Source organism: Pinus tabuliformis, chromosome 9, assembly GCF_031772625.1.
Source record: "Pinus tabuliformis cultivar Carrire ecotype Pingquan chromosome 9, CPIR1, whole genome shotgun sequence".
Taxonomy (NCBI): domain Eukaryota; kingdom Viridiplantae; phylum Streptophyta; class Pinopsida; order Pinales; family Pinaceae; genus Pinus; species Pinus tabuliformis.
The window spans coordinates 144026354-144170532 of NC_142307.1; the positions used below are offsets into that span (position 1 = coordinate 144026354).

Below are 144179 nucleotides of genomic sequence, written 5' to 3' on the forward strand. Positions count from 1 at the left end.
TTTCTGAGCAATTTTATTTTTGGAAAGTTGGATACTAGGAATGAGGAAGGTTGTTTGAAACCTCCTCATAGATATTTTGTATAAGTTATTTTTAGTTAATTAAGAATAGTATTTAAACCCTTCTCATGCATTTAGAGAAGGGTCCATAATTTTATTAAGAACATTTACAAAGAATGCGTTATCGTAAATTTGTAAATGCCTTGATTGAATCATGGAACATGGTCTTTTCAATCAAATATATTTTTGTTGATCATTGTTGATGCACTATTGTATTCTTTGAGATACTCATTGGTAGAAGATTGATTGTGGCCTATTGTCACTGGTCAAATGAGCAGAATGGTACACATCTAGTACGATTATTATGTTTGCTAAATCTTTGTTCTAATATTAGTGATAAGTTTATCTTTCATGAATTATGTATGAAATCTATCATCTCTGTTTGAAGTATTAGTTGCACTATTGTACGGTATCATAATAGAGAATGGTCTGTTTTATATGTGATCATTAGAATATGCGATATGTTTTTCACAATTCTCTTGATTAGCTATTTTTTCAAAGGAATTATCTTACAATATATTAACTCTATATAGTCTACGATTGATCTATATCATCATAGATTACATAGACATATTTTTATATCGCATAAAACCAACAATACCACGGGTTAGATTAAAATAGATTTAATTCAAAGTTTTGCATCTTAGGATAAAGTTGTGTTAAATTCTAGTTATTCTTTTGTGAATCATAATAAAAAATCCCACAAATCATATAAACCCAAAACACTGGGAAACTGGTCCCATCATACCTAGTTGGAGCCACTACCCCAAATGGAAAAGGAGTTGCTTTAAGGTCCAGACCAGATGGTTATCCCCCTTCTTGTTGCCACAGATTTCTAAGGCCTCAACAGTCCAATTAGGCACCAACCAGCACATCCCGAAAAACACATAGAGATTTGGCAAGTCAGAAAATGCATGCATTCTTTACCTCAACCAGCCAGTAGCCCTTGGGCACTAGCTCCAAGACATTGGTCTCTAACTAGATAGAAAAACTTTCCTTGGTATCGATGCCTTGCTTATTGATTTGGATGGGGATGACTAGTAGGACAAAATGATAGTAAGAGATCTTCCTAACCCAGCCCGCCGCTACTAAATTCAATGTCATATGCCATTTACTTATGTATGGACCTGTAGAACAGGTTAACAAACTCTTACCCCCGCTACTTAGCTACTGTATTTGTCTTTGACCCATCTTATCCTGTAGGTAGCTCACAGGAAGGATGGTTATCATAGCTCAGGACCTGAATTTCCTTCAGCTCACGAGAAAATCATAAGTAAAATTATAAGTGCGGACACGAATGAATTCCTCTAGCCCAATAATGGGTCTAGCCATAACAGATACATTCTATGGAAGATTTCCTTAGGTTAGAATCAATCAAGAGGGCCGACCTCTTGGTTGCTTATCCTGCTTGATGATGTCCTTGCTTTCTCACTCCAAAAATCTCTCGCTTCCTTCTTCAAGCTCCTGAAACAAGTAAACAACAACATCATACAAACATAATAATAGACAAATTCCAATTCAACCTACTTAACAAGTCAAGAAACATTAAGCCATGAATATGTGATATTACAAAACATGTAGGAAATCAATCAATAGTTGAATATATTAACATCAAATAGAGATTACAACCATTCATCTTGACGTTGCAGTCTTCCTCTGAAAAGTCTAGGTTCCCACACACTTCTGCTAGCATTCCATGATGGATTCAAACAATAATAGTTTTGAATCCCTTTAGGCTTCACTCCAAACCAAAACACACTTCTCCCTCACACAACTAGATAGCTACAACTAGTAATAGCTTGCTTGTCTACTCCAAAATAACATCAAAACTTTGCAACTATAACACTCACACTAGTTTGTGCTTGGGAAGAAGGAAGGTTTATATAGGAAATATGGATGGGAAATGGATCCTCTTCTCATGGGAGAAGGAATTATCCCTTGAGGTAGTTCCATCATTATATGGGAAAGGAGACCAAACCGTCATCCTCGACCCCATCCAACCAAACCATTTACCAGACTTTCGTTACGGAGCTTCTAGAGCTGGAAGCTTCAGCTCTAATTTAAAAAAATTTTCATAACAAGACCGACACAACTGAAACACAAATAATTTGCTATGTTTGGTGCGAGGAGTAGTGCTAATCTCTCCACATTGGTGCGAAGGAGACAAAGGCCATTAGCACCGGTCTTGTAAACTAGGCAAAACAGAAGTTTCAAGGGAAATGGTGCAAAAGGGAAATGATCTACTCATGAAGAGGGACATAATGGGAGTTTCTTCATGAAGGAAAAGCATGCGAGATTCACTGTAGAGGTCCTCCAGGATCAAGGAACGGGGAGTATAGGGACAGTGACAAAATGCTGTGTAACACCCCACCCACAAAATTGAGAGAACCTCAAATATTTTTTCGAACATCATTCCTGCCTACCCTTTCTCCACTTACTCACTCGGGTCCCATTAGGCACCAATCAACACATCCCAAAAACACATAGAGATCTAGCAAGTCGGAAAATTCATGCATTCTTTACCTTAACCAGCGAGTAGCCCTTGGGCACTAGCTCCAAGACATCAGTCTATAACTAGATAGAAACACTTTCCTTGGTATCGAGGCCTTGCTTATTGATTTGGGTGGGGCTGACTACTGGGATAAAATGATAGTAAGAGATCTTCCTAACCCAGCCCATTACTACTAAATACAATGTCATGCCACTTACTTATGTATGGGCCTGTAGAACAGGTAAACAAGCTCTTACCCCCGCTACTATTTTCCTTCCTTGGCCCGCTACTTAGCTACTGTATCTGTCTTTGGCTCGTCCTATCCTATAGGTAGCTCACAGGAAGGATGGTTATCATAGCTCAAGACCTGAATTTCCTTCAGCTCATATGAAAATTATAAGTAAAACTATAAGTGTAGACATGAACAAATTCCTCTAACTCGATAATGGGTCTAGCCACAACAAATACATTCTATGGAAGATTTCCTTAAGTTAGGATCAATCAAGAGGGCCTACCTCTTGGTCGCTTATCCTGCTTGATGTGTCCTTGCTTGCTCGCTCCAGCAATATCTCACTTCCTTCTTCAACCTCCTAAAACAAGTAAACAACAAAAGCACACAAACATAATTATAGACAAATTGCAATTCAACCTACTTAACAAGTCAAGAAACATTAAACCACGAATATGTAATATTACAAAACATGTAGAAAATCAACTGATAGTTGCATATATTAATATCAAAGAGAGATTATAACCATTCTTCTTGATGTTGCAGTCTTCCTTGGACAAGACCAGGTTCCACACACTTCTACTAGAATTCCACAATGGCTTCAAACAACAATAGTTTTAAAGGTCTTCCCTTTAGGCTTCACTCCAAACTAAAACACACGTCTCCCTCACACAACTAGATAGCTACAACTAGTAATAGCTTGCTTGTCTATGTAGAAATTCCCACTGTAGATCAACCGATTATGCAATATACTAAAGCAAAATACAAGATCTACTTCTACAGCAAACTTTGCGGAAGATTAATCGAATATGAGAAAGATCAAATAGAACACATATAACTGAGAATGAGAAATCAATCACACATGAACATAGAAGAATAACCCTGGGAAAGCCTCAGCCTAAAACCCCAATCTCTGTATTATCATACAAGTGGAAATATGTTCAGATTACAAAAAAAATCAACTCGCAAGCTATCTTGCTCTCTCTGTAATAAAATTGCTACTCATAGATAGTCAAAGGCTTCTCACAAACCTTCTCCTCTGCCCTCCAAGCCTCCTATTTCTTAGCACAATTTTTCTTGGGGTGCAGTTCTGCCACCTGTGTGAATTGGCCTCTTCACACACTCATTAACCTCTGATCTAACTACACAATCCTGAAGGAGATAATTCCTTCTGCATGGATGAGTTTCTTATATAGAAAAATTCCTCCAACTGATAGTACACTGTCCCATCCTCTGATATCAACTGGGTCTCTGACTGAATTGACATGCATGAGTTATTTATGAGAGAATATTCAGTTATCTGAAGTGCAGTAGTTACATGCATGCATGCATTAACTAATTAAACTCACAATTAGTTCAAAAAACTATTTGAACTAATCTAACTGGACTTGACTCAGTTAACTGAGCCAACTAATTACAAATCAATATTACAACTCATCCTTATCTCTTTAACTGATGGATAAATTCCTCAATTAATGGAGAAACTGTTGCATGTCCCCACATAGACTTCATGTTTGATTTTCTACAACTAATTAACTCAAGATGAATTAATTAATTATTTTACAAATAGTTGCTAAGATCAAATTCGAATTTTACTTCTCTATTTTAGTTCAGGGACTAACTAAAATAGGAAGGTATCCAAAATTGCTATTTATATAAATGCTACTTTTAGCACTTCCATTTTTCATTCCTTCTTGCTATGTCCAACACTGGTACCTAAACTGTTATTTATAGCAATGCTATTTTTAGCATTTCTATTTTTTAGCATTTGTTGTTGCTATTTTCAACAGTCTACTCCAAAATAGCATCAAAACTTTGCAATTGTAACACTCACACTAGTTTGTGCTTGGGCAGAAGGGAGGTTTATATAGGAAATATGGATGGGAGATGGATCCTCTTCTCATGGGAGAAGGACTTATCCCTTGAGGTAGTTCCATCATTATAGGGGAAAGGAGCCCAAAATGTCATCCTTGACCCCATCCGGCCAAACCATTTACCAGACTTCCATTACAGAGCTTCTAAAGCTGGAAGCTTCGACTCTAATTTAAAAAAGTTTCCATAACAGGACCGGCGCGACTGAAACACAGCTCAGTCGCTCCGGTCGGCACGAGGAGTACTGCAAATCTCTGCACATCAGAGCGGAGGAGACAAAGGCCATTAGTGTCGGTCTTGTAAACTGGGCAAAACAGAAGTTTCAGGGGAAACAGTGCAAATGGGAAATGATTTGCTCATGAAGAGGGACACAATGGGAGTTTTATCATGAAGGCAAAGCATGCGGGATTCATTGTAAAGGTCCTCCACGATCAAGGAACAGGGAGGACAGGGAAAGTGACAAAATGCTGTGTAATAGATGCCTCCTAAATTGTGAAGGCCAAACTGGAGTGAGGGATGAAATGCTTTATAAATCAGTGCATGGAACCAGATTGCTGTCAGAAAACTTTCAAGCAAGTAAATATCTCTGTCGAATGATACACGAATCATGGCATGGATGCAACCATCCAGAGAATGATCATGTAAATGGATCCAGGTATGGGCACAACCATCCGTCAAAGAGGATCATAGTGAAACCGAGGTGTGGTCACAACCATCCAATAATGAGAAGGATCACATATGATAACTCATGGTCTGGCTGTAGCCAGCCATCTAAAAGAGACATGCATATCATCATAACCATGTCACACCACTTCGCAACTTGGACTTTTGTGATTAGAGTCCAGGGTCTTGCGCTCCAACACGACCCGATCAAAGTACAAATCCTAGCATGTGAATAGATGTGTCGACGTCGAACATGCTAGAAAGACGCTTGATTACCAGTTAATGATATAAACTGTTAACAAGTGCGAGAGAAACCACCAATAATGACAATGGTCCTCACGGTACTATTAGCACAATTCGTAGAATGTGAATACAAGAACTGAAGTCGAACACCTGTGAAATCACTCAATCGAAAGCCAATGATGTGAAGTTGTTGTCGAGTGTGAAGAACTTGCCATTAGGGCATGCAAGCTCTAAGGTATTGGAAGGGAGTCTCTCGGTCAACTTCCCGGATAATGAGTCGAAGTCGACAGAAAGTGACAGTGTCCAATGAGGGCCATAATGAATCCCACATCATCAACGTGAGATGAGAGGATGAAAAATGATTTTGGATGATACAGAGAATAAAAGGTGAGTGTAATTGCAGAAGGGAAACTCTTGAACATATCAGCGACACAACTAGAAGTTTGGCAGCTTTTGGATCCATGGTATCGGTGGTCATGATGACATAGCATAGATCAAATGGAAGGAAAAATGAATGGCCCAAACCCAGGAAGGTCAATGATACAAAGGAGCATATCCCAACCCGACATGAAGCAAAGAGTGTCATGTTCAAGAGTGAGCTGCCGACACGACTGATAGATTTCCAAATTTTCCCCCACCATTTCTGGAAAGTACCCCAATTATTTTTTAATCGCAAGCTTAAAGGGGATAACGTATGCTTGCACTGTAAGTTCATCCTTCGAACGAATCCGACCTAGTAACTTTAACGAGCCCTAGGAAGGAGAAGCTCATGTTCGTGATGACAACAAATCCGATGTCATTCAATAGTTTAATGAGTTCGACAAAGCTTTAACTCGGTATCTTTTTCATGTTTATAGAGTTTGAAAAATACACGTAAAAGAAAAATCCACATGGTCCCTTTTCGTATATTTGTGTCTCTCAAGCTCGAAAAGGTAGAAAAAAATACTCAAAAGAACCGCTTGACCATTTCAGTCAAGGAGTACCTGTTTCGTAAATAGTGCATCCCAACTCGAAAAAGGGGTAAACATATACTAGGCACACGACATTTTGCAGCCTTTAACAAGTTGGAAACCATAAGGGCTCGACTATCTTTTCGTGTTTAAAGGGTTGGAAAAGAGCTTGAAAGCAGACCCCCATTTTTATTATCTTTAATGAGTGAAAAAGGAAAAAATACTCGGCAATCTTTTCATCTTTTATGAGTAAGAAAAGAGCTTAAAGGTGACTCATCCTAGATGAACAAGTGGTATAAAGGGTAGCAACTAGTTCCGACAATGGAGGAACTACTCAAAACATGTAATGGTCAAGAGGTTGGCTAATAAAACCACTCATCGTTACGATTCCTCACAAAAGGAAAAGAAACCAAGTGAAAGCATATGATCAACCAAAGAGATGGTGGCGATGGAATGAAACAACCAAGGCTCATCTAGTAGAAATTAGGTGATAAAAACGGCAATCACGAAATGTAAATCGGGCATGGGTTCATTTTTACACAAGCTTGAACCATGGAGAACCCTTCTTGGATTCGGTTTCATGTTTACACAAGCATGAAATGAAAAATTATGCTTGATATAAGTTTGCATGCCCCCAGCATGATGACTCAATTCGAGGTACATGCCCCCCAAGCTTCATTTCAGGTCAACTAGGTGGATGGAATGAAGGTTCATTTTCGAGATCTTCGAAATACTCGACTTGTAATAGGGAGTTGTTTCATTTTTTAACGAGGTTTACACATTAAAAGAACTATAATATGACATCTGTTTCATTTTTTAACAAGGTAGATACAGGAAAAAACTATCCTCGGACACCTTGTTTCATTTTTTAATGAGCTTGACACAAGACTAGGAACCATCCTCATACCCTTTGTTTCATTTTTTAACAAGGTTGACACGAGACCACGAACTATCCTCATACGCTGTTTCATTTGTTAATGAGGTTGACACAGAAAAATAATTATCCTCATAACATCTATTTATGAACCATACGAGAACATGGCTCCCAAGAGGTCTTCACTAGATCGAAGAACCATGCTCTGGGAGGAATACATGTCAATTGGTACCAGAGACAAATCGGGTTCCAATGCCCCCAGTACATAATGTAAAATACCATCTGTGTGATCATCACCAGATGTGGAGACGGAACGGGTAGCCACATAATTTACCTGTGGTGGGGAAGGTAAAGCTTGTAAACAAGAGCTGATAGGTGACGATGGTTGCAAAGGAGGTTCTTGGTGACCAATGAACGACAATTGATCAATAGTCACAATTCTCCCTTTGTGAGGAAAAAAAACCACACGGAAAAGTGAAGAAACAAGAGCTCCCATGACATAAACATAGTCATGTCCAAGGAGAAGATTGAAATCTAACGAACCTTGGACCACCATCATGTCTATCCAGACGGTCTTTCCTCCCAAAGTAATAGGGAATTTCGGAGGGATCCCTAAGGGTTGACTAGTTCCTCCATTGAAATCCAACAGATTCTGAGTGACGGGCACAAGTTATAAGGAGCCCAAAGCTTGCCAAGTAGTAGAAGACATGATGCTGAAAGATGTGCCTTCATCTAATATAGTGCCATGTACTACCATATTATAGGATTGTACTATGATCTGGAAAGGCACATAAGATGGGAGGTGGAAAGCAGTTAATGGACCCCAATCGAAAGAGACGACATAACTACCTGGTGGGGGTATCATGTGATTTTCCCCATGCTATACAGGAATAGGAGAAGGACTCTATTGAACAACTGGGATAGGAGGGTCACTCTTCGATTCATGAGAATCTGAGGAGACAAGAAGAACATGAGCAGTATGATCACTACTCTCTTTGGGAACAGAGTGAACAACTGAAGGCCGAGCCAAGTCAACAATCTTTTCAACCAATGGTTGGTCGGGAATAGACACAAGATATTCATGCTCAAGAAGAGCAGGATGGGCAAGAGATGAATCCAAGTCAATCTCTTTACCAACTAGGCGAGGGTTAGAAGAAAGCCTCTGATAACCAACATGAAGTTGGGGTTGAGGAGCTACAAGTTTTTCCAGAACTTTGGAAGCTTTATCCATAAGAGGACAAAGGTGAAGAAGATGCTCTCCTTCACATAACCTACTGGGGAATCTAATCTTTCCCTTCTTCTTACCATCATTAGCTGAAGGCGTAACATCGACATGATCTCTAGAGGTCGACGGGGATGGTCGGTCCAGATTTTGAGACCATACCTCTGAGACTCTGGGAATGCCAAGACAGTCTCATAGGAGATGGTCACCCTTACACAACCTGCAAGGGAATTTTACCTTGCGCGAAGGATTAGAAGGTTTGTCGATGGGAAGTTCATTTTTAGTAACAGCTACATGGTTGGCCTCTCGCTTATCAGTCTTCTTCTTCTTCTTCTTAGCCTCTTGGTTACTGGATTTCAAACTTTCACCAGGAAAAGTAGAAGAGGAAGGTGAAGAAATTGGGGAAGAAGGCGAGGGATCAACCTCAGAATCATCGTGACGTGGTTCAAATGAAGGAGATGTTTGGGCAGGAGTTGGGACACCTGGGACCACTGAGGTCGAAAATAACGAGACAAGTTAAACAATGGTGTCATGCGGAAAGAGTCAATTTTGCGGACAAAACCGACCTCCCTAGAAACTAAGGCTTTTCTAGTGACAAACAAAACAATCAAGCACTATCTTTCCCTAAATATGCATTTAAAATAAAAGCAACCAGGTGTTTAAGGCTTACCTTTAGTCCAACGCTGTTTGTAGCGGCCAAGCCTCTTCGATCCAGATGAGCTCCTCTCCTTGAAGCCTGCATACACAAACAAGCAAACGATTACATAGCACCTGAATAACTCATATAATAAAAAATATTCATCATAAAGACCAAGGAGTTTATGAAACAAATTATATATAACAACTTGTTGAGAAAAATGAACTTAATTGTATTAATTGGAAACAAAAGAAACCTTACAACCAACGCCTTGGTGTTGTGCAGGTCCCTTCCAGGGTCCAGCAAGAGTTCTCCTCTACTTTGATCAGCTCACCCACTTCCAAATGAAGCTAAGAAAGGAATGTGATCTCTCCTCTCAAGCTCTATAAGGGAGTCCTAATTTCAGCAGCATCTACCCTTAGGAATGTTCAGCTTTCAACCTCCCTTGCCTCTAGCCCAATGCCTGTATTTATAATGCTTTGGAGGAAGTTAAACAGGTCCACCATCAATGGGATAAGCCCCTCTTTCAAAGGGATAGCTCCCCTCTTCATGGGATAAGTTCCTCTTTCATTGGGATGCATGAACCATCTGGAGGTGCTCAATCCACGTCAAACCATCTTCTAGAATGCTCTAGAATCGACCGCAAGTAAGTTTTTCTAAGTAAAACTTGCGCCTTTTGACTTTTACAGGGGTACGCACCCACCCCTTTACAGACAGAGCGTACAAGTACGCAGGTATTATGTACTTGAGGTGTGGGCCCGCAGGTAAGAGTAAGAGAAAGTGCGGAACCAGAGTTATATTGATTTTTTAAAGGCTTTCTCTCTTTTTTGGAGTTTGACATGAGGAGCAGAGGTATAAGACTTGCCAAGGAGGACAGTATGGTTATTGATGGAGTCATACTGACTGTAAATAGTCATGGTGAAAAATTTTAGTGTAACAAATGGTTAACCCAGCAAGGGAAAACATTTCCATATAAGGAGCACGAGCATTTCCAAAAGAAGGAAAAAGACCAAGATTCCCATCTGAGGGAAACACTTGATTGGTAGACACCGGAAATGTTGCCATTGGAATCAACCCTAAAGAATCACTAAGGAAGATAAATTTAACTAGGAATATTTCGTGGGAAGTTAATTTTAATTGATTTGTTATGCTCCTATACCAATAGGTGTCATATATCATGATTGACTTGATGAGCTATGTAATATGTTCATACCTTTACTTGTGGCAAAGGATTTCCATATTTTTAAAAAATCAAAAAATTTAAAAAATGTAAAGAGGGTATACTCTAAAAGAAAAATCAAAGGGTAAAAAGAATAAAGATGGTCAAAAAAATGAAAGAAAATGAACCCCAACAAAAAGAAAGACCAAGGAAAGTGTGCAAGTCTAAATGCCACTACTTTTTATTGTTGTAGAATAAACAATTGTGTGCAGTTTTTCACTTATGCCACAATTTATGAATAGTCAAACAACTTAAGCTTGGCTAGTTCATATTTCAATTTCATGTTGTAGAACTAGAGAATAAAAATCTGACCAAACAGTTTAATCTTGGCAGATAAGTAGATAGGTAGAGTGAATAAAAGGAGCTCAATAGTTTAATCTAAGCCCTTGGATGTAATAAGGCTAGATTTAGATAGATATCTACATGAAAAATAAAAGAAAGTGTGATAAGGGTTTGCCAGTTTAAGAGAACCCTAATAAAGAAGTAAAAATGCTAGGATAAAGTAGGTAGGGTAAGTAGATGATGGTTACAGAATAAATGTGTGGTGAAAGATAAGTTTAAACATTTAAATTTTTTACTTTCACCACTGAGCAAAGGAATACATCATATGGAAGACACATCAAGCAAGCAAAGTCAAAATAATTAACTTCCCTTCTCATTTCCCCTAAATTTTCATTAATTTCCCCTAAATGCTAAGGTATTTATCAAATTATAGGGGCTCAGAGCATTTCTCTGACTTTTGGAGGGACCGGACCTTCGGCCCAATAGTTTATAATGCCTAAGTACTTAAGCCCATTTCATCAAAAACCACAACCCTTCATGAAACATTCATTCCCTTGATAAAGTTTTTCCTAAGTAAAATCCTATTTTACTTAGGAAAATTACAACATTTTCCCTAAAAACCCTCTTTTACACTTTAGCCTAAGTTTTAAATACACACATCAAAATGTTTAGACTTAGCGCTTTTCATTTCATTATGTCATATTAATTACTAACTTATATTATATAGTAACTCCCTTATAAAAATTTACCCATTCCCGTATTACTTTAACTATGTTAAAAACCCCGAAATATTATATATCCCACCCCCGGTTGAAATATAACCATAATCCATTGTAAAAAGGGATTAATTAGTTAATCAGTAACTAATTAAGAGCCCCGACCCCCGCCACAATAAATAAGGATTAATTAACCCCCACGGTTAATTAATAACTTTCCCAAACAATCCCATTGCTCCCGATATGATTAAAAAGCTTTAATTACATTGGGTTTTCCCTCATTAAATTATCGTCACCTCGCATCCCCGTCAGCCGTTCGATCAAGCCTCCCAGATCCAACGACTGTTGTGCATATCGCACGGCCCTTCGCGACCGAGTGTTAGCGTGCGATTGCGGAGCGGTTTTGTGAACAATACCCGCGCCACGCATCGCCCATCCTATGGAATCGCTCGCTCAAGCCTGAATACTGGCCCCCCTCCATAAGCGGTGCGATAGGAGCTACTTACCGCCTCCACTAAACGACAAAACATCTCGTCATTCAGTTGCCACCAATTGTCATTCACCCACCAATATCAACCATTTACCCGTTTAAATACAAAACCCCAGTTTTGCTCGTTTTTCACCTGATTGTGCAATAAAACTCTATGTAACCCATCTACACCACCTGAAGCCTCTGTTAACTGATTCGAGCATGGTTCATCTCCCAAAAAGAATTATGGACTCACTCCACAAACCTTTCAAGTTCAAATGAAACCTTTTCGACCTCCCCTGCGAAGCAATGTTTTCTTAACAATTTGTTTTGTTTTATAGGTGATCAGAAGACCACAACCTTGGATTAATAGTCTTAATACTAGTCATAAGACCTGTTTACTCCAATATTGTTATCAAATCTATTCAAAGAGAGATTGAAAATAAAACACAGTTAAAAGACAAGCAAAGGAAACATGAAATTAAATGATTTACTTTTGAAACAAATAGTAAAAACCTAAACTACACATTGAAGGTAAAAGGACAAAGTAAATAATAGTCAAAGTGTATCAGGGTTAAAGAGTATTAGATTGAAGACCAAGTCAAGTAAATTAGCTAGCATGAAGATAAACAACAAAGAAGACAGTTACAAAGCATAGCATACAAATTCATGCCAAAGTGAAGACAGATGAAAAACAAAGCGGTAAAGTAAAAAGTAAAAGTAAACATTAGGACATTAAGGGTTAAACAAAGATGAAAATACTTTCACCAGCTACAATGAAGTTTATCCAAAGTAAAAGTGAAAAATAGACAAAAGAAGTTTAAGGTTAAAAGATGAAATTAGAGCAAAAATGGTACATTCTTTAGAAATTTCCTATTTAAGTCATAGTTTTGCAAAAACTATTATGGCCAATCCAAGAAGTATTTTGAGAAACTGGAGGTGTTTTTTGTTCCAAAATAGCTCATCTACAAAAACCGCTCTCACTTTTTACACAGGTGTTACCAAGGGGGAGATAAGTGCATGTCTTCACAACCTATTTTTCATTTTGTGCAAAGTCCTGTTTTTGACATCTTTTTGTAGAGAATATTATGAACATCTGGAGATGAATTTTGGGAAATGAGAGACTTTTATCTCACAAACATTCCTATATACAAAAACCTCTTTCAATTTTTACATGTCTACTACAGATTGAGATATACAAGCATATCATTGGACCTTAAGTTTGCAGAATTTCTGGGGCAAAATGTGCAAAGGAAGGATGCAGTTAGTGACTGGGATGCCTCATCATCAACTAAGAGTTGCTACCAAATTCGACTTTCTCTTCTTTGTCACCATAAATCCATAAACATAGTGCCAAATAGATTCATTAGTTTGGAATGTCCTTTATTAAAGTTCTATTAATGTAAACAGTTGGAGATATTTGTGAAACTAATCTTGATATTTTTTCAAGATATTTCAGTTTACAATTAGTATAAATACTTCTCCATTTGAAGTATTTTATGTGGATTCTTAGACATTGCTGTAATATTGACTATTTTGGAATAAAGTGTTGTTGGACCAACTTTTTTATGGCTTGTTGGATAAAGAATTGAAGCAAAGGACTTTTCACAGATTTCTTGAAGCAAACACCAGATCAATAAGTCCTTTATACCTTATGTTTTAAAGTTTTCCTTGTTTATTATATCACTCATGTTTCACATCCGAATGATAAACGAAAAAGAATAATCCAGAATTTGCTTGATTGCACTTTGTTTTCAGTCATTATTATTCTCTATGTTTTCTTCTGAATTAGTATAAATAGTGAAATCTTAATTGCTCCTGTTTTCTAGTCCTTTCATTTTGATTATTTATTAAAGAATACTTAACTGCTCTTTAGTAGTAATCATTCAAGTTCCCTCTTTAAATATGCTGAAGGATTCTTAACTGCCCTTCATCCATTTTAAGCCCATTCCATCTATTTCAAGTTGCTATTTGTTCCCTGTTTGACCATCTTGCCCTGTGAAACCATCTTTTGTTAAGAAACTAAGTCTAGTTAAGCCATCTTCTTTGACTCCATTAGCCCAATGGACTAAGCTACTCAGTTTTACTCCTATGCTATTGAATCTCACCACCCAAACTCAAACAAAACTCCTAAACTTCACAACTAGCCTAATATCTTTCAAAACCAAGCTAAATCATAAAGAGAGAGCCCTCTCTATATACAGATTGGCTAGATTCTGTATCTAAAAGTTCGTTTGTGGTTACCTTGGACCCCTTTCCTCTTCCCAACAACTTCAAGGAAAATTTTAGTGATAACATAGTGGCGACTCCACTAGGGATCTGAATAATTTGTTTGTTACTATTGTTTACTTTATTAACTACAGACGAAGCCTGAAGTTAGCCAGGTAGCCTTTGAACTGCTCTTGCTTTGCAATTGCACAAGTAAATGAATGCTGCTTCAGTCTATCTCTGGTCTAGTTTATGGATTGAACATCTGGTTTCAAACACTTGATCAGTTCCTCTTGTCAAATAAGTCTTTAAGAAAGTTTAAATCTCATATCTAAAGCCTCTTAAAGAAATCATAGAAGTTGTTTTGAAAATTCATAAAAAAGCAAAATAGTCATAAAATACTCAAAATTTGGTTTCATGGGGAGCTAAGTTTTTCTTCAGAATTGTTTTACAGGTTTAGATCTGATCTATGATGGTGAACAGGGATCAGACACACAAAGGTTAAAATCATCCACCTGGCGACTCCAAAATCAATTCACAATAAAGACTCCACTGGAGAAGTGAACCTAAAAGAACTATGTGAAAAGATCAGGCTTTTAACTTGGATTGTTATCCAAGACATTATGTTCTTTCTCATTGATAATTTTTTTCAATGTATATTGTATTTTAGAGATGATTTTAGATTAAATTTTTATTATTTTCCTTTGAAACATGTAGATATAAAGTCTCCTTACACATTTGAACAGTAGTCTTCTAATTCTTATGAAGATCATTTTACAATTAAGGAGAATCAAAAAATTAAGACTAATCATACAATCCCTGTACATATTCCAGTACCTCATAAAGTTCCTGATAGATATAAACCACTCATTTTGCCTCCTAAACTCCATGCTTTCCCTAACGATTATCCCAGGTATCTCCCTAGATTTGATGGAGAGAACGGTATCACTGCCCAAAAATGTATTCAAGTTTTTGAAGATTATCTTAACTTATTTGAAGTAGATGAAGAGGATGTCAGCATTAGGTTTTTTTTCTCTTTCTTTGCAAGACAAAGTCAAGAGTTGGTTCAAAACCCTGCCTGAGGCAAGCATCTCAAATCTCGAATAGTTTCTCAAACTCTTCCTTGATAGATGGATAATCAAAGTCAATTTTCTCATAATCATAGAAGAATATAATTAGTTAAAAAGACATCCAGATGAAACAATAAAACAATTTTTAGACAGATTTAATCAAGCCTATTATTCAATACCATTAAATATAAGACCTCCCCCTGATTCAGCTATTTTGCATTACGCAAGAGCATTTGATTCAGAGATAGAATTTGATCTAAGAGAAAGAAACCCCTCAACAATGGAACAGATGCAGAATATGGTAGTAGATGTATAAGTTAATCTGAAAATTAGAAGAGAAAAGTTGAAAGTAGAAAAAGAGGAAAAACGCAACATTTTGATAAAGAAAACAGAGGAAATGATGCAGAAGATCACCATGACACATTTGTTTCACAAAAATAAGAGGTTGAAAACCATGAAAAAATTCCTGTTAATTCCAACTACCATAAATATGAAGATAGAGTTTTAGAACCATATGTGGAGGAGCAATCTGCTGATCTAATATGTACATTTGGTGACATTAATTCTTATGATGATGTGCCTAAGCTTGATCACTATAATGATTATGTTTCTCAAATCCAAACTAACCTTGCAGAGGAATCAGAAGCTAATTTGAGGAATAAGGAAGTCCAGGTTCAACATCTTGAAAATAGTGATCAGCTTGTTCATTTCAGCTATGAGAATGAGGAGGAAAGTACAGAAAATTTTTAAATCAGTGAAGTCTTCTCATATCTAGATTTGCAGCCTCAAAATGCCATTGAATGTCAGGTTGCAAAAGAAGACTTGGAAGCTGAAACATATGATCTAAGATGATTCCCTGCCTCTTTTTTTTGAATCATTTCAATTTTTAAAGGAAATGCAGTATAAAATTTTTAAAGAAAAGGAGGAGCAGCTTGTAGAAATCTATGAAGTTCCATTTGAACCTATATGTAATAAGTTGCAGCAATCCTTCCAAGTTATTTATGATCCAATCACTGATAGGTTGAATGATGAATGCAATCATAATTTTTCTCCATTAATAGACTATGAGAGTCAAAATCAAGATGATAATAGTTTCACCATATAGACATTACAATTAGTAGAAATATCATCACAAAGATCAGTTGAAAACATGCAGGGTGATAAAGATAAAAGTGATATTTCAGTTTCATGGCATGGAGGCTATCCAGAACAATTACACAGTTGTTTGAATCAGCTTAAGAATAGTGTATATGTTTTACAAGATCCTTTTGTACAGTTTCTAGATTTAACAATGGAGATCAGAAATTTCCTTATCTTCTCAAAGGTTAACAAAGCTACATTTGATTTTAAGATCTCAATTTTAACCACCAACAAGCACAAGCAACAAAAGTCACCAATGTATATGATTCTTGAGTGGTTGCATTGGTTGTTTCATTTTACCTAACCAGCGGTCAGAAATCTGATTAGAGTAAGTAGGTAGGATTTCAGTTTAATTTAATTCAGTTTTCAGTAGATTATGAAATAAATCCTTAAAGATTTGAATCCAATCAAAAGGCCCAAAGATCTTGATGATATACTAATTTGGTTTGAAGGTTTCAACACCTTTTAGTTTCAAGTCAGATCTCAAGTTATGCAGGAAAAGGTTAAAAAGTTTTTTTATAAAAAGACCAAGGTTGAAGATTTCTACCTAAGTTACAAGGTGCTCAAGTGGGATTCAAGAAGGAAGAATAAAGGTTTGGTGTTGATTGGATGGTAATATTGTGAAGTTGAAGCCTGAAGAGAAGGCCCTAAGCTCCAGAAACATTACTGTCATACATACAATAAAGCAGCAAGGAAAAGAAGATCGCAGAGCACAGTCAAAGTCATTCAGAAGGCCATCTGACCTGCTGTTCTTGACTTTCCACCAGGAAAAGCCATCCCCAAGTGGGGCCAGTACTATGCTCCTATACTGATAGGTGTAATATGTTCATACCTTTACTTGTGGCAAAGGTTTTCCATATTTTTAAAAAATCATAAAATTTAAAAAATGTAAAGAGGGTATACCCTAAAAGAAAAATCAAAGGGTAAAAAGAATAAATATGGTCAAAAAATGAAAGAAAATGAACCCCAACAAAAAGAAAGACCAGGGAAAGTGTGCAAGTCTAAATGCCACTACTTTTTACTATAGAATAAACAATTGTGTGCAGATTTTCACTTATGCCACAATTTATGAATAGTCAAACAACTTAAGCTTGGCTAGTTGATATTTCAATTTCATGTTGTAGAACTAGAGAATAAAAATTTGACCAAACAGTTTAATCTTGGCAGATAAGTAGATAGGTAGAGTGAATAAAAGGAGCTCAACAGTTTAATCTGAGCCCTTGGATGTAATAAAGTTAGACTTAGATAGATATCTACATGAAAAAGAAAATAAAGTGTGATAAGGGTTTGCCAGTTTAAGTGCACCCTAATGAAGAAGTAAAAATGCTAGGATAAAGTAGGTAGGGTAAGTAGATGATGGTTGAAGAATAAATGTGTGGTGAAAGATAAGTTTAAACGTTTAAATCTTTTACTTTCACCACTGAGCAAAGGCATACATCGTATGGAAGACACATCAAACAAGCAAAGTCAAAATAATTAACTTCCCTTCTCATTTCGCCTAAATTTTCACTAATTTCCCCTAAATGCTAAAGTATTTATCAAATTAGAGCGGCTTAGAGCATTTCTCTAACTTTTGGAGGGACCGGACCCTTGGCCCAATAGTTTATAATGCCTAAGTACTTAAGCCCATTTCATCAAAAACCACACCCCTTCATGAAACATTCATTCCCTTGATAAAGTTTTACAACATTTTCCATAAAAACCCTCTTTTACACTTTAGCCTAAGTTTTAAATACACACATCAAAATGTTTAGAATTAGCGCTTTTCATTTCATGATGTCATATTAATTACTAACTTATATTATATAGTAACTCCCTTATAAAAATTTTCCCATTCCCGTATTACTTTAACTATGTTAAAAACCCCGAAATATTATATATCCTGCCCCCGGTTAAAATATAACCATAATCCATTGTAAAAAGGGATAATTAGTTAATCAATAACTAATTAAGAGCCCCAACCCCTGCCATAATAAATAAGGATTAATTAACCCCCACGGTTAAATAATAACTTTCCCAACCAATCCAATTGCTCCCGATATGATTAAAAAGCTTTAATTACAATGGGCCCACCCTCATTAAATTCCCATCACCTCACATCCCCGTCAGCCGTTTGATCAAGCCTCCCAGATCCAATGACTTTCGTGCATATCGCACGACCCTTTGCAACCGAGTGTTAGCGTGCGATCGCGGAGCGGTTTTGTGAATAGTACCCGTGCCACGCGTCGCCCATCCTATGGAATCGATCGTTCAAGCCCGAATATTGGCCCGCCTCCTTAAGCGGTGAGATAGAAACTTCTTACCGCCTCCACTAAATGACAAAATGTCTCGTCATTCAGTTGCCGCCAATTTTCATTCGCCTGCCAATATCAACCACTTACCCGTTTAAATACAAAAACCCCAGTTTTGCTCGTTTTTCACTTGATTGTGCAATAAAACCCTATGTAACCCATCTGCACCACCTGAAGCCTCTGTTAACCAATTCGAGCATGGTTCACTTCCCGAAAAGCATTCTAGACTCACTCCACAAACCTTTCAAGTTCAAATGAAACCTTTTCGACCTCCCCTGCAAACCAATGTTTTCTTAACAATTTGTTTTGTTTTACAGGTGATCAGAAGACCACAGCCTTGGATAAATAGTCTTAATACTAGTCATAAGACCTGTTTACTCCAAGATTGTTATCAAATCTATTCAAAGAGAGATGGAAAATAAAACACAGTTAAAAGACAAGTAGAGGAAACATGAAATTAAATGATTTACTGTTGAAACAGATAGTAAAAACCTAAACTACACATTGAAGGTAAAAGGACACAGTAAATAATAGTCAAAGTGTATCAGGGTTAAAGAGTATCAAATTGAAGACCAAGTCAAGTAAATTAGCTAGCATGAAGATAAACAGCAAAGAAGACAATTACAAAACATAGCATACAAATTCAAGCCAAAGTAAAGACAGATGAAAAAACAGAGCGGTAAAAGTAAACATGAAGAAATTAAAGGTTAAACAAAGATTAAAATACTTTCACCAACTACGATGAAGTTTATCCAAAGTAAAAGTGAAAAACAGTCAAAAGAAGTTTAAGGTTAAAAGATGAAATTAGAGCAAAAATGGTACATTCTTAAGAAATTTCCTGTTTAAGTCATAGTTTTGCAGAAACTATTATGTCCAATCCAAGAATTATTTTGAGAAAATGGAGGAGGTTTTTTTCCCAAATGGCTCATCTACAAAAGCCTCTCTCACGTTTTACACAGGTGTTACCAAGAGGGAGATAAGTGCATGTCTTCACAGCCTATTTTTCAATTTGTGCAAAGTCCGGTTTTTGACATCGTTTTGCAGAGAATATTATGAACAGTTGGAGATGCATTTTTTTGAAAATGAGAGAGTTTTATCTAAAAAAAAATCCTATAGACAAAAACCTCTTTCACTTTTTAGATATATATTATGGATTGAGATATACAAGCGTATCATTGGACCCTACGTTTGCATAATTTCTAAGGCAGAATGCACAAAGGAAGGATGCAATTAGTGATTGGGATGCCTCATCATCAACTAAGAGTTGCCACCAAATTCAAATTTCACTTCTTTGTCACCATAAATCCATAAACATAGTGCCAAATAGATTCATTAGTTTGGAATGTCCTTTATTAAAGTTCTATTAATGTAAACAATTGGAGATATTTGTGAAACTAATCTTGATATTTTTTCAAGATATTTTAGTTTACAATTAGTATAAATACTTCTCCATTTGAAGTATTTTTTGTGGATTCTTAGACATTGCTATAATATTGACTATTTTGGAATAAAGTTCTATTGGAACAACTTTTATATGGCTTGCTGGATAAAGAATTGAAGCAAAGGAATTTTCATAGATTTCTTGAAGCAAACACCAGATCAATACGTCCTCTATACCTTATGTTTTAAAGTTTTCCTTGTTTAATGTTTCACATCCCAATGATAAATGAAAAAGAATAATCCAGAATTTTCTTGATTGCACTCTGTTTTCAGTCGTTATTATTCTCCATGTTTTCTTCTGAATTAGTATAAACAGTGAAATATTAATTGCTCCTATTTTCTATTCCTTTCATTTTGATTATTTATTAAAGAATACTTAACTGCTCTTTAGTAGTAATCATTCAAGTTCCCTCTTTAAATATGCTGAAGGATTATTAACTTCCCTTCATCCATTTTAAGCCCATTCCATCTATTCCAAGTTGCTATTTGTTCCCTGTTTGACCATCTTGCCCTATGAAACCATCTTTTGTTAAGAAACCGAGTCTAGTTAAGCCATCTTCTTTGACTCCATTAGCCCAATGGACTAAGCTACTCAGTTTTACCCCTATGCTATTGAATCTCACCACCAAAACTCAAACAAAACTTGTAAACTTCACAACTAGCCTAATATCTTTCAAAACCAAGCTAAATCATAAAGAGAGAGCCCTCTACGGATACAGATTGGCTAGATTTTGTATCTAAAAGTTGGTTTGTAGTTACCTCGGACCCCTTTCTTCTTCCCAACAACTTCAAGGAAAATCTGAGTGATAATAGATTGAAACAAAACTTTTCCTTTTCATATTTTAAGAGTCAAGAAAAGGACGAAAGGTGACTCTAGTCGCTTTCAAAATTAACGAGCTCGAAAGGACAAGTGCTCAAATGATATTTTAAGTTTAATGAGTCAAAAATATCAAATGACTGCTCTAGATGATCTAGGTAAAGAGGATTACCAGGAAACCGTGAATTGTAGAATATCTCCCGACAAACCAAGAAGTACGAGCAGACAATCTCCCCGAATTTTGTGTTCGGTGTATCATGTTTGCAAGGCATCTGACTCAGCTTCCTAAGGATAAAAGGATTACAACCTAGTGGGGTCTCCCATTATGTACTCGATGGTACGGGGAGCACAAATCCGTACTAGCGATCTCTAATGCCGAAGCGAACGACAACTACTAGGTTTAAAGATGTCGAAACACGTCTCTAGCCTTGACCACTAAATCTGAGCATTGAGTTTCAACGCTTCCTTAGGTTAATTCAATAAATTTTAACAGTTGATCTTGAATTAGGTTTCAATTAGAAGGCCCTACTACTGTCATTTGAAAAATCTCCTACATGCAGCTATATGAGAAAAGAGATCTTTGTCTTCGATGAAAGTTAACACTAATTGAGAGATAGAGAGCACACAATCAATGCAACAATCAAAGAATGAAAACTTTCACTTATACATTTCCTAAATGCACTTAATCTTCCTATAACAACAAAAGAAATTTCATTTCATTTCCAATGATTATGATGATGCAATTCTAGCTTCTCAATAACGCCACTAATGCAATGCTTTCACTTAAGTAAACTAGAATGATGTTCTTCTTTTCATAAAAATGCAAAATGAATCTTTCACATAAAGCACTTTAATGAAAATTTTCACAATTCCGAACAAACAAGCATCAATCAAATCCAAAGCATTATAAATGAAACTAAAATAAACTTCTTCCCTAATTGAACAAACCAAACACATAAATGCTTCAATCGACAAACCAAGCAATGTAATCTATGATTGGAAAGAGAAAAGAGAAAATCGAAATAAAAGAATAAATGAGACTCTTTCACTCATTCGATTGAAAACAAAGCATCCTGGTCACTTCTGGGCGGAAGACGGGAGTCTGAGGGTCAAGACACACTGGCACTAGAATGGGAGAAATTCTGATTTTTCTTAACTTAGAGACCAGAGCGACTTTTGGGCCAAAAGTAGTGCCGATTGATGGATTCAAAGAAAAAAGGAACTTCTCACAGGGCCAGACTTAACACATCAGAGGGTGGGCTAAACCAAGCAAGCACACAAAGCAAGCTAAATGAAGCTTTCTAGTCAAGGAAAAAATGGTCCAAAAGGCTTACGGGATCAAAATCACAAGAGAAAAACACACTGGCCAAGATTGGGGTCAAGCCCTAATATTCACTTATAGGCATCGACGCAACTACCTAACTGACAAAAAGTGCTAGAGGCTGGTCAACACAACTGTTTCTCAGCAACTCGCGCTAGTCAATGGAATGTCAGCAGATTAAGCACAAGGGAAATAAATAAATACAATTGAAAATAGATACCAGATCTACTACTATGAATTTTAGACTCAGACTAGTAGATAGGAGAAAAGAAATAGAACCAAAGGGAAAACGTGAAACTAGGAAAGTTCTCACTAAATCATGAAATCTAAGACAAACTAAAGGATTGGGATCCCCAGTGGAGTCACCAATTTGTGGTGAAGTAAAATTATAAGTGCAGACAAGAATGAATTCCTCTAGCCCAATAATGGATATAGCCACAACAGATACATTCTATGTAAGATTTCCTTAGGTTAGAATCAATCAAGAGGGCCTACCTCTTGGTTGCTTATCATGCTTGATGATGTCCTTGCTTGCTCGTTCCAGCAATCTCTCGCTTCCTTATTCAAGCTCCTGAAACAAGTAAACAACAACAACACACAAACATAATAATAGACAAATTGTAATTCAACCTACTTAACAAGTCAAGAAACATTAAGCCATGAATATGTAATATTACAAAACATGTAGGAAATCAATCGATAGTTGCATATATTAATATCAAAGAGAGATTATAACCATTCGTCTTGACGTTGCAGTTTTCCTTTGACAAGACTAGGTTCCCACACACTTCTGCTAGCATTCCATGATGGCTTCAAACAACAATAATTTTAAATTTCTTCCCTTTAGGCTTCACTCAAACCAAAACACACTTCTCCCTCACATAACTAGATAGCTACAACTAGTACTAGCTTGCTTGTCTACCCCAAAATAGCATCAAAACTTTGCAACTATAACACTCACACTAGTTTGTGCTTGGGAAGAAGGGAGGTTTATATAGAAAATATAGATGGGATATGGATCCCCTTCTCATGGGATAAGGACTTATCCTTTGAGGTAATTCCATCGTTATAAGGGAAAGGAGCCCAAACTGTCATCCTTGACCCCATTTGGCCAAACCATTTACCAGACTTCCGTTATGGAGCTTCTAGAGCTGGAAGCTTCGGCTCTAATTTAAAAACTTTCCATAATAGGACCGACATGACTGAAACATAGCTCAGTCGCTCCGGTCGGCGCGAGGAGTAGTGCTAATCTCTACACATTTGCGTGGGGGAGACAAAGGCCATTAGCACCAGTCTTGTAAACTGGAAAAAATAGAAGTTTCAAGGGAAATGGTGCAAAAGGGAAATGATTTTCTCATGAAGAGGGACACAATGGGAGTTTATTCATGAAGGTAAAGCATGCAGGATTCACTGTAGTGGTCCTCCAGGATCAAGGAACAGGGAGTATAGGGATAGTGAAAAAATGTTGTGTAACACCTCACCCACATAATTGAGAGAACCTCAAGTATTTTTGCGAACATTATTCCTTCCTGCCCTTTCTCCACTTATTCAGTCAGGTCCCATTAGGCACCAACTAGCACATCTTGAAAACACATAGAGATCTAGCAAGTCGGAAAATGCATGCATTATTTACCTCAACCAACGAGTAGCCCTTGGGCACTAGCTCCAAGAAATCGTTATCTAACTAGATAGAAATACTTTCCTTGGTATTGAGGCCTTGCTTATTGAATTGGGTGGGGATGTCTACCAGGATAGAATGATAGTAAGCGATCTTCCTAACCCAGCCCACTGCTACTAAATTCAATGCCGTGCCACTTACTTATGTATGGGCCTATAGAACAGGTAAACAAACTCTTACCCCCGCTACTATTTTCCTTCCTTGGCCCACTACTTAGCTACTGTATTCATCTTTGGCCCGTCCTATCCCATAGGTAGCTTGCAGGAAGGATGGTTATCATAGCTCAGGACCTGAATTTCCTTCGTCTCACATGTTCTATCCCACTGGGGATAAACCCCTCCTCTAAGGAATTACCTTTCAGTTTTATTCTATCTGTGAGTGGTTCAGGGAGCCCCTTATTTATAGAGGTTGTTAGAGCCTAGATTTGTCTCAGGCTGAAAAGACAAGGTTCTAGGTCCACATCAAACCACACTAAGCCTCGTAGCTAGCCCTACGAGGACAGGAGAGGGCTCTCTCCGGGTCAACTCAGTAAAAATACTCAATAGGGTCTGAGATGACTTAAAATGAGAATTGATTTTAGGCTAGTAAATAGATATGAAAGAGAGGTAATTGATTGAATGACTAAATTTTCTGGGCTGTATGTGACCAAAGGACAGCAGTAGCTGAGAAATTAACTCAAAAATACAGATTATTTCGTGAGGCAAGATAGGCATGAGGTTTAGCAATCAAACTGAAATGATATGGAGTGGATAGACTGTTGAGAAGCTGAAAAGGGCATATATAATGGATCCTTTTCAGACAGAAGAAGACACACTGAGGATGAATGTTTTTCCCAGGCAGAGCAATAAACTGAATTCTACCTTTCTTACTTAAAAACATTCAGCTGGAAACGATTATGAATGAACTGAAAACATAACAATTTACTCATGAAACAGTAAGAAGAACATATGCTAAACTCACACCACATGGATCTCAGGAATCAGAGCTGCATCATTTCATTAAAATCTCTGCCAAAACTGTACAATGAAAGCGCTGGGTTTGTCCTCCACACTGCTCCCAGAAATTCCAACCCTTACAAATGATTTTTTAATACATAGACTCAATCTATGGGAAAATAGATCGACACAAATGGGGAGCTTTTTAATCATTAACTAATAAAGGTTGGAAAGCCAACCACCTATTCTGAAAAAGAGAAGTGTTACATCTTGTTTTTCTCTGATGACCAATTAAAAGGCAAAAATGTACCATGGATCCCATGGAATCATTACTTAAAGACAAAAACTAGACCATACATTCCTATCTCTCTGTTGTGGTTGATATCTTCGTTCTATCTTTGGCTTTTGGTCTATGACTCTTCACCTTCCCTGGCATTCCGTCGAAATCCCTTTAATTGATGTTCGTTTTTTTTGTTTGTTTATTAAAACACTCCATTGCAGATTCTCAAGCTTGATACCTGGTGAATTGTTATAGTCAACGGCGTGGCTAACCGGCGAGAGTGAGCTTTTCCACCTCTATCTTTCCACACGTTATATCTACTTGCAAGCTAAGATCACTTGACAATTCCCTGCACAACTCCTTGAATTGTCCTGTGTCACCGGTGGTTTTCCTGAGTTCTACCACATGTAAACACGGGCTCACTTTGAACAACTCCGTTGCAACAGAAAGATGTCTGTTCCCCTTCGATTTCGGATCGACATGCAGTAAATTTATATTGCTATTTTTTCTCTCAACTTGAAACCTCATGGCTTTGGATATTTCTTCAATTTTCTGCATGATATCTTTGGCTGCATACATGGACGTGAATATTGTTTTCCTTTCCCGGGCGTCCTCTTCTTCAAAGAAGCCAGACAGATCAAGGCTTCCTGACATTGCTATTAACTGAAAAGCGTTCATCAGAACTGGCCCTGTTTCCTCCCTGTAAAAATGGTCCTATGAATTTGTAAAAGCCGCATCTACATCATCCAAACAAGTGTTCTCCTACACAAACTTATCTCGAGAATAACCTTGCTTAAACCACTCATCTGCCACTATTTCTGCTATACTTATACGCATCTTCAGATTGGGATCGAGTATTCTTTTGATCAATTTTTGAGCCCCAGCAAAGAGCCATTTTGGAAACTTGAAGTCGCTTTTGAAGATCTTATAATACAACACAACAAGATTTTTGTCGTCGAATGGCAACCAGCCTATCAAAAGAACAAAGAGAATGACACCGCTAGACCAAACATCGGTAGGAGCACCATCGTATCCTCTGCTAGAAATGACCTCGGGTACCACATAATTGGGGCTTCCACAAGTCGTATGGAGCAAACTATCTTCCCTAAATTGTTGAGGCAGCGCGCTGAGGCCGAAATCAGATATCTTCACATATCCATTTGCAAAGAGAAGAACATCCTCAGGCTTCAAATCTCTATGGTAGACACCCCTGCTGTGACAATATCCTATGGCTTTAATAAGCTGCTGAAAATACTTTCTTGCATCGCTTTATTTCAGCTTGCCATTGCGCGAGAATTTATTGAACAATTCACCCCCTGTCACAAATTCAAGAACAATGTATATCTTCTTCTTACTCGCCAATACCTCGTATAATCTCACGACATTTGGATGCTTGATGAGCTTCAAAGTGCAGATTTCGCGCTTGAAATGATCGACGATCTTGCGGTGGAAAATCTTTTCCTTGTCCAAAATTTTCACGGCATAGCTCTGCCCTGTTTCAACGTTAACTGCCCTCTTCACTTTAGCGAAATTTCCTGATAACCTGTCGAGGCTAAAGCCTAAGTCCTTTACAATCCCTATTCTTGCCTCAGATATCCAAGGTTTCGGCAACCAAAGCTCAGATGTGTCGTGTTGGAATCATGCAACAAGAGAATTGGATTCGTTTTTCAAAATTGGTGTGATATCTTGCTTGGAGGCTATGTGTGCTGCGCGCGCACCCAGTGTGCCGTGTCATGTGGGTGCACCGCGCCAGTGTAAAATTACACTGTGTTAAATCGCCCAATGCGTCGTGCTTTTTCAGTGCACCGCACCCAATTTCAATGCATCGCACCAGGATTTCACACACAATTTCAGCCTTCAGACCAACCCTTTGATTCTTTCACAATTTGGTTCGACTTTTTTGAGGACTTGTTTGCAAATGAACCATTTAAAAATAAAAAAATATTTCATATACATAAAGAATCTTGATTTCATTTGGCAAATTCTCTTTCCAATAATGTAGAACTTTAGCACTTTGAACTTTTCAAAGGTGAACTCTGTTTTTCATTTCCATCTGACTTTCGGAATTAAATGATGGCTCCTTCTTGGTTGATTTTCTGCAGAAATGATGGTGTTAGACTTCGGCGAAAGATAACTAGAGGCTGCATTCGAAGTACTCCACGATGGAAGACTTTAAAATACAAATTTATTACAAAAACAAATTTGACGATTTCTTCTCCAAAACAGAGTTTTGGAGAAGAATCATCTTCGAGCATTACTGATGATGAAACTCTTGAAATAAGAGACTTATTGAACCTTCCTCTGGCCTGCAAGTATTATTGAAGCACTTTGAGAACAACAATTTGCAAACCCTAGACCTAATGACCAAGTTGACTCTTTGCTTATCAAGTGATAAAAACAAGACTGTAAATGATTTCAAGACTGTCTTAATGAACTTTAATAAACAGAGTTGAGCCAGCAGGACATGACATAAGGGGTAAATGAGTGACCAGGTCCTTCCGTCAGAATATGGCATGCCCCGTAACGGAGTGCAACTAGACTGGAATGGATTAGACACCTAAGAATGAAATGCAACAAGAGAAATGATCTCTGATGGAGGACTGACAAGACCGACTCTAACATTGGCTCCAATGGGGATGGTAGCTCCTTGGAGGTGCCAAGAACAGCAAACTTCTGGAAGAGCTAGACAGTGCCTTTGTCCATTGGGCTATGGAGTCCATTATTTCAAGAAATCCACACAAGACCTTTGACTCAATTTATTTGACTGAAACTTCACTCAAACAGACTCAATTATGAAACTGAAATGACTGAAAAACCGACTCGACAAACTAACTCAAAATACTAAGACCTGAACTTAAAACTTAAAGCTTGGTGGCAGTACATGACCACCTGTGTTTCTTATAAGGCAATATACAATCAAACTATATCAAAATGCCAATGTACCCAATCAAGTAGATGCCTTCTTGATTGATTCTCCTAATCAGATCTTCTGGTCAACAATATACACTTGTAACTGGGCATCCAAAAATATAGTCAACCATAATCTCCTTCATCACTGAAGACTGCAATAATCACCTTCACTGCTGACTGCAACAGATCTGCCATTGGATCCTAAAAAACATGAAGTTTTAACTCCTGCTGAAGAAGCAAGGTGTCTTTCTCCTTTGATTATGATCTTCCTTCATAATGTACTTCAGTAAAAGCGTGTTCCCGGTCCTCAAAAAATTCTGAACAAGTAGATGAGCAAATCTCCTCCTCAAAAAACATTTCAAAACATGGGGCATATGAAGAAGAATATGAAAGGGAATCCTGAATGGTCTGGTCTGCTGAAGTCTGAATATATTGTAGATCATCTTCGTATGATATGACAGCCGGATTCTCATTACTTTCATCAATCACGAGAAAAGAAACTTCAGATGTTTCTTGAAACCTAACACTATCATTTCTATCATCTACCATAAATTCATCTAGAGAAACTTTTTCACTTACTTGAACGAAGATCTCGTCTTGTTTTTCATAGAGGGAATGAGCTACCTCCTCATGAAGATCTAGTTCTGGTGAGATGGGGGCAGTTAGGTCTGTAACTTTGTTTTGTCCATTTGAGGCAGCCTCAACCATGCCACTTTCTTTTTCCTCATCACAATCTATCTTTCGATCTGATTTATCATCCCCATTATCTGAGATTGGAACATCATCTTCCTGCATATCATCTTTTATGTCCACCAGATCTGAAATGACACTTTTTCTTTCATCACTTTCAACTATATGGACATCTTCAACCCGCTGATCTATAAAGCTGCTTATAGGACTATCATCCTTTTCAAAAATGGAAGAAGTTCCACCATCACCTTCTTGACCATATGCACACTGCAGATCTATTTCATGTAATTCCTGTTGACTATCAAGATGCAAAACTCCTTCATCTTCCACTGTACTAAGGTTTTGACCCTGCTGTAGATTTTCATGATCGTCTTTATGCTGCTGAAATGGGTTTTCATACAGGGCTTCCATGATCTCTTCATCCATGAAATTATCATCTTCATAATATCTCTCAAGGATTTCAATAAAACCATAAGCATGCTTACAACAATCCTAAACTAAATGTAATGATGGATAAGAGTCTTTATATCTTTCAATGAACATGGCATGAAAATCCTTTGAACACTAAATATAGGCAAGCGGAAAATTTTCATACCAAGATTGGGCTTCACCTTCCAGAGTGGCCAGGAATATCTTCATCAAGCAATCTTCAGGAAAATCAACCTTCAACTTGCGAATATGCATGTGAAATAGAACTAGATGTAAAGCAGCGTCCTTCCTACCATCATCTTTAAACGTAGGCAAATTCTTTGACCAATCTACCTTAGGAATTTTATTTGGAAAACCTGGAATGTGATCTTGGCTCATAGGAGCGTATCTCCTTGCAACCCGTTCCATCTTGAAAAACTCAAAGCTACTAATCTCTCTGCAGTGGAGTCACCATGAAGCATTGATCTCTGGATTTTTCAGTGAATGAAGTCGTCGGGTGAATGATTTCAACCTATCTTATGTCTGATCATTGTTCACCATCAACAATCAGATCTGCACTTGATAGATGTACTGGGGCAAGACAATCTACAAGCAAACCATTTTCGTCCCCAGTATGGTCGCCACCATGTTAGAGCCTAGATTTGTCTCAGGCTGAAAAGACAAGGTTCTAGGTCCACATCAAACCACGCTCAGTCTCGTAGCTAGCCCTACGAGGACAAGAGAGGGCTCTCTCCAGATCAACTCAGTAAAAATACTCAATAGGGTCTGAGATGACTTAAAATGAGAACTGATTTTAGGCTAGTAAATAGATATGAAAGAGGGGTAATTGATTGAATGACTGAATTTTATGGGCTGTATGTGACCAAAGGACAGTAGTAGCTGAGAAATTAACTCAAAAATACAGATTATTTCGTGAGGCAAGATAGGCATGAGGTTTCGCAATCAAACTGAAATGATATGGAGTGGACAGACTGTTGAGAAGCTGAAAAGGGCATATATAATGGATCCTTTTCAGACAGAAGAAGACACACTGAGGATGAATGTTTTTCCCAGGCAAAGAAATAAACTGAATTCTACCTTTCTTACTTAAAAACATTCAGCTGGAAACGATTATGAATGAACTGAAAACATAACAATTTACTCACGAAACAGTAAGAAGAACATATGCTAAACTCACACCACATGGATCTTAGGAATCAAAGCTGCATCATTTCATTAAAATCTCTTCCAAAATTGTACAATGAAAACGCTGGGTTTGTCCTCCATACTGCTCCCAGAAATTCCAACCCTTACAAATGATTTTTTAATACAATAAATAGACTCAATCTATGGGAAAACAGATCAACACAAATGGGGAGCTGTTTAATCATGAAATAATAAAAGTTGGAAAGCCAACAACCTATTCTGAAAAAGAGCAGCGTTACATCTTGTTTTTCTCTGGTGATCAATTAAAAGGAAAAAATGTACCGTGGATCCCATGAAATCATGACTTGAAGACAAAAAATAGACCATACGTTCCTATCTCTCTGCTATGGTTGATATCTTTGTTCTATCTTTGGCTTTTGGTCTATGACTCTTCACCTTCCCTGGCATTCCGTCGGAATCCGTTTAATTGACATTTTTTTTTTTAATTAAAACACTCCATTGCAGATTCTCAGCCTTGATACCTGGTGAATTGTTACAGTCAATGTCGTGGCTGACCGGTGAGAGTGAGCTTTTCCACCTCTATCTTTCCACACGTTATATCTACTTGCAAGCTAAGATCACTTGACAATTCCCTGCACAACTCCTTGAACTGTCCTTTGTCGATGGCGGTTTTCCTGAGTTCTACCACATGTAAACATGGGCTCACTTTGAACAACTCCGTTCCAACAGAAAGATGTCCGTTCCCCTTCGATTTCGGATTGACATGCAGTAAATTTAGCTTGCTATTTTTTATCTCAACTTGAAACCTCATGGCTTTGGTTGTTTCTTCAATTTTCTGCATGATATATTTGGCTGCATACATGGACGTGAATATTGTTTTCCTTTCCCGGGCGTCCTCTTCTTCAAAGAATCCAGACAGATCAAGGCTTCCTGACATTGCTATTAACTGAAAAGCATTCATCAGAACTGGCCCTGTTTCCTCCCTGTACATATGGTCCTCTGAATTTGTAAAAGTTGCATCCACATCATCCAAACAAGTGTTCTCCTCCACAAACTTAGCTCGAGAATAGCCTTGCTTAAACCACTCATCTGCCACTATTTCTGCTATACTTATATGCATCTTCAGATTGGGATCGAGTATTCTTCTGATCAATTTTCGAGCCCCAGTAGCGAGCCATTTCGGAAACTTGAAGTCGCTTTTGAAGATCTTATAATACAACACAACAAGATTGTTGTCGTCGAATGGCAACCAGCCTGTCAAAAGAACAAAGAGAATGACACCGCTAGACCAAACATCGGTAGGAGCACCATCGTATCCTCTGCTGGAAATGACCTCGGCTACCACATAATTAGGGCTTCCACAAGTCGTATGGAGCAAACCGTCTTCCCTAAATTGCTGAGGCAGCGCGCTGAGGCCGAAATCAGATATCTTCACATTTCCATTTGCATCGAGAAGAACGTTCTCAGGCTTCAAATCTCTGTGGTAGACACCCCTGCTGTGACAATATCCTACGGCTTTAATAAGCTGCTGAAAATACTTTCTCGCGTCGCTTTCTTTCAGCTTGCCATTGCGCGAGACTTTATCGAACAATTCACCCCCTGTCACAAATTCAAGAACAATGTATATCTTCTTCTTACTCGCCAATACCTTGTATAATCTCACGACATTTGGATGCTTGATGAGCTTCAAAGTGCATATTTCGCACTTGAAATGATCGATGATCTTGCGGTGGAAAATCTTTTCCTTGTCCAAAATTTTCACGACATAGCTCTGCCCTGTTTCGACGTTAACTGCCCTCTTCACTTTAGCGAAATTTCCTGATAACCTGTCAAGGATAAAGCCTAAGTCCTTTACAATCCCTATTCTTGCCTCAGATCTACAAGGCTTCGACAACCAAAGCTCAGATGTGTCGTGTTGGAATCCTGCAAAAAGAGAATTGCATTCGTTTTTCAAAATTGGTATGATATCCTGCTTGGAGGCTATGTGCGTCGCACGCGCGCTTAGTGCGCCGCGCCATGTGGGTGCGCCGCGCTAGTGTAAAATTACACTGTGTTAAGGCGCCCAATGCGTCGCGCCCAATTTCAATGCGTCGCGCTAGGATTTCACACACAATTTCAGCCTTCAGACCAACCCTTTGATTCTTTCACAATTTGGTTCGGCTTTTTTGAGGACTTGTTTGCAAATGAACCATTTAAACATAAAAATATTTCATATACATAAAGAATCTTGATTTCATTTGGAAAATTCTCTTTCCAATAATGTAGAACTTTGGCACTTTGAACTTTTCAAAGGTGAACTCTGTTTTTCATTTCCATCTGACTTTCGGACTTAAATAATGGCTCCTTCTTGGTTGATTTTCTGCAGAAATGATGGTGTTAGACTTCAGCGAAAGATAACCAGAGGCTGCATTCAAAGTACTCCATGATGGAAGACTTTAAAATACAAATTTATTACAAAAACAAATTTGACGATTTCTTCTCCAAAACAGAGTTTTGGAGAAGAATCATCTTCGAGCATTACTGATGATCAAACTCTTGAAATAAGAGACTTATTGAACCTTCCTCTGGCCTACAAGTATTATTGAAGCACTTTGAGAACAAAAATTTGCAAACCCTAGACCTAATGACCAAGTTGACTCTTTGCTTATCAAGCGATAAAAACAAGACTGTAAATGATTTCAAGACTGTCTTAATGAACTTTAATAAACAGAGCTAAGCCAGCAGGACATGACATAAGGGGTAAATGAGTGATTGGGTCCTTCCGTCAGAATATGGCATGCCCCGTAACGGAGTGCAATTAGACTGGAAGGGATTAGACACCTAAGAATGAAATGCAACAAGAGAAATGATCTCTAACAGAGGATTGACAAGACCAACTCTAACAGAGGCTCCAAACCGTACCCATTTGGAAAACCTCCTATCCCCAGAACAAGGAATGTTAGATCCATAGTAACACCTAAACCATCGAACTCAAAAGCACAGGAGGCCATCCATTGATCCTTGCTAGACCTTGGCTAGCTACAAATGATGCATTCATAAGTTATAGATCTAGTGAAATGTACATTTTTTACGGTAGCTCTATTAAGAGATTCACATTATATCCACCTACAAAAATAATAACTAAAGTATAAAGTGAAGTTTGGATTGATGATGATAAAGAAGAATTTGAGGATATTCAACCAATATTTTCTCTTTCAAAAATAGATGAGGAGGATCAATTGATAAATTTGATGAATAATAATGATTATTCTTCATATTGTGAACAATATCAAAGTTTTCAAGAATAATGTAATATTGAATATTCATCATCTCGTCAATCTAAAGTAGTTTTTCATTCTATGGTGAAGTTTGGTAATTCCTTGGTAGAAATATTTCGAGGTAAAACATTAAACATTAATAATAACCTAGAAGAATTTTAAAAGAAACAATTGTTAAATATGCTACAAAAACATTCCTTTGCATATGCATGGGTGATTTGAAAATGGGACACTAAAGGCTTCTTGTCAAGCGTACAAGAACCTCTCCCACTTCCAAAGCTTAAATATTCCCAAGATATTATGATTAACCAATTGCAAAATTAATAATGCTTGAAATAGGTGTATGCTTGTGTTTATTTTTAAATGTTCAATGCTTTAAATTCAGTTGTCTATGCTGATATGTAAATACATGTGACAGTAAATAATGCAACAATAAGACAAACACATAGAACAACAATATAATATGGAGTTCACCCAAAAATCTTAGGCTACGTCTCCTTGAGCTCTAGTCAACTCGACTAGGATCTCTGGGATTATGGCATAAGTCCTTTTACAAGCTCCATGCTCAACTCCACTGTTTTACACTAAACATAATGGTTTTAGAACACCATTTTATCCCTGGCTCTGAAGCTCTCCGGGTTTCTGGCTCTGGTTCTAGCTCTGGCTCTCGGCTCTAGCTCTGGCTCTGGCTCTTGGCTCTGGCTCGTGGCTCTGGCTCTTGGCTCTAGCTTTGGCTCTTGGATCTGGCTCTGGCTCTTGGCTCTTGGCTCTGGCTCTGTGAGCTATTAGCAGCTCGCTCGACCTCCAAGCAATTGTCTCAACAACTTTCATCTCTCTGGTTTTTCGCTCGACCTCCAAGCGAATCCAAAAACTCCCTTAGCTACCCGCTCTGCTCCTCAATCATGCTCTCTGGCTTCTTTGAGGCATTCTTCTGGCTCCTTGGCTTCCCCAGCTGTTTCTCTGCATGTAATCATTACTCTGCGGATTTGTGACTTCTTCTGCTCCTTGTCTCTTTGACTGGCCATCTAACTATGTGGCTCTCTCTGCATTACAAACACATCATTGTCTATAAAACACCCACTTGTAGCGTGGCATAATGATCAGGGGAAGTTACAAAGGAATCGGGGTTTTCCTTCAGGCAAAACCCGAAAATGGAACAAAATTCCAATACACAGAGTTTTACCGGAAATACACTATCAGGCGCAATATCCTGGACTTCAAATTCTATGAAATCACGCTCATATCCCTATCAGGTCCGCCCTTTCATGGTTGTCACAAGCCCACCGTTGATCTACGTGATATCTAATCCAATGGCTAACAACCATTTCGGGTGGCTTATGTGCACGGATATTACCAGCCCAAAAAGGCAATTTTCTCTCTCCTGCGCCATGCCACGTGTCGGCTAGTGTATGGGATCGGGCGGAGCCCATCCAATACCACTTACCACGAAACTCTAATAACCCAAATCCACATCTATAAACCTTTTGGGTCCGGCTTTATCGCTTCTGGTCATTTCCTTTGTATTTCGGTTTTATAGTGGAAATTCGCTAATACACAGAAAATCTGAAAAACCTAGATTTCAAATTTTATGCAATCAGGCTTATAATTCCCATCGGATCCGGCCCTTATAAGCTTATCACAAGTCATGTGCCCAATGACCCTTTGTATCAGGGATCACCGATCACCCAATCGTAGATTTTTCGATCCATCGATCCGCCGATCGGCGATATTGCACCTCGCGTATCGCATCGGCGGGGGTCTATGATCTGCGATCACTCCGATCGCCGATTATCGCAATTGAATAATCGCATTATCGCAAGTCTGGGGTCCCGATATCGCATACATGCCTGCCTCCAATGTGATTAGTCAGAGATTGTTGATTGGGGGTCCTTCCATCCTGGCCTTAAGTCCACCCCTTTGCACATTTGCAATGCGATTTCCTTAAGGAGCCTTTTAGGCCATTTTTAGAAGAAATGCCTCATTTTTCAAAGGACAAAGGCAATCTTCTTTCTGTGATAACTTCTTCATCCGAAGTCCATTTTAGCCCATTCAAGTTGCAGTAGATTTAGAATGAGAAGATCTATGCAATGGGACTATTTCCAAGAGCATCCTTGGAATTTCATTTTCCTCTGTGAGGAACACTTCAGACTTAGAAGTCTATCCAAGATCCATTTTGGATCACACCTTCCCACTAAAATAACTTTTGGTCTCCAAAAAACTGACATACTAATATGAATAGTAAATGAGAGTAACAACACCCTCTTCTTTCAGCCTCCATACACTTGCCTCTGAATAGTGCCTCTTAACCAAAGCCTTTGACCACTCTCCTTCCTGGATGTGCTGGTCCTCTTGGCAAGAACGGTTTTCCTCCTTGACTTCATGCAGAACTCCTGCTGAGATGGTCACAGAAGGTAGTTTGAACTTCTTTGCCTTGACCATTGATCCAAGGTGGCTCAAACAAATGTTAAGTTACATCTGCTTCACAAAATTTTCATTTGTACCTGTTTGACAAGCTATCAACAACAACTGTTAACAACAACAGAAATACAGACAACAGTTGGATGGCTTAAAAATCCTGCTTCACAAAAGAAACAGATTTTCACATCTTGTGAATACCTCCATGTCTTACATTTGCATACAAATGATGGACTAGATAGCAAGCCCACAAAACATGCCTTTAAAACAAATGACCCTTCAAGTCAAGAATGTGGAAAATATCTCAAGGATTCTTTTCAAAAGATGAAATACTTCATCATTATCTCCATCTTGGAGACCAAATCAACTTTTCTCAAGTCAATATTGCATTACATGCATGCCAAAGCAATCAACCCTTCAAGTTAATCACACATACATGTTTAAATACAAGGAAATCATCAATATCCCTATGTTCATGCACATCATTCTCATGCATGCATTTCATCCTTCAACTTTCGCTTAAGCACGATGTACTTTCGAAGCTGAAATGAACATAATGTTGCAGCAACAAAGTGAGTCTCCTACTCAACTTTTCCATTGAACTTCTTGGCAAAATCCTGCAACTTGCATTCCATTAACAAAGAAATGCAAATAGATGCATCGAATCAAAAGACATGCAATTTTAATTGGATAATAACTCTAACCATTTCTTACCAAATCCATTTCAAAGGTCTTTCCTTTGTCTGTACATCAGCATCAACAAGTGACTCATCGTGAAACACATCATTCATGGAAGCTTCATTTCCATTTCTGCCATCTTATCTTTCCACCTTCTTCAGATTTTGTGGAAGCATTGTTGGATTCAGAATCCAACACTTTTCAGCGAGATGCCCTTGCTTATGGTAGTAAGTGCAACACATGTGGATCCTATTGACAACATGATTTTCCTTGTCCAATGGACCTTTGGCTTCTTGATTCCTTTCCTTCAAAAGTTTCCTGTATGTGGCCATTCTCTTCCAGCATCTAGAAACATTATGGTTATCCAAACCACAAAAGGAACATGCAATTCTTTTCCCATACTTATGTGGAAATTTACCATGCTGAACATAATCAAAAGGAAAATGTTTAGAACAATATTTATACCTTTCTCTTTCACCTTTACTGCCTTCATGAGGAGGTGAATCAAATGAATAAATGGCTCCCTTTGGAACACCATCAATCTCTTCAAGGCTATTAGAGTTTCCACAACTCTTTGGTTCAAGTGTGTGCTTCTAAACACCTGCATCCTGCAAATGATGTTTCAAGCTATTGCATTCCTCCTGAATACAATCTTCACACTCTTGAGGTAGAAGACCTGCAATGAAACTCCTTATTGGTTCTGTTTCAATGTCCTTCATGGCCTCAACCATTATTGGCTCAACAATACCTTGTGCATGTTTTCCCAAGAACTTTCCTTCATAGCCCATATTGGACATTAGCTTGGAACCTATGCCTCTGGTATGTTTTTCAAAAGAACCAAAATAAGCATTCTTAGAAGAATTTGAAGACAAACTGGAATGGTTTACCTCTTCTTCAATCTGATACTTGACTAAGGCTTCTTTGGCAACAAAGAGTTGGGTCTCAAACTCATGCATCCTTTTCAAGTTCTGTTGTGTTATACAACAACCCACCATTTCTATAAAAACTTTATACAAAATTTTTATGAAATGGGTCCCTTTTTAAATAAACTTAGTTATATTTGTGAGTTAATGAATAAAACTAGTATTAACGATCCAAATTGGATCCATAAACAACTGTCATAGAACCATGACTATATCGGGATGAAACAAATCCTTGAAGAATTCAAAACAGCAATCAAAAACACCCTGAACCAGTGGCCATGGAAACTGGCGCGAAACGACGAGGACCTCGGTCAAAGCGCGTTGACCGAGGCCCATGGAGACTGCTCAGGAGGTCGATGTAGCCCCTGGGAGCCCCGGAATGGGAAAAGGAGCTGGTTTTCGATGTGCGATTAGCGCCTAGCGCTAATCGCGCATCGCTGGGCAAACAAGGCTGAAATGGTAGAGCCTTAAGCACTCAATCACGTTGGAGCCAAAGGACCGTGGGTGGAGAAACGAAAAGAACCATCATATGAAGGTGGGACCCACAACCTAGAAACCAGCGGTTTGATCGGGGCGCCCTTGAACGGTAAGAGGTTTTGGAGAAAACGGAGCGATCACACTCAGCGATCGATGCGTGGTAGTGGAGGTGAGAGAAAAACCGCTGTGATCGCGCGTTATCAGTCGAACAAGTCAACCGCACTCGGCATGCGTATGATGTTGGATCTGGAGGAGCCCAGATCGGACAGCTGAGATTACGTCTGATAGACAAATCAGAATTGACAGGGAATTAAGCTGCGATTTAAGGGGATTTGGGATCCGTTGACTGCCACGGTGGAGAAAGAAACGAATCGACGAACAGGCTGGCGTTGTTCCAGTGAGGACACGTGGCTACTTCTCGAGCATTCATGCTGATGCCGAACAGGGAACTCCAAGCACACAGGCGGTAGGTGAATCAACGTAGGCGGGAGAGGAACCGAACAGACATGGAGGTTGAATGGCTAAAGCCATGAACAGAGACAATTGAATGGAGACCAAGAGAGAGAATGAAGAGTCCAAGTGACCAAGAGAGATAGTGAACAGTGAACCCTGAGAGGAGGACTGAGCATAGAGAGCGATAAATCCAAGCAGAGGAGACAGAGGGCCGAGCTAACAACAGGTAGCATCGAGCACCAGAGAGCTTGAAGAATCAAGCCTTCCCATAGAGGAATTTGTCCAGATTGAGCATCACAGTTGGCTCTTTCTACTGTAGACCGAGGGTCATAGAGCTGGTAGGAAGAATAAGAGTCTGTGTACTCCAAGTGGCTTGGGGAATCCAAGAACCACCCTGCCAAGCAAAATCTACTTCAGGAGAACTCATATTGAGTCCCTGCATTGTAATTTCTCTGCTAAAAGACACAATAAAACAAGGCCACCACTGAAGCTGGACCAGAGACGTAGCCCTGGAGAATAGGGTGAATTCCTTATTAAAAATTGTTTGTGTCTTTGTGTTGTTTACTGTATTTCTCTGCTGTCTTTCCATTTATTTTCTGTGTATTGGCAATTTGATTGATCCATTGTTTCAATAACATAGAACGCACACACCAACACATGGGTCTGTAATACCTTTTGTTTAATAAATCTTCAACTGAGGTCACTCATAGGGTGATTATCAAATCAATTAACCTCATAATAAGAAAAATATTTATTAAAAGACCCAATGTAAATAAATCATTTTATAAAGCCTTTTGATAAAAAACAAAGTGTTCCTTTAAAATATTATAAAACCCTTCTATATTACGATAAAGTGATCAGAGATCGCATATCGCAATGACAAAGGAACATACACAAAACAAACCCTCACCCAATCCTCCGATCCGAAAAGGAATCACAATCGGCAATCGGACAAATCAAATGCCAAAGGTACACACACAAGGGCTCATCATGTCTTCCGATCCGATATCACAATCGGTAATCAAAAATATTCATTGATAAAGGGACATACGTAAAGGCCTCATCAAATCTTCCGATCTGATATCACAATCAGCAATTGGTGGAGTCATAGGAGAAAAGGATAAAAGATTAAGCCAAATCCCGACTGCGATCAATTAATTGGGCTTGCATCTCAAAAGGTAAATATACGTTGAAAAATAGTTTTCATGCATAATACCCCGCTCCATTATATTATAATATTACCTTTCGGCAATTGGAAATATTCATTGCAAGTGTTAAATCCCTTCCCTTTGACACTCCCGATTGCGATTTGTGATTTATCGTTGATCACCAATTGATGAAATCTAAATCACGCTTGAAATAATCACTTATACGATTGACGAGATGGGTATTTACGATATTAATTCACCACGATTGGCGGTTTGAACGGCTATTAAATTTTACAGTTAAGGGTAGATCCTTTAAAAGATTTTATCGTGGTAATCCTTAACTGTATTTCATTTGTTGTTGAAAATGCAACAAGATGATGGAGCTTAGTGAAAAGGAGTCGCCTTCACTAAGTGGGCGCGTAGGCTATTTTTGGCACAAAGTCTATTTTTAGACTATGTCTATTTTTACACATATGGATGTTGAGAATGCAACAAGATGATGGAGCTTAGTGGAAAGAAGTCACCTTCACTAAGTGGGCTCGCAGGCTATTTTTGGCGCAAAGTCTATTTTTAGACTATGCCTATTTTTAGACATATGGATCATGGTCTATGAGTTGCAGGATGCTATTTGTGGATGATTGGTCATGTTGGTAAAAATAGATGGAATTCTATTTTTAGACATATGGGCGGTTTCTATTTTTAGACTACGAGGCTAAGAATAGAACAGTGGAATATTATTGGCTCATAATAATATTTGGACTATAAACATTATCTTATCCTCTTGGAGCACTTCAGTTTGAGCTACAGATGTGGCACATGCAGCTGTCAAAAGGAAATACGCTTTTCTTGTGGGTCAGTTGAGCTATTTCATGCAGGACTTCAGTTAGAACTCATGTGTTTGAGTTTGGTGGAGTTGATTGAGGAGTTGATGGAGTTATGTTCAGTTTGACTTGGTTGAACTAGTTGTATTTTAGTCTAACTAAAGAATACACTAGTGATGAGTTGTGTGAATTAATTATTAATTAATTCACTAATTATTAACTCATAAAGCAACTAAAGAATACATCAGTTAACTCAGTGCATGGAAAGTTCAGTGGAGGCAGGTGTTAGAGGTTGAGATTGATATCAGTTGTGACTATAGTTGTGCATGAGATCTTGCACAATCAATGGGATTGAGTTATGCCAATGAGGATTGCATGGTTTAGCCAAGTAAAATATGAGTTTGCTTCAGCCATTCATCATTATTCTCTTGCAGGATTGCAGTGGAGGCAGGCAAACAGTGGAGGAGATTTGAGGCATCAGATCTGAGCTAGTTTGTGTGTAACAGGTGGAGGTAGTAATGAGTACTTGTGAGGAGTATTGTACTATGTATTGTTACATGTTCTCAATCAATATAATATACAGATAGTGTGGGGTTTTCAGCTGTATGCTTTCCCCAGGTTACATATTGTGTTAATGTGCGCATGCGATTGATGTTTCATTGTTTTTAATGCTGCTAAATTGATGATCAACGTAGAGTAGGTTATGTATTGTGCATGTATTCCGCAATAGTGTATAATCGAGATAATCTCTGTGAATAAGTGTCATATTATTCAAAATTTCAACATGGTATCAGAGCATGTGATCATCAGATCTATTATTCAAAAAGTGTTTACATTTTATTTCTTCAGGCAGAGTCTGTAATCAGGCCAGGTAGCCTCTAGATTCATCCTTCCTTTGGAAGGTGAGATATCCAGTAAAGGGCCATACAGTCAATCTTTGTATGAGAAATACCTTGTTCTCACGAATTTTAGATCAGAGGCGGTTGAGTTTTGAGCTGGTGGAATTCGAATTTGCTGTAGTGTTTTCTTGGTGTCAACGTTGTAATGTCTTTCAACGGATTGCGATTGGAGTATGCTGTTGAGGGCAGCTCGAACTATATTGCATGGAAGGACAGGATGGAGGCGGTGTTAGATGATAATGGGCTGAAGGAGTTCATAGAGGCTGAGGTCCCAAAGCCTACTGATGCTTCCGAAGCTGAGGTTTGGCAAAAAAAGACAACAAAGTGTCGAAGGATTCTGTTGGAGGGCGTGAAGGATCACATTGTGTCCAGCCTGCATGGAAAGGCTTCTCCATACTTGATGTGGAAAGCGTTGACAGATCTATTCCAAAGCAAGAGCGATCAGAGGAAGTTGGCGCTCAAAGATAAACTCAGAAACATTAAATACGAGAAGGGAGACAGTATGCCCAAGTATCTCACAAAGTTCACTCAGTGCAGGGATGAGCTGGGAAGTGTGGGGGTGACTATCAATGATGAGGACTTGGTGAGCTTGGCTCTCCTTGGTCTTCCGAAGAGTTGGCATTCCTATCAGGACTCTGTCAATGGTAGGGAAAAATTGCCAGGATGGGAGAGACTTTGGTCGGATCTTGTGCAAGAGGAGATCAGGCGGAATACTAGGGACGGATCTTCATCAAAGGTATCTGATGAAGAAAATTGTGCTTTGGCTGCCAAAGCAAAAAAGGGGAATGAGAAGGGTTGTCTTTCCAAATCCAGTTCTTCCAATGATGGGAAGAAGGTTGACAAATCGAAAGTGAGATGCTTTCGTTGTCATGAGGTGGGCCATTATGCTACTAATTGCCCAAAGAAGAAATCCAAGAAGGGATCCGGGGAAGGATCTGAAGGTGAGGCACTTGCTTCATAGTTTGAGTTTGATTTCACACTCTTCGCATGCATGGTTTCATCCATGGTGGGAAGTGGTTGGTTTCTTGACAGTGGAGCTTCTTTCCACATGACTAGTGACAAGAGTTTGTTCAGTACTTTGGAGGAGAAAGATCTCCAAATACTCATAGTGATGGGTAATGATGAGAAGTATAGTGTCTCAGGTGTAGGCACGGTTATTTTTCAGAGGGAGCATGGAGCTCGCCTTACCTTGATCAATGTCAAGTATGTACTAGGACTGAAGAGAAATTTGGTGTCGATCGCGATGCTAGAAGACAAAGGCTGTGATGTAGTCTTCAGTAAGGGAAAGGTTTTCCTTAGACACATCATCACTAGACAGGTGAAGCAGATTGGTTCACGGGTCAAGAACCTATATTCTCTTGAGGTTCAAGATGCATGCAAAGCCTTGAGCAGTGAGGCAACTAATGGAGACTTGGTGGTTGAGAGGGAGCGTATATTACCTCTCAACATGCAGAGCTAGAAGAACTCTCAGACGATTGTGGAGGAGCCACGATTGGTGCAGCAGCTTCAGGAGGTTGTGGAGCAACCACAACAAGGGAAGCTGAGAGGAGATCGAGTAGAGACATCTACTCATGCAGAGACCTCCAGTAGGGTGAAAATTCGAGCTAGGTGGGATGAGGGATCACATGCAGCCATACCTCCAGGTAGGAGGTGGGGTGATGTGGATTGATCGTCCCAAGGAGGAGGGGCAGGATCCTTGTTATAGACATTTTTGGGCACTGCAACCCCAATCATAAATGTCCATAAACCAAGGGCTCTTAAGTCCCTAAAAGTTTTGTTCCAACCTCTAAAAGAACAAGGTCAATTGATTACATCTTCTCCCAAAAGTTCTCCATGAAAAACTACTCAGAACTGGTCAAAACTGGACCATCTCACCTGCTCCATGGTCACAGTGTGCTGCATCCCACCTAAATACACACGGGAGGTGCGATGCATACTGAAATGCCCTTCTATGGGGTGTGATGGGTGAGAGTGGAGAAATGGCAGGGTCAATCTGCAAGGTGGAGGATCATGGAATCTTCTAGAAACTTCTCTTGTGACACTTGCCTCTCTGCATTTGCCCAGGGATGAGTAAGAGATCATCAATCTCTAAGTGGAATCAAGAACTATCAGAGAGAGGACACTAATCAAATCTCAAAAGCTGACTCACCCCCCTTGCAAACATCTATATATGGATCCCTCATCACAGAGATCCAGAGGCTGGAATTTTGTATCTTGTAAGGAAGTGTTGCTGGTTTCTTGGTGTAACATCATAGTGTTGGGTGATCTAAGCTTTTCATGAGGTGAAGAAGGGCTTTCTTTCTGAGAGGATGATGTTGGGTCAGAACAATTGGTTGTAATTCTCTTTGATGTTCTTGATTATTAATAAAGTTATTCAAGTTTTCCTCCAAATTCTTGTATGATTGATGATATATGCATTTGTGTGGTCAATATATATCTGGTCCTATATTGTTTATGATAGTAGATCTATGTTCTTGGATAGTGTTATGCTGCTTTGATTCTACAGGTGCTCTTTGAAGCTGGGTAGACGAAGAAGTAAGTGGCAAAGATCTATCAGAAGGGAGAGGAATCAAGTAAGGAACCAAGCGCAAGACAGAGGTTGGTCTCCTTCTTTCCCCTCTTATCTACTTCTCATAAAGGAAAACGAAAGTGTTTTTAGATTTTTTGTTTCTAAGGTAGCTACCAGCCTTAGTGGGACTAGCAGCTCTGCATAGACACTAGATTTCCCGGTAACAATCCTTGAGGTACCCAACCTCTTGGATGAGACCTTGCTACGGGAGCACCGATGTGGAGTAGCAAGAACTGACTGATTGGGTAGAGACAGATGTGTATGGAGCGGCAGAGAGAGTGACAGTGTAGGGAATACCAGGACAACGCATAGCTAGCAGGCTTCAGCAATGCGAGAGGCACAAGTGTTTTGCACAGTGCTAGGTGGCACAGAGAAGTGTGCAATGGTGCGAGATACATGGAGATGTTGTAGTAGCGCAGATGTTAGAGAGGGAGCACTTGTCAGCAGCAGGTAGAGCTTCAGCATCAGAGTATGTTCCTATCCCAACCGAGTGGTCAGTTGGGAGTGTTTTTGTTCCAAGTGTTGTTGGAGCAAGTGGACCGGGCAAATGTGTTGCATGCAAAACATTCCAGAGTTGTAAGATAGGAGTTGCAGATAATCCATATCTTATTGAGAGGGAGTGTTGAGAATGCAACAAGATGATGGAGCTTAGTGGAAAGAAGTCGCCTTCACTAAGTGGGCCCGCAGGCTATTTTTGGCTCAAAGTCTATTTTTAGACATATGGATCATGGTCTATGAGTTGCAGGTTGCTATTTGTGGATGATTGGTCATGTTGGTAAAAATAGATGGACTTATATTTTTAGACATATGGGTGGTTTCTATTTTTAGACAGCCAGGCTAAAAATAGAACAGTCGAATATTATTGGCTCATAATAATATTTGGACTATAAACATTATCTTATCCTCTTGGAGCACTTCAGTTTGAGCTACAAATGTGGCACATGTAGCTGTCAGAAGGAAATACGCTTTTATTGTGGGTCAGTTGAGTTATTGTATGCAGGACTTCAGTTAGAACTCATGTGGTTGAGTTTGGTGGAGTTGATGGAGTTGTGTTCAGTTTGACTTGGTTGAACTAGTTGTATTTTAGTCTAACTAAAGAATACACTAGTGATGAGTTGTGTGAATTAATTATTAATTAATTCACTAATTATTAACTCATAAAGAAACTAAAGAATACATCAGTTAACTCAGTGCATGGACAGTTCAGTGGAGACAGGTGTTAGAGGTTGAGATTGCTATCAGTTGTGACTATAGTTGTGCATGAGATCTTGCACAATCAATGGGATTGAGTTATGCCAATGAGGATTGCATGGTTCAGCCAAGTAAAATACAAGTTTGCTTCAGCCATTCATCATTATTCTCTTGTAGGATTACGCAGTGGAGGTAGGCAAACAATGGAGGAGATTTGAGGCATCAGATCTGAGGTAGTTTGTGTGTAACAGGTGGAGATAGTACTGAGTACTTGTGAGGAGTACTGTACTATGTATTGTTACATGTTCTCAATCAATATAATATACAGATAGTGTGGGGTTTTCAGTTGTATGCTTTCCCCGGGTTACATACTGTGTTAATGTGCGCATGCGATTGATGTTTCATTGTTTTTAATGCTGCTAAATTGATGATTAACGTAGAGGAGGTTATGTATTGTGCATGTATTCCGCAATAGTGTATAATCGGGATAATCTCTGTGAATAAGTGTCATATTATTCAAAATTTCTACAATGGATCATGGTCTATGAGTTGTAGGATGTTATTTGTGGATGATTGGTCATGTTGGTAAAAATAGATGGACTTCTATTTTTAGACATATGGGTGGAGTCTATTTTTAGACTGCCAGGCTAAAAATACAACAGTCGAATATTATTAGCTCATAATAATATTTGGACTATAAACATTATCTTATCCTCTTGGAGCACTCCAGTTCGAGCTACAGATGTGGCACATGCAGCTGCCAGAAGGAAATATGCTTTTCTTATGGGTCAGTTGAGCTATTGCATGATGGACTTCAGTTAGAACTCAAGTGATTGAGTTTGGTGGAGTTGATTGAGGAGTTGATGGAGTTGTGTTCAGTTTGACTTGGTTGAACTAGTTGTATTTAGTCTAACTGCAGAATACACTAGTGATGAGTGATGTGAATTAATTATTAACTCATAAAGCAACTAAAGAATACATCAGTTAACTCAGTGCATGGACAGTTCAGTGGAGACATGTGTTAGAGGTGGAGACTGCTATCAGTTGTGACTATAGTTGTGCATGAGATTTGCACATGCATTGATGGAGATTTCCAATGAGGATTGTGTAGTACAAGCTAAGGAAAATGAGCTTGGATCATTCACTATCCTCACATTGGATTGCACAGTGGAGGTAGGCAGACAGCAGAGGAGATTTGAACCTGTGACTTGATTCAGATCTGAGCTAGTTTGTGTGTAGCAGGTGGAGATAGTACTGAGTACTTGTGAGGAGTATTGTACTATGTATTGTTACATGTTCTCTATCATTATAATATACAGATAGTTGGGGGTTTTTAGCTGTATTCTTTCCCCGGTTACATACTGTGTTGATATCTGTTATTGATGTGTTTCAATGTGCGCATGCGAAAGTTTTGATTCTGCAAATTGATGATCAACGTAGAGGAGGTTATGTATTATGCATGCATTCTGCAAATAGTGTATAATCAGGATAATTTCTGTGAATAAGTGTTATATTATTCAAAATTTCTACATGGTATCGGAGCAAAGTTGATCATCAGATCTATTATTCAGAAAGTGGTTACATTTTATTTCTTCAGGCAGAGTCTGTAATCGGGCCAGGTAGCCTCTGGATTCATCCTTCTTTTGGAAGGTGAGATATCTGGTAAAAGCCCATACAGTCAATCTCTGTACGAGAAATACTTTGTTCTCTCAAATTTTAGATCAGAAGCGGTTGAGTTTTGAGTTGGTGGAATTCGAATTTGCAGCAGTGTTTTCTTGGTGTCAAAGTTGAAATGTCTTTCAACGGATTGCGATTGGAGTATGCTCTTGAAGGTAGCTCGAACTATATTTCATGGAAAGATAGGATGGAGGTGGTGTTAGATGACAATGGGCTGAAGGAGTTCATAGAGGTTGAGGTCCCAAAGCCTACTGATGTTGCTCACGTTGAGGTTTGGCAAAATAAGACAACAAAGTGTTGAAGGATTCTGTTGGAGGGCATGAAGGATCACATTGTATCCAGTCTGCATGGAAAGGCTTCTCCATAATTGATGTGGAAAGCATTGACAGATTTATTCCAAAGCAAGAGCGACCAGAGGAAATTGGTGCTCAAGGATAAACTCAGAAACATTAAGTGTGAGAAAGGAGACAGTATGCCTAAGTATCTCATGAAGTTCACTCAATGTCGGGATGAGCTGGGAAGTGTGGGGGTGACTGTCGATGATGAGGAATTGGTGAGCTTGGCTCTCCTTGGTCTTCCAAAGAGTTGGCATTCCTATCAGGACTCTATCAATGGTCAGGAGAAATTGCTAGGATGGGAGAGACTTTGGTCAGATCTTGTGCAGGAGGAGATCAAGCAGAATACCAGGGATGGATCTTCATCAAAGGCACCTGATGAAGAAAATTGCGCTTTGGATGCCAAAGAAAAGAAGGGGAAGAATAAGAAAGCTTCTCATTCTGGTGCGAAAGGCAAGAAGAAAGACATGTCCAAGGTGAAGTGCTTTCACTGTCACCAGCACGGACATTATGCCACAAATTGTTCGCAGAAGAAGAAAAATAAGCAAGTTGTTGGATCTGCAATGGGAGAGGCCTTAGCCTCGTAGTTTGAGCTGGATTTTTCATTGATCGCATGCTTGGTATCAAGTGTGATGGGATTGGTATGGTTCTTGGATAGTGGTGCATCTTTTCACATGACAGGAGATTGAGATTTGTTTTCTGATCTGGAGGAGAAAGATCTTGGAGTGCACATCGAGATGGGCGATGATGGTAGATACAGTGCGACCAGTATCGGTACCATTACCTTTGAGAGGGAGTCTAGTAAACCCTTCATATTGAAGGAAGTGATGCATGTTCCAGGATTGAATAAGGATCTTATCTCTGTGGTGATGTTAGAAGATAAGGGATATGATGTTGTTTTCAGCGAGGGAAAGGCTTTCCTGCGCGGTAAGACAACTCGAGAAACCCGGAAGATAGGGGTTCGAGTCAGGAACCTTTATTAGTTGCATGTAGATGGCTGTGCAGCAATGGCATGCAAGGCAGAAGGATTGGTGAGCCGGGATGATGGCGAGCTATGGCACAGGAGATTGGGCAACCTTCACCATGGAGCCTTGAAGATACTGCAGCAGATTACTACTGGGCTTCCTAAAGGCACTCTTGCATAGTCAGATCAGTGCAAGGGGTGTACTTTGGGAAAATTTGTGAAAGCCACCTTTCACGAGAAGGATAGTCGCGCCACGATGATCCTTGAGAGAATTCACACAGACATGTGTGGACCTTTCTCAGTAGCTTCGACAGCAAAGCACATGTACTATGTGATCTTTGTTGATGATTTCTCTTGAAAGTGTTGGATCTTCTTCATGCAGAAGAAGAGCAAGACATACTCAAAGTTTTGTGAGTTCAAAGCACTGGTCGAGAAGGAATTGGGGAAGAAGGTGAAGGCTCTTAGGAGTGACGATGGTGGTGATGGTGGTGAATTCATCTCTGGCGAGTTCAAGGACTTCTGCAGCGTAGAAGGGATTTGAAGAGAGCTCATAGCTCCCCATAACCCACAGCAGAACGGGGTTGCTGAGTGGAAGAATAAAACGATTGTGGGTGTTGCACAGGCGATGTTGCATGATTAGGGCCTACCCCTTCACTTGTGGGCAGAAGCATTTAATATTGCAGTATATGTGCAGAATTGTTGTCCTCACAGGATACTTAGCATGAGTACACTCGAGGAGGCTTATTCTGGTAAGAGGCCTGATATTTCCCATTTGAGGATTTTTGGTTCTAACTTTTACATGCATGTGATGAAGGATGCCAGGAAGAAGCTGGAGCCAACCGCAGAGGTTGGGATATTTGTGGGGTACACTGATACGCCCCACAACTATTGTGTGTATTTGCCAGACAGTCGCAAGACTGTTGTCCGACGGGATATCAAATTTCAGGAGGAGAAAGCCATGAAGTGTTCACTTGAGAGGGTGCCACACTTGCATGCAGATGAGGAGCTATTAGTTCCTAAGGATGAGCTTCAAGACATGGATCAGCCACAAGATGAAGTTCATGGAGTGGAAGAGACCACTCATGCAACGCCAACCATCAGAGGGTGAAAGCGCACTACAGAAGCTGAGCGACTGGCTCAAGATGCAGAGAAGGTTGTAGGACCACCTATAGGACAACACGGACAGAGACAATCACCTGATCGGTACACTGGATACATGGCTCTTGTGAGCAAATGTGTTGTGACTGAGCCATCCTCTTTCGAGGAAGCTGTGGAGGATCCCACATGGGTAGATGCCATGGTGGAAGAGTATGATTTGATTGTCAGAAACAGTGCATGGGAGATTGTCCCAAGACCGGAGGGGAAATCAGTGGTGGGTTCGAGATGGATCTACAAAGTGAAGCAGGCAGCTAACGGGAGTGTGGATAAGTACAAGGCAAGATTTGTTGCCCAAGGCTTCTCACAGATAGAGAGGATCGATTATGAGGAGACTTTTGCACCTGTCGCAATGTATTCTTCCATACAGACAATTCTTGCTCTCTCAGCACAGATGGGGTGGCACATTCATTAGATGGATGTGAAGATTGCGTTCCTTAATGGAGTCATTGAGGAGGAGGTGTACATAGAGCAGCTCGAAGGTTTCAAGATCTTCAGCAGTGAGTCGCATGTGTGCAGGCTCAAGAGAGCGTTGTATGGGTTGAAACAAGAACCACATGCTTGGTACACATGGATAGACAGTTATTTCACCGGAATTGGATTCTACAAGAGTGAGGTGGATCCTAACCTATACCAGATTGTGGTGGAGGGTAAGTTGCTTATCATTGTACTTTATGTAGATGATTTGATTTTGATGGGTGATGAGCTGTTAATACTTTCATGCAAGGATGATCTTGCTAGGGAGTTTGAGATGAAGGACTTGGGCCTCCTTCATTATTTCCTGAGATTGGAAATTTGGCAGCACAGTGATGGACTATTTGTTTCTCAGGGGAAGTATGCTCGGGAGATACTGGAGAAGTTCAACATGCATGGCTGCAAGCCTGTTGATACTCCTCTTCCTGGAGGTTGGAGGAAGGAGGATGCTACTTCAGCAGAGGTAGTGGATGCCACCGTTTATCGACAGTTGGTGGGGTCACTTATGTATCTGGTCAATACACGACCCGATATATGCTATGCTGTTAACTAGCTTTCACAAGCTATGGTTAAGCCAACCAAGCTCTTCTGGAAGGGAGTAAAGCATGTATTGCGTTATCTCATAGGCACATCGGGATATGGATTGTGGTACAAACAGGAGGATGAGGTGAAGCTATGTGGCTTCACGGATGCAGATTGGGCAGGGAACCCAACGGACAGAAAGAGCACATCTGGAGGGATCTTTTGTATCAGGTCGACAATAGTTTCTTGGTACAGCAGGAAGTAGAGATCCGTGGCACTCAATTCAGCAGAGGCCAAGTATATGGCAGTAAGTTTGGCTGCATGCGAGGCTATATGGATGAGGAAGATCCTGGTTGGGTTGTTCGGGTCACACTTGGAGCTTATAGTGATTTATTGTGATAACCAGAGTTGCATTAAACTCTCTCCTAATCTAGTATTTCATGATAGATCCAAGCACATCGACATCAGGTACCATCATATCAGAGATTGTGTGCAGCAGAGAATCATGTTACTTTCATACATTCCAACGAAGGATCAGGATGCTGATATCTTGACGAAGGCGCTCACTAGGAGCAAATTCGAATACCACCGAGGTAGGATAGGGGTTGTTGATGATCCATATCTTGTTGAAAGGGAGTGTTGAAAATGCAACAAGATGATGGAGCTTAGTGAAAAGGAGTCACCTTCACTAAGTGGGCCCACAGGCTATTTTTGGTGCAAAGTCTATTTTTAGACTATGTCTATTTTTAGACATATGGATCATGGTCTATGAGTTGCAGGATGCTATTTGTGGATGATTGGTCATGTTGGTAAAAATAGATGGACTTCTATTTTTATACATATGGGTGGAGTCTATTTTTACACTGCCAGGCTAAAAATAGAACAGTGGAATATTATTAGCTCATAATAATATTTGGACTATAAACATTATCTTATCCTCTTGGAGCACTTCAGTTCGAGCTACAGATGTGGCACATGAAGCTGCCAGAAGGAAATACGCTTTTCTTATGGGTCAGTTGAGCTATTGCATGATGGACTTCAGTTAAAACTAAGTGATTGACTTTGGTGGAGTTGATTGAGGAGTTGATGGAGTTGTGTTCAGTTTGACTTGGTTGAACTAGTTGTATTTAGTCTAACTGTAGAATACACTAGTGATGAGTGATGTGAGATAATAATTAATTAATTCACTAATTATTAACTCATAAATCAACTAAAGAATACATCAGTTAACTCAGTGCATGGATAGTTCAATGGAGACAAGTGTTAGAGGTGGAGACTGCTATCAGTTGTGACTATAGTTGTGCATGAGATTTGCACATGCATTGATGGAGATTTCCAATGAGGATTGCGTAGTACAAGCCAAGGCAAATGAGCTTGGATAATTCACTATTCTCACATTGGATTGCACATTGGAGGCAGGCAAATAGCAGAGGAGATTTGAACCTGTGACTTAATTCGGATCTGAGCTAGTTTGTGTGTAGCAGGTGGAGATAGTACTCAATACTTGTGAGGAGTATTGTACTATGTATTGTTACATGTTCTCTATCATTATAATATACAGATAGTTGGGGGTTTTCAGCTGTATGGTTTCCCCAGTTACATACTGTGTTGATATGTGTTATTGATGTGTTTCGATGTGCGCATGCAAATGTTTTGATTATGCAAATTGATGATCAACGTAGAGGAGGTTATGTATTATGCATGCATTCCGCAAATAGTGTATAATCGGGATAATCTCTGTGAATAAGTGTTATATTATTAAAAATTTCTACATTTATCATATGTCAATCAATGTAACCCTATTCATTTTCATATTAGCTTGCAGCAGCACTATCTCTGTATTACGATTTGCAACTGTTTGTGCAGAGTCTCTCCGAACCCATTAATCCAGAGAAAATGGGGAAGAAATCAAAGAAATCCACAGCAACTCCTGCAACCAAAGAACCAAAACAAAGCAAGAAAGGATTAATCTTAGATACGACATGTCTTGGTCTGGGAAATACTAGCTGGGAAAGCATTTATAATCTAATAGAAGCAGAGGAGCCCGAAGAACTAGAAGTGGAAGCCACTACTGATTCAACCAATAAGTCAGAGGGAACTCTCAAAGAATTGGCTTGTTCTTATCTTCATAGGATAGCAGTGCGGCCAAAATCCTACCATATACTGATGTGGTAAGATGGGTGGTTGAGAAAATCCCAACTTTAGATAGAGCGTTTTCGACAGTTGATGGAAGGGTATTTGGCTCATTTAAGCCTGAAGATCTCAAGCAAATGTACCATTTACCTCCACCCGAGAAGCGATACAACAAGGCATTCTTAGAAGTATTTGCAAAGAAAAATGACTCAGAGTCAGCCCCGATCAAGCAATGGAGGCATTTCCCGGAGAAACATAAGCACGAGTCCTCAGGTAAGTACTATGTTGACTCATTAGCTTCCCCTTATTTCTATGTTGGAGCTATGATGTGTAGATTATGGGGACAACATGATTCTACCAAATTCACTATAGATATGGTCCCGCTAATGGACTCAGCAATTAATGGTTATGTTATGGATTGGGTAAATATTTTGTCTGATAGACTAGCCACCGAGATTTTAGAGTACAGAAGGAATGCATATAAAACTTCCCGGACCATTCCCCCTTTCTACTACAGTGCATATATTATGGATACCCGGTACTCAGATGGAAGTGGACTGCCCAAGATTCGAACCCGATTCATATTTATCTCAAGCAGTTATGGAAGGCACACTATAAAAATCACCTGTACAGAATTTGCAATGGTTTTGTTTTACTTGTATATTATTCTATTTTCAATAAGCCTGCTCCCAAGATATCCCAGGAAGTAGAAATTGACTTGACAGTAGTAGGTAGTTGGTTCGGGGAGGAGAAATTTACCTATGTAAGGCTTTTTGGTAGCCTCACTAAACCCCATGTCCTCCCCTTGTATGTGCCTGATAAATTGTTAGCATGGGAATTGGCATATCAGATAATTGTTGAAGGGACTTCAAGAACCCTTAGGGATTCAAAGAAATAGATGTGGCCTATATTTCCCCTACGATGTGGCATTTTCACCCTACATGACTACAAGCATGCAGAGAAAGAGGCAAAAAAGATTCAAATGCTGAATCTTGCCACCATTCCAAATAGGCAATATGATCCAAGAAAGGTTGCCCATAACGTCACCACTCAAGCCAAACTTGCCAAATTCGATCACGAAGCGGATGACTTTGATGATTTATTTTTTTCGGCTGATACATTTTTCTAGGTTAAAGGATTGGCTACAATCAGGTATCAAGAAGAAGGGTTAGAAACGTTTAATAGACTTAGAGACTAGAGGTTTCAAACTCTACCTTTAGACCTATTAGCTACAACCCCTACAATTCAGCCACTAAATCAAACTGAACAGAAAGCCCCCGACAAGACTCCTATAGTGGAAAAAATCTCCGAAAAAGAAAAATCACCAGAGCAGGAGCAAGGACAAGGAAAGAGAAGTGAACTCATTGATTCCGACATTCATATTGATCCCAAACTACTTAAAGAATGGCAAAAATTTGACTCAATCATCAGTAATACTGAGAGCCTACAAGGATTTAGCACACCTGAGGTGACAACTAGTCAGAAGACAACAACTAATACAGTTCCGACTGAAGGAACTAGCGGCCCACCCATGACTCAAAAGGATGTAGAAATAATTCCCAAGAATCCATCTGATGAAATTGTTCTACATGTAGAAGAAATACCACCCTTGGATGTCTTCTATAGCCCTAAGCATAGGGTTGTAATAAAGAGACAAAGGAAAAAGAGGAAAATTGATCAATCTCCTCTTTTGCCTTCACAAATGGAGATAACAAATGTGGTATGGAGAGAAGAAGTCAACCCTTCTAAAGATCTCACTAAACTCTCTCAGTATGTTGGAGCATACACGACAGCTACAATAGACAAAGCATCGGAGGTAAGCAACTTGCTTAAAGAAAAGGATCAAGCAATTATTTTGCTAGAGACACAGGTACAAGAGAAGCAGTAGAGGATAGAGCAGTTGGAACAACAGTTAGTAGCCCAGAGGTAGTCCAATGATCAATTAAATGAGAAATTTCTCAAAGAAAAACAAAGGATTGATCAACATGCAATTCAAAAGCAACATGAACTATCTCAAGCATTGAGCAAGCTATGATCATTAAACGAACAGTTGAGCAAATCAAAAGAAGAACAGATCTCTCAACTATCACTGCAAATAGAAAGGTTCAAAGGATATCCCCAAGTGGGAGAATTCAAATCAGAGGCTCTCCAGGTTACCAAAGCATTATCTAATCAGTTGAGCTTATTATGTCATAATATCTCTCTCGTTCTTCCCTTATGTGAAATTTCGTCATCTATGATTGATAAGTCAGTTGATGCAAGACAAAAATTGGAGCAAGCAGATGAAAGATTAACAGATTTTCTCTCTTTGCAAGAAACCAAGGAAGGACAAGCTGCAAATCTACCCCAAATTCTGGAATCACATAAAGAAATCTTATTCCTTGAGTGGCAATCTCAACTGATGAAAGCAAAAAGGGTGACATCAAAATGCAGATCGACAACTAGTAATCTGGTTGAATTGATTAATGATACTCTTTCTTTGTCAAATTTAATTTCAGAATGTTCTCCGGGAAAACTTCCATCGGTGAAAGCATTAGAACAAACATGGAAATAGGAGCTAGAGCAAAGGGAAATATTAATCGCAGGCATTTAAACTTTAACATGGGAAACCTTTTGGTTCTTCCTTGTTAAACCATATAGTCAGTGAACAACGATGAAATGCCTCACTGATGCAATCAGTTATATGATTCTCGAAATTATTGATGCCACATACACTGCCCAATTACATTCGTGTATAAGTCATCCTCCAGAAATGCAACCGATGCTCGCCATTTGCCAGCTCAAGCCACAAGATAGTCAGCCAAAACAGTGAACCATTCTGACCGACTGCAAGCATGCCTATTTCGGGGAGATTTTCATATATTTGTGATTTGGTTATACCAGCACATTGCATTTTTATTTCATATTTTGTTAGTCTAGATAGTATTTATAGACCCTTTCATGTTTTTAGAAAGGGTCCTCAAATTTTGTATTAAGACTTGGATCGGAAGTTGCACTACTGTGCTTCCGATATATATTTTTTTTATAAAAACTGGACCTGAATTCTGAGTTTTAATGAAGAATACTTTTTTGTGATATGCACTATTGCTTCTTGTAAAAGTATTTCCAAGTTGAAAGGCGGGATCTGAATGTAATTCATATCGGAGGAGACTCAAATACATATGGTACTACTATCTATGTTTTTTGCTTCATGCTTTTATGTGAATCAACATTTATTTGTTTTGCTATTATTGATGTATGTATATGCTTTCACAACAATTCTTTGACTTATCACTATTGAATGTTCAAGAGTTGTTATTTTTTTATTCATATGTATGTCAATGATATATAAAGATTAGTGTAATAATGTTTTAATTATTACTTTGTTCAACTACTTGAACAAAGTAATTATCATATGAATAAATATTTTTGTTTATGAGTAGAGTCATCTATATGCCTACTTGTCAAAAAGAATCATCAAGAATTGCACTAAGAGAAAGACTTCTCGGGATAGATTAGTTATTTAGATCCATCCCATCTATAAATCATTGGGAAACTGGTCCCATTATATCCAGTCAGAGCCACCACACCAAATGGAAAAGGAGCTACCTTTAAGGTTCGGACCGGGTGGTTTTCCCCGATGTTGATGCAGCGATTTTCAAGGCATCCACAAGTTCATATTAGCAATATGAAGTTGCCTCTCCATTTCCTGCAATTTGTCAAAAAACAACTGCTTCTCTTCCTCCACGGAATTCAATTTCTCTTCCTTCCATCCTCATACATTTCTCTCACCATATCCATCATGGTGAACAAGTCTTTCTTCTTGTCTTTATCAAAGAGTCTTGTGAAGAAAGAAGAATTTGAGGACTCACTTGTTGAAGTTTTCATTATGCCAATGAACAAAAGAACTTCAAACAAGATTGATAAAGAGCTTATTCAGCAACCTTTTGCAACAAACCTCTTGTGCTTCAAGGATTGCCTTAAGGTCCCTTGGGATAAGAAGAATGCCTTCAGCCCTTCTTCCTTCTTGTCCTTCCTGGACTAAGCTATCAATAGCTTTCCCTTCACCTCTACAAACTCCAACAATAGTTAGTCTGCAAACAAGCATACAATCAATCAGACAATCAATCCTTGATTGCCCAAAAACCTTTCAGACAAGCAACTTTGCTCTGTCAATCAAGAATTCTAATTTGATACCACTTGCTATGGTATAATCAGCTTTGATATCACCTTCCTGAAGGTGGGGTTAATCAATCTCAGGTCACATACCACCTAATCTGAAAATGGAACACTAAAGGCTTCTTGTCAAGCTTACAAGAACCTCTCCCACTTCCAAATCTTAAATATTCCCACGATATTATGATTTACCAATTGTAGAGTTAATAATGCTTGAAATAGGTTTATGCGTGTGTTTATTTTTAATTGTTCAGTGCTTTAAATTCGGTTGTTTATGTTGATATGTAAATACGTGTGACAGTAAATAATGCAGCAATAAAACAAACACACAAAACAACAATATAATATGGAGTTCACTCAAAACTCTTGGGCTACGTCTCCTTGAGCTCTAGTCAACTCGACTAGTCTCTCTGGGATTATGGCATCAGTCCTTTTACAAGCTCCACGCTCAACTCCACTGGTTTACACTGAACACAATGGGCTTAGAACACCATCTTATCCCTGGATATGAAGCTCTCTGGCTTTCTGGCTCTGGCTCTCGGCTCTGGCTCTGGCTCTTCACTCTCGCTCATGGCTTTGGCTCGTGGCTCTAGCTCTTGGCTCTGGCTCTAGCTCTCAGCTTTGGCCCTGGCTCTCGGCTCTTGGCTTTTGCTCTATGATCTATTAGTAGTTCGCTCAACCTCCAAGCGACTGTCTCAGCAACTTTCAGCTCTCTGGTTTTTCGCTCGACCTCCAAGCGACTCCAAAAACTCCCTCAGCTTCCTGTGCTGCTCGCTTTACTCCTCAATCGTGCCCTCTAGCTTCTTTGAGGCATTCTTCCAGCTCTGTGGCTTCCCCAACCATTTCTCTGCGTGTAATCAATCCTCTGTGGCTCTACAGATTCTTATTCTCCTTATATCTTCGACTGGCCATCTGGCTCTGTGGCTCTCTCTACGTTACAAACACATCATTGTCTATAAAACACCCGCTTGCAGCGTGGCACAATGATCAGGGGTAGTTACAAAGGAATCAGGTCCTTCCTTCAGGAAAAACCTGAAAATTGAACAAAATTCCAATACACAAAGTTTCACCGGATACACACTATCGAGCGTAAAATCCCGGACTTCAAATTCTATGAAATCATGCTCATATCCCTATCGGGTCCACCCTTTCATGGCTATCGCAAGCCCACCATTGATCTGTGTGATATCTGATCCAACAGTTAACAACCATTTCGGGTGGCTTATGTGCACGGAGATTACCCGCCCGAAAAGGCAATTTTCTCTCTCTTGCGCCATGCCACGTGTCGGCTAGTGTATGGGATCGAGCAAAGCCCGTCCAATACCACTTACCGCGTGAGGCCCACCTAAAATACCGCTTACCACGGAACTCAAATAACCCAAAGCCGCATCTATAAACCTTTCGGGTCCGGCTTTATCACTTCGGGTTGTTTCCTTTGTATTTCGGTTTTATAGCGGAAATGCGCTAATACATAGAAAATCTAAAAAACTCGGATTTCAAATTTTATGCAATCAGGCTTATAATTCCCATCGGGTTCAGCCCTTATCAGCTTATCACAAGTCATGTGCCCAATGGCCCTTTGTATTGGGGATCATCGCTCACCTGATCGCCGATCTGTTGATCCACTGATCCGGCAATTGTAGATATCACACCTTGCGTATCGCATCAGCGGGGGTCTATGTCCCTACTCCTCTGATCATCGATCACCGATTAGCATAATCGCATTATCACAAGTCTGGGGTCCTGATATCACATGCCTGCCTCCGATGCGATGAGTCGAAGATCGTTGATTGGGGGTTCGTCTGCCCTGGCCTTAAGTCCACCCCTTTGCACATTTGCGATGTGATTTCCTTAAGGAGCCTTTTAGGCCAGTTTTAGAAGAAATGCTTCATTTTTCAAAGGAAAAAGGCAATCTTCTTTTTGCGATAACTTCTTCATCCGAAGTCCATTTTAGCCCATTCAAGTTGCAGTAGGTTTAGAATGAGAAGATCTATGTAATGGGACTATTTCCAAGAGCATCCTTTGACTTTCATTTTCCTCTATGAGGAACACTTCATACTTAGAAGTCTATCCAAGATCCATTTTGGATCAACGGGAATATACCGATATGAAATGAATTGATCCTAACACTTGTATGTGTCATATTTACATTTAGGAAAATGCCAAACTAGTTAGACAACCTCAAAGAAGGATGAATCCCAATTTGAGAGAAATTGTTGAGGAGGAACTACACAAATTACTTAATGTGAATTTCATTCATACAATATCAGATAGTTAATGGGTCTAACCTTTAGTGATTGTTCCTAAAAGTAATGGAAAGTGGAGAGTGTGCATTGATTATAGAGAACTGAATAAGGCTACTTTAAAAGATCATTTTCCAATGCCTTTAATCGATTAAGTCTTAGATACTTTAGTAGGGAGGAAATATTTTTCATTATTAGATGGTTTCAATGGGTATAATCAAATCCAATTGGCATCAAAAGATCAAGACAAAAAAATTATTACATGTCCATGGGGTACATATGCTTATAGGGTACTTCCTTTTGGGTTATGTAATTCACCTACAACAATTCAAGGAATCTTATCTAACTTGATTCATGATTGTGTAGACGTTTACATGGATGCTTTCAATGTTTATGGAAATACTTTTAAAGAAACCCTTGAGAAATTAGAAAAACTTCTCATAAGATGTAAAGAATCAAATATTTCATTAAGTCATGAGAAAATTTTTATGATGTCTAATGAGGGAATTGTTTTAGGTCACCATATTTCAGGTGATGGAATCAAGGTGGATGCATCTAAGGTAGAGGTAATTTCTAAAATTGCAGTTCCTACTTGTCAAAGATATGTGATGGGGGCTCTCAAGAGGCTAATAAAAAAAATGGGGGTGGGGGGGGGGGGGGTGTTGCTTTTCGTTTTCTTTTCAGAGGATCATGTCTTTCATGCTGAAATGGGTTTTGGGAGAGGCACAAATAATATATCTAAGCCTATAGCCAATAAAACCTTGTTAGTCTATGTAAAGGATAAGGGATGTGACCAGTTGCAGGTTTATGGAGATTCTATGCTAGTTGTGAACTAGGTCAATGGTGACCATCCATGTCAAAATTTCACTCTTATGCCCATATTACATGATATTGCGAGGATGAAAATATCATTTACTTATTTTTCTTGTGCTCACATCTACAGGTAGAGGAACCACATAGTGGATAACCTTTCTAAAGAAGGTTTGGTATCGATAGGGGGCCTTGGAACATCATAGAATGTATAGGGGCCCATCACTATGAGTTCTTTCACATGCCATATATGGATGAGGCACCTTCATACATTGTAGCATAATGAAAACAACATAGTTATACAAACTGCTCTTTTTTATTTTTATTTTTCTTATTTATGAGTCTATATGATAAATATGTGCTCATACTCCTGACAGTGAGGAATATTTAATATTATTGTCATAATATTAGTAGATTGTTTATATTTTTGTTTGACTATGAGATCTACATCTTGTTTTTAACGTAAAATCATGATTATGATTCAGAGGATCATTTTAGATACTTGGCTTTACACCTCTGCAAGTTTTGTGAGGATTCATGAAGATTTTCAAGAATGCAATCTAGAAGCATATAAGCAAAATGTATTTTTGTTTCGAATGAATAAAATCATTGCTTTTTTTCATAGGAAAAAAATTATGAGGGAGATGTGAAATTTGGAGTTGACACAAACCATGTTAAAATAAAAATAAAATATTCACTAAATAAAAAAATTAATATCGGGTTAGTGTTATTTTTTTTTTTTTTGGGGTAGATACGCATGTGGGGATTTGAAAATTGAATCTCACAATTTACAAAATACTTCATAACACAACAATCATCAATTCAGTTGCCACGTTGGATATATTTGGTTAGTTTTAATTTAAAAACATTATATAACATCAATTATCTCATTTTACAATGCTCTATGGGTTGGTTATTTACATTACAACTCATATAAAGGAGATTGCAATTATTTTTGTAATTAATGTAGAGTTAACAAGTAGTGTGTGTGTGTGTAGTCAAAATAATAAACAAAATGGCCCTTTTCTGAACATCTTTTCCAGTCAATTTTGTCTGAAATTTGGTAGATATTTTTAAAAATCTAAGTTTTAGTTATTTAATCTACAAAGATTGAGTGCCTCAGGGGTTTTTAAGGGTGTTGAATCTATTTATGCATTCAAAAGTGAATTTTCAATAATAAGAAATCAAAATCTTACTAAAAATTGTATTTTTGGATTCCATCCAAACTGAGAATCCCAAAAACTTGGAGTTTTTGGCCACCTCCAACAAGGGCCATACACCTAAAAAATCGACATTTTTGTTAGTGAATCCACCATAAACATATATAATGTGGATAAAGGTATTTCATGCAATATATAACACCACACCAATTCCACACCTAGGGGTCTCCTTGGAAAGCCCTATTAAAAAAACCCAAGAAGGAATGTTTTTATTAATAATAGGCATGATCAAGATCGTGGGATTTTTTATCTTCCGTTTCACCTCATATTCTTTGGCCATCATTAAAATGAAAATAACAAATACTTCGAGAGGGATATAGATAAACCTATAAATGGTTGAGTTTCTTTTGTACTAGATATGATATACAAAAATACATGGTAGCCCTTCAAAAATTGAAACAAAAGTATTATAAAAAAGCCAAGCCTAAAAGAAGTTTTGGAGTGAATTCCTATCCCAATTTGCACTATTTTAAATCATGTTGAGCTAAAGAGAATAACTCTTGGGTATAAGTGAAAGTTATGAAGATGTCTAATGTTGATTCATTCTTTTTTTTTTTTGCAAAGAGGGCACTGACCAAGGATACATGACCATCCACGATTTTGAAAATTATCCCCGGTTAGTAATTTGTTATTAGTAGCCAACCACAAATAGATTTTTCATTTAAGCGGAGCATGAAATAATTGATTCCACCACAAGAGGGTCTCACCACTTCTAAACAAGTCTTGCAAACAAACAATAAATGCAAGAGAGGCAATCTTCTACAATAGGTGGCTCATATGTAATCGAGATGATGAGAATTCAAACAATCCAACCAAACATAATTCAGAGGTGTATGATTTTGTGTATGCTCTTGTTGTTTGTCATGATGAGCAATATGAAACTTTCATGTAAATCAATGGATGCCATATTGGCATAGGGTGATGAAACCTTAGCTATCAACTAGATCTCTCTGCCTTCTCATATTTATGCAAGTACACTAAAAATTTTAGAATGAGAGGCATTAACCTCTTATCATCACTTATATGTGCACCTAATAGGCGTATTATGGCATTGCTTTAGTGCATTGATGAACTATGGCACACATGGTAGGTATCTTGAGGTATGTTGACTATGTATCTCACTTTGAAGCATAACACTTATGTACATTCCTTATGGGACATAAATTAATTATTTCATTCTATGTGTCTCACTTATGGTTTTTTCTTTTTTATGGTGTGTTGGATATAAAATAGTCACAATGGTACAAACAACAATTCCATCCATATAATTTTTCAATAGTTCATAAAATTCATAAATATAATAAAAAAACATAACATCCCAAGAAAAGTGTATAAAGATAAAGCATATGTTGACCTCTTAGAAAAAAATGAGGTTATCTACACTTCACCTTGGACATCAACTAGGTTTTCCACACTTAGCCTTAACCACCATAGCATAGTAAAAGTTGGCACAAGTGGGAATCTCCAAATCCCTGAATGGACATCCACCATAATAAGAAATCTTAGGCACCAACTAGGATTTTCAAATTCCACAAAACTATCAAATTCCACCTTACTAGGGTTTTCAAATTCCACAAAAATAAGTTTTTCATATTGCACAAAACTAAGGTATCTCAAATTCCACTTAAATATTCTTCCCAACCTTCTCATACTTATGCTTATACCACATTTTTTAGAAAGACAGGCATCAACATCTTGTCAACATCAAGGATTGGTTAATAGAAGGTAGAAGTTCCTTTGATGTTTTTTGGTCCCTATAATACTAGTGGTTCCCCCATTACTATTGTCATTGTAACTATTATTTTTATTATTGTGACCCTATTGTCCCCATATTGTTATTATTGTGCCCCATAGAAGCCCACTATTGTTATTGTTGTGTCCTTATATTATTATTGTTATGTTGCTTTGATTATATTAGACTCATATATATAGAAAGGAGGTTTTTTCATTTGTATCATCCAAGAATTGTTCATTTGTGTAATGTAAAGAAATTTTCCCCCTCGAAGAGGCTGATTTTGAAGGCATTGATCTATCTCTTCTATTTTGTGAGCTGGTTGCATAACATTTGGTATCAGAGGTTTCGATTCTAGCGTTTCGCTGCTCCAAACAGTTCATCATGGAATTTTCGCTATGACTTTGTTTCTGTGATGTTTCAGAAGCTAAAACCAAAACCCATTTGACCATTGATATCTCTAAACCTCATGTCCAAATTTTAGATATTTTATCGCTATATGTTTGGAAATATGATCCAAGGAAGTTAGGGTTTTTTGCACGATCCAAAATTATATCTCAAATAGGTGACCCGCGAAAACTCGTCATAACGTTTTTTCTGAGCATCAAATTGAAATTTCATCAGAACGTATAGAAAGAGGATAGCTGGTAGTTTTCTTTGTATCGGTTTCTGATCCTAAGGTAGAAACAGTGACACGTGGCACTTCATACAAGTTTTCTCTACTGAACTAGTCTATAATCAAGTAATCGTGGGAGATTTGGCAGAAATATTCCTTGGAGAATCCAATATTGATCAGACTTGTGGGGTTAGAAATAGGACTCAGAGGGATACCGCAAGACACAATTTAAGACCTTGGATATCCAAAATTACAGATATACAACAGATTCAATATCGAGATCCTACAAAGTGAAAAAAGGCGTGTAGTTTTTTTTTTGTTTTTTTTTTTTTAATTTGCATAAGTTTGGTTTGAAAAAATAGTTTGAAGGAATCCAAAGGGCATAGTGAAGCATTATTATAATTAATTGATGCCCTGAAGAAAGAAAATGCAAGCATCTAGTAAGAAACCTGAAATCTCTAGCATGACTCATGAAGAAGAGGAAGAAATACAACATAATATATCTAAAATATGAGACCAAGTGCAACAAATTTCACTCTCACAAAAAGTAACATAAGCTAAGATGGGTGGTTTAAATAAAGGTGTGGAAGCTAAGATATATGGTATGAAAGACAACATTGAATATTGGAAGAAAGACATGGAAGGTTTGAAGGAAGGTTTGACAAAGTTGCTACTAGAAAGGCTTCTTAATGGCGAAAAGGTAGTAGAGGAAACTCATGATGAGAACAAAAGAAATGTTAATCATGATTTCATAGACTCTAACATTGGAAGAAATACCCACCACATTCTAAAGATCGATATGAGGAATTTTTATGGCAAGGATCTCGTAACATGGATACTATAGATGGAACAATGTTTCGATCTCCATAATGTGCAAAACACACAAAAGGTATGCATTGCAACTTTGTATTTGGAATCAATTCAGTTTGTATGGTATCAATGGCTTTGCTCTCATAAACAAATTGTCACTAGGGAAATTTTTATGGAAGAAATGATATCACATTATGAGGATACAAAAATAAACACCTTTTTTAGCCAATTGATAAATCTCAAACAAAAGGGTTTCAATGATGGAGCACATTGAGGACTTACAAAAATTTAATATAAGGGTAAAAGATATTCCAGATGAGCATAGGATTGATGTGTTCATAGGGTCTTTAAAGGATAAAATCCAACATGAGATTCTCCTTTGGGAGCTTGATTCATTGGAGAAGGCATTTGGGTTGGCAAGAAAAAGGGAAAGTAAGTTTATGGCAACAAGGAAGCCTACCACTCAGAACTATAAAGATGGAAGTGTTTTTGCTCCTAGCCTTCCACAACCTACAAGGTTGACACCACAAAAATTAGAAGAAAAAAGAGCAAAAGGGCTTTGTTACAATTGTGATAGCAAATAAACTAAGGGCCATAAGTGTGCTGAGAAGAAATTATTTTACATAGATTGTGAAGAGGAGGAAGAAAAGGAACAAGAAACATCAAAAGAAGAGGATATACACCAGGAACAAACCCTAGAGAAAGAAGAAATGAATCCGACCATATCTTGTAATGCATTGGCCAGAATTACGCCTCCTCAAACTATCAAGATAGAAGGACATATCAAGAAGAAAAAGGTAATAGTGTTGATTGATTCATAAAGTACCCATAATTTTATTCATTGTAAGATAGCCAAGGAATTGAATTGCTTCCTATATCCATCACCAGAGTGTCAAGTGATGGTTGAAAGTGGAGGAACCATAAATTTCTATGGAAAGTGCCATAATATCAAGCTATCCATGGGAGAATATGTATTGAATAGCCCAATGCTTTCCATTCCAATGGGTGGTGCTAATGTTGTACTAGGAGTCTAATGGCTACAACCCTTGGGTACAATAGCTTTTAATTTTCATGAAATTTTCTTTGGAAGGAAAGGAAGTTGAATTAATGGATATCAGAGGGAAACCAGGAAAGATAATCAACTCTAACGGAATGACAAAGCTTCTAAAGAAATAACAATGAGGCGTAATTGCACAATTATGTTTGCTATAGGTTCCCACATCGAAATCATCTATTTATCCATATCTCCAAAAAGTCTTGGACAATCATTCCAAGGTATTTGAGACTCCCAAAGGCCTCCCACCTATTCGTGATCATGATCATGCTATTCATTTGATTCCAGGAAGTTTTCCTCCAAACATCAGGCCTTACAAATATCCATATGCCCAAAAGAGTGAAATTGAACATATGGTTGGAAAAATGCTAGAGGTTGGTATAATTAAACCTAGTCAAGGTTATTTCTCTGCTTCGATAGTATTGGTGCACAAGAAGGATGGGCCATGGCACATGTCCGGATTATAGGGAGCTCAACAAGCTCACTATTAAAGATAAATTTCTGATTCCTGTCATTGATGAATTATTGGGTTGACAGGGTATTATTGCAAGTTTGTTAAGAATTATGGGAAAGTAGCATGACCTCTAACAACATTATTGAAGAAGGATGCATTTTCATGGACTCCAGAAGCAACAAAATCCTTTGAACATCTTAAAGAGGCAATGTGCCAAGCACCAATCTTAGCTACACCAGACTTCACAAAAACCTTTATTGTGGAATTTGATGCCTCAGGAAATGGAATTGGTGCAATTTTAACGCAAGAAGAAAGACCCATTTCTCTCAAAAGTTGTCCAATCAAAGGAAATTATTTACACAAAGCTATTTATGAGAAGGAAGTGTTGGCAATACTACATGCACTTAAGAAATGGTGATCCTATCTAATGGGAAGACACTTCAAGATAAAAATGGATCATGATAGTCTAAAATTATTTTTAGGACAAATATTATCTTCATAAGAGTAGAAAAAATGGGTCACAAAGATGTTGGGTTATGACTTTGAAATCATATACAAAAAAGGGAAGCAAAATGTTGTGGCAGATGCACTCTCAAGAAATGATGAGGATGTGGAAGCATTTCTTTGCACCATTTCTATTATCCAACCAGATTGGATAAATGAAGCAAGGGAGGAATGGAAGAATGATGAAGCACTGTGGGAACTTATTCAAAAGTTACAACAAGACCCCAATACATCTGATACATTTAGTTGGAAAAATGATTCATTATGGTACAAAGATCGCTTATACCTATGTAAGAAGTCCCAACTCAAACAAAAGATTCTTATGGAATTGCACACCTCTCCCTTAGGAGGGAACTCAAGATTTTTAAAAGCTTACCACAGGGTTAAGAAGGAATTTTTTTGGGATGGCCTTAAAACAGATATTCAAAATTTTGTGCAGGAATTTTTGGTTTGCCAAAAAAATAAAGTTGAAACAATTAAGACCCCAGATCTATTACAACCTTCATCCATTCCAAGCCAACATTGGGAGGAGGTTTCAATGGCTTTTATCACAGGTTTACCCAAGTCCAAAGGAAAGAGTGTCATCATTGTGGTAGTTGATAGAATTACCAAGTATGCACACTTTTGTGCATTACCGCATCCATTTAAAGCAAGTACAATTTCTACTGCATTTATGGAAACAATTCAAAAGCTACATGGAAACCCAAAGATTATTGTAAGTTACAGAGATCCCAATTTCACTGGAAATTTTTGGATAGAATTATTTTCTTGTCTTGGTACTGAGTTAGCGCATAGCTCATCTTACCATCCTCAATCTAATGGGCAAATTGAGAAAGTAAACAAATGTTTGGAAGGATATCTTTGTTGCTTTGTATCTGATAAACAAACACAATGGGTCAAACAGTTACCTCTAGCTGAATGGTGGTATAACACTTCCTTCCATACTGCAGCAAAAATGACCCCATTTATGGCACTTTATGGATATCATCCACCATCCATCACATCATATTTAAGAGAAAATTCTAAGGTGTAAGCAGTGGAAGATCACATCGAGAATCAACAACAGGTTCTCCAACTCTGAAAGGATAACCTCACTTTGGCGCAGAATAGAATGAAACAACGGGAAGATCACCATTGCAGTGAAATAAGTTTTGATGTAGGTGACAGGGTATTCCTACGGCTACAACCATATAAACAAATGTCCCTCAAACAAGCTAAGAAGGATAATAAATTATAACCAAAGTATTACAATCTGTACAAGGTGTTGAAAAATATTGGTAGTATGACATACAAATTGGAGCTTCCCGCAACCTCCCAAGTGCACCCAATTTTCCATGTTTCATGTTTAAAGAAGATAATAGGTGACAAAATCCCAGTTCAAACAATATTGCCATAAGTTGATGAGGAAGGAAAAATCATATTGGAACCTGAATCAGTCACAGAAACAAGAACTCGATAGCTACAAAATCGATAAATTTTAGAGTATCTCATAAAGTTGAAGAACTTACCCGTTGAAGATTCCACATGGGAGGGTGAGAATTTTATATAGAAGTATCCAAAACTACTCAAGCGTTGAGGATGTTAGCCTCCTGCTGCTGCAGGTTAATCATCTTTCATGATCGACAGTTTTACATGCCAAATATGTCATACTATGCATGCTGCAATGCTCCTTATTTGCTACAGATGGCCAAAGAAGTGTCCATAAGAGTGTGCTAGTCTAAGTTCCACTGCTATGTTCCAATTTTGATAAGCAATCCATTTTTCGGTTCGAGGCAGTTTTTCAGTTGGAGGTACTCAGGCTAGAATTCACTAACCTCTCCCTTCTTCTCATCACCCTTATTATATAACTCCCTAACAATTTTCCCCCTTCCCCTATTTTAATCATGTATATAAACTCCCCTATGTAAATACCCCTCCCTGGCAATATAGCCATATTCTCTATAAGTCCGGGAAATCACAGTCCATCTGGGGCTGTTTTTAGCCCATCCGAGTCATTAAGGAACTAGTTTGACATCTGGTCAGCTAGTAACCTCTCCCTTAACCCTAAAAACCCCTAAAAAACCCATATTCCGCCCCTAACCCAAAGTTTTTGTGCATAAGTATTAAGCCCGCCCCTGTAAAACCCACATAAACCCGTTTCCCTAAGTTTTTAACCCACCCGCGCAAATATTAAAAAACGAATATACTCCGCATATACCCCGCACTTAACCCGCCGTCCCTTCGCGTCCGCCGCCAGCCGTCCGATCCACAGCCCCGCAGATCGACGGTGGGCGGGCCGCCCCATCCCCGAACCGCCCGGCCTTTAACGTCCGGGAGTTCGGCGGTTTTGCCGCCGTACTCCCGCCACGCGTCAGGCGCTGGGCTGTGGCGGAGCCCCTCCCTCCGAAACCGCTCGCCCCTGAAAGCGGTGCCGCTCATCCTACCTCCTGTGCTTGGTCCTCTGCCGGCAAATTATCCTGAATATCTCCCTAGATTTGATGGAGAAAATGGCATTACTTCCCAGAAACATATCCAGGCTTTTGAAGATTAACTTAATACATTTGAAGTGGAAGATGAAGATGTCAGTCTTAGACTATTTGCCCTTTCTTTGCAAAGCGAAGCTAGGACTTGGTTTAAAGCGTTGCCTGAGGCTAGCATCACTAAGTTTCAGCAGTGTGCCAAGCTTTTCCTTGATAGATGGATGATCAGAGGTAATCTCTTCACGCTCATCGAAGAATACAATCATTTAAACAGGCATCCAGATGAATCTGTTCAGCAGTTTTCAGACAGATTCAATCAATTTTATCAGTCCATGCCTTTAAATATAAGACCTCCCCTTGATCTAGCTCTATTGCAATATCCTAGAGCATTTGACATAGAGATGGAATTCTGTTTAAGAGAGAGATGCCCGTCCACTTTGAAACAGATGCAGGACATAGCTGTGGACGTAGAGGCAAATCTAAGAAGGAGGGAAGAACAGCGCAAAGCAGAGCAAGAAGAAAGATTTCATAGTGTGTTACAAAGGACAGAGGAAATGATGCAGCTGATCACAATGAAAGTGGAATGTTCAGAGCACCAGAACAGATCTGTTTCACAACAGGAAAGTAGTGACATTCACGAACAAACCTGCCACAAAACAGATGACATATTCATCCAACCATACATGATGGAGCAGTCTCCTGATATACTGTGTGAATATAATAGCTTCTCTTCTTTCAACTATCTGCCCAAATATGATCTATATGATGATGATTATGAGCCTAACGACCAAATCAGCCTTGCAGAGGAATCAGATCCTATTTTGGCAGGAAGCAGTGTTCAGGTTCAGCAACCTGAAACCAATGATCAGCATGCCCATCTCAGCTATGAAGAAAAGGAAGAAAACGCAGAGTGTGTTGATTTCAGTGAAGGAACTTTACCCTTTTGTTTTGAATCTTTTCAATTTATCAAGGATAACTATCATGTTGTATATGATCAAGTGTCACCGCGTGTTGCTATTGACCGTCTGGAGGTTAATCAAGATATTGTTCCAAAGGTATTGCCTCTAGTTTTGCAGCCCCAAAGAGCCATTGAATATCAGATTGAGGTGGATCCAGAAGCAGCAGTATACGACCAAATAATCCAAGTGGATCCCCTGCCTCTTTGTTTTCAGCCATCTGAGTTGTTCAAAGAAGAAGAAGACCAGCAGCCTGCACAGATCAGTCAAGTCCTATTCGAGCCAGATTGTAATAAATTACAAGCACCTCTGCAAGTTCTAAATGACCTATCCGCTGGCAGGCAGAATGATGAAAGAGATCAGTGCTCTTCGCCATCAACAGGCTGCAAGGCTCAATATCGAGTTGTCGATGATCTCCCGACTCCAAGGCACGGTAGCGATCCTGAACCTTTGTACAGTTCTTTAATTCAGCCTAGAAATTGTATATATATGTTGCAGGACAGTTTTGTACAGCATTTAAACACCGCAAAGGAGGTCAGTAGCTTCCTGATCTTCTCAAAGATTGACAAAGCCATAACAAATTGCAAAATCTCAGTTGGTCCCACTAGCAAGCACAAGCAGCAAAGCCCACTCATGTTATTATTGCTTAAGTGGCTGCATTGGCTATTTCACTTCACCTAACAGCAAAGTAAGTACTGGTTAGGGTAGGTAGGTAGGTAGGATCAATAAGGCAGCTAGCCAAGGGAAATTTGCAGAACACAGCAACAATTGAATACAAGGCAATCTGACCTGCTGTTCTTGACTTTTCACAAGGAAAAGCCATCCCCAAGTGGAGCCACTGTTAGCCTCCTGCTGCAGCAGGTTAATCATCTTTCATGATAGACAGTTTTACATGCCAAATATGTCGTACTATGCATGCTGTAATGCTCCATATTTGCTACAGATGGCCAAAGAAGTGTCCATAAGAGTGTGCTAGTCTAAGTGCCACTGCTGTGTTCCAATTTTGATAAGCAATCCATTTTTCGGTTAGAGGCAGTTTTTCAGTTGGAGGTACTTAGGATGGAATTCACTAACCTCTCCCTTCTTCTCATCACCTTTATTATATAACTCCCTAACAATTTTCCCCCTTCCCCTATTTTAATCATGTATATAAACTCCCCTATGTAAATACCCCTCCCTGGCAATATAGCCATATTCTCTATAAGTCCGGGAAATCACAGTCCATCTGGGGCTGTTTTTAGCCCATCCGAGTCATTAAGGAACTAGTTTGACATCTGGTCAGCTAGTAACCTCTCCCTTAACCCTAAAAACCCCTAAAAAACCCATATTCCGCCCCTAACCCAAAGTTTTTGTGCATAAGTATTAAGCCCGCCCTTGTAAAACCCACATAAACCCGTTTCCCTAAGTTTTTAACCCCGCGCAAATATTAAAAAACGAATATACTCTGCATATACCCCGCACTTAACCCGCCGTCCCTTCACGTCTGTCGCCAGTCGTCCGATCCACAGCCCCGCAGATCGACGGTGGGCGGGCCGCCCCATCCCCGAACCGCCCGGCCTTTAACGTCCGGGAGTTCGGCGGTTTTGTCGCCGTACTCCCGCCACGCGTCAGGCGCTGGGCTGTGGTGGAGCCCCTCCCTCCGAAACCGCTCGCCCCTGAAAGCGGTGCGCCACATACCGCTTACCGCCCTGCCCAGTGACGTCACCCCCTGCACAGTCACATGCCCACGTCACACCCTACGTCACCTGCTGAGTCACCCCCCTGCCCAGTCACATGTCGCGTCACCTGCCTGTGTGGCCTCCTGCCACGTCACTGCCACGTGTCCCTGCCACCGTACCTGCCACATCATCGTCTGTACGTGATGACGTCATGCTGACATCATCCCGCCACGTCGCCTTGCTGACGTCATGTTGACGTCACCCGTCGTACAATGCTGACGTCATCAGCTCTTTTTTGGACGCAGAGGCGCAAAAGTCGCACTTCGGAGCCCCGGAATCCAATTCTGAGGCAGTTTTTGATGAGCGATTTGTGCCTAGCAAATCACTCATCGCAGGATTTTTTAGGCCGAAATGGAGAATCTTCAAGGAATCTTTAAGGAATCTTCTCACCATGCGGCCCCAGGAAGCCCGAAAAGGCGCAAAAATGATCCGTTTTCTTCACAGAGCATACCAAAAGGATCAGAAGACAATTCCAGATGATACAGAGGCCGAAAAGTGGCCATTTACTGGTGATTAGACCCGCAACACATCAGATCAGCAGTCCAGATTTTGTCAGAGAGTATCAGTGGAAGAAAAGACGCCAGAGAGTATCAGTCAAGATTTTTTAGGGGCTCGAGGCACCTGAACATTGATGAAGCCCCCAGAAAGTCAAATCAATAAGCATCAGCCCATCCTTGCCTTCAAATCACCATTAAGGCATTCAAAGCACCAGGACAGCAAGGAAGCAGAAACCCATACTCATTTATTGAAGAAAACACTGCAGCAAGCCACCAAGGACAGCATCATTTATTCAGTTTTGATACATCGGCCCTGAGCACGGCCCGAGATATTTTTTGTGTTTATTTCAGGATAGGATTAGGTCAAGTAGTCATTTTTTATGACCTAATTAGGTCAAGATGTAATAAAGGAACTCTGCAGAGAGTTTTTGCCCTATATATACCACCCTCTGTATAGTTTTAAGGGTTGGTTAATTGAGAATTTTCACTAGAGACTCGCTGTGTATACCTGAATTTTTCTGTAATCAAAGATTGCTTAAAGCTTGGAGAGCGAACTGTCCGTTGTTGATGAATGTTTTGAAGAGTTGAAGATGGAATTCTTGCGCTGCAGCATGAAGCAATAAGTGCCTCTTATCTCTGTTTATGTGTTTGTCATTATCTAAATAGCAGAAAAAAGGAATAGCCTAGAATTAGTTTAAATACTCTCTATGCTCAATTTCTATTGTTTCTTGATGTTTTCCTCTAAAAGAATTGGTTATGAACATCGAATTCCTTCCGGCTCATGTTTACCCCAATTCACCTGTGTTGGCCAATTATCTAGGGATTCTTAACTGCCCCTAGGTAGCGCCCTGTTACTTTCTCTGCTAATCTGTTGGAGAGATTCTTAACTGCCTCTCTTTCTTTAGCATTCAGTTCATCCCTTAAACCTGAAAATTGCTTCAACCTCAGCTATCTTGCTCCATGTTCCCTCACTGTTATTAAGAAAACGCATCGGAAGTTCCCCTCCTCGACTCCACGCCCAATGGCTTGAAAGATTCAGACTATACTCTGCCTCTCTACCTGAAAGTGTCAGTTTTCCCACCAAAACTCAATCAAAAACCCCTGTGCATCATATCTAGCCTAAAATCATCCCTTTCAACAAAGCTAAATCATAAAGAGAGAGCCCTCTCTGACTGCAGGTAGGCTAGGGCCTGCAGTCCAAAGTTGGTTTGTGGTTACCTCGGCCGTATCCCTTTAGGAGTCAAAAGGGACAACCTGAGTGATAACAGAGGACAACACTTTTTTGAAGGAGAGGTGCATGTTAGGTCCCTATAATACTAGTGATTCCCCCATTACTATTGGAATTGTAGCCCTTATTGTTATTATTGTGCCCCTATTGTCACCATATTGTTATTATTGTGCCCCATAGAAGCCCACTATTGTTATTTTTGTGCCCTTATAGTATTATTGTTATGTCGGCTTTGATTATATTGTGACCCGTTAGACTCCTATATATAGAAATGAGGTTTTTTCATTTGTATCATCCAAGAATTGTTCATTTGTGTAATGTAAAGGAGGTTGCCCCCTCGAAGAGGATGATTTTGAAGACGTTGATCTATCTTTTCTTCTATTTTGTGAGTTGGTTGCATAACAGATGTCTTCTCACGTATATTGCAACCACTATATACAATCGTCAATTTAGATTATGTGTGTTTCTTATGGTGTGTCAATCATGTGTGTCATGTAAGAACAGTAATTATGTGTCATGTAAAAACATTAATTATGAGCCATTTATGGTGCATCACTTATGTGCATCGATGCATATTTTTATATGGTCATATTTCATTTCTTATGTGCATCACTTATGTCTTGTTAGTTAAGGTGCATCACTTATATGTGACCCCTAATATGGTGTATCATGGCCTTTTTGCATTGCTTCAACGCATTGAGCTTAATTATGTCACTTATGGTAGGTACCTTATGGCATGTTTACTATGTTTTTCACTGTAAAGAGTATCACTTTTATACATTGCTTATAGGGAATCACTTGATTATGTCACTTATGTGTGTTGCTTAAGTGTCTCACTTACAAGATTCTCTTAAGGTGTGTTGGGTATAAAGTAGTCATAATGGTCTAAACGACAATTCCATCCATATAATGTTTCATTAGTTCATAACATTCATAACTATAATGATCAAATATAAAAATCCAAGGAATCTGAACTAAGAGAAATCTTATGTTGACCTCTTAGTGTTGAGGGACAAAGTCCCCTAGGGTCTTGGGTCAATACCCTAGCAGATCGGGGTTATCTACAAAGAAAAACCAACATTCCACACAGCCATGATGCTAATATAAACAAACTACATGAAGAGAGGTGCACCTGGGGCTCCTTCGTTTGGGTAGATCCAGCCAGGGTCCAAACCCTCTTGGAGTTCCTTTCGATCTTTCAACCTGCAAAACAATCAATTCAAGAAAGCACAACAGTATATGGACCAAGCATCATAAATAAATCAACTTCATAGCATATTGAAAGGTAGTTAGTTATACAATTGAAACAACCATTCATATGTAAATCATAACATTGATATCATAAACATGAAGAAGATTTATATCAGGAACAAGACAAGTGTTTCTTTTATTATAGATAACTAAAGTACATAAAGGAATGATTTCACCTAAGTCTTCCTTTCGCAGGATCCAAGCGGAACCATCCTCCAGATTCATCCAATCTCAAGCCTTCAACAAGCTCCTTCCATAACTCACTCAAGGATATCTCAACTAATGGAAAGACATCATAGCTCAAAGAAACAAGGGTTTCCTGTAATGGGGGAAGTGCTGGAAGCACAAGGATGTTTAGACCTGGTCAGGGATAATCTCAGCAGAGTGATTTTTCTCTCTATTCTCTCCTCCTTAGGCCTTCCCATTGAAGCCTTTTTATACTTCTCCCAAAGTAGTTTTTTAGTTGGGAATTCGTTGGGAATAGTTGGGCCACGGGCACTAATAGGTAATCAACAGGTAAAACCCGTGATCTCCACCTGAAATTAAGGAGATTTAATTTTTTAAAGTGTTTTAAGACATATACGCAGGTTGGGTATACACAGGCCCGCATACACACGCGTTTAGCTCAGGGCAATGTCGCGTATAGGGAGTAAAACATTGTTTTTAAAGTATTGGACCAAGTCTAGGAGGAGGGGTTTCCCTAGGCCATGAGTGCAGCATCACAAACATCAAGAGTGATATTTGGAGTTATAACACTTTGGACAAAACTCCATAAAATCTAGAGTTTTAAAATTCCACAAAACTAGGGTTGCAAATTCCACTTCAATATACATTGGAAAAAATTTCCAACTTGTGGTGCAAGAGGTGTGTTTACTTACATTTTCGAATTATGAACTCAAATTTGAACTCACTATGTAGAAGTTTTCACACCTAACTCTTGGCATTTTGCATTCCTTTTTTTTCCATCCTCATTTTTATGCAAGTGCACTACATTTTTCAGAAAGTGAGGCATTAGCTTCTTAGCAACATTGGGGATTGCTTAATAGAAGGAAAAAGTTCCTAACATATATTCTTGAATACATTGCAACCAATATGTACAATGGTCAATTTAGAACATGTGTGTTTCTTATCATGTGTCAATTATGTGTGTCACGTAACAACATTAATTATGTGTCACTTATGATGCATAACTTATGTGCATCAATGCATATGTGTTGATGGTCAGGGTTCATTTATGATGTGCAACACTTATGTCTTTTTAGTTAAGGTGCATCACTTAAATGTGAAACCTAATATGGTGTATCATGGAATTTTTGCATTGCATCAGTGTGTTGATGCTTAATTATGTCACTTATGGTAGGTATCTTGTGGCATGTTCACTATGTGTCTCACTTTGAAGAGTATCACTTATGTACATTTCTTATGGGGCATCACTTAATTATGTCACTTATGGGAATCTCTTATGGTGTGTTGGGTATAAATTAGTTATAATGGTATAAACAACAATTCCATTCCATCAAATTCCATATTAATAAGGTTTTCAAATTATACTTCAATATACCTTGACAAACATTGCAAATTTCTAATACAAGGTCAATATGATGTGTTTTCTACATTCCCTAATTATGCACTCAAATTTTAACTCACTATGTTGGAGTTTCCACATTCCACATTGCTAGGGTTTTAAAATTTCACAAAACTAGGGTTTTCAAATTGTATAGTGATTTTTCCAACTTTATGAAAAATCCCCACACTTATTTTAACTTTGATACCTGAAACTAGCCCCATGCCAGGATGAATTCAAAACTGCAACTACAAAAATGTTGATTACAAGTAATACATACATACAAGGTTTTGTTCTTAGCGCTTTAGTTGCTTTTCTATCTCTTATGGAATCAAGAAATGGATGATAGAATCCAAATAAAGATAAAATCATTTGTTAAAAGCCAAATAAACAAGAAAGGTTTGAAGAGAAATTATGCATCTTGGTGTTTACACCACCGAACAAAATTCACAATATGCCCCTAAATGGATCTTGGAAGTGAGTTGCAACACACCATAAAATTCAAGTTGGGACTTTGATAGGAAAGTATTTGATTTCATTAGACTCCTAGAACTAGGTTACAGTAAGGGACACCCCTCATCTAGGAATCATAGATCGAAAATTAATTTATTTGAGGTCATCATAGGTAGCGTTTTGTTCGGTAAAGATTAGTGCAAAATTTGCATAAAGGGTTGGATTTTGAAAAACACTCCAATGAGAAATTATGGGTATTTTGTTTGCATGGTCCTTGGCCAAACACAAATGTTGGAGCTTACGAAAGTAGTTTCTACAACTGATTTTATTTTTTATACCCTCAAATGAAATTCACAATGGCTCTCACAAGTGAGTTGCAACTCACCATAAAATCAAACTGGGACTCGGATGGGAAATCGTCAATTTTGTTGGACTACTGGAACCAAGTTACAACTAGGGACACCCCCGTCCTAGGACTCCATATATCAAAATTGATTTATTTGTGGATCTTCAAAGCTAGGGTTCAGTTCAGTAAAGATTAATGCATATTTCGCACAAGGGATTGGGTTTTTTAAAACACTCGCTTGAGTGATCATGGTTAGTGTGCTCACATGGGCCTTTTCCAAACACAATTCCAAAGCTTAGAAAACTCATTTTTACAACTCCATTTGGTTTTTATACCCATGGAAAAAATTCATTGTATGTCATTGAATGGCTCTAGCAAGTGAGACGCAACTAGCCATTAATTACAAAATGGGAATCTAATGGGTAAGCCATTAATTTTGTTCTAATATTAACATTGGGTTATATCTAGAGGCACCCCCACCTAGGATTTCATAGGCCAAAATTTATTTATTGAGGATCTTCGGAGCAAGGGTTTTATTCACTAAATTCCAATGCAAATTTTGCACAAGGGAAAAAAACTAACTCGAGTGCTCGTGAGTAGTGTTCGTGCATGGCCCTTCGCCAAACACACTTTCCAAAGCTTAGGGAACCCATTTTTGCTACGTAGTTTTGCTTTTCTACCCATAGAAAAAGTTCACAATATGTCCCTAAATGGATCAAGCAAGTGAGATGTAATTGGCCATAAAATAAAAACTGGGACTCAGATTGGCAAACCATTAATTCTGTTGGACTCCTCAAACTAGATTACATCTAGGGAAACCATCCTAGGATTTCATAGGCAAAAAAATGATATATTGAGGATATTAAAAGCTAGGATTTTGTTTAATAAAGGCTAACACAAGTTTTTCACAATGGATTGGATTTTTTAAGCACTCACTCAAGCGGTCACATGTATTGTGCTTGCATGCATCTTGGCCAAACACAATTTCCAAAACTTATGGAACTCATTTTTGCTACTTAGTTTGGTTTTTATACATCGAACAAAAGGTGACAAGGACTAGAAACTAATAAGAGAGGGTTCCTAAGGAACCCACCTAAGTACTAGACATCCTAGTAAGGTCCCATATCTAAGTTAAGGTGAAAGTGGTTCAAGGGATATGTTTTGTGACATTACAACTGTAGTTGAGTGGTTTGGTATCATCATTATATAGGTCATGCATGAATATGACATAGGGGTGGATTGTAGAAGACAACTTGCATGGGTAGGCATATGTGAGTACCCAAGTGAAAATCTTATATGGTATAAATACCATTAATAAAAAGTGGAAAATTTATTACACACATAAGATAATGACAACAAGATCCTTCTTTCAAAGGCATAAAATGGTGTAATTTTGTAACTTATTATTAAACTATTTATGGTCGTACATGTTAGACACTTGTTTTGCCTTATTTTTCTACTTAATAAGCCATATTTCTTCGAACTATACCCTACTATAGAACCTAAACTCAACCCTGACACTACTTATAATCATGATATTGAACCCTAGCCCTCATGACCAATGTTTAGGGTAAACATTTCTTCGTTTTGTTAATTTTCCTAAGTTCTTAATAAGATTAGTAGGGAGTTTGAAGGTTATATTTGCTAATGAGAAATATTTTTCTTTTTTCTATATTATTTCATCAGTCAAAATCCTATGACTACATCAACGCCTATGTTGGATTTGGTCACATGGAGAATATGATCAGTTTCTAGCTAGTATTGAAGCCTTTGTTTCGTGACTTCCCCTCCTATTCTCAGCATGAGGATTCTATTGGGAATAATACTCAGAGGGGTGGGGGGTTGAATCAGTATTTACAATTCAATAACTTTTCATTTCATAAACAGATTTATATATGCTACCTTAGTGAAGTGAACTTGCGTGTGCACGCCACTGTTATTAAGGAAACCAACGTATATCCAGTGAACTTATGATTCAGTTAATGCATCATGTGTTGATCTTTAATCAATACATCAGTAGTTTATTAAATAGTAACTATGTGTAGTAATAAAAGAATAAACCATCACACATAAGCAACACACATGAACACCAAGATTTAAGGTGGAAACCGAATGCAGGAGAAAAACCACCTGTGATGCCATCTCTATGTTCTTTTAATATGAAGAAAATTTGTTTACAACCTTGTATTGGTGCAAACTCATACCAATATGCAGGCACCCACCTGAAGAAGGCTACAACCTTCTCGCGTTCTCCAGCTTCTACTGGAAGGGAGCTACAAATCCTTAGCTCTTTTACTAACTTATATGTTTACCAGTACGTAGGCATAGACCTACAGAAGGTTACGACCTTCTCTCTTCCTCTAAGGACCATGTTTCATAAATTTTTAGACTGGATACTCCTAGTACACAACAACACAATATGAAGGCCATGTTTCATTAAATTTTCACACTGGACCCATTAGTAAAATTGAATCTCAAACTCAATAATAATAACTACATCAACCAATAATCAATTAATCTAAACAATCAGATCATTGTCACTAGAACACTGTGCTGAACCAGAAACCTGCATCATCATCCAAAACCAATTGCAACCTAAAAAATCATATGTCAGAATGTATATGCTACTTTAGTGAAGTCAACCCCCATGTATATGCTACTTTCTTTAAACAAAATTTTGTATACCTCCAATTATTCCAAACTTCAGTCATACCCAGATCATAACATTTGTAGGATAAAACATGCATCAGTATTTAGATCTAGCCTAGTAATTATCAGATCATACAATTATAAGTCATTTCGAGTCTCATGATCCTGATCCAACATTCTATCAAAAGGTGCACAAGATATTTTAGATCATATCATAACCATAGCCCTTACAACATAAGGTATACTTCAGATAGAAGTATTCGTGAAAAACCCTTTCCACTTGCACACTTGGCCCTTTGATCTTCTCCTCCTCATATAGTTTTAGCCTTTCTCAATACCTCAGACCAAAACAACACTTAGAACCTGTGGTATTCTTGGACGCGATCAAATATCCATTACTCTGCTCAATATTGTGGGCTAATGCCATGGTATTGACCCTTGGTATTCTTTTAACCTTAATTTTCCATCCCATACACACTTTTCCTTCTGCGAACATGCGTGCATACGTATACGCTCTTTTTGTTTTGTGAACCCGCTTGTATACGCTTCTTGGACAAGGTGAACCTGCGTATATAGCTTAAACTGACTTAAAACATCCTTTTTATTCAACTTCTTGATTATGGTTTGTAGTCCTTTGTTCCAACTTCCTGATCTTCTGTACCATTACCCTTTTACCTCTGAATTGACTTGTTACAATGTGAGTTTCCCTTTATCAAATCTGAACTAACCTGTGAGTGATTTTCCATCAAGGATAACACCTGTATCATAATGCCAACAGATTCAACTGAGCCATTTATATGTAGACAAGGATACTTTACTATTCATGAAGATCAAGATCAAAACCTAAACAACTAGTAACAATATTAGAACCCCAAATCCAGACCTTACCTAAAATGTATTCATGATCAATCAGTTTTGGGGAATGATGTAATCATTTTACCCTTTGATCTATGAGATCATAGGGATTGGTCATATCCATAATTAGGGTTTCCTTATAAATAATGTATCAGACTTAGTAATGAGGCTAGCACAAGGAAATATATGATGTTCTAATTTTGAAGGACATGTCTATATTAATCTCTTTTTAGCAACATAAGACTTTGTTATGGCTATGATGCAAGCATTATAACTTTTGCAATACTTTGATGTTAATGGAAACTTCATTTTGATCTTTGGTGCAAAATTGTTAGTTCTTTTGTAAGTTTAGTAGCTCACCTACCTAGACAGGAAAGGGCCCACCATTCCTAGATTAACAAAAGCTAAGTGTATTTTCATTTTGGTTAGTTTATTCCTACGATTCTATATCTTGTAGTGAGATCTCATTCATTTTGAATGCATTAAGTGTGTGTATCTACAAAAGGAAAACTATATATATATATATATATATATATATATATATATATATATATATATATATATATATATATATATATATATCGATGCTTAGCACTTGTTATTCCATTTGATTTATTGATCTCTGGTTTGAATACTAGTTAGTACAATTGTATTTCATATTGGATTTTCTTAAATATCTAGACTATTGCATCGATTATCCACTAGTGGAAACCTTTATGATATATTGTTTTCTTATTCACTGGAAACACAAAGCTTGTATAGATTTGTTGATTGGTGAACTTTTTTTTGTTCAACGGTTTTAGACACATATGAACAAGAGTGGTTGAAGAGTATTAAAGGTTTTATTTTGCAATGTTGAGAACCTTGTTAGGAAACTAATCAATCAAAAACTACAAAAGAGCATGAATGATTGATACTAAGATTAACCTACTTCCAGGACTAATTATGAGATTGACCTAGAGAAATAGGACTTGATCATTATAACAAATCTTTATAAGTATGAGGAATCAAATGTGTGAGCATCCCTGAGACAAAACCCTAGCAGAGGAATATTTACACAGAGAAGATGTCTCTGAATGAAAAAGCGTATAACCTCCACAACATTTTTCCACCACACACATTCATAACAAATAGATATATTGTTGTTAAATTTTTGGAATCATCCCCTTCAAATTTGTGGCAGTCATATAGGTTTGGAGTATCCTATAGCAGATAGATAAGGAGACCAGCTCTAGTAACAACTTAAGATACATGTCGTCATTTAGAGTATACTTCATTTTACATTACCTTGACCTCCTTGTATTTGTATTTACCCTCTTCCATTTTCAAGCATGAACACCTACTTGGAAAGGTTAAACATAGCTTCCCAAGCATGAAAAAGGAATCAAAATATAGGAGTTGATTGATAGTTGATTTGATTACTTGCCCTGATCATTGTTATGTTAAGCCTTTTAGTTTTTAATTTCCAAATAGTGATGCTTATTTTGGGCTTCCCATCCTATTGATGGTGTTGGATCTACCAACATGTTAGGGGATCTCCCCAGTAAGAAGTCCCAATTAGACCTTAGACTGTTTGGTGTAGGAGTCCCAGCAGTGGGTCGTACGGTAATGCCTTGACCGCGGTTTCGCACAGAGGCAAGTAAGATGTCCCTGTTGGTAGCAAGGGTGTGACAGCTGCAGTAAGTCAAGGAAGGTGCATGAGAGGTTCTAACACATAGAGAGTGAGGTGAGTGCACCCCTTGGAAACCTGTAATAGTACGCAGCTTGGAAGGGAACACACAAGCGAAGATGCATCACAAGCTGGAAAGCAAGATAGCGAGCAATCCAAAGTGATGTTTAAACCAATAGCACATCTGCAACAAGATTTATACAATTGCATACAAAATATGTTATATACCTAGGGGGAATAATATGGGGTACCAAGGGAGGTACCCAAGGTAATAATGTAATAATGGGATGGGCCATAGTAATAAATAAGGTGGTTAACCCATATCATGTAAGGGACCACAAGTAGTTAGTAATAATGGAATGGCCCATGGTATTAGTTTGATGGTATGAGGGAACCATGGTAATGACCCATGGTATTGTATGTATGAGGCCTATATAGAGGCTAGAGACTCCACATGGAGAGATGTCAAGAAATAGTGTCAAGGAATATTGTATGAACAGGCATATGGGTTAACCACTTTATTTATTACTATGGCCCATCCCATTATTACATTATTACCTTGGGTACCTCCCTTGGTACCCCATATTATCCCCCCTAGGTATATAACAAAATAGTTCATACACAAATGCATAAGTTAAATAACATACTTGCTACAACAACTAGAATAGTCCAACTACAATAACAACATATGCATGAAAACGTGCTAGCTCTGTTATATTAAGAAGTGTAAGTTCCAGTCATACAATACATCCATGTCCAACCATTAGATCCAATAGTGGAATGTTACAACCACAACCGCCTGCTCCTCCAAAGAGATATAATAGCTCTGGGCAGTGGAGAAGCTAAGATGCATTACAAAACTATCCAAGATTTCTCTAAGAAACTCCTATCGAAGCTTCGTTGACCAAAAGCCCTTACAATAAGTTCTGAGGGACTATTTATAGCAAAGCGTGGGGTGGACCTTGACATTCCCCTTTGTGACTGTTCATCTTCCCTCGTGACTCTTCATCTACTCTATCACTGTTACATCCAACTATCAACACTTGAACTTACACTTGACAAGGCATTACATTACAATGCACATGTACCCATGTGAGAAAAAAAGCCTTGAGAAAGCCATGCAAGACATCACTATGACTCGAACAACCATGGGAAGTCCAACTCTTTGACATCCTTGTGACGATCAACAGTAGCAAATTGATGCCAAGATCGGTAGTCCGTGATGGTGTCCGTGTAATTCGAGGTGACATCTTTCTGGAACCTAACTCTTGCCTTCATAACATTTGGTTATATTGCTCGAGCTACTCTATCCAACTCGTCTGATAGCATGCGCATCATTATCTCCAGCGCAACCGAATGAGAGACATATTTGTGCATGGTGTCTACACTATTCGAAAATTATGGGCTGGTGGCTATGTGCATCAACTCATCAAAGTACAAGTCAATATCTAGCCGAACCTATGCCTTTTTCTTCGCTTGGGTGAGATTCCCAATAGATGGGATCGCATATGCGCGCACCACAACATCCATACTCTTAAATACACGTGCATGGGAAGCCTGTAAACTAGTGATGAGTTGTGAGAGATCTTCATAGTTCCGGACCTGACTCCGGATGTGTGCCTTCAGTTCGACCGATTTAGGCTTCATCATCTTAGGCAAGTGAAGCGGGGTTCCTTTGTATCTCATCATCCATGTTTACATGTAATCAACATCAGCATGCATGTTCAACAAGATACGTGCTCTTCTAGCACATCGCTACTGCCATCCATTGAGATTGATGACTGCCTTATGCACGATACCAAACTTGGAATACAGTGCCTGCATGACTGTGTCAAGGGACAATACTTCATCTAGAATTTCCTTCTTCAATTCTGCTTGGGAAGATGCTGTAAATTCTCCTCCTTTCTTGGCCGTCTACAGCTCCTTAGCCATTCGCTCATTCTTAGCTATCAGAAAGTGAACACTCAAGCTAGTGGCTTCGGAATATGCTCTGGTGGCATCGGCTAATTTTGCTGGATGTTTGTGCACATCAAACATGATCACTTGTTCCTCATATTGCACAGGAGATGTATGATATTTCTGAGTCGAAACTCTATGATATTTCACAACCCTATGTTGAGATTCGTCGAATGAGATGTTGTGCATCTCTCCTTCTAGCTGATCTCCAAGGATCTCAATTTCTCCTTGGTCGCTTGGGACTTTCTCATCTTCTGGATGCGGTGAAGTTGGTGGGTCGACCTCTTGGTATTGAGGCATGAGGTTGATGTCTTGCTCTAACTCCTGCTTCTCCATATTTGTATCCATTTGTTCAAGTGCTCTCTCTATCTCTTGAGCGAAGTCCTGCTCCTATGATGGTTCAGCCTGTTTGCCTAATGCCATATGTTCTGATGAGTCCACTACATGTACGGGCATTGTTTCATCTATTTGAACAAGTTGTGCCCCCTATTGTACCAGTTCCTGTTGTGCTTCCTTCTCCTATCTGCGCAACTCTTATTCCTTCTAGAGTTTCTCCTTCAACTCATGCAACTCCTTCTTTGTTTCCTCCATTCTTCGTTTCTCTCTTTGCCTTTGCGCATTTCGCTTGTCGTTTTGTTGCCTCTTTACCTCTATAGCCATAGCTTCTTTCTCCACAAGTGGATCTCCTCATAAATTACAAATTTTCTCTTCCTCCATGAAATCGAAAATCTTCCTCATGCCCTTGTAGCGCACTGGTATGTTCACCTTTGCTGCTGTTGCTCCTTCTTGTGCTCTCCGTGATGCTGCTCCACGTTGCTTTGCTAACCATTCCACAATAAATCTGACTGATTCATTAAGTTTGGAGGAGTTGTAACAATACCTCCATGAGTCCTCCTCCAACCAATGACATGCCCCATGGATCCAGTTGAATTGTACTCTCGCACATTGATCTTTCACAAGGCAATGTGGGTCATACGGATTGTAACTTCAGAGGTCAAAAGGATACTTCTTCATATACTCTTCTTTGACATCTGCAAGCTTGAAACTCTGTATCTCGTATAACTTTATGCATAGCAGAAGAGTGGGCCAAGGTTCCTTCTTCTTCTGGTGTAGCCTAGCTGTCAATCCTACCGATATGTGATATTCTACTTCCTCCATGATGAGTATATCAAAGGAAAACTTCGGTAGAACATGCAGAGGCTTCTCCATGTTGTACATCCGTATGAAGGTGAAAAACGGTGAGGCATACCAAGCAACTATGTCTATCAGCACCTCCATTGCTACCTTTGACATGCAAGGTGGATCCTGTGCGAATATCATCTTGTAAATTATGGTGACAAAATGATCGGACAGCCCTGTGATAACTCCTCTGAACCTGCATTTGGACAACATCTTACAATAAGTGTTCACAATAGTCTTCGCTGGTGTCCATGCCCACTTCAAGCCCAATAACTTCTGTCGGGCACAGATTGCATTCAAGATGTAGGCAGATATGTAAATATTTGCTTGCATACCTTTAGGTGGATATTGAGCCCTTGTTAACTGTTCCTTCAGCTGATAAGAAAACATGCCAAAATAGTTGCATTCTTTTCCTTCTCTGGCCAGTTGGTCCAGCGTAGTCACCCAACTTTGTGGGAAGGTTTCCATGCTCTCTTGGCCATACAGTCGACATGCAAATATGACCAAGTATTGATATGCCTTCCGCAATATCTTTTTATTGTATATCTGGTTGGGTATCATCCTGAATTTAGTCGGATCCTTTACCCAGTTCTTCAAAATGTTTATAGAGTTGGCATTGCTGCTGGGTAAGCTGAAGGGTGTCTCCATGAAGATCATGGGCTCCGACATCTAATACATATCATCATAATCCTATGTCCTGAAGGTAGCAATCCTCATCTTGTTGACACTGCTCAATGTCATCGTCTCGGGATTAGTGTGAAAGACGATCCAATGTATCATGTCTTCGAGGTCTTCCCCAAATGTGCCTGCAAATGCATCATTGACCTCTTTCCATTTTAGCTTGATTTCCTTATCTAGAATCAACTTTATATCTTCATAGATCGGTAGACTTTCAGACACTTGCTCAACCGCTGCTCCAATTGCACTTCCGTCAGTTTCCTTTGATCTTATTCTCTTGGAGGCCATTGATCCTGAATTGCTAAGAGGCGAATGAACACTTGCTAGATCTGCAGACAAAGCGACATGCATGGTAAGAAATATGTCAGCGAAAACCAAAGCAAACTTGAGGAACAATATGCAACATATCTGGGGATCGATTAGCAAGGATTGCACAATTTCTTCTAGGAGGCTAACTGATTAGCTGCCAGAATTATGCAAATAGCAATGTGGGCTATTTGGGGAGGCTGACTGACTACTAAAATTGTGCAATGCGCAATCCAAGCTGGCTGACTGGCTGCTGGAATTGTGCAATGTGCAATTTTAGCTGGCAATGATTGTAGGCTCAGTGACTGCATTGTGCAAATTTCTAGGCCAGTAGTCACTTTCCCTCAAAATTGCACAATGCAAGATTGGAGGACATCTCCTGGGCAAAAATGCACATTTCCTAAGGGGTAGACAGAGCCTTCCCTCTCAGGATTGCGCAATGTTGTCTTAGTGAGGCAGAGTCCGGGCCAATGCTGCCCATACCCATTGACAGGCAACTGAAAGCAGGACTGAATGATCATGCATGAAAACAGTGAATGAAAGATTCAAGAAACGGAACAACATGCATGTGGGTGAAGTGAATCTTTGAATCAGCTACCGTTTGTGTGAAAGAGTTTCATGCATGCGACAACAATGAGATGCTAACAAAAAATGAAACCATGCTAGTACAAGCTAGTATGCATGTAAACGACAAGAAGAATTCACAGAAATCAAGAAAAAAACACTGACACAATCGAAAACATAAAAAGCGACAAAAATGTTGCAAAAGACAAGTTAAGACAACTTACCCGTGAATAGCTAAGATGGATGTGTCGAAGAGTCCTGGATGTGATGTGGTATGTCAAATCTCTAAGATCGATGTGGAAAAATGATCTTTGAAGTGTCGAATAAATAATTTTGAAGCTCATGACGTGCATGCCACAAATCTAAGAAAAAGCGACACTTAGAGGAAAGATTCTAAAACCATCTTTGCATGTAACCTCTAGCTGCTAAAAATAACTCCCTAAAATATAGGGATTCTTTTTACATGTTTATTTTTCTATTCCAGGAAAAAGCAGGCCATGCATGCAAGTTAAGTTTTCTTAGTCTGGAGTGGAACCGGTCAACTCAACTGCACATGCAACGGTCTGCTCAACTGGAGGGGGAAATGTGCATTTACGGGAGTGAGATGGGCTAGCTGCCCAGGAGGTTTGTGCAATTTCTGGGTAGAGCAAATGACTGCTGCCAAAAATTGCACAATTCATGGTCTGAGCAGCCTTACTGGGAGGAATTGCGCAATTTTCTCAGTGAAGATTGACTGAAAGATTAGCACAATTTTGGAGCCCAACAGGCTGCCGGATAGAATTTCACAATTTCTGGAGGGAAGGCTAGTTGCCCTCCAGAATTGGGAAATTTCTTGAGGGATCTGCTCAGCCTACAGCCTGACCAAGTCCAGAGAAACAATCTGTGAGGGGAATGCAACAAGCTTTGATGAACAGGCTTTCATTTTGCAAGAAAATCACTGAAGCTTGTGTACTTGATGAAGGAAGACATGTTGCTATGAAAGGTTAGTAGGGAGGCTTCGAAACGAAGCTAAGGAAAAATTTTGGAGGGTGGTTGTAGCCGCTACAACACTTGGCGACACACTGGTAGGACTCCAGTTCTCTGAATGGACCTCGTTCATGAAAAGCAAGTCTAGCACCTTTGGAAGTATTGTTTAGTTCTCAGTTCATCTTGGTTTCACACTAGCTTTATTGTAAGATGTAGCATCTGCCAAGCTCTTGGTCGATTGAAAAACATTCCAAGCCAAGGCAACACAATTATTTCGATTGGGGTTGAGAGGTATATCGGTGCACAAGTAGTATAGGCGTCAGAGTCTTAATTTCATATCTGGTGTTGCTTCGCTGCCAGCAGGCCTAGACAGTACCCTGGCGGAGTCACGCAGGAACACAAGCATCGCTCCACTGCTAGGGAGCCTCATCAATACCTTGGCGGAGTTACTTGCATCACCTCTCTACGCATTAAGCCTTTCTCTTCTTTCACCTTATTCATTTTCATTTTTTCATTTTTTCATAACTATGCATAGCACTTATTCATTTGAGAGGTGAAAGAGGGATCCCAACTTATTGAGAGTAGAAGAGGTTGTTCCTTCATAGAAGTGGCTTATTACATACCTTTGACGTGCTTGTTAAGGTTTTCCCCCTCACCTTACTCTACTTAACTGAGCTGACAAGGGTTAACCCAAAACAACCAACTAGATTAGGTGACACTAGTTTGCATGCAAGCATTATGTTTTCACCAAGGTTCACTTCGAAAAGTACATATATTCCATCGATGTATAATGGACTAAAAGTAACAAGTTCTTCATACAGAGGAAGGATGACAGATAACCAAGTAGTGGTAGCTACACAAGGCCTCTTATGCTTTACCTCAACTTTCTTCAAGAGTCATACATGGTTTCATAAAAAACTAACATACGAACAAAACAAGAAAATGAACAACAAAGAAAAGAAGAAGCAGAAGCAAATGCGAAGTGTTATGAAATCAGCTCAAGAAAAGATAGAAAAGATAGATCAACGCCTTAGAATTCAGCCTCTTCGAGGGGGCAACCTCCTTTACATTACATAAATGAACAATTCTTGGATGATTCAAATGACAAAACCTCCTTTCTATATATAGGAGTCTATGGAGTCACAATATAATCCAGCCAACCTAACAATAATAATATAAAGCCACAAAAACAACAATAGAGGGATTCTATGGGGCACAGAAATAACAATATGGGGGTAATAGGGGCACAACAATATAAATAAGGGGTATAACTACAATAGTAATGGGGTAATCACTAGTATTATAGGGACCCAACATGCCCCTCTCCTTCAAAAAAGTGTTGTCCTCAACGCTTGAGTAGTTCTGGATACTTCTGCATAAAATTCTCATCCTCCCATGTGGAATCTTCAGCGGATAAGTTCTTCCACTTGATAAGATACTCTGAAATTGATCGATTTCGTAGCTGTCGAGTTCTTGTTTCTGTGACTGCTTCCGGTTCCAATATAATTTTTCCTTCCTCGTAAGTTCTGGCAATATTGTTTGAATTGGGAGCTTGTCGCCTATAACCTTCTTTAAACATGAAACATGGAAAACTGGGTGCAATCGAGAAGCTGCAGGAAGCTCCAATTTGTATGCCATAGTACCAATCTTTTGCAACACCTTGTACGGACCATAATACTTTGGTGATAATTTATTATCCTTCTTAGCTTGCTTTAGGGACATTTGCTTATATGGTTGTAGCCGTAGGAATACCCAATCACCTACATCAAAACTTCTTTCACTGCGATGTTGATCTGCCTGTTGTTTCATTCTATTTTGTGCCAACACGAGGTTATCCTTTAAGAGTTGGAGGACTTGTTGTTGATGTTCGATGTGATGTTCCACTGCCTGAACCTTAGAATTTTCTCTTAAATATGATGTGATGGATGGTGGTTGATACCCATAAAGTGCCATAAATGGGGTCATTTTTGTTGTTGTATGGAAGGAAGTGTTATACCACCATTCAGCCAGAGGCAACCATTTGACCCATTGTGTCTGTTTATCAGATACAAAGCAACGAAGATATCCTTCCAAACATTTGTTTACTATCTCAGTTTTCCCATCAGATTGAGGATGATAAGATGAGCTATGAGCTAACTGAGTACCAAGACAAGAAAATAATTCTGTCCAAAAATTTCCAGTGAAAATGGGATCTCTGTCACTTACAATAATCTTTGGGTTTCCATGTAGCTTTTGAATTGTTTCCATAAATGCAGTAGAAACTGTACTGGCTTTAAATGGATGTGATAATGCACAAAAGTGTGCATACTTGGTAAGTCTGTCAACTACCACCATGATGACACTCTTTCCCTCAGACTTGGGTAAACCTGTGATAAAATCCATTGAAACCTCCTCCCAACGTTGGCTTGGAATGGATAAAGGTTGTAATAGACCCGGTGTCTTAATTGTTTCAACTTTATTTTGTTGGCAAACCAAACATTCCACCACAAACTTTTGAATATCTGATTTAAGGCCATCCCAAAAAAATTCCTTCTTAACCCTGTGGTAAGTTTTTAAAAATCCTGAGTGCCCTCCTAAGGGAGAAGTGTGCAATTCCATAAGAATCTTTTGTTTTAGCTGGGAATTCTTACAGAGGTATAAGCGATCTTTGTACCATAACGAATCATTTTGCCAGCTAAATGTATCAGAAGTACTGGAATCTTGTTGTAGCTTTCGAATAAGTGCCCACACTTCTTCGTCATTCTTCCATTCCTCCCTTGCTTCGTTTATCCAATCTGGTTGGATAATAGAAATGGCACACAACAATGCTTCCACATCCTCATCCTTTCTTGAGAGTGCATCTGCCACCACATTTTGCTTCCCTTTTTTGTAGATGATTTCAAAGTCATAACCCAACATCTTTGTGACCCACTTTTGTTGCTCTTCAGAGGATAATCTTTGTTCTAAAAAGTATTTAAGGCTATCATGATCCGTTTTTACCTTGAAGTGTCTTCCCATTAGGTAGGGTCGCCATTTCTTAAGTGCATGGAGTATTGCCAACATTTCCTTTTCATAAATAGCTTTGCTTAAAAACTTTCCCTTGATTGGACGACTTTCAAAAGCAATGGGTCTTTCATCTTGCATTAGAACAACACCAATTCCATTTCCTGAAGCATCACATTCCACAATAAAGGTTTTTGTGAAGTTCGGTGTAGCTAAGACCGGTGCTTGGCACATTGCCTCTTTAAGATGTTCAAAGGCCTTTGTTGCTTCCGGAGTCCATGAAAATGAATCTTTCTTCAATAATGTTGTTAGAGGTGCTGCTATTCTCCCATAATTCTTAACAAACTTGCGATAATACCCTGTCAACCCAAGAAATCCTCGCAGATGCTTTATGGATGTGGGGATTTTCCATTCCTTAATGGCTTTAATTTTGCTAGGGTCTACCTTAACTCCTTCATGAGATACAATATGACCCAAATATTCCACCTCTTGGACTCCAAAGAAACATTTGGATCTTTTTGCATATAATTGTTTCTCCTCCAATAGTTGTAGCACCCTGTCAACATGTTCAACATGATCCTTCCAAGACTTGCTGTAGATTAGTATATCATCAAAAAATACTAACACAAATTTTCTAAGGAATGGTTTGAAAATTGAATTCATCAAACCTTGAAATGTTGAAGGTGCATTGGTAAGGCCAAAAGGCATGACCAAAAATTCATAATGACCCTCATGAGTTCTAAATGCCATTTTCGGAATGTCTTCAATCTTCATTCTGATTTGATGATATCCCGAACGAAGATCCAACTTGGTGAAGTAAATTGATCCATGCAATTCATCCAGTAATTCATCAATGACAGGAATGGGGAACTTATCTTTAATAGTGAGCTTGTTGAGCTCCCTATAATCCGGACACATGCGCCATGATCCATCCTTCTTGTGCACCAATACTACTGGAGCTGAGAAAGAACTTTGACTCGGTTGAATTATACCAGCCTCTAGCATTTCTGCAACCATACGTTCAATTTCACTTTTTGGGCATAGGGATATCTGTACGGCCTGATGTTTGGAGGAACACTTCCTGGAATCAGATGAATAGCATGATCATGATCACGCATAGGTGGGAGACCTTTGGGAGTCTCAAATACCTTGGAATGATTGTCCAGGACTTTTTGGAGATCTGGAGAAATAGATGATTCCAATGTGGAAACATCTAGCGAACATAATTGTGCAATTACACCTCTTTGCTCCTTTTTAAGAAGCTTTGTCATGCCATTAGAGCTGATTATCTTTCCTGGTTTCCCTGCAATACCCCTTAATTCAACTTCCTTTCCTTCCGTAGAAAATTTGATGAAAAGTTCTTGAAAATTAAAAGCTATTGTACCCAAGGATTGTAGCCATTGGACTCCTAGTACAACATCAGCACCTCCCATTGGAATGGAAAGCATTGGGCTAGTCAATACATATTCTCCCATGGATAGCTTGATATTATGGCACTTTCCAGAGCAATTTATTGTTCCTCCATTTGCAATCATCACTTGACACTCTGGTGCTGGATATAGGAAGCAATTCAATTCTTTTGCTACCCTACAATGAATAAAATTGTGGGTGCTTCCTGAATCAATCAACACTATTACCTTTTTCTTCTTGATTTGTCCTTCTATCTTGATGGTTTGAGGAGTGGTAATTCCCGCCAATGCATTACAAGATATGGTCGGATTTATTTGTTCTTCATCTAGGCTTTGTTCCTGGAGTATATCCTCTTCTTTTGACCTTTCTTGCTCCTTTTCTTCTTCCTCTTCACAATCTATGTAGAATAATTTCTTCTCAGCACACTTATGACCTTTTGTGTATTTGCTATCACAACTGTAACAAAGCCCTTTTGCTCTTTTTTCTTCCAATTGTTGTGGTGTCAACCTTGTAGGTTGTGGAAGACTAGGGGCAACAACACTTCCGTCTTTATAGTTGTGAGTGGTATGCTTCCTAGTTGCCATAATTTTGCTTTCCATTTTTCTTGCTAACCTGAATGCCTTCTCTAATGAATCAGGTTCCCAAAGGCAGACATCATGTTGGATATTATCCTTTAAAGACCCTATGAACACATCAATCCTATGCTCCTCTGGAATATCTTTTACCCTTATGTTCAATTTTTGGAACTCCTCAATGTGCTCCATTATTGAACCCTTTGTTTGAGACTTATCAATTGGCTAAAAAAAGTGTTGCTTTTTGTATCCTCATAATGTGCTATCAATTCTTCCGTAAAAATTGCCCAAGTGATAAATTGTTTACGAGAACAAAGCCATTGATACCATACAAACTGATTTGGTTCCAAATATACAGTTGCCATACGTACCTTTTGTGTGTTTTGCACATTATTGAGATCGAAGAATTGCTCCATCTGTAATATCCATGTGGCGGGATCCTTGCCATCAAACTTCCTCATATCGATTTTTGGAATATGGTGATTCTTCAATCCAACATTAGCATCTATGGAATCATGATTAACATTTCTTTTGTTCTCATCATGAGTTTCCTTTAGTACCCTTTCACCCTTAGGGACCATTTCTTGTAGCAACTTATTCATATTTATCTTCAATTCGTCCATGTCTGTCTTCAAATCTATCTTCAAATCATCCATATTAGCTTCCACGTCAACCATCTTAGCTTCTACACCTTTATTTAAACCATCCATCTTAGCTTCTACATCTTTCTTTAAACCATCCATCTTAGATTCTGTTCCTTTTTGTGCAAGGGACAGTTGTTGCACTTGGTCTTGTAATTTTGATATATCATGTTGCATTTCTTCTTCTTCTTCATGAGTCATGCTAGAGCTTTCAGGTTCCTTACTAGGTGTTTGCATTTTCTTTCCTCGAGGCATCAGTTATTGATAATAATGCTCTACTATGCCCTTTGAATTCCTTCAAAATAAATTTTCAAACCAAGCTTAAGCAAAAATTTAAGAAAATCTACACACCTTTTTTCACCTTGTAGGAGCTCGATATTGCTTCTGATGTATCTCTGTACTTTCCAATCATCTAGTTCTGAATTTGTGAGCTGTAGTAGCCCTCTGTGTCCTCTTTCCAATGCCACAAGTCTGACCCAAATTGGATTCTCCAAGGAAGAGTTATGTGAAATCTCCCACAGTGACTTGTTTTTAGACTAGTTCAGTAGAGCAAACTTGTACGATTTGCCACGAGTCACTGTTTTAACCTTTGAATCTGAAACACACATACAAGAAACTAAAGTCCGTCCTCTTTTTTTAGCTTCTTATGAAATTTCAATCCGATCCCCAGAGAGAAAGTTATGACGATTTTCCCCAGGTCACCTGTTTTTAATGTAATTCAGGAGTCTACAAAAAGACAAACTTCCTCAGATCATATCTCCGCAAATATCATGCAAAAAGCTCTGAAATTTGGACCCAAGGTTCAGCGTGATTTCTTCTCAAATGGGTTTTTTTTGCGACATCTGAAACGTCACAGAAAAAAAGTTATAGCGAAAATTCCATGATGACCTGTTTGGAGCAGCGAAACCCTAGAATCCAAAGCTCTGATACCAAATGTTATGAAACCAGCTCAAGAAAAGATAGAAAAGATAGATCAACGCCTCAGAATTCAGCCTCTTCGAGGGGGAAACCTCCTTTACATTACATAAATGAACAATTCTTGGATGATTCAAATGACAAAACCTCCTTTCTATATATAGGAGTCTATGGAGTCACAATATAATCCAGCCGACCTAACAATAATAATATAAATCCACAAAAACAACAATAGAGGGATTCTATGGGGCACAGAAATAACAATATGGGGGTAATAGGGGCACAAAAATATAAATAAGGGGTATAACTACAATAGTAATGGGGTAATCACTAGTATTATAGGGACCCAACACGAAGTGAGTAAACAAATAAGCTAGCAAACAAACAAACAAGCAAAGCAAGTAAGCAAACAAGCATGCAAGAAAACAACTGAAAGCAAAAACTACTCCTACTCCTAAGCTAACAGTGCATGGGCCTAATCACGTGAAGTGATATTTCCAATGCAACCACCGGCGCATTGGTTGACCCATGTTGGTGAAGACTTGGTTCGCGAGAAACCTGGTTGTGTGAGCCAGCAAACAAGAAAGATATAACAATGAAGACAAACACACTTCATGTTTCAAAGTGTCCACAAGACATAAGTGAGTGTAAGTACATGACATGTGGTTCATGGACTTATCACGGTGTTTTGCGACACTACATGTTGCTTTGAAGCATACACATAATCTTGACTGTGACATGCAAGAAAATGAAAGAAACAAAGATAACTTGTGTCCTAAACTTGTGCTTGCATTGTAAGATTCCTCCAATGCATGATCGATGGGATCGTGCAGTTTGAGTGGAGGAAGCATGATCTGTGTGTGAGATTGATCTTCAATGCATACAAATGAGTGATGAGGAGCCTAGGGTGATTGAACAATTTCCTGATCGGAAGTGGAACCAACGTCAGGATAGTGAGGGCCTCACATAAACATCAGCTCGGGCTGAAGTGCCTCGACAATCTGGGGGGTTTCATCTTCATCGTCAAATAGATCATCATAAACTGGTGGCTTCAAAAAATCAACTGTGATAGAATCATGATCGTGATCGAATATGGAAGTAAATGGATCATGACAACCATGATCAGAAAAATCAATGATTCCATCAGCATCCACTTGATCTGATGAATCAAACAAAGGGGTAGATGAGAAGAGAACATATTCATCCTCTGTGTTTCTGGAAAAGGCAGATGAAAGGTCAAGTGGATTTTGATGAATAACTTATCCTCTCGGATGATAGACTGACATCCAATGTGTCCTGTGAGTGATCAACAATGGGTGCATCCATAGATGAAGATACACATGCGACATCCTGGATGATAGGTTCACCAAAGATGTTAGGAAAGAACAGAGGAGGATCGGAAGGAAGGGAGTCATCCTTCGCCAAGTGTTGATGCTCAAGCTCCTAGTCATACTCTTCATGATTGATAGTGCATGTTGGTTGTGAAACACTAACTCTGTAGATGGCTTGTTCCTCCTTCACAACGAGTTTAGAGTTCGGAATGGAAGAACACAACACAATATCATTTGGAGGAACAAATGAGTATGAAGACGGAGGTTGTGGTACAAAATTCATATGACAACTCAATGGAATCACAACCAAATCTGTGCGAAAATTTATTGAAGTTATGTTGGGAGGATGTGACAACTGAACAGATGTGTGAGCATGATCTCTTGCATCACTCTGCAGTGGTGGAGCTGTTTAATGAGGGGACGACAGAAAATCACTTATGACTGTGATCGTTTCCGTCTGTGATTGCGCAGCTCCATCACTGAAGAATGCTGAGCGAGGCTTGAGTTCAAAATTCTTCTTGGGATGCGCAGGTTTCTTAAGACAATACTCGAATCAATCCTAAAGATAGAAAAATTTGATCTGGCTCTTTAGAGCTTGAAACTGCAAATCACAGAAGCGCTACCAAAAATCCATAGGTGATTCATGCGGAGACTTCCATTGTTGTAATATTTTTTGGTCAAGATGTTCTGGATCATAATGTAGAAAGTGTCTTCAATGAGATCACAGAAGTGTTCAAGTGAGTGCACGTTGTCAACCATTAGGCTGCAGGGCCACCGATGTGGAGGTTCGCGAAGTGCGTATGCAAGCAGCAGACTGGCCTATTCATCAGAACATCCATCTTCCTCATGAAGCATGGAAAGGAAGTCATGTAAGAACTTAGGCCAAGCCACTTCGCCTTCACCATCGTATGTGTATGTGGACAAGAGATCGAAAAAATCCCTCGTGATGGTAACAGATTCAGCATGCGAAAAATATCGTGGAGGGAGAAGAGTGCAAGACTCCATGATAGATATGCAAAGGTTCAAAACAAGATGAGAGGACACAGCTTGTCATTTGGCTCTCCTTCTAGCACCAAAAATGTTGACGGTGTTGGGCCCGCCAACATGTCAGGGGATCTCCCCGGTAAGAAGTCCAAATTAGACCTCAGACCATTTGGTGTGGGAGTCCCAACAGTGGTTCGTATGGTAATGCCTTGACCGCGGTTTCACATAGAGTTAAGTAAGATGTCCCTGTTGGTAGCAAGGGTGTGACAGCTATAGTATGTCAAGGAAGGTACGTGAGAGGTTCTAACACATGAAGAGTGAGGTGAGTGTGCCCCTTGGAAACCTGTAATAGTACGCAGCTTGGAAGGGAACACACAAGTAAAGATGCATCAGAAGCTGGAAAGAAAGATAGCGAGAAATCCAAAGTGATTTTTAAACCAACAACACATCTGCAACAAAATTTATACAATTGCATACAAAATAGTTCATACATAAATGCGTAAGTTAAATAACATACATTGCTACAACAACTAGAATAGTCCAACTACAATAACAACATATGCATGAAAACGTGTTGGCTCTGTTATATTAAGAAGTGTAAGTTCCAATCATACAATACATCCATGTCCAACCTCTAGTTCCAATATTGGAATGTTACAACCACAACCTCTTGCTCCTCTAAAGAGATATACTAGCTCTGCGCAGTGGATAAGCCAAGACGCGTTACAATACTATCCAAGCTTTCTCTAAGATACTCCTATCGAAGCTTGGCTGACCAAAATACCTTACAATAAGTTATGAGGGAGTATTTATAGCAAAGGGTGGGGTGGCCCTTGACATTCCCCTTTGTGATAGTCATCTACCCTCATGAATCTTCATCTACTCTATGACTGTTACATCCAACTATCGACACTTGAACTTACACTTGAAAAGATGTTAAATTACAATTCACATGTACCCATGTGAGATAAAATGGCTTGAGCAAGCCATGTAAGACATCACTATGACTCAGACAACTGTGGGAAGTCTAGCTCTTCGAAATCCTCGCGATGATCGACAGTAGTGAATTAATGCCAATATTGGTAGTCCTCGATGGTGTCCGTTTACTCCAAGGTGACATCTTTCTGGAACCTAACTCTTGCCTCCCTAACATCTGGGTATACTACTCAAGCTCCTCTGTCCAACTCATTTGATAGCATGTGCATCATTATCCTTAGTGCAACCGGACCAACAACATACTTGTGCATGGTGTCTGCACTAATCGGCAAGTTAGGGTTGGTGGCTATGCACATCAACTTGTCAAAGTACAAGTCAAGCTCTAGTTAGACCTGTGCCTTTGTCTTCACCTGGGTGAGAGTCCCAATAGATGGGATCACATGTGCATGCACCACAACATCCATACTCTTGAATACACGTGCATGGGAAGCCTATAAACTAGTGATGAGCTGCGAGAGCTCTTCATAGTTCTAAATCTAACTCTGGATGCGTGCCTTCAGCTCGACTGCTTTGGGCATCATCATCTTATTTAAGTGAAGTAGGGCTCCCTTGTATCTCATCATCCATGTTTGCATGTAATCAACGACATCATGAACATTCGACAAGATACATGCTCTTCTAGCACATCGTTGTTGCCATCATTTGAGATGGACGACTGCCTTATGCATGGTACCAAACTTGGAATACAATGCCCGCATGATTGTGTCAAGGGACAATACTTCATCCAATATTGCCTTCTTCAATTCTACTCAGGCAGATGTTGTAACCAATTCTCCTCCTTGCGTGGCCGTCTGCAACTCCTTAGCCATTCGCTCATTCTTAGCTGTCAGAAAGTGAACACTCGAGCTAGTGGCTTCGGCATATGCTCTAGTGGCATCGAATAATGTTGATGGATGTTTGCGCACGTCAGAGATGATCACTTTTTCCTCATACTACACAAGGGATTTATGATCTTCCGGATTCGACACTCTGCGAGATTGCACAACTCTATGTTGAGATTCGTCAAATGAGATGTTGTGCATCTCTCTTTCTGGCTGATCTCCAAGGATCTCAGTGTCTCCTTGGTTGCTTGGGACTTGCTCCTCTTCTAGATGCAGTGAAGCTGGTGGGTCAACCTCTTGGTGGTGAGCCATGAGGTTGATGTCTTGCTCTAACTCCTACTGCTCCATATTTGTATCCAATTTTTCAAGTGCTCACTCTATCTCCTAAGCGAAGTCTTGCTCCTATGATGGTTCACCCTGTCTGCCTGATGCCAACTCTTCTGATGAGTCCACTACCTATATGGGTGTTGTTTCATCCGTATGAACAAGTTGCACCCCCTGTTATACCTGTTCCTGATACACTTCCTTCTCTTGTCTGCGCAGCTCCTGTTCCTTTTGGAGTTGCTCCTTCAACTCATGCAACTCCTTCTCTGTTTCCTCCATTCTTCATTTCTCTCTCTACCTTTGCGTGTTTTGCTTGTCGTGCTATTGCGTCTTTTCCTGTATAGCCATAGCTACTTTCTTAGCAAGTGGATCTACTCAGAACTTGCAACTTTTCTCTTCCTCCTTACGATCGACAATATTCCTCTTTCCCTTGTCGTGCACTAGTATGTTCACCATTGCTGTCGCTACTGCTTCTAATGCTCTCTGGGATGCTGCTTCACATTTATTCACTAACCATTCCACAGCAAAGCTAACTGGTTCATTGAGTCTAGAGTAGTTGTAACAATACCTCCATTGGTCCTCCTCCGCCTAATGACATGCCCCGTGGATTCAATTGACATGTACTCTCACATAGTGATCTTTCACAAGGCAATGTGGGTCATACATATTGTAACTTCGGAGGTCCAATTGATACTTCTTCATCTTCTCTACTTAAACATCCACATGCTTGAAACTCTGTATCTCGTATAAGCCGTTGCACAGTGGAAGAGCAGTCCAAGGTTCCTTCTTCTTCTGGTGCAACCCAGATATCAATCCTTCCGAGATGTGATATGCTACTTCCTGCATGACAAGTATGTCCAAGGAAAACTTCGGTAGAACATGCAGAGGCTTATCCATGTTGTTCATTCGTATGAAGGTACTGGACGGTGAGGCATACCAATCAACTATGTCTATTAGTGCCTCCATTGTTTCCTTCGACATGTAGGGTGGATTTTGTTCGAATATCATCTTATAAACTGGGGTGAAAAAATGATCATACAGTCATGTGATAACTCCTCTAAAGCTGCATTCAGACAACATCTTACAATAAGTGTTCACAATAGTCTCCGTCAGTGTCCGTGCCCACTTGAAGCCCAAGAACTCCTGTCAGGCACAGATTACATCCAAGATGTAGGTGGATATGTAGATCTCTACTTGCATACCTTTGGGAGGCTATTGAGCGCTTGTTACCTATTCCTTCAGCTGAGGAGCCAACATGCCAGACCAGTTGCATGCTTTGCCTTCTCTGGCCAGTTAGTCCAGTGCGATCACCCAACTCTGTGAGAAGGTTTTCGTGCTTTCTTGGCCATATAGTCAACATGCAAAGATGACCAAGTATTGATACGCCTTCCGTAGTATCTTCATCTTGTAGATCTAGTTGGGTGTCATCCTAAATTTCGCCGGCTCCTTTACCCAGTTCTTCAAAATGTCTCTCAAGTTGGCATTACTACTGAGTAAGCTGAAGGGTGTCTCCATGATGATCACAGGCTCCAACATCTTATACATCTCATCATAATTATGCTCCTTGAAGGTAGCAATCCGTGTCCTGCTGACACTGCTCAATGTCATCGTCTCGAGATCAGTGTGTGAGACGATCCAATGTATCATGTTTGTTCACGGGAATGTGGGGTATCTACATGAAATACGATATAAGTTGAACTTGTGAATGTTCACATATACTTGGTAGTCTTCGAGGTCTTCCCCAAATGTGCCTGTAAATGCATCATTGACCTCTTTCCATTTCAGCTTGATGTCCTTTTCTAGAATCAGCTTGGTATCTTCATAGATTGGTAGACTTGCGGACACTCGCTCAACTGCTGCTCCCATTGCACTTCCGTTAGTGTCCTTTGATCCTACTCTCTTGGAGGCCATTGGTCCTGAAATGCTAAGAGGTGGACGAAAAGCTGCTAGATCTGGAGACAAAGAGACATGCATGGCAAGAAATTTGTCATCAAAAGCAAAGAAAACTTGAGGAACGACATGCAACATACCTAGGTATCGACTGGCAAGGATTGTGCAATTTCTTCTAGGAGGTTGGATGACTGGTTGCCAGAGCTGCGCAAAAGGAATTTTGGGTTATCTAGGGAGGCTGACTAATTGCTAGAATTGTGCAATGTGCAATCCAGGCTAGCTGACTGGCTATTGGAATTGGGTAATGCACAATTTCAACTGGCAATGGTTATAGGCTCAGTGACTGCATTACGCAATTTTCTGGGCCATTAGTCATTGTCCCTCAAAATTGTGCAATGCAAGACTCGAGGATAGCTCCTAGGTAGAAATGAGCATTTTTTGAGGGGAAGACAAAGCCTTCCCTCTCAAGATTGCGCAATTCTGCCTTGGTGAGGTAGAGTTTGGGCCAAGGCTCCCAGACCCACCAACGAGCAACTAAAAGAAAATGTGATTTTGAATGCATGGCAATACTCAGTGTAAGCAGGAGTGAATGATCGTGCATGCAAAAAATGAATGAAAGATTCAAAAAATGGAACATCATGCATGTGGGTGAAGCGAGTCGCCAAATCGGCTACCATTCGTGCAAAATAGTTTAATGCATGTGACAATAATGAGATGCTAACGAAAACTGAAACGATGCTAGTACAAGCTAGTATGCATGTAACAACAGCAAGCATTCACAGAAATCAAGCAAACAACACTCACACAAGCAAAAACATAAAAAGAGATAGAAATACTACAAAAGACAAGTTAAGACCACTTACCCCTGAATAGTTGAGATGGATGTGTCGAAGAGTCCTAGATGTGTTGTGGGATGTCAGAGCTCCAAGATCGATGTGGAAAAATGAGCTCTGAAGCGTCAAATAAATAAGTTTAAAGCTCATGACGCACATGCCACAAATCTAGGAAAAAGTGACACTTAGAGGAAATATTCTAAAACAATCTTTGCATGTAACCTCCAGCTACTAAAAATATCTCCCTAAAATCTAGGGATGATTTTTGCATGTTGTTTTTTCTATTCCAGGAAAATGCAGGCCATTCATGCAAGTTAAGTTTTCTTGGTCCCAGGTGGAACCAGTCAACTCAACTACAAATGCAACAATATACTCAATTTGGGGGGAAAATGAGCATTTCTGGAAGGGATATGGGATGGCTTTCCAGGAGATTTGCACAATTTCTGGGCAAATCAAATGACTGTTGCCTAGGATTGCACATTTGTTGGGCTGAGCAGCCCTACTGGGAGGAATTGCACAATTTTCTTAGTGAAGCTTGATTGGCAGATTTACGCAATTATGGAGCCCATCAGGCTGCCGGACAAAATGGCGCAATTTCTGGAGGGAAGGCTAGTTTCCCTCTAGAATTGCGCAATTTATTGAGGGATTTGCTCAGCCTGTAGCTGGACCAAGTCCAGAGAAATAGCCTATGAGGGGAATGCAACAAGCTTTGATGAACAAGCATTCTGAAAGAAAATCATCGAAGCTTATGTACTTGACGAAGCAATACATGTTTCCGTGAAAGGTTGGTAGGGAGGCCTCAAAACAAAGCTAAGGAAAAAAATTGGAGGGTGGTTGTAGCCATTACAAAACATCCTTGATCTAGCACCAAATGTCACTATGAAGAATATGCCCCCATCATTTCTTCCTAATTTCAAAGGCATGGCTATAGAGGATTCATATGTCTTTCTCTTTTAGTTTGACATTCTATGTTGAAGCTATAACTCCATAGATGATGCCCAAAAGTTAAAGTTGTTCCATGCCACACTAAAATACTCTACCCTTAGATGGTTTATGCAACTAGGAGAGTCCACTATCAGATCTCTGGATAAAAGGAAATCCATTTTTCTTAAAAAATACCAAGACTATTGCAAAACTAGAGACTCTCATAATGACATTTTCAATATGCAGCGACAGCCAACAGAAACTCTAGAAGATTTTGTTGAGATATTTTTATACAATCTTCAAAGAACTAAACCTAGTGCATTAAGTGATGATACTATCGAGACCATTTTTTTGAAAGCCCTAGTAGAATAATATGTCAGTGTTCTCAATCTCATGGGTTATGGTGATATATCTCGATTTTCATTTACTAATATTTGTGATTTATGTAGGAAATACTCAAGAAGAACTAAGTCCGATAATGGAATTAGAGAAGCTTTTTCAAGCACCATTGTATGTTTCATAGAGAATAAAAATGATGGAGCTAGGAAATCTACTTGAAGATTTCAAAATAGAGATCCTTGGGACCCTTAACTCACAATTAGATACCTTGAAAAATAAAAATAAACAAGAGGATGAAAATGCAACATTAGTTATTTTTTGTCATGAGTGTAGGAAGAAACATTCTCCTAAGGATTGTCCACTAAATCATGTATGGGTTTGTGTCATGAATGCAGATGACCACGATACTAAGAGTTGTCCTCCATTTCCAAGACATTGAGCCATCTATAAGGGATGAAATTGACTAGTTGAACCATCCTTCCAAGAAGCATAAATGAATTCATGGAAGCCATGGGCACAAGGTATGTCACAAGACCCCTCTTTGAAATTTCCTCCATTTTATAGCTCATTTCCTCAATAATTAAATCCAGTAATGTCTTGGAATCCTTTGTGGCCTAAAAAGAAATGCAATCTTAGCCTTGGAAACAAAGTTGGCAAGGAAATACCTATGGAATATTCCCTCACAACAAACCCCCATGCTTTATCTAGTATACCTTCAATATCCACAATATCATCCACCTTTACCACAATAATATTCTCCCCTGCAAACATAAGTAAGTGCACCAAAACCATCTATTCCTCAACTACCACAATTTCTGCAACACAAAATGCCCCAATATCAACCCAATTTCATGTTCAAATTGTCCCTCTTAAAACTCCTCCTTATCTAGAGAGATTAGTCATAGAAAAACCTACTTCCCAACCATAATTTGTTTTACAAGAGGAACTGAAAAATGTTGGTTGTTGGAACACAAAATTGGTATTCTTTTGTACCTATTCTCCATATATTTTCCTACCATTTTTACTTTAGAAGCTATGCCCTTTCACTTTTTTAGCCATTATTGACTAAAGTATGTTCCCTTTTGCATGACATCCTTACTATCTAGTTTTTCTTGAAACTTGACATAAGAGATAATTCTTTAGGTTATTTTATTAATGAACTTATGAAGGATTGTTTCAGGTGGTATGGCTTGTTGAGATATTTTTGTAGGATGATATCTCCCTGGTTCTACCTCGCTAAAGATGGAACGAAGACTCTAGTGACATTGTTGTTACAACACCAAGTTTATTTTTGATACTCGATTCTTCTATGATTAGTAACAAAGACTGACAAGGATAGACACATAGTCAAAGGTAGTTTGATTGTTGAAAGGAGACATTCATGGACAACGCAACTGACTTAGTTGAAACAATTGGGATTTCCAAATGATAATTCATTGTAAATTAGAAAGTTTTTATAACTTTCTTTCAATTAAGACAATTTTTTATAAGGCAATTTTTGTCTAAAATTGATTTGGATCAAATGAGAATCAAGAGATTCTCATGACAATCCTACTTTTCAAAAATAGGAATGTAATTTGAAATTATAAAATAATGTACTCTATGTCTGCGAGGCATGCATATATAGAGATCAGAGAAGGGAGAAACACCAACAAAGTACTCATGTACTACAACTTTCATTAATGCAACTTTTCCCTAATTAGTTTATGTATTATGTAATTCACTAGCCCCTACTAAGGATGTATCACTGGAATATATTTATTTCCTTGCAGTTGCAATTTATGTGTGACTGTTATTGTTAGATATCTTTTTCATGCATTAAATGTTTTGAGAATTGTATCCTCTGTCATTGTGTAATAGCATAGGTCTTGGACTAGTCCCCTCATTAGATATGATGGTCGTTTGATTAATATTACAGTTCTTTGGTTATTTTAATTGATTGAATGGGTGTTAGAGCAATTGTTTGAGTGTTGAATGATTTCCAAGAGTGTGGTTTCTTTTGAATTAAAGTGGCCATGTGATAGAGTGTGATTTATTCTACAATGTGTGTCTTTTCTTTAGGAAGTGTGAGAAAGGTTTGGAGTGTGACAAAAAGTGTGTTTGGAGTGTTGATAGTGACATTTACAATGATTGGTTTTGAGATTTTATTAGCAATAGCTGTCATTTGTTCCTGCATATATTTTTCACAATAGCCTTAAAGAAATAAAACCTACATGAATTGACAATTTATGTGTGAGTTGGATTGGTTTTTATGATTAAAGAACAATTGATCTGCCAAACATTTTAGCGTTGTTGTCAAGGAGGCTGTTATGTTGAAAATTCAACAAGAAAGTCCTAATTTAATTTTTTCCTTGAATTAAATTAGGAATTAAATTGTAATTCCAATTCTCATAGCAACTTGTAATAGTTAACTAAGTTAATTTGACTTAGTTGGCTGAGCTAATTAGAGTTTGGAGTCTAACTAGAGTCATGTAGAGTGTCTTCTACTTTTAGGAACCCTGGTTGAGTTTGTTTTGAGTTGTAATTATTTAATTCAGTTTAACTAAATTAAATTTAGTTAAACTAGTTCCAACTGATGGATGAATTAGTGGGAGATCTAGTAGTGGGGTGTAACCTGCAGTAGTGGGGTGTAACCAACATTTATCAACTAGTAAACTGAAGATTCACTCATAATTAACTCATGCATGTTATATCAGAGAAAGACCTAGTTGAGATTGGAGTTTAGGGATAGTGTACTATTAGTTATATAATAATCTGAACTGTACAAGTGGTGCATGCAATCAGAGGAAGGCCTATGAGGACTACACATTTCATATTTGTGGAATTTCCCAATTAAATATGGACTAATTCCATAGGAAAATGCGTTAGGAAATAAGAGCTTGGCAGGCACCAGATTTGGCTAAGTATTGGCTGGAGCTTGTTTGTGAAGCAATGAGATAGATTGAGATAGTGTAGAGGTTTCTCAGGCTTGAGCATATAAATGTAATCTTCTCATATTTTCTTATTAATGAAATATATAGATCGCGATGGTTTTTAGCTGTGGCTTTTAGAAGAAAATTATTGTGTTATGTGTGATTGAATTCTTTCTCTTTTATGCTTCGTGATTTCGTCGGTCATTTATTGTTTCCACTGATTAGTAGAGCACATTCAAGTCAATTCTTTTAGCATATTACAATATGCAATTTGAATCTACAAGGAATTTCTACATGGCATCAGACCTGAAATCACTATAGAAGAGGAGAATACGAGTTTTCTTTTGCAGAAGAAATTAAATTTGTAGTATCATACTTCAGAGCTAGCAGGATGTCATTCTACAAATTGAGACTCGAATATACCTTTGAGGGTAGTTCAAACTATATTTCATGGAAGGAATTGATGGAGCCAGCATTGGAAGACAACGAGCTTTAGGAATTCACAGACAAAGATATTCCTAAGCTAGTTGATGCTTAGGATATGGCAAAGTGGAGAAAGTGTGCGGCAAAGGCGAGAAGGATTATCTTAGAAGGAGTTTGAGATCATATTGTCTTGAACCTCCAAATTAAGGAAACTCCATTTGCAATGTGGAAGGCCTTGAAAGACCTGTTTCAAAACAACAATGACCACAGAAGTTGGCACTGAAGGACAAGCTAAGAAATATCAAGATGGAGAAGGGTGACTCAATACCAAAGTACTTGACCATGTTCACCCAATGTCGAGATGAGCTTGGAAGTGTCAGTGTTATAGTGTTTGAAGACGATCTAGTGAGCCTAGCACTTCTAGGCCTTCCCAAGAGCTGGCACAACTACTAGGACTCAGTTAATGGGAGGGAGAAGCTACCACAGTGGGAGAAATTTTGGTTTGACATGGTACAAGAAGAGATTCAGTGGAACACCAGAGATGGATCATCATCTAAGCATGATGATGAGGAAAATTGTGGCTTAGATAGAAAGGTAAAGGAAGGGAAAGGGAATTCATCCCATTCCAAATCAGATTCCAATCAAGGCGACAAGAAGGACATGTTGAAGATTAAATGTTTTCACTGTCAAGAGCTGGAACACTATGCCACAAAGTGTCCACAAAAGAAGGCCAGTAATAAGCCCTCAGGAGGAGCGGCATGTGAAGCTATTGCTTCACAATTTGAACTGGATTTCACCATCATCGCTTGCATGGTGACATTGGTGATGGGTAGTGTGTGGCACCTGGATAGTGAAGCCTCATTCCATATGAGCGAAAACAAATATTTCTTCAGTGACTTGGAGGATAAGGACCTCTAGATGCACATTGAGATAGGAGATGATGGGAGGTAAAACGTGACCAACATTGATATTGTAACCTTTCAGAGGGATTCTGGTTCTCCTCTCATATTAAAAGATGTCATGTATTTTCTGGGTTTGAAGAAGAATTTAGTTTCAGTTTCCATGTTGGAGGACTGTGGCTATGATGTGATATTTAATAAGGGAAAGTCTTTCCTCCATCGCATAGGCTCAGGACAAGTGAAGCGGATTGGGGTTCGGGTGAAGAACCTATACAAATTAAATGTAGAATATTTTGTTGCTTTGAGCACTAAAGCAAACAAGGTGAAGCGCTAAGACATCAGTGAGTTGTGGCATAGAAGATTGGGTCACTTGCACCACGAACAATGTAAACTTTGAAACGGGAACTGATATTGTTACCCGTTTCGTAGAGATAACAAAAAAGTGACCTGATTTTGAAAAGGGGTGATGCAGAACGAACATGTTTTTTTTAGAGCATATTTTTTGGCACTTTAATTTTTTTATGTACATTACGTTTTAGAATCGTTTTAGAATGGTAGTGATTTTCATGCTGATTTAAAAAAGTGAGTATTCTACATCACCACCTTTTTTTAAAAGACCTGTGTTTTGGCTTTAAATTTTTTAATGTATAAAATGTAAATAATTATTTTGTAAATTTGATCATTTTTGAAGTGGTTGTTTTCTTCACATTTTCTTGTTTTTTATTTTTATTTTAACTTTTTTTTTTAGTGAAGTTTTTATTGTTTTGCATTTTTAAATCAGGAGGTCGATATTTAGAATTTTCGATATTTTGCATGTTTATACATCCTTAATTAATTTTTGAATCCACATGAAATAATTGTTTCTAAAAAACAATATTTTTTAACAATGGACATAAAAATAACCATTTTTAACATAAATATAACTAAAAAATTACATGTTTTGATAATTTTTTACTAGAATTGACATGTCAAAATCACAATTTTTATACGATAATTTTAACCAAAAACAGTTAAATAATAACTTTTTTAATGAATTTCATGTCAAAAAAATAATAATAATCACTTTTTTTTTTCAAAAAATAATGATTAACTTAAAAATCAATGTGAAAATCACATATTACAAATATTGAATGTATAACAACCCTAATTGAGTGTTTATTATTTTCATAAAATGTCAAAGTCAAAACATTGCAAAGCTTGATTTACAAGCATAACTTAAATTTAATCAACAATGTCATGTAATCCAAACTCTTCATCCTCTAGAGTTTCATCATTGTCTTCTTCCACAATATTTTCTGTTTCCTTTTGCTCACTTTCCTCTTCTAATGGGTCTTTGATGTCTGTGAATCTCCCAATGTATGTCTTTCCAAACATTCCACGTAATGGTGGTTGAGGTTCCTTTGCCTTTTTTGCCACACGTGATTCACTAAAGTCCCCTTTATTCAACCCAATTTCTTGCATTGCATCTGGAAGAAATTGAAGAACATTAATTCTTTGCTGAATGAAATTGCACTGTACTGGATCTTTTTCAATTGCAATGCAATTTCTTCCTTTTTGAAGGCAACATGCTAGCGTTGTACCTAATTATCAAGCACAAAATAAATAATGAATTAAATTAGTAATATGACATATTAATTAAAAAATAACATATTGAAATTCAATCCCATATAATAAAACTTACCTGAGCCAGAAAATAAATCCAGAACCCAATCTCCTTCATCTGACAAATGTTTATAAGATAGTTAATCAATAATTGTGGTTTTTGATAAATGTTAACTATCTCTCCTTTTGCTTTTGATTCCAGGAATCAACCAGCCACCAGCCGGGCAGGCGGTTGGTGGCTGGGTGATTCCCACCAGCCGAGCGAGTGGCTGGTTCATTCTCAAAATTACCCAACCGCAAGCAGGGCGGGCGGTTGGTGGCTGGGTGATTCCGGGAATCAACCAGCCACCAGCCGGGCGGCTAGCTGGTGGTTGGTTGATTCCCGGAATCAACTAGCCACCAGCCGCCTGGCTGGTGGCTGGGTAATTTCGGGAATCAACCAGCCACCAGCCCGGCGGCCGACTAGTGGCTGGTTGATTCCAGAAATCAACCAGCGACCAGCCACCCGCCCGACTTGTAGCTGGGCGATTCCGGGAATCAAGCAGCCACCAGCCGGGCGGCCAGCTGGTGGCTGGTTTATTCGGGAATCAACCAGCCACCACCACCAGCTGGCCACTCAACTGCTAGCTGGTTGAATCCCGGAATCAACCACCCACCAGCCGGTCGCTCGGCCGGCGGCTGGGTGATTCCAAGAATCAACCAGCCACCAGCCGGCCGCACCAGCCACCACCCGCCCGCCCGGCTGGTGGCTGAATGATTCCGGGAATCAACCAGCCACCAGTGAGGTGACCGGCTAGTGGCTGGTTGAGCTGACTGGTGGTTGGTTGATTCCCGGAATCACCCAGCCGCCATTCGACCACCCAGCTGGTGGCTGGGTGATTCCGGGAATCAACCAGCCGCCAGTTGGACGACCAACTGGTGGCTGGTTGATTCCCGGAATCAACCAGCCACTAGCTGGCCGTCCGGCTGGTGGCTGGGTGATTTACGGAATCACCCATCCACCATCTGGGTGGGGGAATCACCCAGCCACCAACCGGGCGACTGGTTGGTGGCTGGTTGATTCCAGGAATCAACTAGCCACCAGCTGGCCGCCCGGCTGGTTGCTGGTTGATTCCCGGAATCAACCAGCAACCAGCCGGGCAAAGCCTCCAGTCGGGCGCGCGATTGGTGGCTGGTTGATTCCGGGAATCAACCAGACACCAGCTAGCCGCCCTGCTGGTGGCTGGTTGATTCCGGAAATCAACCAGCCACCAGCCGCCCACCCAGCCAGTGGCTGGTTGATTACGGGAATAACCCAGCCACCAGCCGGGCGGGCGGCTGGTGGCTGGTTGATTCCCGGAATCAACCAGCCACCAGCCAGGCGGCCAGCTGGTGGCTGGTTGATTCCCGGAATCAACTAGCCACCAACTGCCCACCCGGCTGGTGGCTCCGCCCGGCTGGTGGCTGGTTGATTCCCGAAATCAACCAGCCACCAACTGGGTGGCCAGCGGGTGGCTGGTTGATTCTCAGAATCAACCAGCCACCAACCGGTTGCCCGGTTGGTGGCTGATTGATTAAGGGAATCAATGATCCACTAGCTGGCCGCACGGCTGGTGCCCGGTTGGTGGCTGGTTGATTCTCGGAATCAACCAGCCACCAACCGGGCTCAATGATCCACTAGCTGGCCGCACGGCTGGTGCCCGGTTGGTGGCTGGTTGATTCCGAGAATCAACCAGCCACCAACCGGTTGATTGATTCAGGGAATCAACCAGCGACTAGCTGGCCGCACGGCTGGTGGCAGGTTGATTCCGGGAATCAACCAGCCATATGACGAGTTGATTCCAGAAATCAACGAGCCACTAGCTGGCCACACGGCTGGTGGCAGGTTGATTCCGGGAATCAACTAGCCACCAGCTGGGTTGATTCCGGGTATCAACCAGCCACCAACCGGGTGGGCGGCTGGTGGTTGGTTGATTCCGGGAATCAACCAGCTACCAGCTGGTTGCCCAGTTGGTGGCTGGTTCATTCACGGAATCAACCAGCCACCAGCTGGGCAGTGATTCCAGGAATCAACCAGCCACTAGTCGCCCACGCGGCTGGTGGCTGGTTGATTCCCAGAATCACCCAGCCACCAGCAAGGCGAGCGGCGGGTGGCTGGTTGATTCCGGGAATCAACCAGCCACTAACCGGTCGGCCAGCTGGTGGCTGGTTGATTCCCGGAATCAACCTGCCACTAGTCGGGCGGCCAACTGGCGGCTGGTTGAATCCCGAAATCAACCAGCCACCAATCGGGCGATCGGTTGGAGGCTGGTTGATTCCCGGAGTCAACCAGTCACCAACCGGGTGGCTGGTTTGTGGCTGGTTGATTCCGGGAATCAACCAACCACCAACCGGGTGGGTGGCTGGTTGATTCCACCAACCACCAGCCGGGCGGGTGGCTAGTGGCTGGTTAATTCTGGGAATCAACGAGCCACTAGCTGGGTGCCCGACTAGTGGTTGGCTGATTCCGAGAATCAACGAGCAACCAGCCGCCCGCCCGGCCGGTGGCTGATTGATTCCGGGAATAAACCAGCCACCAGCTACCCGCCCTGCTGGTCGCTGGGTGATTCCGGGAATCAACCAGCCACCAGCCGGGCGGGAATCAACCAGCCACTAGCCGCCCGCCCGGCTGGTGGCTGGTTGATTCCCGGAATCATGGCTGGTTGATTCCCGGAATCAACCAGCCAACAGCCGGCCTCCCGGCTGGTGGCTAGTTGATTCCGGGAATCAACCAGCCACCAGCCGCTCGCCCTGCTAGTGGCTGGTTGATTCCCGGAATCAACCAGCCACCAGCCGGGAGGGTGGGGGTGGCTGGTTGATTCCGGGAATCAACCAGCCACCAGCCGGTGATTCCAGCCACCAGCCGGGAGGGTGGGGGGTGGCTGGTTGATTCCGGGAATCAACCAGCCACCCCCCACCCTCCCGGCTGGTGGCTGGTTGATTCCCGGAATCAACTAGGCACCAGCCGGGCGGCCAGCTGGTGGCTAGTTGATTCTCGGAATCAACCAGCCACCAACCGGGCGGCTGATTGATTCCCCCGCACGGCTGGTGGCTGGATGATTCCGGGAATCAATGAGCCACCGGTCGGGCGGGCGGTTGGTGGCTGGTTGATTCCCAGGAATCAACCAGCCACTGGCCGGGCGGGCAGCTGGTGGCTCGATGATTCCGGGAATCAACCAGCCACCAGCCGGGCGGCCATCTAGTGGCTAGTTGACTCCTAGAATCAACCAGCCACCAACCACCCGCTCGGCTGGTGACTCTGCCCGGCAAGTGGTTGGTTGATTCTCGGAATCAACCAGCCACCAGTTGGCCACCCGGTTGATGGCTGGTTGATTCCCGGAATCAAACAGCCACCAACCGGTCGTCCGGATGGAGGCTGGTTGATTCTGGGAATCAACCAACCACCAGTTGGTCGCCCGGCTAGTGCTAGGTTGATTTCGGGAATCAACCAGCCACCGGCCGGGCGGGCGGCTAGTGGCTGGTTGATTACCAGCCACCAGCTGGGCCAGAATCAACTAGCCACCAGCGGGGCGGCCAGCTGGTGGCTGGTTGATTCCCGGAATCAACCAGCCACCAGTTGGGCGGGCGGCTGGTTGATTCCCGGAATCAACCAGCCACCAGTTGGGTGGGCGGCTGGTGGCTATCAACCAACCACCAGGTGGGTGGGCGGCTGGTGGCTAGAAGATTCCCGGAATCAACCAGCCACCAACAGGGCGGCCAGCTGGTGGCCGGTTGATTCCCGGAATCAACCTGCCACTAGCCGGGCAGCCCGCTGGTGGCTGGTTGAATCCCGGAATCAACCAACCACCAACCGGGCGATCGGTTGGTGGCTGGTTGATTCCGGGAATCAACCAGCCATCAACCGGGTGGCTGGTTGGTGGCTAGTTGATTCTGAGAATTAACCAGCCACCAGCCGGGTGGGTGGCTGGTTGATTCCGAGAATCAACCAGCCACCAGCCGGGCGGGTGGCTGGGGGCTGGTTAATTTCGGGAATCAATGAGCCACTAGCTGGCCACCCGGCTGGTGGCTGGTTGATTCCTGGAATCAACGAGCCACTAGCCGCTTGCCCAACCGGTGGCTGGTTGATTCAGGGAATCACCCAGCAACCAGCCGGGCGGGCAGCTGATGGCTGTCTAATTCCATGAATTAACGAGCCACTAGCTGGCCGCCCGGCTGGTGGCTGGTTGATTCCGGGAATCAACGAGCCACCGGCCACGGCCGGGCGGGTGGCTAGTGGCTCGTTGATTCCCGGAATCAACCAGCCACCAGCCGAGCGGCCAGTTGGTGGCTTGTTGATTCCCGGAATCAACAAGCCATCAGCAACCAGCCGGGCGTCCAGTTGGTGGCTCGTTGATTCCCGGAATCAACAAGCCACCAGCCGCCCGCCCGGTAGGTGGCTGTGTGATTCCCGGAATCAACCAGCCACCGGCTGGGCAAGCGTCTGGTGGCTCGTTGATTCCCGGAATTAACCAACCACCACCCAGGCGGCCAACTGGTGGCTCGTTGATTCCTGGAATCAACCAGCCACCAGCCATCTGCCCGGTTGGTGGCTGGTTGATTCCCGGAATCAACTAGCCACCAGCTGGTCGCCCGGATGGTGGCTAGTTGATTCCGGGAATCAACGAGCCACCAGCCACCGGCCAGGTGGGCGGCTGGTGGCTGGTTGATTCCCGGAATCAACCAACCACCAGCTGGGCGGCCAGTTGGTGGCTTGTTGATTCCCAGAATCAACAAGCAACCAGCCACCAGCCGCACGCCCCGCTGGTGGCTGGGTGATTCCCGGAATCAACCAGCCACCGGCCAGCGGGCGGCTGGGTGATTCCAACAATCAACCAGCCACCTGCCGGGCGGGCGGCTGGTGGACCAGCCGGCCGGCCAGCTAGTGGCTAGTTGATTCCGGGAATCAACCAGCCACCCTCGCGGCTGGTGGCTGGTTGATTCCGGGAATCAACCAACCACCAACCGGGCGGCTGATTGATTTCCCCTCCCAGCTGGTGGCGGGATAATTCCGGGAATCAACCAACCACTGGCCGGGCGGGCGTCTAGTGGCTGGATGATTCCGGGAATCAACCAGCCACCGGTGATTCCGGTGGCTGGTTGATTCCCGGAATCATCCAGCCACCGGCCGGCCGGCCATGTGGTGGCTAGTTGATTCCCAGAATCAACCAGGGCGACTGGTGGCTCTACCCGGCGTGGGGCTGGTTGATTCCCGGAATCAACCAGCCACCAACCGGCCACCCGGTTGATGGCTGGTTGATTCCCGAAATCAGCCAGCCACCAATTGGTCACCCGGTTGGTAGCTGGTTGCTGGGTGATTCCAGGAATCAATCAGCCACCAGCCGGGGGGCGGGCGGCTGGTGGCTGGGTGATTCCCACCAGCTGGGCGGGCGGTTGGTGGCTGGGTGATTCCCACCAGCCGAGCGGGCGGCTGGTGGCTGGTTCATTCTCAGAATCACCCAGCCACCAGCGGGGCGGGCGGTTAGTGGCTAGGTGATTCCGGGAAACAAAAAGCCACCAGCCGGCCACTGGTTGATTCTGGGAATCAACCAGCCACCAGCCACCTGTCCGAATGGTGGCTGGGTGATTCCGGAAATCAACTAGCCACCATCCGGGCGGCCAGATGGTGGTTGGTTGATTCCCGGAATCAACTAGCCACCAGCCGCCTGGCTGGTGGCTGGGTAATTCCTGGAATCAACCAGCCACCAACCCGGCGGCCGGCTAGTGGTTGGTTGATTCCGGAAATCAACCAGCGAGCAGCCGTCTGCCCGACTGGTAGATGGGTGATTCCGGAAATCTACCAGCCCCCAGCCGGGCGGCCAGCTGGTGGCTGGTTTATTGGGGAATCAACCAGCCACCACCACCAGCTGGCCACTCAACTGCAGGCTGGTTGAATCCCGGAATCAACCAGCCACCAGCCGATCGCCCGACTCGTGGCTGGTTGCTGGGTGATTCCGGGAATCAACCAGCCACCAGTCGGGTGACCAGCTAGTGGCTGGTTGAGCCGACTGGTGGCTGGTTGATTCCCGGAATCGCCCAGCCGCCAGTCGACCACACAGCTAGTGGCGGGGTGATTCCGGGAATCAACCAGCCGCCAGTTGGATGACTAGCTGGTGACTGCAAAACTGGTGGCTGCTGATTCCCGGAATCAACCAGCCACCAGCTGGCCGTCCGGTTGGTGGCTGGGGGATTCACCGAATCACCCAGCCACCAGCCGGGCGGCGGAATCACCCAGCCACCAACCGGGTGGCTGATTGGTGGCTCGTTGATTCTAGGAATCAACCAACCACCAGCTGGCTACCCGGCTGGTGCCTTGTTGATCCGGGAATCAACCAGCCACCAGCCGAGCGGAGCCCCCAGTCGGGCGGGCGGCTGGTGGCTGGTTGATTCCGGGAATCAACCAGCCACCAGCTGCCCACCCAGCTGGTCGCTAGTTGATTCCGAGAATAACACAGCCACCAGCCGGGCGGGCGGCGGGTGGCTGGTTGATTCCTGGAATCAACCAGCCACCAGCCGGGCGGCCAGCTTGTGGCTGGTTGATTCCTGGAATCAACTAGCCACCAACCGTCCACCCGGCTGGTGGCACCGCTCGGTTGGTGGCTGGTTGATTCCCGGAATCAACCAGCCACCAGCTGGGCAGTGATTCGAGGAATCAACCAGCCGAGCGGTCGGCTGGTGGCTGGTTGATTCGCTGGTGGCTGGTTGATTCCTGCAATCAACCATCCACCAGCCGGGAGGGTGGCTGGTGGCTGGTTGATTCCGGGAATCAACGAGCCACCAGCCGTCCGCCCTGCTGGTGGTTGGGTGATTCCGGGAATCAACCAGCCACCAGCCGACCGCTCGGCTGGTTGATTCCTCGAATCACTGCCCAGCTGGTGACTGGTTGATTCCGGGAATCAACCAACCACCAGCCGAGCGGGCGGCTGGTGGCTGTTTGATTCCTGGAATCAACCAGCCACCAGCTGGGCAGTGATTCGAGGAATCAACCAGCCGAGCGGTCGGCTGGTGGCTGGTTGATTCCCGGAATCACCCAACCACCAGCAGGGCGGGCGGCTGGTGGCTCGTTGATTCCCGGAATCAACCAGCCACCAGCCACCCTCCCGGCTGGTGGATGGTTGATTGCAGGAATCAACCAGCCACCATCCACCAGCCACCCTCCCAGCTGGTGGCTGGTTGATTCCCGGAATCAACTAGGCACCAGCCGGGCGGCCAGCTGGTGGCTGGTTGATTCTCGGAATCAACCAGCCACCAATCGGGCGGCTGATTGATTCCCCCGCACGGCTGGTGGCTGGATGATTCCGAGAATCAATGAGCCACCGGCCGGGAGGGCGGCTGGTGGCTGGTTGATTCTGGGAATCACTCAGCCACCAGCAGGACATGCGGCTGGTGGCTGGTTGATTCCGGGGAATCAACCAGCCACCAGCCGCATGCCCTGCTGGTGGCTGGGTGATTCCCGGAATCAACCAGCCACCAGCCGCCCGCTCTGCTGGTCGTTCAGCCTGGCAGGTGGCTGGTTGATTCCCGAAATCAACCAGCCACCAACCGGCCACCCGGTTAATGGCTGTTTGATTCCCGGAATCAAACAGCCATCAACCGGTCGTCCGGTTGGAGGCTGGTTGATTCTGGGAATAAATCAACCACCAGTTGGTCGCTCGGCTAGTGGCAGGTTGATTACGGGAATCAACTAGCCATCTGCCGGGCAGAGCCACCAGCCGGGCGGGTGGCTGGTGGCTGGTTGAATACCAGAATCAACTAGCCACCAGCGGGGCGGCCAGCTGCTGGCTGGTTGATTCCCGGAATCAACCAGCCACCAGCTAGGCGGGCGGCTGGTGGCTAGAGGATTCCCGGAGTCAACCAGCCACCAGCGGGGCGGCCAGCTGGTGGCTGGATGATTCCGGGAATCAACCAGCCACCGACCGGTGGGCAGCTAGTGGCTGGTTGATTCCCGGAATAATCCAGCCACCGGCCGAGCGCCCATGTGCTGGCTAGTTGATTCGTAGAATCAACCAGCCACCAGCCGCCCGCCCGGTTGGTGGCTCTGCCGGGCTGGTGGCTGGTTGATTCCCGGAATCAACCAGCCACCAATGGTTCGCCCGGTTGGTGGCTGGTTACTGGGTGATTCTAGGAATCAACCAGCCACTAGCCGGGCGGGCGGGCGGCTGGTGGCTGGGTGATTCCCACCAGCCGGGCGGGCGGCTGGTGACTGGTTGATTCCCACCAGCCAAGCGGGCGGCTGGTGGCTGGTTCATTCCCGGAATCACCCAGCCACCAGCAGGGCGGAAGGTTGGTCACTGGGTGATTCCAGGAATCAACAAGCCACCAGCCGGCCACTGGTTGATTCCGGGAATCAACCAGCTACCAGTCGTCTGCCCGGCTGGTGGCTGGGTGATTCCGGGAATCAACCAGCCGCCAGCCGGGCGGCCAGCTGGTGGTTGGTTGATTCCCAGAATCAACTAGCCACCAGTCGCCTCGCTGATGGCTGGGTAATTCTGGGAATCAACCAGCCACCAGCCCGGCAACTGGCTAGTGGCTGGTTGATTCCTCAAATCAACCAGCGACCCAGCCGCCAGTCGATCACCCAACTGGTGGCTGGGTGATTCTGGGAATCAACCAGCCGACAGTTAAACAACTAGTTGGTGGCTGTCGAACTAGTGGCTGGTTGATTCTCGGAATCAAGCCGCCACCAGCTCGCCGTCCGGCTGGTGGTTGGGTGATTCACGGAATCACCCAGCCACCAGCCAGGCGGGGGAATCACCTAGCCACCAACCGGGTGGCTAGTTGATTCCAGGAATCAACCAGCCACCAGCTGGCTGCCCGGCTGGTGCCTGGTTGATTCCGGGAATCAATCAGCCACCAGCCGGGCGGAGACCCCAGTCGGGCGGGCAGCTGGCGGCTGGTTGATTCCGGGAATAACCCAGCCACTAGCCGGGGGGGCGGCTGGTGGCTGGTTGATCGGCTAGTGGCTGGGTTATTCCCGAAATCAACCAGCCACCCGCCGGACGGCCAATTGGTGGCTGGTTGATTCCCGGAATCAACCAGCCACCAACCGGGTTGCCCAGCTGGTGGGTGGTTAATTCCCGGAATCAACCAGCCACCAACTGGGCAGTGATTCCAGGAATCAACCAGCCACTAGCCGGGCAGGCGGCTGGTGGCTGGTTGATTCCCGGAATCACCCAGGCACCAGCAGGGCGGGCGGCTGGTTGCTGGTTGATTCCCGGAATCAATCAGCCACCAATCGGTCGGCCAGCTGGTGGCTGGTTGATTCCCGGAATCAACCTGCCACTAGCCGGGCGGCCAGCTGGTGGCTGCTTGAATTCCGGAATCAACCAGCCACCAACCGGGCGATCGGTTCGAGGCTGGTTGATTCCGGGAATCAACCAGCCACCAACCGGGTGGTCGGTTTGTGGCTGGCTGATTCCGGGAATCAACCAACCACCAACGGGGCGGGTGGCTGGTTGATTCCGGAATCAACCGGCCACTAGCCGGGCGCGTGGCTAGTGGCTAGTTGATTCCAGGAATCAACGAGCCACCAGCTGGCTGCCCGGCTGGTGGTTGGTTAATTTCGAGAATCAACGAGCCACCAGCCGCCCGCCCGGCCGGTGGCTAGTTGATTCTGGGAATCACCCATCCGCCCGCCCTGCTATTGGCTGGGTGATTCCGAGAATCAACTAGCCACTAGCCGCCCGCCCGGTTGGTGGCTGGTTGATTCCCGGAATCAACCAGCCACCAGCCGGGAGGGAATCAACTAGCCACCAGCCACCCTCCGGGAATGTTGACGCGGGTATGTGTATAGCCAACCCACGTATACACGCGTTTAACTCAGGGCAATGTCGCGTATAAGGGATAAAACACTGTTTTTGAAATTTTAGGACTAGTTCTGGAAGGAGGGGTTGCCCTAGGCCATGAGTACGGCATCACAAACCATAAGAGTGAGATTTGGAGCTATAACAGGGAGTGGCGGGAGGTCACTATGCACGGAAAGCGATCGCACAGAATATTTTGCATGCTGGGTTATGGTGGCCAACGTTACACAAGGATTCTAAGGCATATTGCAAGGCATGTGATGCTTGCTAAAGGATGGGGTAGCCTTTGCGAAGTGATGAATTTCCTTTAAATCCACAAGTTTCGTTACAGGTATTTGAGAAAAGGGCCATTGATTTTATAGGTCCCATACACCCACCAGGAAAGAAGATGGGTGTGCGGTATATTATCACTACGACAGAGTATTTAAATAGATGGTTGGAAGCACATCCAGTGAGGGACTGTACAGCTACCACTTCTGCAAAGTTTCTCTTTGAGTATGTCTTAACACATTTGGAAGTCCTAAGATTCTGATGAGTGATAGGGGTACGCATTTTTTGAATGAAACAATCAGCGCGATGTTGGAATAATTTCAGGTATATAATTAGAAGAGTACGCCCTATCACGCACAAAAAAATGACATGGTGGAAGCTTTTAATAAGATTTTGGAGCATGTATTAACCAAGGTATGTAATGCTCATAGGAATGACTGGGACATGTGCATACCTATTATGGGCTTATAGGACGACTTGCAAGAAGTTAACAAGACAAACGCCATTCAGGTTGGTCTATGGAATTGAAGCAGTCATTCCAATGGAGTATATTGTTCCCAGTTTAAGGATTACAGCCTTGAATGAGATGGAAGACCGAGAGACCTTGGAAGAATGGCTTGCGCGGATCATGGGGTTAGAAGAAGACCGCTTCCTTGCAGGATTTCGTCAGCTCATTTAAAAGGAATGTGAGAATGCATGGCATGATCGACATATTAAGCTACGCACGTTCAAGGTGGATGATTTGGTGTTTTTATATGACAGCAAGTTCACAAAGTTTCCAGGAAAATTTCAAATGCACTGGTTGGGGTCGTATGTTATTAAGGAGATCACGGATGGTGGCACAGTTCAGCTCGTGAAGCTGAATGGGGAACCATTTCCTCGCAAAGTGAACAGAAGTAGGCTGAAGTTGTACACAGGGGATGTTGCCCCTGCACGATGACTATATGGCAGCAAGACAGTCTCAATAATCCAGGTAGTTATAAGGGGTTGCAGGACTATAAACTATGTTTCCCAGTGAAGTGAAAAAATTGGTAGGGAGGCTCTGCAACAGATGACAGAGGTGCAGTAGGTGAAGCTGCGGTGGATGAGCTGCACCATGGAAGATGGTGGCACATAGGTGGGTCCAAATGTAGCAGTTCAAGTTACTATTCATGATTTGATGGCCAAAAATTAGTTAAGAGGAGCGGGTAGGCACTATTTATGGCGCAAATATTTGAAGATCTGTTGCCAAAGGGGCATTTATTATCATATTTTGGGGGAATGGCCAGATTTGAATTCAAAACTCCCTATAAATATTGCATGTTGTACCAGCGAAGAACAATTTGCATTTTGAGACTTATCTGGGTGATTTTCTATCTAAAGTTTATGAGTCCCCGGTTCTAGGAGGATTTTGCTGCAAGCCTAGCATTTGTTGCCTTACCTGCATGGAATCAAAAGATTATTCTTCAGCAAATGACTGCTACCAACCCTGCCAAAGCCGTGAGTTCTGAAATCGTTGTGTCTAACACGCTGAGCCTTGATATTTTTAGTATGGAAGCTTCAACCCCTGTGCCTACCACACTAAGGTCACCAAGGCCACAACAATCTGCCACACGAGATAAACATCCAACCGCAAAGGAGAAGCAGAATAATCCAGTTCCGGTGAGAATGTCACCGAGGAAGAATTTGGAGGTGTGGAAGAAGGAGAGAAAATACAAACAACCAGAAAAATTGGTGGATTTAGAAGAGGAGGAGATGCAGCAGAAAATTCAAAGCTTAGAGACGACGATAGAGCATACCTACAAATCAGTGCCATAATTGCAGATCTTGGAGGATGTTGAAGCCTCTGTAAAAGTAAGGAAATTGGCTACCGCAGTACGCGCATTGAAGGATGAAGCTGGCAGGGTTACCTTCGAGTTTCAGATGAAGATATCAGAGCTACAACTGAAGTTGCCGCTAACGACTCCACCAGAGCTTCGGGAGCAGCACGGAGGAGAAATCAAGGATGGAATGAATACATTGGAGATAATAGCCAATGACTGCTCATCCATGTTTGATGTAGCGATGGAATTATGGACGAATATGTAGGAGGAACTGTACTTGCAGAAGCTGAACTCAAATGTCTGAGAGATGCAACGATAGTATGATGAGGTCTGAGTGACTGCGTGCACTTTGGCACCAATAAAACACCTCACAAAGTTACAGGAGGGCAAGCAACTGCTAACACAGATCGAGGAATTGCAGAAGAAAGAGGCCTTGTTGAAGGCCAAATTGCAGCCGTGATTAGAGGAATATTATCAGCTTACTCTGTCACTTTAGGAGAAGCTCAAGGGGCTATAGAAGACACAGAGGACAATGCACCTAGTAGTGGAAGGGCCAACAACAGAGAAATTTGTCGAAGAGGTATAGCAGGAAACGGCACAGAGCATTGCTAAAGTTGCGGTGATGCAGGTTGGGTTGGGTGGTCTTCGCAGCAAGATCGCGACGCCAACTGAGTGACTCGAGGGTGAGTCACAATATTTGTGTTGGGGGCCTGTTGGAATAAGGTCTTGTTGTACTATTCAAGAACCCCCCAAATTATTGATTTAATAGTTAATATTGTATTAATAAATGGGTACCCTTTTAAAAAAAATCTCTAAAAAACTTAGAGAATAAGAGCTTGCCTTTTGTAAGCGTTCGGAATAAAAATTTGGATAAACTAAGATGTCAAACCATGTCATTTCATGATAACACATTCCCTCTTTATTGCAAATCGTAGGATCTGATAATAACAAGGGTTAGTCATGAGGCAGAATCCGCAAGATGCAATAAGCGAAATCCCAGTAAAAGACCTAGTGATAAAATTTAGCTTCTATAACACTTAAGGCTTAAACTATTCTTCAAAGTCTTTATCGCAATCGCATCGCAATTTTTAAAAGAGCACAAACATACAAACCACAAGAAAATGTGAAATGCGATGTAACTTGGACCTGATGGAATATTAAAACTATTATAAAACTACCTTCGAGTCTAACATATGTAAATATCTATTTAAGGAAACGCGCTCAAAAAGGAAAAAGGAATGTCACTCATCACAAATTGCAAAACATTAAAGCGACCTTGAATTTCTCTATTCATAATCTCCGATATTGCGATTTTCGATTTGCGATCTTCTCGATTTGCAATTTGCGATATTTTGATTCATCACATTCGCAACAATCGGTATCATGCATAACTCAAACCAATCGGAAATATTAGTTTGAAACATGTGATGCAGTATTTTGAAAAGACATAAAGAAAATCTTGTGTAAGCCTTAATGTATAGTTAATGAGGTTTAAAGGCATTTATTCGTTTAACGACTCGAGATGATAGATATATTTCTTATTCATGTTTGAAATAAAAGCTTCATACTTACGTACTTTCATAATTTACTATGCTAATCGTGTTTTCGCTTAAATTTACTGCTCTGTGTTTTTATCCTATTTTCTCCATTTGCCTGAATTTCAGAAAGTTTTTCAAGAACACAACACTCACAGAAATGGTTAAGAAAGGAGAAAAGACCGAAGAGGATACTGCGCCTGAGCAGTCAGACATGCAACCATTATTCTTTGATACCACTTGTAACAAATATGGCGGGACTACATCTTGGGAGGCAATTTACAATTTACTAGAGAAATAAAACCCAAGGCCCCTCGAAACTAAGGCAACAACAAATGCCACGGCTTCATCCGATGCTTCTTACTTCAAGGCGGCATGCTCTTTCCTACACAGGATTGCTACAAGACAGAAAATCTTACCATACACTGATATGGTAATATGGATTATTGATGAAGTGGATGTTTCAAATAGAACATTCAAAAACTCCAAGCAAGACGTTGTGGGATCATTCAAATCAGACAAATTGAGTCAAATGTACCATTTGCCGCAGCCACAGAAGTTCTATGACAAAGCCTTTATTGAGCATTTTTCCAAAGAGAATGAAGATCCAATGGACATTATGGAGAATTGGAGGTATGGCTCCAACAATTTTAGATAGGAGAAAACTGGTATGTACCCCATCACACCTCTATCAACCCCACACAATTTTGCAACTGCAATGTTGTGTAGGCTATTCAGAAAATCTGATACCATCGAGTTTTCCTTTGAATGGGTTCCCTTGATTGATGTAATTGTAAATGCTACCATTTTGAACTGGAGTATTATTTTATCAGATAATTTAGCCATGGCCATCAGAGAATACAGGCGTAATAGAATTGTCTCCACTCGGGTTATCCCTACCTTTTACACAAGTTCTTATGTCATGGATGCTATATGTTTTTTTCTCACATTTTCCAAACATGGGCTAGAAATGGACTTTAAAGGATCCTACACCCATCCATGTTTATCATAAAATACTGTGGGAATCACAGTTTGGCTCCCATTTTTATAAGATTTGTCATGGTGTCATGTTGCCTATTTATCAGACCATTTTTAATAAGAAATCCCCCAAGCTTTTAGAGGAAGAAAAGATAGACATCTTGTCAATGGAAAGATGGTTTGGTAAGGAATTGTTCACTTATATCAGATTTTTTGGGAGTATTACATCTCCCCATGTTCTCCCATATTATGTTCCAGATAAAATACTGGCACGAGAGATTTCTTATCAGATAGTGGGTGATGGAATAACCAAAACCCTTAAAGAACAGAAAAAAATCCATCTGGCCAACCTTCCCATTACAATGTGGCACTTTCGCGTTGAATGATCTCGGACATGCATCTAAAGAAATAAAGAACATCACAGCTCTAAACCTAGCTACCATGCTAAGTAGACAGTATGACCCCAACAATATTGCTAAGAATTTCACTACCATGGTCAAAATCAGGCAATTCGGTCATGAGGATGATGAGTTCAATGATTTCTTTGAGCAAGCTAAGACATTTTCACAAGTTTTTCATTTAGTGTCACTAAAGCTATACCTAGAGGACCTTAGAGAATTCCACATATACATAAATAAAAGGATCGAATAGGTCCCTTTAGACCTGTTACAAATTGAAGAAGAGAACCTACTCCCAGCATAAAACTAGAGGAAAGTTCCAAGAAAAATTCTGATGAGGGATCACAAGAAAATTTAGCTCAAGGTTTAGAAGACTCTGAACATGAATATGAGAATAAATAAGGAAGCCCTAAGGCAGACCCTGAACAGGATACAAAAGAAAAGCTTGAAGAAACAACCGAGAAGGTCTCAACTGAACAAGACATGGAGATTGGTTCCTTGCTGGTTGAAACAAAAAAGACCCCAGTCATCAATCTAGAACAGGAGTGGGAGAAATTTAATAAAAATCTCCAAACAGAGATTGGACTTGAAAGAACTTATGGATTCCAGACTCCACAACACACTCAATAGGTTGTAAATCCAGAAGTGGCAATACAAGAAATTGTAACTACTCAATATATTGAAGTCATCCCGACACAACCAACTTCTGAAATTGTTTTGAAGGTTGAATAAATACTGCCACTAGACATATTCTACAGTCCTACACATAAGGTTGTAGTAAAAAGGCAAAGAAAGAAAAGAAAATTGGATGTATCGGCAGCAACAACTCTTGGAAGTGAGCCAATGGAGGTAGTGTGGAGAGACACCCCCATTGATCCATCAGACAACCTTACAAAGCTATCACAATTTGCAGGAGCTTATGCAACTGCAAAAATCGATAAGGTAGTAGAAGTTCAACTGTTACTGAAAGAAAAAGAAGAAAGAGTTCAACTTCTTGAACAACAACTTGAGCAAGAAAGACAAAGCACCAATAGGAAAGCGGAAATACAACTGGCACAACTTCAACAAAATTTTGAGCAAATGACAGTACAACATCAGACAGACATGGCAGTGAAGAACACACAGATTCACCAAATGCAAGCTATATTGGAAAAATTCAAAGACAGTCCTCAAATAGATGAATTTATCAAAGAGGCACTTGAATTAAATTCTCTTTTGGTACAGCAACAGGAAATATTTTGTCAAAGAATTTCATTGATCAAACCTTATTGTGAATCAAGTGACAAATTAAACAATCAAGTGATTGATCAAAGATTAGAATATGAAGAGCTAAACAAAAGGATAACAAAATTCATTTCTTGGAAAGAATCTGAAGAAGGCAAGAAGGTCAATCTACCAAAGATCAAGGAGTCCCACAAAGACATCTTATTTATAGATTGGGACGTACAGTTAAAACAAATAGAGAGGGCAGCAACAAGAGCAGCCAGTACAGCAAACAACATCATTGAGGTTGTCAATGAAAACCTCCACACTGCCAATCTTATCATAGAATGCAAGCTAGAAGCTCTCCCAGACATTAAACAGTTGGAATAACAGTGGAAAGAAACTGCCCAAACAAATGCAGAAGCAATCAAGCAACTATCTAAGCTTGATTGGGAAACCTATTGGCGGTTTCTGGTAAAACCACACAATCATTCGATAACTCTATGATGTTTAACTAATTCTGCTCAAAAGATTGTGCCACCTCTCGCTGATGTTGTATTCACGAGGCAATTGAGATCTAGAAATGGCCTACTTCCCTAGTTTAAGCCAATTATATACATATGCGAGCTCAAGGACTGAATGGCTGAATAGCACCATTCAATTTGGAGAAGCTTGTCATCATTTGTTTTTATTTTTAATTTTTATTTCACTTATTATGAGGAATGTTGTTTGAAACCTCCTCAACTTTTTATGTAATAATCTATTTTTGAAACATATGTGTATTATTTAAACCTATCTCATGAATTTAGAAGGGGTCCAGGATTTTATAAAAAGCACTTTTTAAGAGATTTCAATTCTATACTTTTGTGAATGTTTTGATGAGATAATTGGAGCAAGATCTAATTTTCTTGGATATTGAAGAATACTCTACTGAACTTGCATTTCTGCACTCTTAGGGTATATTTGATTGAAAGGAAGTGGATCAATATTGTGATCTCATGAGTAGGACCTTTCATATCTGGTACTTTTATCTTATGATCATGTTTAATTTATGAATTAGCAATACTCTCTCTTATATTGTGCTATGTACGAAATCTAAGTTATAGTTTAAACATCAAAGAACTTTTGTATAAATGTTGTAGCTATAATTTCTTATTGGATACATGATCAATTGATATATGCGATATATTTTCCATAATTATTTTTTCTAACTATTTAGTCAAAACAATTATCTTTAAACGAATTCTTATCTTATAGCAATTGAATGATCTTTATTACCTTTTGCTTTAAGACATCTTTGTAGATTGCATGATTTGAGTAACTCCCAGGTATATAGTAAGATATTATTAGAATAGATAGATGCATGTGTTTACTACTTAAATAGATCATTTTTATTAGATCATTTTCCATTATATCTTATATCACCTTAACATCATTATCATATCAATTCTTGCTAGGAAATTGATCCCATTATCCCTAGTTGGAGCCACCACAGCAAATGAAAAAGGAGTTGCTTTCAAGGTCCGGACTGGGTGGTTATCCCCCATGTTGTCACAACGAATTTGGAGGCATCAACGGGTCCCTAAGGTCAGTTTTCGGGTTATTTAACCTAAATTTTGTATATGTTTTTGTAAAATATGTAAAGTCTCCATGATATGTGGATGTGGAGCGTGCAAATAGATAGGTGTCAAAGGGCCCTTAGCCCCTTGTTTGGATAGATATTAAAGTTGGTTTTAAGACTCACCCATGGTCCGTGGACCATTGTATTGTATGAAGGAAAGCTATAAATAGTTGAGTCTTAATGAGTCTTAGAGATAACTTTTGATAGAGAATTGGGTACGTTGAAAGGTCTTTGTTGCCTTGGGCAAGTTCTAAGGCCAGAAGGCTCTGGTTCCTGTGATTAGGTAAAGAAGGGAAGGCTCCTCTAGCTAAGTGCGCAGGAGGCCTGGATAGAATCAGAAGTTGAGTTCCCAGCCCTTTGCAGCTGAGTGCATAGGGTAAATGAGTCTATAATCTGAACATTGAAGATCAATAAACGCAGCTTTTGAAGAATTACTGTGTATTTTTGTTGAATATGTTTATGCTATATTATGTCACTTAATGAAATGTTTTTATATTATGTTTTTATAGCCCATTATCATTATTTGATTGCATGTTTTTTATTATATTTATGCGAATAGAGTGAATTGGGTTAGTCATTATGCAAAAAAGTCTAATGTGTGCTTTATGCAGATTTTTGGTCAATTTTGAGACAAAATCAAAGGTTTAATGAGCATTTGGCAGCGAATATTCGAGGAAAACAAGGGAGAGAATTTGTAGGAGGGTGTCCCCCTCATTTATGACTCCCTACTTCAAATCCTCCCTCAGAAGGCTCGGAGCACAAGCAGCCACATCAATGCATCAAAGGGGTAGCCGAGCAAGTGAAGAGGAACTGTTGTCTATCTTAAGTCTTGGGAGCCAAGCCTCCTGGATTTTAGGAGAGTAGTTGGGGGCTCCAGTGTTATAAATAGAGAGGCTTAGGGCCTCATTAGGTTGTTGGATGTTAGTCAAATTTTTTCACTTTTTTTGCAGCTTTTGCTCAGCTCATTTCGAGCTTACTTTTGTGAATAGTTTTATGTAATGTAACTATTATTTTGATAATGGAGATGAAATATTTTCTGAGCCAGCACTGAGTTCTTTCAGGGGGATGAAGCTCTTGGGTTAGGGCCCAATGCAAGCTGCCCAACACCTCTTGTTTTGTATTTATATGTTTTGCTCCAATTCATGAATTAGATGTTGTTAGATAGATTTCTTCCTTAGTAGAATAGGTTGCTTTTGGTGGTTTACATAGTTGTTTCCATTTCAGTTGTTGAAGTAGATTAAATAGGGGTAAGAGAAAGATACAAAAAGGCCATCAACAAATCCTGACCTCCTTTCCTCCTTTGGGGACCATGAATTGAGGTCAAGATATGCTTGCTTCCATAAAAACACAGTTTTGCTTTCCCCATGCAATTTCTAGTGTTACAATTCGATTTAGAGGTTGATGCTTTGCTTCAGATCCAGTTTGTCATGCTCATTTTTGTTTCTATAATAAATCTCTTTCAATGATTTCCTTTCCATATAGCAATGTTCAGCATTTCATTTTCCTAGATCATAATTTAGGTCAACATGAGATATCGTTCTGTTTTTGGTGCAACGAGTTCTTTTCTTGCTCAGATTCAGTGTTTTGATTTGCAGCTCTCTTACAGTACATCTCTGCTCATAATAAGTCAATAAAGCTGCCATCACCATCTCTTTTACTACATGTTTCACAGGTCATTCACAGCCCTTCACAAATCTGCCCTAATTCCTACACTTTTCTCATAAGCTTTCCTCTCGTCTCTTGAACAAATCCAACCATCATTTTCTTTCCTAATCATCCTTGATGAACTTCAGACACCTTAACACCTCCCTCTATTCTTTGGCTAACCTTTCCCACCATTTTTCCACCTTCAAACCCTCTAAAACATCTCTTAGCATCCTCATGTAGATTCTCCTGTAGATCCTCCTGTAGATCCCCTGCAGCCTCCTATAGAATTTCCTGTACGTGGCCTTTTGAAGTCCGATTGTAGGGAAAGCCTCTAGAAGGTTACTAGAGGCCTCTTAGGATTGACCCACACCTTCCTACACCTCTACAAATCCCAAAGTTTCCCCCCATCGCCACCTAATTGCTGCCACCTCCACAAAGAAATAAATTACATGCATAAAAATTTCACATAAAATACATAAAAATCTAAAAAATTGTTTTTTTCTTATTTCCTTCTAGAAATAGCTTGAATAGCTGTAGTTTACTTCCTCAGTAGGTAATGGCACTCCTTCCTATATTTTCACCTCTCTTTTTTCAAAAGTAGGGCTAGTCGGTAAATTAGGGTTTGCTAGGTTTACTTCACATTTCAGTCTTCTTTCTCTTTCTGCAAGTAGAACCGCCTTTGTAGAGTAAGCTTTAATTTCTTTCATCACATTTAAAGCTTCTTCTGGAATTCATAGAAGTTGGCTTGAGCTCCTAGTGATCTTGTGCTAGCTGACCAAGTGACAGCCTGTAGTAAGAACTAGTACTTGTGCATACAATGTCGTCGCGTCCAAGTTTTTTACAAACTACTAGGTTGATAAAAGTAAAGTAGGAAGCCCCAGGAGTTGCAGCATTATTGTCGCAATACTGGTGCTCACCACTTTTTGGCGCCGCTGCTAGGGAAGCGTCAAAGTATTTTGTGATTACTGCTTTTCTTCTATTTTCTACTGCAACATTCTGATAAGTTGTTCATTTCAGAAAATGTAGAGTAGTCATTCATTTCAATTTCTACATTTCCTTGCTTCCATTTCAATTCTACAATTTCCATTTCAGCAAAAGTAGATTAGCCCTTTCAATTCTGCGATTTCCATTTCAGCAAAAGTAGATTAGTTCTTTTAATTCTGCAATTTTCATTCCAGAATAGTCATTTCCTTGCTTTCATTTCAATTCTGCAATTTCCTTTCAGCAAGTTCATTTTAGTAGTTATAATTTGTTGTTCAATCAATTTCAATTTTGCAGGTACAAGCAGAAAAAACAAAAATCACCCAAAAAGAGATTTCCTTTCATGCCTCGTAGGAACAGAGATAATTCAGGGAAATTCTTACCCAACACCCCCACCACATCACAAAGCCACCCTTCTCTCTTCTTCAGTGGCAGTGATCCAGAAGAACCTTTAGGAGAACAACTTGAGATATTTGAAGAACCTATAGGAGAAGAAGAGGAAGAAAACATCCCTCCTGAGACAATGGCTAAAAACAGAAATGCTAGGGGGAATGGAGAAAGAGTAGAGGGTACCTTTCCCATCCGAGAGACCAATGGGGACACTAAAATGAAGAACATAAGCCCTTCAGCCCTACCTCACTTCCATGGATTGACTACAGAAGATCCTGACACCTTCCTGTTTGAGTTTGTTGTTATCTGTCGAACCTATCACTATGCAGAAGTTGAAACTGTTTCCTTCTACCCTCAAGGATGTAGCATTGCGCTGGTTCATGGGGTTACCTGGCAATAGCATCACAACTTGGGCTCAGATGCAACAAGCCTTTAATAACAAATACCGGGACTACTATAGGTCAAAAGATACCAAGGAAGAAATCTTCTGAATGACCATGGGAAGTGATGAATCCTTGGAAGATTATGAAGATAGGTTCCAGCTCAGTTATAAAAGGGGCAAGTGCACACTTGACCCTGAATCTCTGAAGTTTGTCCTACACAGGGGAATTCCAGAAGACCTTCTAGACACCCTCCATTTACTGGCTGGGGGAGACATCTACCAACTACCTTATGAAGACATAACGACTCTTTTTAGAAACCATTCTAGGGTAGCCAGAAAGAGAGGTAGGGGGAGTCAACCCACAGCCAGTACCTCTTCATCCAGTTCATCCCTTAAAGGTGAACTTGGAAACATGCTAGAATATTTCAAGAGTGAGATGTTGCAGACTCTTGCCATGCAAATGGATACCTTACATATCAAAATGAAACAAGAGGAAGCAGAGAGGGCTTTGGCCATTTTTTGTCCTAGGTGCACCAAAAGGCATCCTAGGAATGAATGTCCATTAAACTCTATAGAAGTTTGTTTAGTTTGTGAAGAAGATCATTCTATAGATAAGTGCCCTTCCTTGCCCGGACTTAAAGCTATATACCAAGGGGCCAAAGGAGCCACTGAACCACTCTATTTCATGAACCAAAGGAGACCGCATGGACCTAGACCATACCAGCAGGGAATGCAAGGGACATCTCAGGCATAATACAACCCCATTCAAACCACTTCCATACCTTCTTGGGGTCCCCCTGCTCATCCTTCCTGTTCCACACCTCCTCCTTGGTCCTATCCATCTTAATATCATGCCCAACCAGCCGCTCATTCATTCCATTCCTATACTCAGCCACAACCTCAATGGAATGCATCTCATCAGGGGTGGAGGCCCCAGTACAACTCTCCTCCCACTCTTTTGCCTCCACCACCTGCTCAACCGCAACCATTGCCTCCTGCTCCACCAAGGCAACCCCAAATGCCTGCTGAACCAAACCTGATCCCGAACAATAGACAAGCTCAACAAGTATACAATGGAGAACCATCATGCCCAACCTATGCTGTGGAGATTCAAGAGATTAACCTATGATCTGGGAAAGTCCTCCCGGATAGCCAGCCTCCCCCTCAAGAGGTTGAGGAAGATAAAGAGGAAAGTGAACCAAAAGCAAATCCACCCTTTCCTGAGAGATTATCTAGAATAACACAGCCTACCACGGAAGAAACTGAACTTTTGGGAGAATTGAAACAGTTATGTGTAAAGATACCACATCTCCAAGCCGTAAAGGATGTGCCTATATACAATAAGATGATCAAAGAGAAGTGTTGCAGGCATCTAGGTAGGTGCAAGATAGATGCCCCAACCATCAATGTCATAGGACAACTAGCTGACCTGATGTTGAGGCAAGTAATCTGTCCAAAATATCTAGACCCTGGAAGCCCAGTAGTTGATGTCCACATCAATGGCACCATGATCCCCCATACCATGATCGATCTAGGGGCTACCATTAATGTGATGACCAAGGACACCATGCTCAAGCTCAAACTACAGGGCTCCTTGAGAAAGACCATGACCGTACTGCAGCTAGCAGACCGCTCCACCATGACCCCTGAGGGGATTATGGAGGATGTGATGGTCTCCATTTATTCTTGGAAGTACCCTGTTGATTTCCTAGTTCTCCAACTGAAATTAAAGCTCACTGGGTATCCTCTCATCCTGGGAAGGCCCTGGTTGGCTACTGTAGATGCCTACATTAGTTGTCGAGCTGGGAACATGACAATCAAGAACGGGCATATGTCAAAGAAGCTAATCCTATACCCTCCTGCCCAACCCTTGCTATAACTTGATCTACCTCTCTGGTTGGAGGAGGAGGATGAGGATGAATTCTATTTTGCACCACTATGTGCAGTAGAAATTGTTATGAGGGGGCAATCGAAAAATGAGGATGATATCATTGAAAATCTAATTCAGAATCCACCCCCCAGTATTTTTCCATTAGAAGATCTAGTGAAAGACACCCAAGACAATCCCTTAACTAATCTTTGTGTGGCCGAACCAACCTCTCTCTGTGTTAAGAATATAGAGTTCGGCCCTAAAAGAACCTTGAAAATCAACTCATCCCTATCCACCTCCCAGGAGAAGGAACTGTGTAGCCTATTGAGAAAACATTTAGATGCCTTCGCTTGGAGCTATAAGGAGATGAAGGGAGTGCACCCTTTAGTCTGTACTCATCACATTTACATTAAGGAAGATTGCAAACCAGTCAGGCAGCCTCAAAGGAGGATGAATCTAGCCCTTAAGGACATTTTCAAGGAAGAATTGCAAAAGTTACTGGATGCAGGATTCATCTACCCCATCTCTGAAAATGAATGGGTCTCTCCTTTGGTGCTAGTGCCAAAGAAAAATGGTAAGTGGAGGATCTGTATCGATTAGAGGGAACTGAACAAGGCCACCAAAAAGGACCATTTTCCTTTGCCTTTCATAGATCAAGTGTTATATGGTTTGGCGGGGAAAAAGTTTTTCTCCTTCCTAGATGGGTTTAGCAGGTACAATCAGATCCAAATCAGCCCGGAAGACCAAGATAAGACCACTTTCACTTGTCCTTGGGGTACCTTTGCCTATCGGGTCCTTCCTTTTGGTTTGTGCAATGCTCCCACCACTTTCCAGAGAGCAGTATTGAGTATATTCTCTTAACTGGTTCATGATGCAAAGGAAATCTATATGGATGATTTTAATCCTTATGGTTCTAACTTCTAGGAAACTTTGTCTAACCTAGGAAAAGTTTTGGACAAGTGTATTGAAATGAACCTATCCCTCAGTCTGGAAAAATGTGAATTCTTGATGACTGAAGGGACTGTGCTAGGTCATGCAATATCTCAACAAGGATTGTAGGTGGACCCCAACAAAATCACCATCATCCAAAGGGTCCCACCTCCTCAAAAGGTGAGAGATGTCCAAAGTTTCCTAGGCTTAGTAGGATATTACAGAAGATTCATTAAATATTTCAGTAAGTTAGCCTCTCCATTGTTTGGTCTTTTGGGAAAAGATGTCGAGTTCATATGGACTGACAACTGTCAAGAAGCCCTAGATACCTTGAAAAGTAAACTTGTGACTGCCCCAATTTTGAGAGGCCCAAACTGGGCCCTACCTTTCCACATTCACACAGATGCCTCGAACAAAGCAATAGGAGCAGCCTTGGGGAAAATTGATGAAAAGTTACCTTATGCCATATACTTTATAAGTAAAAATTTGTCCAAGGCAGAGTTAAACTACACAGTCACCGAGAAGGAACTCCTAGCTATAGTGCATTCATTAAATAAGTTCAGACATTACATCACAAGCTATCAAACCTTTGTACACACCAATCATGCTGCAATTAGTTATTTAATGAATAAACCAGATGTAAATGCTCATATTACCAGATGGTTGCTTTTATTGCAGTAGTTTGATTTAACCATTGTTGATAAGCCCAGTAAGGAAAATGTTGTTGCTAACTTTTTGTCTAGAGTAAATTTGCCTGCAGGTGAGGAAGGAATGGTGGATGATCAAATGCCAGATGAACACCTATTTTCTATCTCAGTACTCTCCCCATGGTTTGCTGATATAGCAAATTACTTGGTTTCAGCACAGTTCCCACCACACCTGTCCTCAAAAGAGAAGAGCAAGATCGTGAGAAAAAGTGCCCCTTTCACTTGGATTGGGGGCAATCTCTTCAAACTTGGCCCAGATCAGATTTTGAGAAGATGTGTCAGGGAGGAGGAAGTTTTTGACATTCTCCTGACCTATCATGATGGCTTTGTGGAGGCCATTTTGCAGCAAAGAGGATTGCCTTCGAAATTCTGCAAGCAAGTTACTATTGGCCCACTCTTCATTAAGATGTGAAGAGATATATCAGCCAATGTGATCGGTGCCAAAGGATGGGAAACCTACTCCAAAGGATGAGATGCCCATGCAACCTCAAGTGACTTTTGAGCCATTTGAGAAGTGGGGCATGGACTTTGTGGGTCCTATCAACCCTCCTTCAAAACAGAAACAATACATCATTGTGTGCACCGATTATCTAACAAAATGGGCAGAGACAAAGGCAATCAAGGTAGCAACAGAAGAAAAAGTAGTTGATTTTTTAAGAGAGAACATCTTCTATAAGTTTGGGCATCCAAGAGAACTAGTTACAGATCAAGGTAGTGAGTTCACTTCCAATTTGATTGAAGATCTGCTCACACATCATCAAATCAAACACAGGACTTCCACCCCTTACCATCCACAAGCCAATGGACAAGTGGAAGTCACTAACAGAGCTTTGGAAGGAATTCTGACCAAGGTAGTGAGCAACAACAGAAAAGATTGGGCAGATAGATTGGTTGAGGCCACCTGGGCCTACAACACCACATGGAAGACCACCACAGGGTTCACACCCTATGAACTGGTCTATGGGAAGAAGGTTTTGTTGTCAATAGAATTTGAATACAATACACTAAGGTTGGCAACTTAGCTGGACCTAGATCTCAGCCATGCACAAAGGGAAAGGCTACTCCAGCTCAATGGATTGGATGAACAAAGATTGCAGGCCCTTCTTCACACAGAGGTAATCCAGCTTCAGAGGAAGATATGGCACGACAAAAATATCAAGGAGAAGCAATTTCAAGAAGGAGATTGGGCGCTGCTCTATGACTCAAGGTATAAAGATTTCAAAGGCAAGCTGAGGACAAGATGGCTAGGACCCTACACTGTAGAAAAATGCAATGACAATGGTTCAGTTTTGATCAGAACCATTGATGAGGAAGCCATCCCCATGCTTGTCAATGGGCATAGATTGAAAATTTACAAGAAGCCCCTCTCCAAGCAAGAATTCATTGAAGATTTGAATAAGATAGTGTTGGTAGTGGAACAGGTCTCAGCCTCCACTCCACCCACTCACTGAAAAAATAAATAAATAAATAAATAAATAATAATAAATAAATAATAATAAGGACTCAAGTGGAAACCTCTATGAGGCACTTGAGTCCCATCATTGGGTTGAAAACCTCTCTGGAGGCAACCCAGTGATGACAAAAAAAAAAACAAAAAAAAAGAGAGAATAAGATTCGTGGGTGAAAACCTCCATTGGAGGCGTCCAGAGTAGGCAAGTAGGGTGAAAACCTCCTGGAGACGCCCTGGTTGTCTTTAAAAAAAAAAAACAGAAAAGAGAAAATTGACTTTTCAAATGCATTGCAGGTTACAGATGGACCACAAGAAGCAAGGGGACATGCCACAAAGCCTATTACACATCCTCTATACTCTTCTCCATCATTTCTGAATTTTTTTCCACCTCTCTATGTTTTTCTCTGAAGACTGTGCATCCTATAGGAGACCCTGTGTGTTCTACAGGAGGCTCCTGTAGAAATCACAGAGAGCCCGAAATAGATTTTACAAATAGTTTGAGGAGCTGAGGATTTTCCTAGAAGGCATGTAGGCCATCCTACAACTATCCACCATCCTAACCCTCCATCCCACACCTACATCACCTCATTTCCATTTGATTTCTTTCCTTCCTGCAAAAAGAAAAAAAAACACAAAAATCAATTTTTTTTTTTTAAATAAGGAAACAAAAATGAACAGCACCTCCGCAACTCACCTGCAGCTTACCAAATCCCTCTCCATTTCCATCAGAATCCTTAGTAGCATCCTCATAGCTCCCAACACAAGCATCAGCTAAAAATTTTAGAGGGAGAAGCAGCTACAGGAGCTCCTGTAGGATTTCCTGTAGCAGTGGATCCCCTTAAAATCAAGCTCCAACAACAAAATAGGTGCAACCGCAGGAATGCAAGGGATGTTAGAAGCAAGATTCAATTAAAGGGCACATGTACAAAGCAACCAAGTACATATCAAGAAGCAAAAAGTAGATATCAGAAGGGATACAGGCATGCAGCACTAAAATCCAAGCATGTAACAACAACAGAACCTAGCAGCACCATAGCACGAGCATTCGACCTACAGGTAAGTGTCCAACCCTCTCCTCTATTGCATTTGTATAATTCGAAAAATGCATGAACAAATGAGATGGTTGGGTTTAAACCAAAAAGGTGGAAATTTAACTGGCCACCCTTGTCTAGTTTGACTGCGCTCATCCGGAGATCCAAAAGACATGTGTGTCTAGTCAACTCACGAAAAATCCAAAAGACAGGTAGTGGCGGATGTTTAAACTCCAACGCAAATGATGGGAAGTGATTACGGGAAGAATGCATAAAGACTCATGATGACATAGCAGTGGGGACCAACGGTCCAAATAATGACAACGTACCCTTTTTTCCACCTCACATCATCGTCGAAAATATCTCTAGTAAACATAAGTACTCTGCCTCGAACTCATTCACCACCTTTGTTTCCATTTTATCATCATCCCCGCAACTGCAGAAAGCTCCATACCACCTCCATAACCTCGAAACCACCGTTCTCTATCGTTTTCAGTCCTCCTCCTCTTATCGGGTTCTGCAGGAGCATTATCAGGTTCTACAGGAGCCGTAACAGGTTCTACAGGAGAGCCTACAATCGTTTCTACAGGAGGGCCAGTAAGCAGTTTTACAGAAGAAAACACGGGATTTTCGCTCAAATTCGAACCTAAAGAGGTAGGCTCTGTATAAACCCACCTTGGATATTCATATATACAAGGAGTGATGCAATTTTAGGGAAGAATTAAGCCTGAAAAAGAAGAGGAATTGCATTAAAAAGTCTGCCTGTCTCTTAAAGGAAAACACAGTCTTTTTCTCTGTTTTCAGTTTTTGCAAAAAAATTGTTGTCTCCTTCTCCACCTGAGGTATTCCAAAAGATTATAAACATAATGATAGGGGGATTAATGAGGAATGAACCCCTAAATTCAATCAAGCTCCATGAACATCCCGAGGTAGTAGCCATTTTTACCAAAGCCAATTGGATGCCATTTTTCGAAAAACTTTGAGGGTATGATGAAGAAGTGACTCAGGAGTTTTCCCTTTCCTTGGTACCCCACTCAAAGGCCCATGCCACTGTTACTTTCAGAGGTCTCACCATGGAAATCACCCCAGAGTTTATCAGTAGGGTTACCAGTCTTCCACTAGGACTACCCTGGAGCAAAGAAGAAAAGCCACTGGGCCAAGTTGCCAAGAAAGCCTTCTTCCAACCAAATGAGCATCCTGTAGAGGAAAAAAATGGCGTCAGAAGAACAAGCATACCTTACCCTTGAGATGAGGTCAGTTATCAAATTATCAAGTACATTTCCTGTGAAGGGAGGTACAACATAGTTTATGGTTATCATTTCAGACTTCTGCATGAGCTGGGATATGGCATGGATATTCCCACACCCCAAAAACTCAGCATTCCCTATTTCCTCCTACAATCCCTTATAGATTCCAGCATTAAATTGAAAGCACGAGGTCCATATCAATTGGCTCACCATGGACTAATTAAACTGCTGGTGGAAAAGGCCCTCCACACTTTCACAATCCCCATAGCCTAGGAGATCTTCAGAAATATAACAAGAGAATATGATATAAAAGCCCTCACATATGACCTCACTCCTTTTGAAGGTGATGTTCAGAATTCAACAAGATGATGGAGCTTAGTGGAAAGAAGTCGCCTTCACTAAGTGGGCCCGCAGGCTATTTTTTGGCGCAAAATCTATTTTTAGACTATGTCTATTTTTAGACATATGGATCGTGGTCTATGAGTTGCAGGACTCTATTTGTGGATGATTGTTCATGTTGGTAAAAATAGATGGACTTCTATTTTTAGACATATGGGCGGTTTCTATTTTTAGACTGCCAGGCTAAAAATAGAATAGTCGAATATTATTGTCTCATAATAATATTTGGACTATAAACATTATCTTATCCTCTTGGAGCACTTCAGTTTTAGCTACAGATGTGGCACATGCAGCTGTTAGAAGGAAATACGCTTTCCTTGTGGGTAAGTTGAGCTATCGCATGCAGGACTTCAGTTAGAACTCATGTGGTTGAGTTTCGGTGGAGTTGATTATGGAGTTGATGGAGTTGTGTTCAGTTTGACTTGGTTAAACTAGTTGTATTTAGTCTAACTGGAAATAGACTAGTGATGAGTGATGTGAATTAATTGTTAAATTAATTCACTAATTATTAACTCATAAATCAACTAAAGAATACATCAGTTAACCCAGTGCATGGACAGTTCATTGGAGACAAGTGTTAGAGGTTGAGATTGCTATCAATTGTGACTATAGTTGTGCATGAGATCTTGCACAATCAGTGGGATTGAGTAATGCCAATGAGGATTGCATGGTTCAGCCAAGGAAATACGAGTTTGCTTCAGCCATTCATCATTATTCTCTTGCAAGATTGCGCAGTGGAGGCAAGCAAACAATGGAGGAGATTTGAGGCATCAGATCTGAGCTAGTTTGTGTGTAACAGGTGGAGATAGTACTGAGTACTTGTGAGGAGTATTGTACTATGTATTGTTACATGCTCTCAATCATTATAATATATAGATAGTGTGGGGTTTTCAGTTGTATCCTTTCACTGGGTTACATACTGTGTTAATGTGCATGCGATTGATGTTTCATTTTTTTAATTCCGCAAAATTGATGATCAACGTAGAGGAGGTTATGTATTATGCATGTATTCCACAATAGTGTATAATCAGGATAATCTCTGTGAATAAGTGTCATATTATTCAAAATTTCTACATGGTATCAGAGAAGTTGATCATCAGATCTATTATTCAGAAAGTGTTTACATTTTATTTCTTCAGGCAGAGTCTGTAATTGGGCCAGGTAGCCTCTGGATTCATCCTTCCTTTGGAAGGTGAGATATCAGGTAAAAGCCCATACAGTCAATCTCTATACGAGAAATACTTTGTTCTCACAAATTTTAGATCAGAGGCGGTTGAGTTTTGAGCTAGTGGAATTCGAATTTGCAGCAGTGTTTTCTTGGTGTCAACGTTGCAATGTCTTTCAACGGATTGCGATTGGAGTATGCTCTTGAGGGCAGCTCGAACTATATTGCATGGAAGGACCGGATGGAGGCAGTGTTAGATGATAATGGGTTGAAGGAATTCATAGAGGCTGAGGTCCCAAAGCCTACTGATGCTGCCGAAGCTGAGGTTTGGCAAAAGAAGATAGCAAAGTGTCGAAGGATTCTGTTGGAGGGCGTGAAGGATCACATTGTGTCCAGCCTGCATGGAAAGGCTTCTCCATACCTGATGTGGAAAGCGTTGACAGATCTATTCCAAAGCAAGAGGGATCAGAGGAAGGTAGCACTCAAGGATAAACTCAGGAACATTAAATGTGAGAATGGAGACAGTATGCCCAGGTATCTCACGAAGTTCACCTAGTGCTAGGATGAGCTGGGAAGTGTGGGGGTAACTGTCGATGATGAGGACTTGGTGAGCTTAGCTCTCCTTGGTCTTTCGAAGAGTTGGCATTCCTATCAGGACTCTGTCAATGGTCGAGAGAAATTTCCAGGATGGGAGAGACTTTGGTCAGATCTTGTGCAGGAGGAGATCAGGCAGAATACCAGGGATAGATCTTCATCAAAGGCACCTGATGAAGAAAATTGTGCTTTGGCTGCCAAAGCAAAGAAGGGGAAGAAGAAGAAAGCTTCTCATTCCGGTGTGAAAGGCAAGAAGCAGGACATGTCCAAGGTGAAGTGCTTTCACTGTCACCAGCACGGACACTATGCCTCTAATTTTCCGCAGAAGAAGAAGAATAAGCAAGATGCTAGATTTGTAGCGGGATAGGCCTTAGCCTCGCAGTTTGAGCTTGATTTTTCATTGATCGCATGCTTTGTTTCAAGTGTGATGGGATCGGTATGGTTCTTGGATAGTGGTGCGTCTTTTCACATGACAGGAGATCGAGATTTTGTTTCTGATCTGGAGGAGAAAGATCTTGGAGTGCACATCGAGATGGGCGATGATGGTAGATACAGTGCGACAGGTATCTGTACCATTTCCTTTGAGAGGGAGTCTGGTAAACCCTTCATATTGAAGGAAGTGATGCATGTTCCAGGATTGAAGAAGAATCTTATCTATGTGGCGATGTTAGAAGACAAGGGATATGATGTTGTTTTCAGTGAGGGAAAGGCTTTCCTGCACAGTAAGACAACTAGAGAAACCCGGAAGATAGGGGTTTGAGTCAGGAACCTTTATCAGTTGCATGTAGATGGCTGCGCAGCAATGGCATGCAAGGTGGTGGGCTCCAGTATTGTAGCAATAATGCTACAACTCCTGGAGCTTCCTATCTCTAATTTTATCAACCCGGTAGTTCGTACAAACTTGGAAGCGACGGTGCTGTATGCACAAGTACTAGCTCTTGTCGCAGCTGTCACTTGGTCAGCTGGCACAAGTCCGCTAGGGCTCAAGCCAACTTCTATAGGCTCACAGAAGAAGCTTTATGAATGATGGACGAAAGCTAACTTAAAGAAGACTAATCTAGTTGCAGAAAGAAACTGAAAGTCAACAAAGCATGTAAACCCTAGTAAACCCTAATTTGACTAGCTAGACCCTAACTATGAAAAACTGTGAATGAAACTACTACCACTAATGCCATTACTTGTAGTGAGCTGAAATACATGCATCTAAGCTACTTGCATCTGAAAAGACATGTTTTTGTATTTTTTCATTAAGTGGTTGGATTTATTGTGATGATGCGTTTGATTAGGGTTTGGTTGTGCAGGAGCGGTTGGAATCGAAGGAGAGCATGGGCAAGGTCAGGATGGCTAGGGGAGGTCCCAGAGGGTCTCTAGCATCGATCCACAGAAGTCTACCACGTTCGGATGCTCAGCAACCGAGTTTGCAGGCTTCTACAGGAAGTCTGCAGGGGATCCTACAGGAAACTCAGGGATTTCTACAGGAAGTCTGTGCAATTCTACAGGATGTTTGGCCGTGGAAGTTTTTGGAGATGGTGAAGTGTTGGAGTGGTGTGGGAGGATAGGTGAGATGGATATGGAGCTGGTGATGGCTCGGGAGCAGAAAAATCAGATGGAGGAAGAGTGCATGTAGTGGTTTGATGGTTGGAAGGATGGGATCAACGAAAGTGTAAGTAAATGGAGCTAAGTGATTAATGGATGAGTTGGAGGGTAAATGAGTTGGACAGAGGCTGAGTAGGTGGATTGAGGAGAGATCAAGAAGAAGAAGAAGGAAGTGGAATGATATGGAGCAGCGTAAATGAAACAAATGACTTATGCACCAAAAACAAGAATTCATTAACCTATGATAACTGTGCCATGAAACCTATGAACAGCAATGGAAAACCAAGAAATGAAACTCGTGCATGGAAGTGAAATGTAGAAGTATGGTTCAATGTCAACAGTGCATGGATGGATCTTCAACGAAAATGTCTATGTTGCAGCTTGCATGGAAGTGAGAAGAACTGTGTTTCTTTTTGGTGGTTGGTTATGGACTGCACCCCAATCCCTAAGAGAGATGGCAGTGAGCTTTAACAACCTTTTTCTGGAGCTCCAATAATTTATAACTATCCTCCTATCGAATCTAAGAAACTGAAAGCAAATCACCATAAACGAATCCTATCTAAGCTCATGAAAAAGACTAAATTAACAGACTGTAAATTCAAATTGCATGTCAAAGTAAAAACTCAAAGTGCTGGAACGAAATGCAAATAACATTACAACACCGAGGAGATCTATTGCTCTCAGGTTGGGCCCTAACCTGAGAGCTATAGCTCCCTTAGAAACTCAGAATGAGATCAAAATCTGCCTGCCTTTATTCATAAACGAAAGTCTGATGTCATGCCAAAACTGGCTTACAAAAAGAACAAACACCGAGCTGTAGCTCGTACTTCCAAATTACAAGAGCAATACAAAAGTTCAAAAAGCTTCTATCCAAGGCTACGGCCTCAGTATTTATGCAAAATGATCATCCAACAGGTGTCCTTGATTTGTGGAGCTCGGCTGTCCAACTGAAGGTTAAACTGCTGATCCTGTAGGACAGTTATAACTGTTGTTCCTGTAGAACAGTTATAACTGTTGTTCCTGTAGAACAGTTGGCTACTTCTAAGCTCGGTGGGGAGATGGATTGGAGCTCGGAGTTATGGTGGGAATTACGAGGAAGGTCCCCAAGACCGTGGACATCCTCTCCTAAAAACCAGCAGTGCCACCTCATTGTCTCCTTGTCTCCTTTCTCGTGGTCTTTTCTCCCTTTTAATGCCAAAAACCTGAAAGCATCATGCATTAGTCACGTAGATAGAATGCCTACCCTTCTTCCTACAAACAACACGAATAAACCAAGAAATGCATGCATAAGCAATAAAAAATGAATGGTTTGAGCAGAGCAAGTAGGCCAAATGAGCCCAAATTGTACCAAAAATTGGGGCTCATCATCACCCCCCAGCTAAACTATTTGCTCATCCTTGAGCAACTTTGCTCTGGCTCCTCGTCTTTGGCCGAGAACTAGAGCCCGGAGCATGCTTTTCCTTTCCTGTTTTTGGTGGCCCTGCCTTTTCTGCCGAGGGTGGCGCTTCTTCCTTTCCCGTTTTTGGCGGCCCTGCCTTTGCTGCCCCTGGTGGTGACGAAGGTGATGCTTCTTCCCCCTTTCCTATTTCCTTGAGCCGGGCTTCGGAAGGCGATTGGCCTATTTTTCGTGTCCAGGAAGTTATTTTTGGGCTCCCCTTCTCGGGGGTGGCTGATGTTTTAGAGGGGTTTCTTGCACTGGGTGAAGTAGGGCATCCCCTACAGTGGTTTGGCTGCCGGGTGGAGGTTGTGGCTTGCCCGTGGTTATCCGCTTGCTTCTCCTGGCCTCAGATGGTAGAGGGGTCTCCCTCTCTCTCTTCTCCTTCGGCTTTGGAGGTGTACTGAGGGCGGCCAGCGCCGCTGCTGCCTCCTTTTCTAGAATACCAGCCTTCTCTTTCTTGCGTTTTGCTCTCTCAGAGCTCCTTGTAGAGGGCCCCTCCTTTTCAGATTTCGGGCTTCCTGTAGAAGACCCTGCTTTGCCCACTTCCGGGCCTCCTGTAGAAGATTCTTTCTTTCCCGCTTTTGGGCTTCCTGTAGAAGACCCGGCTTTAGCCACTCCCGGGCTTCCTGTAGAAGGCCCTCTCTCTGTCTTCAGGCTTCCTGTAGGAGGTTGTTTCTCGATGACTTTCGGGCTTCTTGTAGAAGCCTTTGTCTCTGTTTTCGGGCTTCCTGTAGAAGCCTGTTTCTCAATGATTTTTGGGCTTCCTGTAGAAGCCTTGGTTTTTGCTTTTGGGCTTCCTGTAGAAGCCTTTTTCTCAATGATTTTCGGGCTTCCTGTAGAAGCCTTTGTTTTTGTTTTCGGGCTTCCTGTAGAAGCCTGTTTCTGCTTTCCTGTAGACACAGGTGTCTCCACCTCCGCTTGCTTGCCTGCCTGAGTTTTGCTTTTTGCTTTGGTTGCAGGTGCTGTTGAGGTACTTGGGCTGACGTGGACCACCTCAGCTTTGTCCATTCTGCTCTTCATCCTCTTTTCCCTTGCTGACAGGATAGGTGTGCCACCTTTTTCTTTGTCCTCCTTTTCCTCATGCTTCTTCCTTTGTTCCTTCTTCTGTACTGTTGTCGGGGTCTCTTGGCCTTCTTCCCTCTGTTCCTCGGCCACTGCTTCGTGTTCCTCACTGCTGGAGGAACCCGTTTCTTCGATCAACATCTTAATGTCCCCATCTTTTGTTAAATTCCGGAAGGATTCCCATGAGAGGGGGACCTTATATGAATGCAATGCATCCTCCACAAGAAGCTTGATCAACCCATGGTGGGCTATCTAATCTGGGATACCCTCTTTCAGCTTTGTGGCACACTCCATTAGAGACTGCAGTAGGTAATAAGGGATGCTCAGTTTTTGTTCTACAGGAAGATCAATTCGGTGCCTCAATTCAGTGAGCAGCCGGAAGTGATATGCATACACGATGCTGAAACGGCCTTCACAGGTGATATATTTCATGATTTGCAAACTGACTTCATTCCATGGTGGCAACAGGCTCGTTCTTCGTACCCCATTTTTGTCCTCCGAGAATTCTTCCTCAGGTGGAAAGAATTCTTTCTTTGCCTGCTGGCTCAGCTTTCGTTCTTCCTTATCCCACGGCAAACCCATAGGAAGTTCTGTGATCCGACTGATATGTTCCGGGGTGAGCTTGAGGCTTAGACCTCTGAAGTTCACTGTGGCCAGTGTCTAAGATTTAGGCTTCAGAGCCTGCAAGAATTCTTCGGCCACTTCATCATCGTAACCCTGCAGCTTATCACAAAAAGGCATCCATTGTGCTCTGGTGAAGAGCTCTACCACTGCCGGGTTTTCCCTTAGTTTGGTTGAATCAGTGGGTTCCCGTCTTATAAACCCACCTAGCATGATGAACACGGTTGTTTTAATTAAAGGTGGCAAATGCAAAAGAGATTTGGTCTATTAAGACAGAGCATGCACATAATCCACAAAATTCAACACAGTCTACTTCACATCCTGTAGAACGACAGCACAGGCACAGCAAACAACAATTCCACCAATATTTTTATGACCCGACCGTGGACGATGACCTTGCCACTTTTACTAACCAGTTGCATGAAGAGTTGAGGGTTACCTCTTTAAGTGGCCACCTTTTTTCGTGAGGCACCCGCTTCCCTATAGATGACTGTGTTCCTGTAGACTGTGTTCCTGTAGAACTGCGTTCCTGTAGAACTGCGTTCCTGTAGACTGCGCTCCTGTAGAAGCAGTGCGCAATTCTCGGGGAGGACTGTAGTTGGCCCGCACTCGAGGTGTGCTTTACCGGCGTTCTGGTAGCCAACAGCTCGGCGTATCAAAGTGCAGAGGAGATCAGAATAGCCACCCGAGTTTGAAGTGTTGGATGATAAATGCATGTGCATGATCTAGCCGATTAGATTTTGAATCGGCACAATCCGTGGCGCGGGGGATGAGCTGTCCCCGCCGTACCGTTGGGCGACGTCATCCATCATCCGCCTGCGTATTCACTTGCTGCCGCATCCATTCCCACAGATTTGCCGCCGCCTTTTCCTGTTAAACTCATGCTTCTGACGAGAGTGTTCTCACGTGCGTGCCGTTCATTCTCTTTGTCGTGGCCGCCACCCAAACGTCCAATTACACTTTAACTAGTCGACGTGGCCAGTC

At 40.8% G+C, this 144179-nt stretch overlaps 2 pseudogenes; both read right to left on the bottom strand.

The window, feature by feature from the left end:
• Positions 1–25371: 25371 nt before the first annotated feature.
• Positions 25372–30752, bottom strand: LOC149147516 (CBL-interacting serine/threonine-protein kinase 26 pseudogene; annotated as a pseudogene).
• A 65-nt stretch (positions 30753–30817) lies between these two features.
• LOC149147517 (CBL-interacting serine/threonine-protein kinase 26 pseudogene) lies at positions 30818–103016 on the bottom strand (annotated as a pseudogene).
• Between the last annotated feature and the right edge of the window lie 41163 nt (positions 103017–144179).